We start from the raw sequence: 125876 nt of genomic DNA on the forward strand, positions 1-125876 counted from the left end.
CCAAAACATGATATTTCGAAGGTGAAATTGTGGGTGCAAAAAGCACCAAATCAGCTGAATCCTCAGCTGGAGGCTGTAATATTCTGCACATTATTATCTGAAACATACATTACATACACCATTTTTATGAAACGACCCAGCAAACCAAATCTGATAAGAGTGTCGATGAAATATGAATAATGCATCACCGGCCATCAAGCAGCAGAAGAACACTCTGTGTTATTCTCTTGAACAAAAACATTTTATTGGTTCAAGATTCAAGCTCTTTATCATCAATACAACAATATGCTGTACACAGTATACAGCGTAACAAAATGCCGTTTCACCCCAAACCCCCCATGGTGCATTTATAAGAATTAAAAAATTTATATCTCCAAGATATAAAACTAGAAACTACAAGTAAATAATAACTCACTAAATTTGGGTAAAATTAAGAGATAAAAAGGTACTGCTATTAACTATATCACAATAAACAAAGACGGAGACAATATGAAGTGGTCATTTGCAATTACATTTAAGTGAGATAACTGTGCAATAGGTATTGAATACCAGAAACTGATAATTGTATTTAAGATTAGTCTTCTCATTGGTGTTGGGACTGGATATCACAGGTTCTGCACCACCTTTAGTTTTCCCCTGCAGTTCCTCGTGAGCATAAGCAGCAGCGTCCCCGTCTGTGGCGCTGTCAGTGAAAGCTGCTGCTGTTCTCAGTTGGAGATAAGTCTCTCTGGAAAGACATTCGGGCCCTCCTCACTTTTTCACTTCCTGCATTTCCTGTAAATCAGATCATATAAGAGATTATCAGGATTCAGAGTTTCAGTGCGAATCCAGAAATAAAAGTTCTAAAGTGTGTGTGTGTGTGTGTGTGTGTGTGTGTGTGTGTGTGTGTGTGTGGGGGGGGGGGGGGGGGGGGGGGGGGGGGGTTATTAATGGACCAAAAACCCGGTCCCCACGAGTTTGAAGGCATTTTTGAGACTCAAAATGTGGTTTTAGTGTCAGGGTTACAATTAGGTTATGGTTAGGTTTAGGCTAGGCATTCATTTTTGATGGTTAGTGATAGGGTATGCGACATCTCATTATGTCAATGAGATGTCCCCACAGGGATATAAATACCCACACATTTCCTCTGCCTTCTCAGTCTCCAGGCCGTCCTGATGCAGACAGTAATGTTACGTGAGAAAAGCTGGGAGCTGATTGGCTGCTGGTGTGAGTCGGTCAGTTAGCAGGTGAAAGGTGGCTCTCTTCCTGTTTCTGCACGGTAACTATTTTCCTGGCTTTGAAACCATGGCAACAGACAGCATCCTCAAGCCTGAAGGTACGCTAAAGCAAGTGGTTTCAACCTGCAGGTGAACCTCAGGTGTGCGTAGACCATATCCTGTCACGGCGAGTGAGATGAGCCATGTGGAAAATAAAGGAGGATCCAAACGCAGGCACTTGTACAGGTGTGAGGGTGGTTTATTAAACACAAAAAGCAAATGGACAAACGGCGAACGGAGCAATGACTAAACTAAACTGGGAACAAACTAACTACAGAACACGAACCTGGACATGAATGAGAGCGGGCGGAAACAGATGACGGTTGACTGCAGGGAAACACACAGATGAAGCAGGGTGGAAACACAGACGGACCAACAACTACAAAGACAGAAGACGCGACTTAAATGCACACAGGTGGGGGACACAGCTGGGAATAATCAACAAGACGAGACAGAGGTAAAACTGAACACACTCACACGAGACGCAGACCTTCACAATAAAACAGGAACAAGAAACCATCACACAAAGACAGACTCGACACTGAGAGACAGACAGAAAATGACACATGGAACTAAACTAAACCTGCAAAAACATGACAACTCAAAATACTGGGTCAAACTGACCCAGAACCGTGACGATATCCTAAAACTTCCAAATATTACCAAACAATGAATACACCATTATATGTCGTAAAAAGCTGCCAGAGATCAGATTGTTCTGTCAGCTGATGTGAGGGGGCGTGGTTAGGGTCAGATCCGGGGGCCACAAACGTTGCAGGTGAGTTGTTTGGCGCCATTTGTTCCCTTCGATGAGACCACGAAGCCCCCCGAACACATGCAGGGTGTCCCCATGTGGCCTCACATTAGCTCCACGGAGCCAGCTGACAGCCTGTGTGCTTCACATGTTAAATACAGCAGCTTCACTGTCTGCAGTTTTGTGTGGATGGCTGACATGTACATCGCTCCTTTTATCGTGTGTAATATAACAACATCACGAAGCGCTGGTGTTTGTATCACCCGATAAAATCAGATTACTGACTGTAAATGTCACAAATGGCTCTCTGAGGTAGTAATTGTTTATGTCACTGGGCCTCAATATTCAGTAAAAGCTCCAGAATACAAATATTGGATTGAATGAAATGATGTTAAGCAGCTTAACTGGATTTTTGACCTGTAGTCCAAATACTGAGAGAGGACTGTGGTCTGAGGTCGTCTCTGTGATTCTCTGACATTTTCATCACGATTTATTGTTTTGATTTGTTACAGTATTATCTTTGTCTTCATGCCGGAGTTCACATCCATTCAGTCTTTAAGCATAATGAAGACTGGCGCTGAACATGAATATAGACAAGATGGTAGAACAGGAAGTGGATCAATACTTGTCACAGTAATGCAGTACTGGCTCTAAAGTTTACTACAAAAGAATTGTTCTGACTTTGGTTTTGTTCAGCAGTCTTGTTAGTTTATGGGGTCAGAGGGCCCGGTGGCGCCTGTGTCCGGCAGCCTCGCCTCTGTCAGTGCGCCCCAGGGCAGCTGTGGCTACAATGTAGCTTGCTATCGCCAGTGTGTGAATGTGTGTGTGAATGGGTGAATGACTGAATGTAGTGTAAAGCGCTTTGGGGTCCTATGGACTAGAAAAGCGCTATACAAATGCAGGCCATTTACATTTTGGTTGTGTTGAGCAGGGAAACCATACATGTTCATTAAAGTTAAAAAGTACTGAATGAAGCTGTAGAAGAAGAAGAGGTGAGCTCATGTACAAGAGATGAGCGTTCCCCAGAGGGTGTATGGGCTCATCTTCAACCTCGGTAATTCAGGTCAGTTTAGATTCGAGCCCCTGGTCCTCGGCACCGAAAGGATCTGGCTGAGGTGGTTCAGACCTGGGGTTCACCCGAGCTTGTATCTCTCCTCAGAAAAGCTGGAAGAGGTATCTGTACAGCTCTTCTTAAACTACTCTTCTCTGATCAGGAGGGATGGAGCTGGTGTTTTCGTTCAGAGAGTTTGGAAGGACAAAGTGGAAAGAATAAAAATACACTGACTGTCTCCTTCTCCCCGCTTCCTCCACCTCTTCTCAGGGCACACTGGGGTGATCCAAGCCAGCCTAGATCTCATCAGAGATCATACATGGAGATTCATGTACACTCATACTTGCTCACCCCTCTCACTGAGGCCACCTTTAAAGTGGAAGTCCAGGAGAACCCATCCAGACCTAATGAAATCTCCTGTAGGTCAGTCTGGGTAACTTTTGTTCAGACCATCAAAGTCTCCACTTTGCCTGGCTGTGGTTTCAGAGTTAGGGCCCGGCTATGGGCGTTCCCTTCACCCAGTCCTGGGTGGTGTTCTTGATCCTGGCTCCTCATTGTTCCCGCCATCGTGGGTCTCTTGAATCAAAACAGCACCTGGACAGGTAAACCTGTCAGCACAGCCAGGTGACGATCCATGCAGTAGCTTTAAGTAACATACATGCAGAAACATGGTTTTCATCGTAAGCATGGGCCTGCCTCGTAAATGAAAAATGCATGCGGTATGGATGTTTGATTGATTGATTGATTGAATCTTTATTTTGAACATGTTGAAAAAGTACAACAAAATAGAATTAAAAGAGACAAATGAACCAAGCAAAACAAAAGGAAAACGAGCAACCACAACTCCAAATAACGTTCATGTTCAAAAAGGAGCAGGAAGAAGCATAAGCTTATTTAATCCCACCCCTTTTCCACTATCTAGTATCAATAGACTACAAAAACACCTCCTTGCAATTACATTATATGTTATGTGTAATTTTTTTTTATATGTATACATATATGTTTCTATCTATCCATACATATGTATATACACATACGCAAATATACACATTTTCAATAACCCCATTAACACCTCAAGGATACACAACCTACAAATATACAGGGAGTGCAGAATTATTAGGCAAATGAGTATTTTGTCCACATCATCCTCTTCATGCATGTTGTCTTACTCCAAGCTGTATAGGCTCGAAAGCCTACTACCAATTAACCCTTTAAGACCTACCATAGAACCAAGTCCGCCAGAGCTTATATTATATTTTTACAGTGGGGCAAAAAAGTATTTAGTCAGCCACCGATTGTGCAAGTTCCCCCACCTAAAATGATGACAAGGGTCGGTAATTTGCACCAGAGGTACACTTCAACTGTGAGAGACAGAATGTGAAAAAAAAATCCATGAATCCACATGGTAGGATTTGTAAAGGATTTATTCGTAAATCAGGGTGGAAAATAAGTATTTGGTCAATAACAAAAATACAACTCAATACTTTGTAACATAACCTTTGTTGGCAATAACAGAGGTCAAACGTTTACTATAGGTCTTTACCAGGTTTGCACACACAGTAGCTGGTATTTTGGCCCATTCCTCCATGCAGATCTTCTCGAGAGCAGTGATGTTTTGGGGCTGTCGCCGAGCAACACGGACTTTCAACTCCCGCCACAGATTTTCTATGGGGTTGAGGTCTGGAGACTGGCTAGGCCACTCCAGGACTTTCAAATGCTTCTTACGGAGCCACTCCTTTGTTGCCCGGGCGGTGTGTTTTGGATCATTGTCATGTTGGAAGACCCAGCCTCGTTTCATCTTCAAAGTTCTCACTGATGGAAGGAGGTTTTGGCTCAAAATCTCACGATACATGGCCCCATTCATTCTGTCCTTAACACGGATCAGTCGTCCTGTCCCCTTGGCAGAAAAACAGCCCCATAGCATGATGTTTCCACCCCCATGCTTCACAGTAGGTATGGTGTTCTTGGGATGCAACTCAGTATTCTTCTTCCTCCAAACACGACGAGTTGAGTTTATACCAAAAAGTTCTACTTTGGTTTCATCTGACCACATGACATTCTCCCAATCCTCTGCTGTATCATCCATGTGCTCTCTGGCAAACTTCAGACGGGCCTGGACATGCACTGGCTTCAGCAGCGGAACACGTCTGGCACTGCGGGATTTGATTCCCTGCCGTTGTAGTGTGTTACTGATGGTGACCTTTGTTACTTTGGTCCCAGCTCTCTGCAGGTCATTCACCAGGTCCCCCCGTGTGGTTCTGGGATCTTTGCTCACCGTTCTCATGATCATTGTGACCCCACGGGATGAGATCTTGCGTGGAGCCCCAGATCGAGGGAGATTATCAGTGGTCTTGTATGTCTTCCATTTTCTGATGATTGCTCCCACAGTTGATTTTTTCACACCAAGCTGCTTGCTTATTGTAGATTCACTCTTCCCAGTCTGGTGCAGGTCTACAATACTTTTCCTGGTGTCCTTCGAAAGCTCTTTGGTCTTGGCCATGGCGGAGTTTGGAGTCTGACTGTTTGAGGCTGTGGACAGGTGTCTTTTATACAGATGATGAGTTCAAACAGGTGCCATTCATACAGGTAACGAGTGGGGGACAGAAAAGCTTCTTACAGAAGACGTTGCAGGTCTGTGAGAGCCAGAGATTTTCCTTGTTTGAGGTGACCAAATACTTATTTTCCACCCTGATTTACGAATAAATTCTTTACAAATCCTACCATGTGAATTCATGGATTTTTTTTTCACATTCTGTCTCTCACAGTTGAAGTGTACCTCTGGTGCAAATTACTGACCTCTGTCATCATTTTAAGTGGGGGAACTTGCACAATCGGTGGCTGACTAAATACTTTTTTGCCCCACTGTACATGCTGTGGAGCCATTTTTGGGAGCATTTCAAGTTGCTATACATCAATACAACCATTATAGCCCAGATTTTAATAATATGTATTCATTAAGTGCATAGTAATTACATAAATTGCAAAAAAGTGCAATAAACTACAAAAAAATTGAAAATCGTTTTTGATTTTTTAACATATATTTGTAGTTAGAGAAATTTAAGAGGCTTATCCCTCAAAACTGTAAATACAAAAAAGTTGCACAAAACAGTTTCCCACCACAGGAAATTTATTTTGAGTGTCTTCATAGTTTTACTTTTGAAATACACCAATTTTTATACACTGCAGGAAAAACGAAAATAAATATTATACTGCAAATTTGCAAAAAAGCAGCATATGCATCAAAATAAACTATTTCCAGCAGTGCAATATGAGTCCTAAGCATCCCAGAAACGACACAGAAAGTCATAAAGTCAAAGATAACTTTTAAAAAGAGCAGTATAGGCCCTGAGGCCCTGATGGCAAAAAAGACTACATTTCCGCGAAAATGACGTCACTTCCGGTTTCGGGCAGGTAATGGCGGAAATGCAAAAGTTCGCGCTGACGTCTATTCCAACGTAGGAAGTGTTATGAACAGCTGATCGGATCGGCAAAGCGTGTTTCTGGAATATTATGTTTTTGTTCCTGCAAGCGCTTTTTATGCAGTTTTTGCAAAGCTATATGTGGAAGGAAAGTGTGACCTAGGACAAGCTGATGGCATAAGTTGTAAGTACAACTCGTCCGGTTTCATATGCAAAAAAAATTTTTGCGCTAGCTTACGTGGTTGCAGTGCTACTGGGATTTAAGAATAGTTACGCAAAACAGCGTGTTCCCGCTCCGATCGGCTCTAAAGGGTTAAGCATATTAGGTGATGTGCATCTCTGTAATGAGAAGGGGTGTGGTCTAATGACATCAACATCCTATATCAGGTGTGCATAATTATTAGGCAACTTCCTTTCCTTTGGCAAAATGGGTCAAAAGAAGGACTTGACAGGCTCAGAAAAGTCAAAAATAGTGAGATATCTTGCAGAGGGATGCAGCAGTCTCAAAATTGCAAAGCTTCTGAAGCGTGATCATCCAACAATCAAGCGTTTCATTCAAAATAGTCAACGGGGTCGCAAGAAGCGTGGGGAAAAACCAAGGCGCCAAATAACTGCCCATGAACTAAGAAAAGTCAAGCGTGCAGCTGCCAAGATGCCACTTGCCACCAGTTTGGCCATATTTCAGAGCTGCAACATCACTGGAGTGCCCAAAAGCACAAGGTGTGCAATACTCAGAGACATGGCCAAGGTAAGAAAGGCTGAAAGACGACCACCACTGAACAAGACACACAAGCTGAAACGTCAAGACTGGGCCAAGAAATATCTCAAGACTGGTTATGGACTGATGAAATGAGAGTGAGTCTTGATGGGCCAGATGGATGGGCCCGTGGCTGGATTGGTAAAGGGCAGAGAGCTCCAGTCCGACTCAGACGCCAGCAAGGTGGAGGTGGAATACTGGTTTGGGCTGGTATCATCAAAGATGAGCTTGTGGGGCCTTTTCGGGTTGAGGATGGAGTCAAGCTCAACTCCCAGTCCTACTGCCAGTTTCTGGAAGACACCTTCTTCAAGCAGTGGTACAGGAAGAAGTCTGCATCCTTCAAGAAAAACATGATTTTCATGCAGGACAATGCTCCATCACACGCGTCCAAGTACTCCACAGCGTGGCTGGCAAGAAAGGGTATAAAAGAAGAAAAACTAATGACATGGCCTCCTTGTTCACCTGATCTGAACCCCATTGAGAACCTGTGGTCCATCATCAAATGTGAGATTTATAAGGAGGGAAAACAGTACACCTCTCTAAACAGTGTCTGGGAGGCTGTGGTTGCTGCTGCACGCAATGTTGATGGTGAACAGATCAAAACACTGACAGAATCCATGGATGGCAGGCTTTTGAGTGTCCTTGCAAAGAAAGGTGGCTTTATTGGTCGCTGATTTGTTTTTGTTTTGTTTTTGAATGTCAGAAATGTATATTTGTGAATGTGGAGATGTTATATTGGTTTCACTGGTAAAAATAAATAATTGAAATGGGTATATATTTGTTTTTTGTTAAGTTGCCTAATAATTGTGCACAGTAATAGTCACCTGCACACACAGATATCCCCCTAAAATAGCTAAAACTAAAAACAAACTAAAAACTACTTCCAAAAACATTCAGCTTTGATATTAACCCTTTAGAGCCAGTAGGAGCGGACACGCTCCATTTTGCGTAACTATTTTTAAATCCCGGTAGCTCTGCAACCACGTGAGCTAGCGCAATAATTTTTTTTGCATATGAAACCGGACGAGTTGTACTTACATCTTATGCCATCAGCCTGTCCTAGGTCACACTTTCCTTCCACATATAGCTTTGCAAAAACTGCATAAAAAGAGCTTGTAGCAACAAAAACATAATATTCCAGGAACACGCTTTGCCGATCCGATCAGCTGTTTGTAACACTTCCTACGTCCATCAGCGCGAACTATCGCATGACCTGCCCGAAACCGGAAGTGACGTCATTTTGCGGAAATGTAGTTTTTTTTTTACCATCGTGGCCTCATGGGCTTATACTTGTGTTTTTAAAAGTTATGTTTGATTTCATGACTTTCTGTGTCGTTTCTGGGATGCTTAAGACTCATATTGCACTGCTGGAAATATTTTATTTTGATGCGTATGCTGTTATTTTGCAAATTTGCACTATAATATATTTTTTCGTTTTTCCTGCAGTATATGAAAATTGGTGTATTTCAAAAATAAAACTATGAAGACACTCAAAATAAATTTCCTTTGGTGGGAAACTAGTTTGTGCAACTTTTTTGTATTTACAGTTTTGAGGGATAAGCCTCTTAAATTTCTCTAACTAGAAATATATGTTAAAAAAACAAAAACGATTTTCAATTTTTTGTAGTTTATTACACCTTTTTGCAATTTATGTAATTACCATGCACTTAATGCAGACATATTATTAAAATTTGGGCTGTAATGGTTGTATTGATGTATAGCAACTTTAAATGCTCCAAAAAATGGCTCCACAGCATGTAAAAATATACTATAAGCTCTGGCGGACTTGGTTCTATGGTAGGTCTTAAAGGGTTAATGAGTTTTTTGGGTTCATTGAGAACATGGTTGTTGTTCAATAATAAAATTATTCCTCAAAAATACAACTTGCCTAATAATTCTGCACTCCCTGTATATATATATATATACCCATACCAACATACCCGTGCACCCGCACACACATGAAAATATTAGACAAGAACACCCTATCAAATCTCTACCTTTTCCCTGTACTCTGTAAATACCATATCCTTAAACCGCTTTTTAAACTGCGCCATGCTTGGACATTGCTTCATATCTTTACTTAGTCTGTTCCACAGCTTCACTCCACACACAGAGATGCAAAAACTTTTTAATGTTGTACGGATACGAGGATGTTTTAAATTTAATTCCCCCCTCAAATTGTATCCCCGTTCCCTTTTAGAAAACATTTTTAGAATATTGTCAGGAAGCAGGTTATTTATTGCTTTATATATAATTTGTGCAGTGAGAAAATGAACCAGATCTGTGAATTTTAGAATTTTTGATTTTAAGAATAGTGGATTTGTATGATCTCTGTAACCAGTTTTATGGATTATCCTTATGGCCCTTTTTTGTAATATAAAGATTGATGATGGCGAACATTTTTAAGTATTGCCCCAAACCTCTGCACAGTACTGCAAATACAGTGCAGTCAGGGAACAATAGAGAATGTGGAGTGATTTGTGGTCCAGAATGTGTTTTACTTTACTCAAGATTGAGACACTTCTTGAAATTTTGTTATGTATATGATTTATATGAGTCTTATGTTCAAGTACTCTTTCAATTTCCACACCATCTAAATGAATCTGCACTTGTGCATTTCTAAGGGAATTCCCAAATAAGATCATTTTAGTGTTACTTAGATTTAGCGATAGTTTGTTCCTCCATCCATCCATCCATTCGCTTCCGCTTATCCTTTTCAGGGTCGCGGGGGGCACTGGAGCCTATCCCAGCTGTCATAGGGCGAGAGGCAGGGTACAGCCTGGACAGGTCGCCAGTCTGTCGCAGGGCCAACACACAGGGACAGACAACCATTCGCACTCACTTTCATTCGCACATTCACACCTAGTGATAATTTGGATTATCCAATTAACCTATCCCCACAAGCTGCATGTCTTTGGACGGTGGGAGGAAGCCGGAGTACCCGGAGGGAACCCACGCAAACACGGGGAGAACATGCAAACTCCACACAGAAAGACCCCGGCCTGATGTTGGAATTGAACTCAGGACCTTCTTGCTGTGCGGCAACAGTGCTAACCACCGTTTGTTCCTGTTAGTTTGTTCCTGTTTAACCATTTTTTAATTTTGCACATTTCTGAAGTAATTGTATCCAGCAGCTCCTTTAGATTCCCCCCAGAACAAAAAATATTTGTGTGATCTGCAAATAATACTAATTTTAATATATCAGATGCCTTACAAATATCACTTATATAAATAATAAATAATTTTGGACCCAGTACAGAGCCTTGTGGAACACCACAAGCAATGTCCAAGCATGATGAGGAATGGACACCCAGCTTCACAAATTGTTTCCTGTCACTTAAATAATTTTTCACCCATTGCAGTACAACCCCCCTGATCCCGTACTGTTCCAGTTTATTAATTAATATGTCATGATTGATTGTGTCGAATGCTTTCTTGAGATCCAGAAATACTCCAGCTGCATACTGTTTCTGATCTATAGCATTCGTAATCTCAATTGATTCAATTAATGCCAGAGATGTTGATCTTTTTGATCTGAATCCATATTGACTGTCAGAGAGTAATTCATATTTATCTAAGAATTTGTCTAATCGTTTATTAAACAGGTTTTCTAGGATTTTGGAGAATTGAGGTAGTAAAGAAACAGGCCTGTAATTTGTGAAGTGGCGTCTATCCCCGGTTTTATACAGCGGCACAACTTTAGCTATTTTCATTTTGTTTGGCACTTTTCCCGTCTGAAATGATAAGTTGCAAATATATGTTAGAGGTCCTACAATTCCTTCAATGACCTTCTTGACGATTTTCATGTCAATATCATTACAATCAGTAGATGTTTTATATTTACACATGTGTACAATGTCAATTATTTCTTTTTCCTCCACTGATGTGAGGAACATTGAGTTAGGGTTCCTATCAATCAGGTTTTCACTACAGTCTACTGATGGCAGTGACTCAGGAATTTGTTCTGCCAGTTTTGGTCCAATATTTACAAAATAATGATTAAAGCTGTTGACAGCAGTGTTTTCCATAATATTGCCATTGTCGATAAAGTATTGAGGATAACTTTGTTGTTCAGAATTATTTTTAATGATACCATTTAAAACATCCCATATTCCCTTCATATTATGTTTATTGTTGTTCAATATTTTACTATAATACTCCTTTCTACATATACGTATAATATTGGTCAACTTATTTATGCATTTTTTATATTTATTTTCAGCATCTTTTGTTCTTTGTTTTAGGAATTCCCTATAGAGTGTATTTTTCTTTTTACATGCATTTTGTAAACCCTTAGTGATCCATGGTCTATCTGAATATTTGTGCTTTCTGTTGTATTTTATTGTTGGACAACTCCACCCTGTTACTCCACCCTGCTGGTTATTGCACTGTTCATGGCCTCCTGCAGGCTGCTGAGTATCTCCCGCACACAGGAGCGTGCTGTTCGTCTCCCCCCACCTGCACTGGCTGAACTTTGGCTGAACTTCACTTACCCTCCACCCTCGCGACGCTCTGTCACTCAGTCTGGACTCTTCTCGAGTTTTTCGTGGCTTGGCTGTTTGTGCACATTTATGTTTTCTGGCCTCTCCACACTAGTTTCTTCTTCTCTCACATTTTTCTTTTTCTCATGTTCAAAGCTTTATGCTCAGAAAGCTTTGCATGTGCGCTCAGAAAGCTCTGTCCTAACCCAGTTTCAAGCATTTGTTTAATGATGTGTTAAAGAAACGCCGGTGATTTAAATGCCGGTTTATGGCTGTGACAGAACAGGAGCGCCAGCTGCAGATGAGCATCCTGCTGTTGCATCACACAGGAAATAAAATCACGCCGATTGCACAAACACTTGTGGGTTATATGGAAAACCAGCTTTACTGACACTGAAGCCCTAGGCAGTGATCCATGCTCGGCAACACTCAAGCAAAGCTAAATAGGACACAGGGGCCCAGGAAGGGTCACAGGCTGTGCTGCCGTTTGGAAAGTGCACGTCATGTGACACACGGCATCGCTAATATTCAGCATTTCGCGCTGTGGCACGAAAAATGTTAAAAGGGTTGACTTACTTAATCTTTTTATGCATTTATGTTCATGCTGACTAATTTTTATTATTAGAGTTATAATAGAGTTATTGCTGTTTACTGTTTTAAAAAGCATATTATTTTTATTAAGATGCCAGATTCCAGATATGTTAAAGGTTGCATGTTGGCGTCCAGTGCGCCGGCTTGTGTTTGGCTATAAACTTTAAAGTGGTTTTTGACAGAGTTTTGTTTTTATGACAGGTGCTCTGATCCTGTGAAAATGTGAGAAACTTTTGCACGGCTGTCATCGGAAGCATCACATAGAGTTGGATGTCTCGAGACCACTTTTACGTGGTTTTGGTCTTGTCTTGGTCTTGCTGTCTCGGTCTTGCTGTCTCAGATCCACGTAGTGGTCGGGAGATTTGGAGTCAACAGTATCCATGACACACAACGTAACGTCCGATAATGTGTCATGTGCAAAAGCATCAGCTCTGAGCCGTGCTTAGAGAGTGCTTAGTAGTGAATCAGAAGAGTCGACTCCCATTGAGCGAGAGCCGGCTCCTCACTTAATTTCCTTTCGCTGCTCAGCTCTCACACAGTGGCTCAGCTATGCTCCAATCCCTCCATATTGTGGCCAATAGCATGCGAGGATATAGGATAATATCATTATGTGAAAAACAGAGGGTGAGAGACGCGACAGTCAAGTGGAGCGTGCGAGTGCATCGCAAAAACACATAAATATGCCTGACACCTGTAAACGAAGCAGCATCTGGCTGCAGTTTAAAGACTTTTTTGACTCGGTCTCATCTCGACTTTGTCTTGGTCTTGTCTTGGTCTCGATACCCTCTGGTCTTGGTATTGTCTTGGTCTTGGTTTAGGCGGTCTTGACTACAAGTCTATAGCATAGAGCATATACTATAGTTCTTACGGATGTTATTAGTGACGTGAAGTGACGTCATGTACCGGCTCAGCTGGGTTCTGTGTGTGTGAGGCTTCTCTCTGAGTTCTTTAGCTTCCCCACACAGTCCAATCACATGCAGGTGAGGGTAACTGAGAGACGTAGGTGTGGAAGCACATTTGTGGAGTTGGGTGATAAGCTCAAACTCACCGAGACCTCCTGTGGTGGTAGTGAGACGACGCCTGCGCGATGTGTCGGTTATGTTAGATGACGTGATGACTCTAAAGTGCAGAGCTGTGGTGAACAAAGATCCATGTGAAAGTGTGTGTGAGGTAAATGTGCTTTGATAGACGTCACCTCGCCCAGCCACAGGCGTGCACGTCCTGCCCTCAGGCCACTGCATGTGGGCAGAGCTGTGTTAAAGTCACCCCATGACGGGAATATCCCATCGAAACAATGGCGGCGCTGTGTGAATGTAAGAGGCAGCCCATGGCTGAATGTGGAAGACTTCATGAGGTCCAGTCTGCCAGCTCTTGCTCTGCATGCAGGAATTCCTGCCAGACTCAGTCCAAACATCCACACGTCTCTCTGCATTCACTGGCTTGTTGGCTCGACTCAGGGTCGTCATTTTAAACGCTGATGTGCACTTCTGATCCTCCGTGCCGAGACTCTCATTCACGTCGCTGTGAATAAATCTCTTAGCAGCATCTTTCTGTCCACTTGTGATGTCCCTCCCACCGCTTTAGCAGCTGGCAGCAGGAACACTGGAGGCTTTCCTGGCTGGCCTGCCTCAGCGTGTTGTCAGGGCCGACTTCGATGCCTCAAAAAGAAGCCTTGCATGTCCCAGCCCTGCAGCCTGAGCTCACCTGAGCTGCTGTCATCTCATTTCCTTCTTGCTCAGCAGTCTTTTATCTTCTTCCCTGGACTCCCTGTCAGCATCTCCCACCGTCTTAGCTCTGCTTGTATTTCTACTCTCTGAGCTCCGTGTGACTGGAAGAGAGCTGACAGACTCCAGTAAACCCTCTTAGCAACCTTGCCCATTAGCTCTGTCATGCGTTCAGCTCACCTCACCTCCCCGACTGAGGCTATTATAGAACAGAGTCGGCAGCCCGTGGCGACCTGGAGACGGTTCCAAGGCGTTTTTGACTCACGGCGAATCAGTGATGATATAATAATTATTAGAGACGAGATGATAAAGTACTGAAGAGGAATGTTCTTGGTCAGTATGTTTTTGTTGTGAAGGTGACGTGTGCTCCAGTTTATGTGAGCGCATGGAAACCCGGTTCATGACAGAATAATTAAGAGCAGCTCCAGCTGAGGCTACATGGACTGAGCTGGGTTCACTCAGTCTGTGTTAACCTGTCTGAAGATGAGTTATGGATTAGCTGGACTGTACAGATGTGTATTGTGATGGATTGTGCACATTACGCATGCATTGAGCTGTTTGTTCACATGTGCAGGTGGCATGGCTGCATTCAGCACGTTAGCGATGCTGCAGAGCTAATAAAGAGCTCTGCATCTATATTTAGTACATCACGCTTCCTGAATAAATCTCAGACTCTATATGATGAATTACCTTCTCTCTGACTGAAGATAGATTAAATATGCCTTCCTTTTATATATGCTCATCTCATCCCAGTGTGCCGATATTTAGAGGTTAAGCCTAAAACCAAAGCAGGCTGTAAGTTTCTGTGTATCCAGGCTTTTCTCTTCACATGTGGATGGAATATGTAAACAACACGTCCTCCGTACTAACACTTGCATACAACCGCAGATCAGCCACAACAATAAAATCCCCTCTAACCACCAGAGCAGCTTTTATTCTCTCTACGGGGTCCCAGTAGGAGTGGCTCTGGGTTAACACTTGTCCTTTCCCCACAAACAGATCGCTGGACTCTACTGTGACAGGACTGTGAATTATTTAAAATCTCATAAAATCAGTTTTTTCTCATTCGTAATGCACAGACATTGGCTAATCATATATCACAGAGCACTTTTTAAATCTGTACTCCTCCTTGTTCCTGCAACATTCAGTATTTTGTGCAGATTAGAAGGTTTTTCAGTCACAATCACACAAACACGCTAGGATCTTTTCTGCTGCTCAGGCGCCTTTCTCACGGCTGCCGTGTCGTACAGATGGGTCACAGATTAGAGAGAACACCCTGAACCTTTAACCCCCCCCTGGAGGTCAACCTGGGGCCCTGCTTTGCTGCGAGTGGCATTTCATTGGCACGGTTTGGGCCTGCGTGTCCTCGAACGGAGAGGGTCACTGCTCTTCAGTACAGCTGTTGTTTATGCTGTAATAAATGAGCCGTCTGGGAGTCTCCCCTCCACAGAGCAGGAGGGGAAAGGTTTGGTGAATCATGTGACAGTATGATTATTAACAGAGCTCAGATCAGTCTGTATCAACTGTTTCTGGACAGAATAACTGCAGCAGATTGTTGTGGCTGTGCGTGTGGGTGCACATGATCCTGGTATAATGTAATATAAACGCTGGTGTAGGGAGATTGTGTGCAGCAGATTTACAGACGCAGTCTGGTTCTTTTGATTCCTTGTGACAGAAAAATAAGTGGTTGTGCAGACATTTTTCTGCAATGCTGTGCAACGCTTTGAGCTGTCAGCATATGGGATGTAGATTAGGTGAGGATTTTGTTCTTTCTGCTTCGTTTTTGTGCAGATATAAACGTCCACGCGGCAAAGCGCTCGTGACAGCTGCCAGCTCGGCTGAACGGGGGTAAATCTGCGGGGCGTGACCCTCCTCTGCCTCTTTCTCTGCCAGGCTGACCTTCACTGCCCCGCCCCCGTTCATCCCACCTGCAGCCTTGGGCTGCCTTCCAATACTGTTTCTGTTGAATTCTGCATGAATAGAAACGAGTTTTGCTTTGATGGATTTTTATTTTGTGAACATTTTTAACTGATGCTGCACTTCGTCGGCGATCTTGTCTTACCTGACTGAACATCCGGGTTTCCTGATACTCCAAAACACAAAGCATGTTTTCTTAAATGTGAGAAAGTCGTTTTTTTTTAAGTAAAAACGACTTTCTTCTCGATGTTGGAAAAACACAATCAGCTGACAGCGTCGCATTTTCCACTGGAGAAATGTCTTCCTCCTCTCACCCCAACCAGTCGCAGCAGATGGCCCCGCCCCTCCCTGAGCCTGGTTCTGCCAGAGATTTTCCTTCCCACTGTCGCCAAAGTGCTTGCTCATAGAGGGTCATGTGTTTGTTGGGTTCTTCTCTGTATGTATTATTGTAGGGTCTACCTTACAATATAAAGCACCTTGAGGCGACTGTCATTGTGATTTGGCGCTGTATAAATGAAACTGAATTGAATTGCACAACAGATCGGCTTTCTGAAATTTGATGCCCTGACTCCGTGGATGACCTCGAGACCTTTGCTCTGTGGTCTTCTTTTAGATTTATATCTGTGGAGACTTAAAGGCCAGCCCGAGTGGATTTGATCTCAACCACTCAGTGAGTGTCCTGGACTCTGCTCTGTTTTTTGTTCTTATCCTTGGTGCTGAAATGTAATAAATGTTACTGTGGTACCTGAGTCTCCTGAATGCTTAAATCGACAGTCGATTTCATAAAACATTGGATGTTATATGCTCAGTCTTTGACCTCCAGCTGGTCAGTCAGATGTTTAGTAATCACCTTTCCTTACAGACTCAGACTTACAGTCAGTTTGAAATCCTCTGAATTCAAACTCGTTCGACCCAAATCCAAAGCTGCACGTGCAGCGGCAAGTCGTTCATCAGCACACGGCAAATGTCAACCAAAATTGTCGCATTTGCATAATCCTGATGTGGTTTAACTCACCTATGTTAATGTAATCTGCTGAGACCAGGACTGGTGTGATAGTAATTAAAAGTTCCCTCTTTAATAATGTAAATCATCATGTTCATGTTTTAACAGTGGTCTTCTGTCTGCAGGGACTCTCAGCATTTATGGTCACATGAATGTCAGCGCTGCAGGCCAGATGCCGGCGATGGCGGAGCTCGGCGGTGAGAGGTGAGAGTTAATCAACTTTTACGGAGAATAATCACACCATGTGTGATTACACACTTCCTGACAATGGTCACGCTGATTAATACACAACACAAAATCCACCTTTTAGCTGTTAGCTCAGTCAGACTCAGTGATGAGAGCTTTGACTGTTCGTAGATGCTGACGCTGCATGGATGCATCAGAGACGTGACATGACGCTTCTTTTTTATAGTACGAATCAAAACGTTTTCTTATATGTCATCTTACTCCTATACAGGAAACTGTACAGGAGTAAGTGTGGCTCAGCAGCCTTTCAGGTTCATACAACACAGAACTAAACAGCATCATTGACAACAGATATGAAACAGCAAGAAAAGAGGGTGCAGAGGCCAGTTACAAAGTGGCTTGCAGATTTGCGTATATGCAGACGTGCAGGCAGGCTGTGTTGTGTGGATGTGTATCAGCTGAGCTGCAGTGGTGAGCTTCACTCTGAGACCTGAATGAATTCACTAATGTTCACATGAAACACTGTGAAACATAACCGACTGCCCAAACGCTTCATAATTAATCTCATTCCAACAGACGCTTCAGTCTTGTAAGTCACACTGAGTATGAAGTGCTCATGGTTTCACCCACACGCTGGTGTCCATTATGTAAAAGCAATATTCAAATGTATTTTGACAGCTCTGGTTTCCTCTTCAGGGACATCCTCATCTTCAGATATTTGGTTTAGCTGAGGAAACATCAGCTAGCCGGGGGTTCTCGCTGCTTCTGTAGTTGTCTTTGCCTCCGGCTTGTGGGTTTGATTAAAACACTGATCCTGCTGAAAGTGCTGGCTGGTCTGTTTTTGCTGTGCTGGGATGCAAAGAGATCATTTTTCTGTTCTTGGTTAACAACTTTTAGCCTGGAGGATGAGAGACGGATGAGACTTTGTTCAGAGCGTCACAGATCCACAGACACAATTCTCAAAGAAGCCAGAGACAGGGAGCGTCAGTCTGGAGCTGGAGCACAGAACCAAGTGAAAGCTGAGGTTTTTACATCTCTACATTAAATATTTCCTCTTTGCTGTGGGCGTTTCTGTGAGAAAACATTGTTGATGGTGTGATTATTCAGTGTGATCTCCACTCTGTGTGAAGCAACACTCAGCACCTCTAACTACACTAAGCTTCTGCTTCCTGCTCCATATTAGTCATAAGGTTTCTAATAATGAGGTGGGTGCATAGATGGTTATCCCACTAAGCTTATCTCACTTTATTAAACACACAAGCTCCACCCACCCCAAAGGTCAGCTGATCAGAAGAAGGTTAAAGAGACCTGCTGATCGCGTGTCGTGTTGTTTTCACGTTCAGATATTTCCTGCGTGTCAACAGTGAATCTGAAACTGAAACTACGAATGCTGAACCCAAAGAAGAACTGTGACACAAACAGCAACAGCATGAAATATAAAATGTGGATCCAACATTAACGTTTCCTTTCAGCTTCATGGAAAAAGAGAGTTCATTACTAAACCAGGCACACACAGGATTTGATTCCCTCAGGATGTTTGAGTCAGAATTAAAATGATGTATGAGAAGCAGGAGGTCGCGGTACAGTAGTTGCTCAGGCTCAGCTATGAGGTAGTACTACATGACCTAGTTGTGTGCTGTGCTGTTATGGATGGGGTCCGTGTCATGTGATGACTGCCTCCAGCAGCGTTTGGAGAGGCTCACGCTGCACTTGACATACATGAGATCATAGCGTGTGCCCGTATACATTAAATGTGGTCACACGAGTGGCACATATCAGTCAGAGGTGGTGGGCAGGTGACTTACCTTCAAATATGATGAGAGATGAAACGAGTGCACTCAGAATAAAAATGAACAGAGTACTTGTGGCTCTTTGACTTTCTGTCTCCAACTTATAGAGTGATGGGCTTAAGGTGGAATCAGGTTTGTGGTCTGATCTCCTCTCCAGCCTTGGCTTTGAGTCTTTATCCATCATCCTAGAGAGGCACGCTCAGTCGCAGATGCAGGAAACATGCGAGAAAATCTTTCTGTGCACAGTTTCCTGTTGGAGCTGCTGCTGTGGGGCAGACATCTGTCTCTGCACGGCACTCAGTTTGTGTCTCACAGTTTTTATCATACAGATGCCAAATGGGGTCCCTGTTGGAGACTGAAATTTGACTCTGAACAGCTCGGCCTCAACTTACATTAATGTGGTAATGATGTGATAATAAATACTTATTCCCCCCACTGTGTGTTGTGGGCATGTAAGACATTCATAAAACTCACCAGTCTCAGGTCGGTTATTGTTTACACCTTCTGAGTGGGAGAAAGTGTTCAGTGTACATTTGAGTGTAGTAGGAGTATAAGAAGTACTTTGGCGGTCAGACTATGATGATGAGGTCATCAGAGAGTGGAGATGGAAGTAGGAGGTGAGGACTGAAGTCCTGGAGTGTAGACGCTGTGGGTGGAGCACACATTGCTGATGTAGAGCTGGAGGATGAAGGCACTAACACCTGAAGGGTGTAGTAATAGATTACAGTAAATGATCGAGCAGGGTGCAGAGGGGAATTCCCCTCTTCCCCTTTTCCTCTTCCAGATGGGAAGAGGAAGAGGGACCAGGAATGTGAAAAACTTCATACAGATAAACATCATCATCATCATCATCCATCATCTTCCTCAGCATCAGCAGCAGCCTCACTGTTATACATCTGGTCTTATGTTATGTGCTATAACACATGTTGTGTGTTTGGAGCTTTTCAGGTGGTTTTAATTGGAGGACATGGGTTAAGACTGCAAAGCGTATGAGATGACCCAGTTTCACACATTTGTAGTGTAATAATGTTGTGTAGGTTTGTGCAGGTAGGTTTCTCGCAAAGTTATGCAAAACTGCAGAGAGCAGCGCTTTCTTCATGGTACGGTTTTAAAATTCAGAACTAGCATGCTAAAGCTAACACAACAAGCACATGAGAATCCCTCTGGACAGAGAGGAGACACAGCAGGACCGTCCTGGCTTAAAGAAGAGTGTGCGTGTGTGTAAAGGTCCAGCACACAAAAATGAGCATTCCTCACAATCACACTTCCACTGGTGACAATTTATAACACACATTCATTTAAGCTAAAAGCACTGAAGTCATATGGATGTTCAGTGATTGGTTGATTTTTGGTTAGAACAATATCTGAGTACCCTGGACAGTCACCGAGGAGGCATCCTGGTCAGATGCTGAGCAACAACGACTTTCTCCTTATGTTGAGGAGGAGCAGGTGTACTCCTCCTCCTCCTCACCCTCTCTCTGAGTGCAGACACCTTCAGAGAAATTCATTTCTGCTGCTCGTGGCCATCGGTGAGGGTGTGACTGTAGACTGAGCAGTAAATCACTAGGTCAGTTCTGTCGTTCCCACAGCGAGCTGCAGACTCGTGTTTCCCCGGGAACGGGAAGCACTTACACTCCTCTTGGCTGGTGTCCCCGCCATTTTCTGGCTTGAGTCTTGGAGATTCTCAGTCTCGTTCCCGCCACTTCACTCAAACTGCCCTTCAACACTGATAATTATTCATAAATGTTATTCATCATCTTTTTATTGCTTATGAATGTGTACTGTATGTGAGTGGTTGTTATAGTGGGGCCTTTTCACAGTGACAGCCTGAGCCGTGTGATTTGGGAACATGTTTTGTGCTGCCGGTTGTTACTGCAGAGAGTCGTGCACGCTGAGCTGAGGCTGATCATGTGACCCAGCTGTTACTGTTTGGTTTTAAACACTGACACACACAGGCAGCAGTGTGTGCGTGTGTGTAATACAGCTGTTGTAACAGCTGGATATGGACTTAGCCTCAGTGCCAGCAGCTCCACCCTCAAACTGGAGCTGCGTGTTTTTCTCCACTCGTTCATTTGTTGACTTAAATTTAAATTTACGTTCCACGTGTCAGGGCATGACACTGCGCCGGAGCTCTTTGCCGTTAGACTTTGTAAAGTAGCTCAGTGTAGGTCAGTGCTGAGCGTGCATTGATCCGAAACAATGATAATAATATTGATAATAAACTGGGTTTCAGTTTTTACACACACTAACGAAGTGTACAGAATCCGTTTTGTTCTTTATATTTCTTGCACAGTAGTCAGGTGGACAAAGGAGCTTGCAAAGAAAAACGTCTGGACTTCTTTAGGTTACTTGAAGACATTTCACCTCTCATCCGAGAAGCTTCTTCAGTTCTAAGGTCAAATGGTGGAGAGTCCCAGATATAAACCTAGTGGGAGCCACTTCACAAGCGCATGGCACAACACAGAAGAGCCACCTCCACAGGACAAGACTCAGCAGTCCATCTGCATCTTAAGGATAAAGGACACTCTTTCGAGGATGCCAATGTTCACATTTTGGACAGAGAGGACAGATGGTTTGAAAGAGGAGTGAAAGAAGCCATCTATGTCCACTGTGAGCGACCATCTTTGAACAGAGGCGGGGGTTTACGACACCAACTCTCTGCCATCTATAATCCAGTTTTGAGATCCCTTCCCAGACGCCTTAACGCTCACATCCTGGGCCATCTGATCTCAGGAATTCGCATGATAAGGTGGGGCCAGGTTTCACAATGAACTCACCCGAAACTCTGGCTGATTGGGACCCACACCCAGTTTCACACCTTGGCTCAGGCGATTAGAGGATCATAAGGGGGTCCTTTTGTCCCTCTGTGGGGGGTCACTCCCACTAGGTTTATATCTGGGACTCTCCACCATTTGACCTTAGAACTGAAGAAGCTTCTCAGGTGAGAGGTGAAACGTCTTCAAGCAACTTAAAAAAGTCCAGACGCTTTTCTTTGCAAGCTCCTTTGACTACGATGACCTGGATGACTGAGAACCTTCACAGATATAGTCAGGTGGAGTACACACGATTTTATTGTGCATGTACAATGACAATAAAGGGCAATTCAATTTTATTCTATGCTATGCTGTTCTATGTTATGCTGTGCTATAATCCATGAATGCAGACACGTCCAAGAAGGTTAAATATTTAACTTTGCTTCCGTGAAATGACATGAGGAAGCTGAAATGTGCAGATTTTCAGCTTTTGGGCTAAGCGTTGTTTCTCTCTCCTGAGTTGAAGTTAGTGAGGGTGGTCTGTGCCTGTGCAGCCACCCTGGAAAAAACAGAAATGATCCTATTGGTTGTCAAAGCTCGATTTTATTGATATTTATTGATTTATACTGAGGTGTGAGAGGCTTCAGGGAGTTCATCGAATGTCGATGCTTAGGACTGAGTTCTAGAAATGGACACCAAAGTTTCTCAGCTTCTGCTGTGGGTGCACAGTTATGCAGCTTATCTGAGGTTTATTTGTATAATTCAGTCAAGCTGTGTGCATTTCATGCTGTAAGTCACAGACGGCCGGTCTATAACTCAGACTGTGATAAGAAAAGATAAAGTGTTCATGGAGTCCACAAAGACGTGTGCAGAGCTCTCCTCAGCTTACATCCTGCAGTGCAGTCACTACTTTCAGCAGCAAGAGTCATCCCAGAGAGTCAGACTCAGAGCGCTCGGATATCAGTGAGCTTCTCTTCCCTCTCGTCGAATGAGCTACTGCCTCTTCCCGCGTCACCTCAGGTGTCCTGTGACAGATCCTGTTTTCTGCATGACTGCTTCCAACAGGAGCCTCAAGCTCTAGAAGACCCAACCCGAAGCCTCAGGTCGCCTCCTGCCGGTCCGTCCGTACAGCACATTTGTCAGCGCACTTCGCTCCTTCCTTTAGTTCAAATGTTTCAGAGGCGAAAGATAAAGAGCACAAAGTCATTGTTCTCTAAATCCCACACCGCCGTCTTCTCCTTTTCTCCTTTTCCTGTTAAGAAGATATTTTTCTAGTTGTGGGTTCCTTTAAGGACAGACGAGAGATAAATTGCAGTCAACAGTATTTATTCTTGCACACCAGGAAAAATTAAACACAAAGCCGTGCGTCCTGCCACTGCCCGGCTGGCACAACTTTAACAAACACTATCAGGGCGAGCAGACGTGCCACACTCTTCTTCTGCTACAAATTCCAGCACAGCGCTGCAGATAAAAAGCGCAGGAGAGAAATGAGCCAACACGAAACCGAGGAACTGCTCGCACTGTGCTGAGCTCCAGCCGAGCCCACGGAGTACGTTTTTATCAGGAACACCAGGAATTCTTGTCGTAGTATGAAAAGTAAAAGCTCGTGCCTGACAATGCAGGGACTTTGAGATGCAGAAAATCTCTGACAGTGTCAACAGACTGTAAACTAAAGCAGTGGCGTTAGTATTTCAGGAATAATGATCCGATCAGAGCGCTGGCAGGTCGGCACACACAATGACACACACGGCTGCTGCCGGGGATTACACAGATATAGAAAACAGTGAGAAAACCCAGATGTAAGTCCAACATTTAGCCTGAATTTTGACTCATGACATACTGCATGTTTGCCAGGCGTGCTAGCATCAGAAATCCATTCAGCATCCCTCGGCTTCTCCTCCAAGCCATCATTTTGGGGCGATCGTGGCTCAAGAGTTGGGAGTTCGCCTTGTAATCGGAAGGTTGCCGGTTCGAGCCCCAGCTTGGACAGTCTCGGTCGTTGTGTCCTTGGGCAAGACACTTCACCCGTTGCCTACTGGTGGTGGTCAGAGGGCCCGGTGGCGCCAGTGTCCGGCAGCCTCGCCTCTGTCAGTGCGCCCCAGGGTGGCTGTGGCTACAATGTAGCTTGCCATCACCAGTGTGTGAATGGGTGGATGACTGGATATGTAAAGCGCTTTGGGGTCCTTAGGGACTAGTAAGGCGCTATATAAATACAGGCCATTTACCATTTTGCCACATTGATTGTTCGCTGCCACTTTGGCAGCAGCTGACGGCACAGTCTCAGTGTATTTGACTGTTTTTCTATCCATTCGTTCAGACTACACGTGGTGGCTGTGCTGCACAGTCAGGACTTGGCAGGCGACGCACTGCACCGTCACTTTTCACAGACTAAATAATTCATTCAGCAACTGCTTATGTAATATCAATAAGAAACCCTCCATTCATTTAAAAGGCACCTGCTGATGCATAAAAGCTGAGCGCGCACACACAGCGATGCTGTCAAAATCTGCAGTGATGGGATCTGTGAAGCAGCTGAATCTCTCTTCCTTCCCACGGAGATGAGTCTGAGCCAGAGCGCTCCATCGTTCCCATCCCGTTCGTGCCCGACCAGGTGATTATCCCGTCAGGATCCTTTTTCACCATTTTTTGTTAGAGTTGTTGACCACTGATGACTCCATGTGATATACGAGGGCCTGCTGGCAGGAACTCTGAGGCCTGCAGATCTACTTTGTATTTTAGTTCTGTATTCTTCATCAAAGATGCCTCACAGTCATGAATCTTATTTTCTAACAAAAACCGAGCAGTAAATCCTCTGGGCTCAGTAAAACCTCCGCTGTACCCGACCAGCACCGAAGGTAACGAACTGCTGCTGCTGAAGCTGATCATTTTCCTATCAGCTGTTTTCTTTATGTGACCAAAGCTGATCCGTGTTTTTCTCTCATTTCTTTGTGTTTAGCTTCATACAAATCTATGTGACTGCAGTCTCTCAGCGTTGTAGCTTTCAGCAGGCAGTAATATGTATATACAGTGGGGCAAAAAAGTATTTAGTCAGCCACCGATTGTGCAAGTTCCCCCACCTAAAATGATGACAGAGGTCAGTAATTTGCACCAGAGGTACACTTCAACTGTGAGAGACAGAATGTGAAAAAAAAATCCATGAATCCACATGGTAGGATTTGTAAAGGATTTATTCGTAAATCAGGGTGGAAAATAAGTATTTGGTCAATAACAAAAATACAACTCAATACTTTGTAACATAACCTTTGTTGGCAATAACAGAGGTCAAACGTTTACTATAGGTCTTTACCAGGTTTGCACACACAGTAGCTGGTATTTTGGCCCATTCCTCCATGCAGATCTTCTCGAGAGCAGTGATGTTTTGGGGCTGTCGCCGAGCAACACGGACTTTCAACTCCCGCCACAGATTTTCTATGGGGTTGAGGTCTGGAGACTGGCTAGGCCACTCCAGGACTTTCAAATGCTTCTTACGGAGCCACTCCTTTGTTGCCCGGGCGGTGTGTTTTGGATCATTGTCATGTTGGAAGACCCAGCCTCGTTTCATCTTCAAAGTTCTCACTGATGGAAGGAGGTTTTGGCTCAAAATCTCACGATACATGGCCCCATTCATTCTGTCCTTAACACGGATCAGTCGTCCTGTCCCCTTGGCAGAAAAACAGCCCCATAGCATGATGTTTCCACCCCCATGCTTCACAGTAGGTATGGTGTTCTTGGGATGCAACTCAGTATTCTTCTTCCTCCAAACACGACGAGTTGAGTTTATACCAAAAAGTTCTACTTTGGTTTCATCTGACCACATGACATTCTCCCAATCCTCTGCTGTATCATCCATGTGCTCTCTGGCAAACTTCAGACGGGCCTGGACATGCACTGGCTTCAGCAGCGGAACACGTCTGGCACTGCGGGATTTGATTCCCTGCTGTTGTAGTGTGTTACTGATGGTGACCTTTGTTACTTTGGTCCCAGCTCTCTGCAGGTCATTCACCAGGTCCCCCCGTGTGGTTCTGGGATCTTTGCTCACCGTTCTCATGATCATTGTGACCCCACGGGATGAGCTCTTGCGTGGAGCCCCAGATCGAGGGAGATTATCAGTGGTCTTGTATGTCTTCCATTTTCTGATGATTGCTCCCACAGTTGATTTTTTCACACCAAGCTGCTTGCCTATTGTAGATTCACTCTTCCCAGTCTGGTGCAGGTCTACAATACTTTTCCTGGTGTCCTTCGAAAACTCTTTGGTCTTGGCCATGGCGGAGTTTGGAGTCTGACTGTTTGAGGCTGTGGACAGGTGTCTTTTATACAGATGATGAGTTCAAACAGGTGCCATTCATACAGGTAACGAGTGGGGGACAGAAAAGCTTCTTACAGAGGACGTTACAGGTCTGTGAGAGCCAGAGATTTTCCTTGTTTGAGGTGACCAAATACTTATTTTCCACCCTAATTTATGAATAAATTCTTTACAAATCCTACCATGTGAATTCATGGATTTTTTTTCACATTTTGTCTCTCACAGTTGAAGTGTACCTCTGGTGCAAATTACTGACCTCTGTCATCATTTTAAGTGGGGGAACTTGCACAATCGGTGGCTGACTAAATACTTTTTTGCCCCACTGTACAGTTATAACCAGAGGTTCCATCAACTCATCGTGGACCTGGGTGGGTGTTCCCAGGGTGGAGTGATGGTGCAGCACACATCTTTAATGACTTTTGTCATCAAATTGTGTTTATTTAGGATTTAATCCACACAGGGTCAAACATAGACATACACCCATACACAGCTCTGCAGTGACTTTAAGGCCTGTTAACTTCTTGATAATGAGCATGACTGAGTCCAGCTGGTAGTTTCTCTTTGAAGCTCGTTAGCCTGCTCGAGGAATCTGAGGAACTCTCAGAAGGAGAACTGCAGATTTGCACAAGTTGGGATGGAAATTGTTTCCACACAGCTGCAGATTCAAGATCAGCAGTTCAAATAAATAAGTTACTCTGATGTGCTGGAAGAGGAGCCACACTGTGACATGATGAGGTCGGTATCAGGCACAGTTTAAAGTCAGAGCTGTGAAACATGAGTGCACGCTTTCCTGCCGTCATGATTCATTTGGCTTCTTTTTTAAAAACCTGACAGGAAGCTCCTCCTTTTGCCTGATGTTGTATGTAACGCTATAACGGCCTTATTTAACAAGAATTTTACCGCCACGCTTCTCTATACGCCAGGAATCAGAGTGAGTTGGAGTAACTGAATCTAGCACAGCGCAGCGTGCAGCAACCGAGCCTGCAGTCTGTCCTGATGCACATTCAGCTAAAACCTGGTTTAGGTTTTCAGTTTGCAGCAACATCCTGTGATATGAGTAAAAAGAGAGACCTGTGATCTCCGGACAGCCCTCTCAGAAACGGGACACCTGCTCCTTCATTACATGAACAGAGTGAAACTGGAGACAGCGTCCAGAATTTATTTAAAACCACATCCTCTGTTATCACATCAGAGCGCTGATGCCATCGTTTATTCACCCGCTGGTCGGCTAATGGCGCCCTTTGGTTTGAAACATGCTGCTCGTAGCGTCTGCTATCCGTCCTCACAAACTTTATTCACACTCTTCCATACCTGCACTGCCCGTCACGCTGCATTAAAGCTGTGCACAGATCTGTGTGCTGCTCCTGTATGTTTCACACATTCATCACTGTTTCTATATGTGAATGTGTTCACACTTTACAAACACGTCGAGAAAGTACAAAGGTCTGACAGTCAGAGAAAAGTTCTTTACACTTATAAATCCAACATCACTCCTAATACTACTACTAATACTCTTCCTCCTCCTCCTCCTCATCCTACTACTACTACTATTACTGCTACTCCTAATAATACCAATCATTTAGTTTTTGTAGGAAAAGTTGAGTTTAGTTAAATCTTGATAAACACGATCTTGTCTTCCATTACAAACTGTTGACTGTGTCCCACAACTGTGAAACATCTGGATTTTTGTCTCCTGTCTGACAGATCCCCTGCTCCGTGTCCGTGTCTTACACTCTTTTATTCACATCAGCTTTGATGTTCAAGTTTTTCTCTCTTTTTAAAATATTTATTATCCGTGTGATTTCATCCCCAATGTCTCTCTGATTTGGAAAGTTAAGTTTCTTCAGTCTGAATTTCATGATAGTCTTCCAACATCGTCACTGCTCTCTGCCCTTCACCTGAACATAAACCTGTTTCCTCATTTAGAGAAATGCAGGTGTGATGGTGTGTGGACGGCAAGCACGAGCCCGCTTGTTTGCGATCAGTCATGTCCCGAATCTGATGGTGATTTTGCATAAAGTGTAAGAACATTTAGTGGACGAGACTCATTCACTTTAGATAAAAGACAAAAAAAAATGAAATGTGTGACGACTCGTACATCTGGAAAGAAGACCAGTGGCTTCCTGCTGTTACGCCTGCAGTGTTTTCATAACTGCTTCTTCTTCTCTAGTTCATTTTAAAGTTTGCCTTCAAAGCGATCGGCTCCCCTTATCTCCTCTTGTGATTGTGATTTTAGAAAGCTGATGTCAACTTGCACAGAAAACTTTATAAAGTCTGGCTTTTGTGGGATTTTGAGTGAATATGTGTGAGAGGCACACTGACGATGTGTTTCCTGACCAGAAATAAAAGATTGTCTGATTTGGTGGGTTTTTTATGATTTATTAATGTCTGAATGTGTTTTCATTCCCTCCTTCTGAAAGCTTTTTGTGCTCGGTGTGTGCCAGTTTTTCAAAGTGATGAATTTGAAAGGCAAATAACGTGTCCTGAGTGGTGGAAAGAACAGCTGTTTTGACCTCCAGTCAATTCTAATTGTTCAGCTTGATTTAATATTTGCTTAAGTGCTGCATAGTAACAAAGACAGTTGTCCTTCAGCTGCAGGACCATGTCGTCAAATCCATCTGGAGTGTCCTTTAGAGAGGACCTAAGTTCCTGTGGTGTCAAAGCAGCCATAGTTAATATTAGTTATGTGAGCGGCTCAGCGGGTGATTCCTTTCTTTGTCCTTCCTTCATTATAATATTCATCCTGTGGACATAAAGCAACAGAGGAGTCAAAAAAATATTGGGGAACTTTGACTGCTTGTGAAACAAAACATTACACATAGATTCATAAACCTGTAGATATGCACATGCAGATATAAAGGGATTACCATTAATGAAGAAATCATTCAAGCCCTACAAGGAGGTCAGACTAGAGGTAATAATCCAACATGGTGTGTGTCTGTGTAGGAAAAAGCTGCCTGCCTTCATTGTGGTTTATTAATAATCAAACACAAAGGTTGGACATGAGCACGTCAGGCTCTGATCCACCACAGCGGCACAGGTTTGCTGCTCGCTGCCGTCTCTTTGGTATTTTGGTGTCTGTCAGCTCGACGGCAGCTAAGTGGGCATGGAAGCTCGCAGAGAAGCTCCGCGATCTTGCTCCAACCAGATCGAGAAGTGGGTGAAAAGGTGGAGCTTAAAGCTGATTCAACACAGACCGTAGCATGCTTTTAAGATGACAGTATGATATTGATTTATGTAGAATCTCAAAAGGCCAAAAATTAATGCCGAGGCTGTATTTGTAGCACGAGAACTTCTCTAATAAATGCATGAATTATGTTTTTATTCTCATGAATTCTCTGATTGATACTGTAACAATACAGTAACAGTACTGCATTATCCCCTGGCTATGTGGCACTGGGTAAAACCAGTGTTTGACATGTTGAGATGTTGCAGCAGTCAAACAAAAAAAATCTGTTGAACGTTGAACTTTTTCCTTTTGCAAGATAATTTATTATTATTTAATTAGTTTAGTTCCACTCTGAGAAATGAGAGTGCTCTGAACTGAGCTGTTAAACAAAGATACTAGATAACCTGCAATACACACACACACACGGGGGGGGGGGGGGGGGGGGGGGGGAATCAGGTAACTAAGCAACAGAGAGGACACGAGCATGTCAGAACACACCAACAAAACAAAGTGCTGAACTGGTGTAAAGAAGAAAGTTGCGGTTGGTTTGAAGGGCTGCAGAAGAAAGTGTCTGTCTCCAAAAGAACGGCAGCACGGCGGTGGAGGGATGATGACCTGAGTGCACCAAGTATTCTAGAGTCAGCGTGAGGCCGTCTGTCCCACAGCTAAAGCTCGGACCAACCCGAACAAAGATCCAAGCTCAGCAGCACATCTCCACTAGAACGGCTGAAACAGGAAAGAACGGAGCTGCTGCAGTGAATAAATGGTAAATGGCCTGCATTTTGTATAGCGCTTTACTTAGTCCCTAAGGACACCAAAGCGCTTTACACTACATTCAGTCATTCACCTATTCACACACACACACATTCACACACTGGTGATGGCAAGCTACATTGTAGCCACAGCTACCCTGGGGCGAACTGACAGAGGTGAGGCTGCCGGACACTGGCGCCACCGGGCCCTCTGACCACCACCAGTAGACAACGGGTGAAGTGTCTTGCCCAGCCTCGGTCCGACCGAGACTGTCAAACCAGCAACCTTCCGATTACAAGACGAACTGCCAACTCTTGAGCCACAATCGCCCCATGTGGGGTCTAGTGGTCCAAAGTCCAGGCCTCAGCATGTGCATGAATAAATGTTGCAAAACTCAAAGAGCTGAAGCTACACTGTGAAGAGCGGACCAAAACTCCTGCACAGCGATGAGAGAGACTGATGACGTCACACAGGAACCATCACTGTGAGTTACTGCTGCTGAAGGAGGATCTCTAGCTGTTGGGTCACGGGGTGGACAGTAGTTAAAGAGCTTTGGCAGTGAGGACATTTGTGTCTCTGTCCACCTGTGCCACAAAGAATCTTTTCAAATCTATAGTCAGTCTAATGTTGGTGAATAAACCATTCGCTGTACAATCCAGCTCCGTGCAATAACAAGACAAATATTCGGCCTCAACATGAGAGCAGAGCTTCTGCCTGAGGCAGCGACGGGTAAGCGTCAGCTCCCTCGAGTCCATCAGAGGAACGAGAAGTTCATACTTTGGGGTGTTGCGTAGCAGCAGGGATGTGTGCTCTCTGTAGGAGGTGCACCAGCTTTCATTGATTACTCTGGCAAAGCTTAAGTGGTGCACGCTGCAGGTCTCTGATGATGATGATGCATCAGGTCTCCAGAACGTCTCATTTGCAGCTCTCCAAATTTCAGCTATTTCCCCAGATCAGGACTTTGGGCAACAGCATTTACTGTACAAGAACACAAGACTAGAAAAACATGTCACACATGTCTGTCAGAACCCCATGCTCACTGGAGCATCGTCCTTTCTGAGGAACAAATATTATCAGTCAGTATTTTATGACTTAAATGCTCCAAGAAATTCAGCAGACAGAGTTTAACATTTGGGGAATTCCAGCCATAATTTAAGAAAACAACAAAGAAGTGTTTCATTGCTAAAGTTTGAACTACATCACAAATGCAAAGATGATTTTGTCTTTAACCTTTGTGAGGTGACAGTTTTAGCACCATGTTGGCCGTGCATGAAACTAAATGCTTCAGTAATTATCATGTTACCAGCTCCTCATTAAAATAGCCACATGTGAATGTGCTGTAATGTGGATCACATCATTTCTTCTAAATCAGGAAAACTCACTTTTCCCACAGTGTGAACAGTAAGGAGAAAATGATCTCTACTTCCTGCAGTCACAGTCGTCTGAAGAACTCAGATACTCGATAAAGATGCTGTTCTGTGCACGAGTGAAACGGTGGAAGGAGCAGTTTCACATTAGTTTTACCCACATTTCTTTGGCATGAGGTGAAGTCTGAAGGCCTCTCTGGACTGAGCCAATGAAATGACACAGAATGATGGATTAATGTGGGCCAGTCACACTGAGGTAAGATGTGGACAGAGTCTGCAGTCTGCAGTCTGCAGCTGCCGCTCCTATCCTGCTTCTCCTCCATCACCTCTATTTGTTCAGTCTATTCTGGAGAATGTCCTGGGACTGCTGCTTTTTTTTTTTCTTTACTCTGTCTGCTTGTGCAATCAAACTCAACGTTTGATTGCACTTTTCTGGGGCCTCCGTGGTTTGTGACACTGCTCCACATTGATCGATTTCGCGACACTTTCTATTTATGTCTCCCCTTTATTAATCTTCTCAGTGACTCAGGCAGTTTCTCTGGGCTCAGTGAATACTGTCTGGGAATCCCTTTGGCATTATGTGCACTCAATATCAGAACTTAAAAAGCATCAGCAGACATTAATCCCCAGGCAGGAGACTCCTCTACAACACAAAGCAACCTCCCAAAGTCTTGCAGTAAAAATCAGCAGGAATTTGTTTCAGTAGCAGTGAATTTCATTCTGTTCTACTTTAGAGGCTTCCTCTCCGAAACTGATAGATTATAACACTGGAATCAGTCCAGCAAACACAATTTAATGCATATTTTTATGCTTCAGGTCTGTTTTCCTGTGTTAATACATATACGCATGCATAACGTTCAGAATCAGAGAGATTTTATTAAGCCCAGAGGGAAGTCAAGTAAGTTAAGTCATCGTCCTTGATGCATTTGAAAACTTTGTCAGACTGCTCATGTGGACGCTCCATGCTGACCACACTTGTAGTTTTCCTGCTGATGATGAGAGCTCCGCCTCCTTAGAACTGGAGCGTAACCAGCCACGTTGAGGTTGTTTGTTCGGATGGATGGGTGCAGAGGGGGGGGAGGTGACTCGCTGATGTGCAAAGCCATCTATGTGGATATAGTCATGTGGTGTGTTTTGTGATGTGAGCCCCCCCTCTGTGAATTATATTGTCTGAGTTGTAGGTTTGCATTCCTCACCATGAAATCGATGTTTCTGTGACTCCAGGAGTTACTTATTTGGGAGATTGTCATGTTTCTCTGTGCAGGATGCTGATTAGCTCTGAGGTATTTGCATTTTTGGATTTTACTTGGATGGATGATTGGAGTTGCAGTTCTCTGTTCAGTCCAGAACAGAAAACGTAAATTACTCTATGAATGACCTCCTTTTCAGGATGTTAATATGAATAATATGTTGAAGACGTGTGAAGCATTTTTTAGTCCATGTGTAGTTTCTTTCTAATTGCCAGATGAGACTAAATTTGAAAAAGAGAGGAGTGTTTATGATTGAGTGAAATTTCCAGCAGGCCGTCAGAGCTGCTGCTGCTGCTGCTGCTGCTGCTGCTGCTGCTGCTGCTGCTGCTGCTGCTGCGTGTCATGATTCGAAGCAAAGACGCTGTTTGATTGTTTGACTGGAACTGAAACTTTCACGTTATTTCAAGGTGTTTGTTCTGCATGCAGCCAGGTGCTATCTGATGGGTTAGCATCCACAGAGTCCATCTGAGCGTATATTGAAGCTGATTGGTCAGAGCCTAACCAGTTGAGCCTGAGGTAGAGATGGATTGATTGTGATATTTGATGGCTGAGCATATGATGTGTATGATAGGATGGGTGGTGGAAGGGTGAAAAAACCATAAAACAAGTTCAGGGAATTTAAAGTTCCATGAAGTGATGAAGGAGATTCTGTAGAAACAATAATGTGTCATCTGCATATCGACTGATCTAATATTATGTGTTTAATGTTCAAGTTAATTTGACTGCTGTTTAATTCTACTCATATTTGTCCACATCAACAAAACAAAACATAAGTTGTGGATGGTTTTCTCTCTCTCTAAGTTTCTCATCTCCCTCATATGTTGGGTTTTGAGTATGACCCACAATATTCTCAGTATTGTGCCTGAATGCAAACCATGTAACAATCAACGAGCACAACAGCTGAACATGAAACAGCTGGGAAGTCAGCTGGGAATTTTCAAGAGGTACGCTTTTACTTTATAAACTCATAAAACTGTCAAAAAATAGTAAAGGGTGGGAATATCACTACACCCATAACTGCATTGGTAATGTCAGGTACTTTCCTGGAGACAGAAACAAAGAAGCTTCCACCTTAATCTTCCGCAGTGAGTGTTTTGAACGTCTCCCCTCACATGTGCTTCAAAACAAGTAAAGACCTGAAAGTGTGTGTGTGTGTGTGTGTGTGTGTGTGTGTGTGTGTGTGTGTGTGTGTGTGTGTGTGTGTGTGTGTGTGTGCGTGCGTGTATGTGTGTGCTGCATATTAATTACAAATTTCAACCCTTCTCTGCATGTTGGAAGAGAAATTTATTTTTCATTACAAATAATAATTTTCATAAATAAGTCCTTTAAAATGACATTTTGAAGTTTTGTGTAGTTGCACAGTTGTGGATAATTGTTGTGCTTTCAGCATAAACTGACCGTGTTACATGCCCAAGCTGTGACTCCCAATTACACTTTTTATGATAAGTAAACAGTCAGTGAGAGTCAGTCAGTTAGTTGTCAGAGGTAGTAAATAACTCGGAGCGCTGCAAACGTACTGCAAACTCCTTTGCTTCAGTGCAGGGGAGCCAGAGTCATTAAACGCTAGCACAGTATTGTTTTAGTAGATCATGCAGTATCTTTTCCTGATTTTCTGTTTCACCATCATGTCGGGACACATGCTCAACATTTAAGCGACACTCGGATATGATTCCACACCTTCTGTGACTCAAAGTCTTCTGTGGGTGACTTTAATCGCCAGGCTGGTCTGTGGGCATCTCTCTGCTGGTGGACCAAACAAAATCAGGCTCATGTACACTTGGTCAAAACATGTTGCCTGGCAACCCAACCCGGTGTTTGACTGCGACTGTCGCCAGTTTGAACTTTGCCAGGAGCCTTCAGCAGATGGATGCAGTTTATTACTAAGAAAGTGTTATCATCACTCTGTCAGTATGTAAATAAGATGCTTCAAGAATTCTGCCGCACGTATCATCATGTGGCACGCTGAGTACATTATACTGAGTCTGCTGTGTGTTCCTGTTATGAGAACTTGGCTGTTGGCTGCTCACCATTAGAAGGGAATTCTTTTCAGTGTTGCATAATTTTATATTATATATTTGTGAGAACCTACACAAACCTCTGAGGCACCAAAATAAAACCTCTGGATATATATATATTTTTTTATACCAGAAGTCCTGATTTGAACCTTACCGTTACACCACGCCTCCAAGGTAAACACTTTATATGCCAGTTTCCGAGAAAGCTGGCAGGTCGGAGCAGCATGGAGAACTTCCTTTGGTTTTTTTTGTGAAAAATAAGCAGACATGAGAGCGCGAAGAACCACAGCTCCTCTGACAAGTTGGTGCTGACAACGATCACTTTCCCACTCTCCAAAAATGGAGCTCAACTCCGTTTGTTTTCTCCATCCATGCGCTCCACTATCCCACTTCAAAAAACAAGTTTTATGACTCCTAAAATGATGACAGCCCACATCTTACAGTCCACAAGGCCCTTGGTGATGTCACACCCTAAACTGAAACGGTGAACAGGGTTAACACTGAACCTGGTAAACATCAGCATGATGATGTGGGCATTATCATCGTGTACCGGTACATTACCATAAAGCCTCACTTTGTCCCAGAGTCTCCTTATGCCGTGTTTGGTGGAATAATTCATGGATTCAGTCTGTCCCACGCTCCACTGTCTGAGGAGCCATTTGTTCTCCTTTCAATCACACGGTCAGCTAAAGCTTTGAATCTAAAACTTTAGGACTTACACACTTCCTGTTCCTTCCTTCCTGGCATACCTGTCAGGGCGTCCTCACCCCTTCACCCGGTCTGTGGGCGGAGACGAGGACGTGCGATGGGTCACATGTGGTAACATCAGCTTAGACCTGGCCCCAGGTGCAACCCATTTCCAGATGGCCTGCAAGAAGAGGCCAATGAATGATTGATAATTGGGAGGAAACGGCCTACCAAACCAGCTGATGTAAAGTAGCTGAGCTCATATTTGATTGCCTGAAGCCTGTTTCCTCGCCTTTGGGATGCGTTTATGTGGGAAGCTGCCAGAATCACGCCTCGCACCTTCGGGAAATCGTTATGAGGCAATTAGCCTGAAATGACTTGCAGGGCTTTTTATTCCACATTAGCACTGACGGCTGACTGATGGCTCATGCTGCTCTGTCACTAATTTGAGTTTGAATCACACAACGTTTGAATTAGTCAGTGACTCTTATTATGGTGGGGAGCTGATGCCTTAGTTCAGGACTGTGACTCAGTCTGAAATGGTCTCTGTGTTCTTACTTATTTAAAAGTGCATTTTGTAACACGTGACCTTTGGCGACCTACATTTGGTAGGTTTATCTTACTTGCAGCTGAAAGGAGGAAGTTATTTAGAGCTCAGTCTGGTTTGTTTCACTGTGCTGCTGACAGTGAAGTAAACTCACTGAGCGGTCTTTGTGTTTCAATAAATACAAATGATAATATTAACATTTGTGCTGAATGAAAACAGAGTTTTACGGAGATGCTTTTCTGTTTTAAGACATTTTATGAAGTAAGTGCAAACCTGAAGGCACTTTTCATGTTTAAACCAAAACCATGGAGTGTCCAGAGATTTGCTCTGTGATCAGAAAGAGGTTGTCGAAGTGAGCCACTGAGGATTTATTTGAAGGTATTTTGGTTTGTTTTACAGTAGAAATGACTACGTGAATGCCTGCCTAAGGTGAAGTTTTCCACCTGTGTTAATCTTTTTCACTCTTTTTATTTTGTGGGTTCCCACAGTGACTGAGACTGGTTCACTCCCACCATCACGGCTGCCCAGGGAGAACTCCTCATAGTTAATTCATGTCGTCTGCTTGTCGTGGTCCTGGCTCTTTTAACCAGTATTTTATATTCATGGGCTTCTGTTTAAATGAATGTCTGTTTGTTTGTGGTCTCGATTTTCACCTTTGTGTATTCCCTCTGTGTTTCCTGCCATGCTTAGGTTAGTCTGCACTTCTCTGTTAATTATTGCTCCTCACTTTACCGTCTTCAGTTTTATTTCCTCGCTGTGGCGATTGTCCACACCGGTGTTAACGTGTTAGCCCAATCAGCTTTTGTATATTCAGAGCTCCAGCTCTCGCCTTGCTCTTTGTGATGTCTGTTATTATTTCCCAGCAGTTTTTATCTCCAGTGTGTCTTCTGTTTATATCTGTGGACTCTTTCTTTGCCTAAATAAAGGTTTCGGGTCCACATTCCTGCACACATGACACTGGTCTGATTACCCAATCAAACCTTCACTTTGGAGCCAGTATTGCTTAGCAAAATAAAGAGGTGTAGCCAGTGGCACCAGAGCTGCTAAACTCATCACACCCAGGAAGTTCAGGAGAAAACGGACCTCGTTACCGATGCCATTAATCTGGACTGCTGCTCGGCTGTGTCTGCATGCAGTCTGTGTTGCGCTTTCATTTATCCGGGGCCAAATTAACCCTTCCCCACCGGGGAAAGCAGAGGATTCATTGAGAAGGACTCAGTAGTGATGATGTCTTAACATAATCACACAGAGTGGGCGTCCCAGGCCTCCTGACCGTTTCTATCTCCAGGCAGATTTCACACAGACTGCGTGGACCTTTTCTATTCTGATGTTGGGTTGGTTCGTGGACTCTTATTGTCCTTCTCTGCCTCCTCCGTTGGTCACACATCATTACCTATCCCATTCAGGCAGACCGCGTCATTGCATTATGTTCAGGCAATCATCCTCCGACTTTAGACGAGCTTTATGGCTGTGAAATGTGCTCAGTTATTCTTGGCCCTTGATTATATTATTACACTGAAAATATCCTCTATTATTTCCAGCAAACTGGATTTTTCGAAGGTACTTCTAATTTATAACCCATTTATGAAACTCACATCTGTGATTTCACAAGGCTTAAGTGAAGTTTTACATCAACTATATTCAGTAATTACAAAATTTATCACATTAGTGTTGATTGATCATTCAATTAAAAACAGACCTGGACTTTTCTCTTAATTTAGCTTCTTTCTCTGCATTATTTAAAGCTTTGGCAGCTCTACCGGTCAGTGAAGCAGTAACAGATGATGAGTCATCATCATGAAAACAGGTGCATGAGGGCAAGGCACACTTCTTTTAGTTGTGTACGATGCGTCAGGACCGTCAGGTTAATATAACGGCAGTGCATGTGTTACAGCATGTCAGAGGACTGTAATCAATGATGGCAGTCAAATTATCCGACCATTGTTAAAAATTGAAATATTTGTTGTGAAAGGGCCTCTCATTCTCTGTCTGGAGCAAGCTCCTCCCACTTCAAACCAATGTTCTTCTGATTGGCTGTCCCTCATGACTTCATACAGATCCAAAGGTAGAAAAGGAGCTACTGGAGCTACTGGAGCTCAGCAGGTCATCTACTGAAGGTGGGTTGTTCCATCCCTGGCTGCTCCAGTCTGCATGCCAAAGTACCCTCGGGCAAGAAGGAACCCAGAGCTGCTCTCAGAGCATGAATGTGTAAATGAGCCATGTTGTACAAAGTGCTGTAGAAAAGTGCTCCAAACAGAGCTTCATCGTCAGAGACCAACGCATGAGTTTACAAAGTGATTGTTAGTCTGACATGTCTAATTACTGTCAAAGACATCTGAACACACTTTCTTCTGTGTATGAGTGCATTTTTCAGAGTTGCCGGTGGACAAAAGCAGCAGACGTACCTGAAACATGGGCCGCTAATCAGAGGTCTGCTGTCAGAATCACAGCAACAGGCCAAACTACTGTTACTATGGCTACAGGCAGGCTCATCTGCAGGAGGTTTGGAGGTTTTGGTTTTTCTAACAGAGAACATACCAAGTCTCCGGGTGGTCCAGCACGTACTGTAGGAGCCAATTGGCTTAAAATTGTTTCAAAGCTGGATAGTCTACGTCTGCATGGAGGCGACGGAGTCACAGCCAGACTGTGGGTTTGGACAGTCAGCAAATTTTGATCTCAGAGGCCATTTGTCTCTTTGCATGCCTAAAATTGATCAAGCTTTATTGAACCTGAGCATGAGTAACCGCCTTGAACTAAGACCAATTTCTGTGCAAGTTGTCAATCTTTCCAAACAGCTTTCATGCCTGTCCGGTTTCAGAGCATGAATTACAAAGTCAAGCATTGGTCCCCGTCCTGGTGTTTCTGCAAAGAGAGCTCCTGCCAGTCATCTGTCAGTCCAATTGCTGAACCTGACGTGAAAGCACTGATGCTGCATCGCATATGAGCCGAGGAAAATGAGCGCAGGCAGCACTGCGACGCAGTTGGCTAAAAATTTTGCTCGAAGCCTAAAAGAATGGCGTTAGTGGACGGCACGCAGCCTTGGGGAGACGTGTTCAGGATACATGATGAGACCAGTTGTTGTTGAGGAACAGTTTGGATTTCAAAGCGCCTGGAAGTTGAATTTAAAATGACCTTTCATTTGTAGCCCTACTCCCTTTTAAATGAACTGGAGGGATTTTCAGTGTAAATTCGGTCTAGCTTTAAAAACAGTGTTGAAGTGGACGACTGCCATTGTGCTGATTAAAGGTGCGCCGTTGGGAAAGATGTGAATAGATGTGTGAACACACACGAGGAGGATTTTTAAGGAAGGGTGTTTCTGCATGATCGAGACAAATAAACGTGTGTGTGTGTGTGTGTGTGTGTGTGTGTGTGTGTGTGTGTGTGTGTGTGTGTGTCTGAATGATTGCAGTGATCATGATGGTGTTTGCTTCTCTTGTGTGTTCTGCAGTTCGTCTGATTCAGGTGGTGTTTTTTTCTCCTGTGGAATCTTAAATTGTTCCTGTTTTTCGTGGTTTTTATCTGTTTTGTGAGGAAAATTTATCTCAAAGTTCTCCACTGGGTCTGATTATAAACAGTATTCAGTCAGACACCTTCAAACCTTTTCGATTTTCTGAAACTGAAATTCTGTGTAGCAAACTGTGATGACTGAAACAATGTATTTCTCTGCTCTGCAGCTCTGCAGCTGAAACACTTGACAGAGTTACTTGACATTTCCAATCACGATGTTAGCGACACTCAGAAAGCTTGGAGGAGCTTAATTTATCTGTGCAAACAATCCACTGAACTCTGTGCCGCTATCACCCATCATCACAGCCAGAAATATCCTGATGATGCATCGCTGTAAATGTCAGGTGCAGTCAGGTCGTCACCGCGCTTCTTTTATTTCAGTGCTTCAGGTTTCTGATCACAGACAATAGAAACTGATTATTATAAATATATATTAGTGCTTTCATTCTGGGCCCTGCGACAGACTGGTGTTTTTTTTTTTTTTTATTTGTAGCAGAAACACACACCAGTCTCAGCAGTTGAAATAAGTGGGCTGAAATAAATGCAAAATGAGCTTAAAATCTGATAAAACATCAACAATATGAAGGTCTCCATCCATTTGTGAGGCTCCAGCACAGAGCAACATGGATTCTCAGGAACAGCAGTGATGAAATTATGTAAATGACAAGTGTTATTGACAAACTGCGAGATGCTCATCAGTGGAACATGCTGGAGTTTCTGGCTTCTCGTTCATTAAAACAGGTGCTTTGGTCTTTACAATCCTAAACCAACCACAGATTTGTATAAGACCAAGGTTGTCCTTCTAACGTGTCTAACATTCACCCATCCATCTGTCAATACATACTTCCACCCATCTGTATATCCATCCTCTGGCCACTTACTTCACTTCTTCTCAGGGGACACTGAGGTGTTCCCAAGCCAGTACCAGTCATGTCCAAAACACCAGTATCAGCTCTGAGCTCCTTCCAAATGAGCAAAGTGCTCATCTTACATCTGCTGCTTGTATCTGTGATCTCATTCTTTATATATCTCACTTTATATTGTAAGGCAGACCCTACAATAATACATACAAGAGAAAAACTTAACAATCACATGACCCCCTATGAGCAAGCACGTTGGCGACAGCGGGAAGGAAAAACTCCCTTTAAACAGGAAGAAACCTCCAGGATGAACCAAGCTCAGGGCGGCCATATGAAGCGATGGGGTGTCATAAAACCAGAATTTTCCCTAATTAACCGGTTTGAGCCCCTCATGACTATAAAGAAAACAAAAATGTAATAAAGGAAGTTCTTTGCTGTCACACTTGACTGTCTGTCACTTACAATGTTCGTCTGTCTGCATATACGGGAATAGCCCCCAGCTGAGGCTGCCGGAGCTGTCACAAACACTTCACCGCGCTTTCAGCTCTGACAGCCGCGCTTGGAAAGCACATTGTGTTTCCTACCTTTCTGCTGCTTCTCGTCTGCACTCCTTTATGCTTTAAACGCGTTTCATTGGTGAGGTAAAGATAACAGAACTTAATTAGGCCCAAACTTCGGTCTCACAACTCAGAAACCAAAACCTGTCGTTCAGAAGTAAACCTCAGCAGCTGCAGCCACACTTAAAAGACCCATCAGAGCAAAGAAAATAATCTCGAGTCCAGCGGAGAGATCGCCGCTATCAGACCCTGACTGAGCAGCACACAGGCAGCTGTTGGTTGGAAATTGGAGGCCATCCTCGCTGTTTACACACTCTTCTTGTGTGTGTGCGTAAACTTGTGGCCACGCTTGGATGAGCAGAACAGAGAAAACGGGTTTGGATGGACAGGGTGGGGTGTGAGGCTGAAATGGCATTTGAGAGCAGACAATGGAGTCTTTTTCTCACTGTTATAATAAAATAATGTGAAACAATATGCTTTTAGAGACAGCGCTCTCAGAGGAGCATGGTATGTTTAGATGATGTTAAAGAAGAATTATTTTTAGGAGCCTGCTGTAAAGGACTAACTCCTGATTAAATTTGGGCTGAGCCGCAACTTTGCACTGTTTAACGAGAAAGCCAGAACATGGGAATATGTATGTCTGAAACCAAAATCCTGACGACTGAAAACTACAAAGATGGCAGCTTCCACATAGATGACAATGAGAGGTCAAGAACTTTATTTTAATGATAAATTTTTAATTATCAGTGAGATCATTATCCAGTGATTATTCATCAACAATTATCATTATTGCCAAAGAAGAATCGCAATGGCTAAAGCAATGATGAAGTCATCTGATAAAGTCTTCGAATCTAAGGACGTTTCTCGGCCAATAAAATAAAAAAGGCTGTAGTACAGTTTTATTTTCTCTATGCTCACCTATAGCTGTGAAAGCTGAAAAAAGAAAACCGGACAATCGATGAATCAGGGCTTCTGAAACTTAGACAGATTTTATCAGTACCATGGACGCCCGAAGGACCAACAAATCAATGGAGAGGCAAATAATGAAGATACGGCTCCCACCAGGGAGGCAAATGCCGCTTGACCGATTCTTGAGAGTATTTCCGCCGTTGTTGCCAGCGATGGTCACTACTAAGATCTCAGTCATTAAGCTCTTTAAAAACTCATTAAAAACAGTTTCTTTATTTTTAAAGGAAAGTTATTGAGTAGATTTTGGTGAACTCTGATTAAAATAAACATCTCACATCCTGACATGGAGGAAAACCTAAAAGTAATGAAAATGAATGAGCTGAAAGTCTAAATAAGTGATAATCATTTCAGGTATCTCGGTTCAGATGATCAGTGTCTATTGGTTGCACAGCCGCTAATGCACCGCGAGCATCGTCATCGTGGAAATTTGTCAAAGCCAGAGCGCCGTGTCTCTGGAGGAAGTTCAGTTTGGAGATGAAATCACTGATTCACATGTTCTCACGTCTCCCTTCTTCTTCTTCTCTGAAATTCCCCGTGGATGTGGCCAGGACTTCCTGCTCCCTCCATCTTTAATTTTCATCTCTCTGACAGAGACCTCAGAGTCCCGCTGGATGTCTCACCCAGAAATAAATTTAGCTTGTTTCCTGACACTGTGTCCTCAGATGAACATGAACTTTCTAGAGAAGCATTTAAATGATGCATCAAGCCTGGCTGCTGCACTTCAGAGACCACTGTGCACTCAGCCCCACTCAGATTCTTTGTTCATTTTATTTGTTGATAATATTTTGTAAATGCTCTCTTTAATATTGTGTAAATGTGTGGCACAGAGAACAGAAAAAAAGGTTTTGGTGTGTTTTTATGCTGTGTAGACGAGCTGCGTCACCACACCCTGTGGCATTTCTGCAGATTTGATTGCATCAGCTGCGGTCAGGTGGTGAGGAGGGGAAATGACTGCGAGCAGGTGGAACTAACAAAACAATCTCTGAACCGGTTCTGTCGGCCCACCTCAGTTGACTCGACAGATCCCGTGCACGCTGTCACGTGGCATTGCTTGACACAGTAAGAGTCGGGCAGCTTCAGCTCTGAGAGGACCTCAGTGAAGACTTCTGAGAGCTCAGTCCAGCTCTCACTAACAGTCAGCTCCATGCAGCCAATCAGTGACAGCTCATTTAGTTCAGCCACATGATATGGTATCCCCTATAGCTGTAAAAGAATTTTTTTTATACGTGTGTGTTCATATTTCAAAGGTTTGGCTCTCCAGCTGTCACTCACCAGAGTCAGACCAACTGAGAATATCAAGCTCAGAGCCAAGAATGTGCAAAAACATTATTTATGTGCATTTAGTCTTCACGAGGAGTAAGAGAAACCAGATGTTCGGTCATGGATGATGGAGGTATTTCCCCGCTCATCTGTCCCCTCTGAGCTCCTAATTGAGGCTGCTCTGTGCTGATTACCTAGCATACCCAGCATTACCCAGCTTAACTCAGGTCAAAGTTCACGTTACCTGATGTCTTTCATCCTTCAAACCCACTGCTCCACAGCTTCTCTGTTTGTCTTTCTCAGTCTCTCTTCTTCAACAGCAGAAAGCCCTTTTTGTACGTCTGCAGAATCGTTGAGGAGCAGCAGAGGAAATTCCTGCCTTTGCCGTCTGTTTTTAAGCACATTTGCTTTCAAAGGACGTCGGCTGTGTTCTTTCCAAACCCTTTACCTTATAACGTACTTGGATGAGACATTACACTCAATCTGAAGAAGTCACAGCTTAATTAAGCGCGTTTTGACGAGTGATCAGGAGCCGGGTTACTGTGTGTGATGCTGGGGTGTAGCCTTCTGTCAGGTGTGTAGTCACAGTCCCAAACAAGACACAGATGCAGGTGTCCTGATGTGTGTTTGCCTCCCAGCAGCTGGCCTTCATTCTTGCTTCTCATCCTGAAGACGTCGTCCATCCTAAAAACTGATGGACAGTGATGGCTATTTAACCCTTACTGGTGTTGTCACCTTGATGTCCCCCATCATCATGTGACCACTGAAAACACGTGTTTGTCCAAACTGTGCATTTATTAAATCAGCGAAGATGCTCAGGCGAGAACCAATGTTCCATCAGACAGAACAGAACAACCACTCCACACACTGATTGGGGTTGGGCGTTAGGGTTAAATAGGCGGGACATCAGCCTTTAGAACTGCAGAAGCCACTTGGATGAGAGCTGAAAGGGCCTGACAAACCTGAAGAAGTGCAGTTTTCTTCATGCTACCTTGACCTGGAACACTGAGAACCTACACAGACGTCCTCTTGGGTTCAGACTCAGAGACTAAACAGTATTGAGTGTGGTCCCGTGCTGACCTTGAACAAGTTCAAGACATGAACAAGACATGCTCCTATCAGCACGGTATAAATATCACAGGGTTATCACATATTTCATCCATCTGTTGGATTAGCTGCACTTCACTGTCACTTTTTAAAATAATGGCTTCAAGAGCAGGCTGTCCTCAGCTGTGTGTGTATCCCCAGGTATGGGTCAGGTGTGTGTCCTAATGTGCTAATGTGATTGCTGCACCGTCCCTTTTTTATGGAGCGAGCTCTGTGTGAGAACAGCTGTAAACCTGGTGACAGGTGGATCGTCATATGATTTACTCAAACTTTACTCCCACTTTAGAAAAAAACTATGAACAACAACAGTGTTGTGCTTGGAAATGTTGAACCTCTTAGTTTAAGTGTCAAAGCGTCAGTTCGCTGAAAGTTTGCTGTGGAAGTTTGTGTTTAAGGTTTTGACAGTGGAGTTTAAATCCTAAATAAAATCCTTTTCATCGGACGGTGTGGCCTAATTGTTCATTAAGGAGCAGACCACCAGCAGTTGTAGCGAGTGAACATGACTCTAGCTAATGATCAGTAAGTGTGTGCGCCCAGCACTGCTCTAGCTTCTGCAGCTGATCCATTAATTATAAAAGCAAAATGAGCCGAGACTCTCACCAAAGCCAATATTTGCACAGCGACTTTCGTACCTGTCGCCATGTTAGAAGCCAGGTGATACTGCCATAATGAGCGTATCAATGTCTCATTTAGGGGAAAGGTGTACGTGACAAACTTGACGTGAAGGATTATTGTGAAGCCTCTTGATTATTTCTTGGTAACGATGCTTCTGTTGAGAAGTCAGCGTTCCCGTTTGATCTGATTAGTGCACTGGCATCACGGATCAAAGAACAAGCCTCATTTGCACACTATCACTTTGCCTTTGAACCTCGGATGCTGAGAGGGAAATCATTTGGCAGACGGGGACAGGTTTCTGAATTCAGCACAGAGGCTCATGTTTGCATGTTACCAATAATGTGGACAGTACATAAAAGCCACAGATAAACATCTCTAAACGTCACTTTCTCCTGTAGAAATTTGCATTTTCTCATGTGGGGAGATGTTGCCCGCCCAGCCATGTCAGTCGCTGTCGTTCATTGTGTTTTCCCACCTCCCCGCCAGGCTGTGAGCTGTGAGAGAGACAGCAAACCTCAGAAGGATTGCTGTGATGCATTACCGATGTCAAACAAGTGTGAGTTTAAAGAGTCGCTTTCTGAGATCTCTCAAACCACAGAAGTGGCTCCAGGAGCTTCGATTCATAACTCACGCTGGCTGGACCCGAGACATTTTCTAGAGGTTATACGCGTGCGGGGGCGAAAATGCAACGCCTGCAGTTTTAGCCTGTATTATTTATCATATCATATTCCCCATGTTGGATACCGAATACGCAACATGTCAGTTCTGTATCTATGACCAAAGACGTCTCGGTTATCGCTGGAAGATGAGCTTTGTCAAACAGGCGAGTGTGTTTTTGTGTTTATGCTCCTGATGATGACAGTTTAACCTCAGTAAATGCTGTTTGTTGTGTTTTGGAGAGAAGTGATTTGTGTCCGGGTTTCTGTGGATTATACAAAGATCGTTCGCCTGCTTTGACCTTTTTGTGTCTCAGGCTCAGCACAGCTCGACCCCAGGAGGTGGAAATGGGGTCTTTCAAACAGGCTGTGTATGAAAGTTGATATAGAAAATCAGAGCACAGCTTTGAGGTGCAGCAGCGACGCTGGAGCCAGGACATGAGCACCTCTGCCATGAATAGCATGAATCCGCCAAACACTGAAAGCACTTTGATTTAGGCCCCTTTGTTACTAAAAGGGCTTTGACGCAGCGGGGGCAGACTCGGGACCTCTGAGGATCTCTAACCAGGACGTTAGCATCAGATCCCTGTGTGGTCCTGTGGGCTGCACATAGCTAGAAGGGCCTGGAGGCTTTTAGACCTTCTGTGTCGCTGTTTTTATTACTTTCAGACTGAATTCTCTGTTTTATCTCTTTCTTTGTAAAATCCCATGCGGTTGGTACACCTGTGCAGGTTTCTGATTGGTCACCTGCTGCTGCAGACTTTATTTATTTTGCTTCTGCTCGATAGGATGCACTCACACTTTGGTTTGTTGATCTTCATTCGACTATCCTGTGCTACAAAGCCAGACTAGTGTATTACTGAGCTGTGTGAGCTTTCTGCTTCTTAAAGGGTTTCTCTTTTTACCTGGCTAGATTACCATGGTAACTGGTGCTGAACTGATCACCTGGTTGGCAGCAGGTCATGTTCAGAGGTTCTGTTTAAAGCTAGCTGGAAGCACCACGTCGTCACTGATTCTTGTTTTAAGAGCGTCGAATCATCACCATGAAACATGATCACACATAGTGTCCGTGATTCGAGCAGGGGGCGCTCACAGGGACCACTTAAAGCTGAAGAAGGGTCACGTGACCTGTGAAATGCCCGTTTTACGCCTCCTCTCGACCTGCAGCAGTGTTGTGCAGATGAATGGTTTCACAGAAGACGATTGCACTGCATTGGTTTCAGTGCTTCTTTCACGCTCATTTATCAAACCCAAATGACAAAATGTCTGCTGCGAACTTTGGTGACGATTCAAACTGATCAGATAGGTACAGCATAAATGTGTCCACCTTTGTTTCTGAGTGTGCAGATGCTTCTGGCTCTCAGCTTCTGCTCCATACTGTTTTACCTGCAGGGGAGTTTGTTCCTCGCTGTGACTCCCGAGTCTCTTTTTGTTGTTGTGAAACGTATCCATGCATCCTGAAGCCTCTCCGAGTGCTTATGTAGGTGGAAGCAATCAGTGCAGCAGAGGAAGAGACCTCTGCTTTTAAATACACAGGATATCATCACTGCTGCACCTGGCTGCTTGTTCGGGTTCAGCAAGCTACCTTGGAGATGGAAATAAATCTCATTTGCATCTGAATGTTTTCAGTGACATCCTCTTAGCCAGAGACACCAAACAAGAACAGGTAAATCCATCTTTACCTGAATGGAGCTTTTACAGCTAATGACTAGCTCCAGAGGCTGAACTTAATGAGCCGACGCAAGCAGGGAGCAGGGCTGATTTCTTGTTGCTCCACCGCGTGGTGCAGGCTGATGAAAGAAAGATTGTAATATTGTCTGTAATAAATGCCACATGAGGGGTCACTCTGCAGTTTTAACTCTCTCTCACATAAAATGAGAGCTGACAGCCTCTCTGTATCCTGCCTGACGAGTTCTGACACCTTTGCAAATATCAATAAACATTACAGCAGTGTTTTCCAAGGGTAGCTACGCAGGCAGAGACCACCCTGGCTAACTTCTTTTACTGTAAGGCACCTGAAATGTGACAGAATCCTCTCAGTTCAGAATCCTAGCAGGCTTTTAGACTTAAACTGACATGGTGTTGTTTTATCTCCCTGCAGCGATAGCATGCCAAAGCGGATGGCCCTGATCTGCTTCCTGTCTCTGGTCATGCTGATGAGCATCTTTGGAAACCTGTTGGTCATGGTGGCCGTCTGCAAGGACAGACAACTCAGGTGGGAACGACCTTCTTCTTAAGGGCGCTTCTGTGTAATTGGCTGATGTGCATGAGAGTAAATCAGCAACAGTCAGAGCAGCACTTTTTTTTTCACTGCCTGTTTCTTATTTAAATATTTTTTTGATTCCTGGTAATGGTTATTGTTGGATCTTTAGCGGATTCAGTTTTTTCTTAGCTGCTTTAGATGTGAATCCCTCCCTGTGTTCCATCCTCATGTGATGAGTTTGTGTTACGTTCACGTCTGTGTTTAGTGATCTCACTTCCTTTATTTTGATAGTGTTCCTTGTGCCTTAGTTTTGCTTCCTCGTGTCATCCTGTGATTTGGTTCAGTTGTGTCTCGTTCTCCCTGCTGTCTCTTCTTCCTCCAGCTCCCCTCTGTGTGTATTAATGTTTGCTGTCACTCCTTCTCCTTCTTCAGTGTGTGATGTGTATGTGCTATTTTCTCCTTTATGGACTTTGTGTTTGCCTCCACGGTCTGTAACATCTACAGAATCATGGCAGAAACTGCTTCTTCGTGTGTGTCTGTATTTTCTAAAGTGGTTTCCACCATTGCAGCTCTGATCTTCATGAAGCAAAGGAGAAGGGTGTATGAAAAGTGAAGGAATTAGAGGCGGAGTCAGAGGGTCAGGCTGAGGATGGAGGGTCATGTGGGAGCTGCTGTCACCTCAGTGCTTCAGTCCTCCGTCTTCACCTCGCCCTTCTCTTTGTCCCTCTCTCTGTCTGACGTCTCTCATCTTTCTTTCTTTGCCCCTCTCATGACCTTTGACTCATGGGATGTAGTGTGTGTGTGTGTGTGTGTGTGTGTGTGTGTGTGTGTGTGTGTGTGTGTGTGTGTGTGTGTGTGTGTGTGTGTGGCATGTTGAAGTCAGTGAGTGACGGCATGTCTGCTGTGATGTCTTACGTTGCTGAGGTGAGAACATTTATGTCTTTGTTCTTTTGTCCACTGGGAAATGCTCAGTGGGGACGTCCCTCTGGTGAACGTGGGCGATAAAGTAAATAGGAACTCTTTGCACATCATTTACAGGAATCATGAGTATCCCAGGTAGGAACAGCTGTTAGATTACCAGTGGTGAGATCAGTCACTGTGACGGTGGTCGTGCCTGTCGGTCTGTAAAGGCTCACATACAGTTGGTGTGTGATTTGTGTGGTTTTGGGTTTATATGTGGGACAAGTGCTTATGCAAACCAAAAACTGTAAACAAAAGATGGACAGTGTCACATCTCCCATTATTTTCTGCAGCCTAACATTAATCAGTCATGTTGGCTTTTTGGAGCCAGAACTGATCATATTTGGAGGATGCTGAGCTCAGTAACATCCAGATAAAATCATTGAATCTCACTGTGCCCCAAAAAGTCTTGGACAATAATGTTAGTACAGTGACCTCACAGCAGCCATGGTATTGGTCACATGATGTTATTAAAAGTGCCTCAAAAGGCTCCAACAGCGCAAACCTGGCCCAGAGGTCCAGTTCAGGAACTCCAGCCGCCTGTGTCGCCTCCACCTGTCAATAGAATCGGGGGCTGTGTGTTTTGGCAGGTACGCGTTGGCTTCGTTTTTCAGACCTGGAGGCTGACACCTGACAGCGAGAGAAGAGAGTCACTGTGAGACAGACGAACAGTAGCTTACGTTCAAATATTTCTGTCCTGATGGGAGTTTAAAAGAGTTTAAAGTGAAAGTGAATCATACAGCAGTCATCAGATCTCAACTCAGTTAAACAATGATGAGTAGATTATTAATTAATGAATTAATTTTTATGTAGGGCTGGGCGATATGGCCTAAAATCCATATCGCGGTATAATTTGAAGCACGTGCGGTAACGATATAAATATCGCGATATATTCTTTTCTTCTGTATAACATTTTCACAAAAATCGAGAGTGTTCCTTATGTATGAATTCTGGTTGTGCTTACTGACCTCGAACAGATTTTGGCGTGCAGAAATCTGTTAAAAAATGTTTTAGTACAACTTTGGTAAGCCGCACTGCTTGATGGATTGTCAGAGCATTACGGCTGCTGTAGTGAGAAGCTTCGCGGAGTAATCTGGGTCCAAAACTCCGTCCACTTCAGGTCCCAAAGTCAAACGAACACTAAGAGTTAAAAACGGTCTAAATTCTTTCATATTTAATGAAATCATCAGCGTTGGTCCTTTACCAGGTGTAACAATTAAGTTTAACATCCATGCATCCATGAAAACAGAATTTATTAAATTTAACGGAGTTACAAGTTAACAGGAAGTTAGCTCGCTAGTTTCCACCTAAACATGACATACCATGTTCCGACTGAGAGATTTTTGTAACTAATTAAAATGTACAGCTCTGCTATCACTTCCAACATAAATGAAGACAGAAAACTAAACAGCAGTGACGTTTGCAGGGTTCCTGAAGTTGGACTACCTGGTATATAATGTTGTGCTACGTGACGTGATTGCTAGCGACGCAGCTGTGTTAGCATAACATTAGCACAGTGAAGCTGGAGGATGAACGCCAACGATTTTTCCACTCGATAAAAGTTAACGTGAGGGATTGTGGTGGTTAGGGACAAATGCAATCGCATAGCAGGATGCTATACACGGGCCAAACTTCAGTCAGGAGAACAACTGAGATTATTCATCCACAATACGAGGTTAGTTATTAATATGCTGCAACAACATGGGAATAGAGCAGCTGCGAGAGAATTCAACATTAATGAATCAATGCTACGGAAGTGGAGGAAGCGCAGTTTTTGGCTTTCCCCATATTTCAAAAGTGCTTCATCTCTTTGCTATGACTGTCGCCCGGCATAATTTGTAGATGATAATGGTTGTAGCCGCTTCAACATGCGCTATCGCGGTAGAGCGGTATAGTCAAAATCTCTATCATTGGCCAAATTTATATAGTTGCTATCGTATATCGTTTATATCACCCACCCCTATTTTTATGGTGGAAATCATTATTTTAAGGAGATGTTTTTCAGAGAATCCATGTGAATGAATAAAAAACGGTTCCAGCAGCTCATGGATGACTATCACCCGTCTGTTTGTAGTCTTGTTGTAGTCAGAGAAACTCAGATTACAGCATAATGCCCATTCCTCCTGAAGCTGCTTTTCATGTGCCTTTGTAAACGTCTTCCTCATCCCTCACTGCAGAGTCGCTCTCACTCAGTCTGGGACCAGCTTTTCCAAATTTATAATCCCAGTTACTAAATTAATGGGAACCCCCGATTCATGGTCACCTGATCCAGCCCTAACTATATGAAGGTTTGAATCTTAAAAGTAGAGATAGTGTCTGTCTCTTGAATCCAAACTGGAAGCTGCTTCCACAGAAGAGGGGCCTGAAAACTGAACCCTCTGCCTCCCATTCTACTTTTAAATACTCTAGGAACAACAAGTAAACCTGGTGCTCCTCATTAATTTGCGAGGAACAAATTAATGAGGAACACAGCCATTTGGTGATAATATAATATAAGATAACATTAGCAGCTCAATATGTCACAATCAGAATAATTTATAAATAATAAAAACTGCTGAGTAAGTCTCTGTTTCTCTCATAATCTTTCATCTGTGGTTTGAAATAACCTGAGCGCTTTATTCTCATAACCAGTAAATCATCGAGGCAGAGGTCGGGTTTTTCCACAGCAGCCAGGTCTGTGTGAGGGAGCTCAACAGCTTAGAGGCATTTTACATGTTTACCTAATGTACAGTACACACACACACACACACAGTAAACACCAGCAGAGGGTGATTCAGAGGGTGGTAAAGCACTCATCATGAAACATCACACAAACAAAATCACTGTTACCACCTTTTGTTTCTCTCTGTGTGTCATGTCGAGTGTGTGAACACACACACACGCTGCAACACAGTGTGTGTGTTTATAGACACTGAGCAGCTCTGCGAGCGCTCGCTGTTATAAACGGGTCGCAGCAGAAACTTTGCTTCCACATTTCTGATTTTGTCTTTTAACATCAAAGTTTATTTACATCATTTACAAAAGTAAGAACTAAATTCATCAAATAAAATAGTTTAAGTGAAAAAGAACATGAAAGAAAAGACCTTTCCAAACGATTCATTCATTCTTTCCATTGTTTTATTTCTGCCTTTGAGATTGTCGTTAAATTATCCCTGCACTTCATTAAAGTGCTATTTGGAGTCGTGTTTTTAGTTGTAGTCATAAAATATTTGGCTGACTTAATTGAGTTTGAAATGATTTTTTCTGATTTAAATGAATGAAATAAATAACTGTGTATCCTCCAAGGATTAATTCGGTGTAATTGCTGATTTCAGGGTTTTGTGCTGTTTTTTTTAAAAAAAAACATTAAAGTTTAAATTCCTTTATTATTATTCCAGACTGCACCTCTCAGAAATTCCTCAGAAAGGCAGTAATGAAATAAAAATCCAGTTATGGGGATTTAATTGAACTGTAGGGTTTATCATTCCCATTAAAGCTTGTCTTTGTGATTGTGTTGTTGCAGACGCCGTCGAGGCCTCCGGCTCTATTCTGCAAAACAAGATTACAAGCTTTGTGCTTTTTATCGGCATTTGTTATAAATGCAGATGGTCGTTTAGTTTACGTGGCTTCGCCATCAGGAGGTGACCCAGCCAGAAATAGTTTGACTGGACAGGACAGAAACGTGATGAATATGAGAGCATCTGAAATGATTCCTGCATGTTTGCTTCTCCTCTCTGACCTTTCTGTTTGAATCATCTTTTCTTAGATCTTACATGTTGGACGTCCTCGTCACACAGTCCCTGCTAATAAAGTTTATTTATTCAAAGGACTTTCAGCTAAACACAGTCTGTCATCCTGACTAAACACAGTGCCTCCTCCTCCACCTCAGGGCTTCTTAATGCTTCTAAACTGCTCTGAATTATAGCCAACACAGCTCCGTGTGTGCGTGTGTGTGCAGGATTTACTGCAGGCAGAGGTGTACCGGCCTGTTCCAGAGCAGTGGATGGATGGAAAGCCTTCGCGGCCTTTCCCTCGTACTGAGGTTATTTATAGACGCGGACATTGACAGCGCAGAGACGAGGCGGCTGACTGACCGACTTTTTGTCTGCAGAGCTGTTAGTGGTGGTGTTTTCTGCCTTTGAGTGAATTACTGACTGACTGCTGTGCAGCTGCCTTTTTGTCCATCAGGTTATTAGTGGCATCACAGACAAACTGTGATGCCACTAATCAATAGCTGAAATTGATTTGTTGCACACACAAGTCCAGGATTTTACAGCTGACTGAGAGTGGCAAGCTATCACCTCGTCTCAGGATTTCTTTGTTTTGTCAAACTGCAGTAAGTGTGTGTGTGTGCGTCTGTCTGTCCAAGGTGTGTGAGCAGTGAAGCACAGTTTAAAACCTGCAGAGTGAAATCCATAGAATGTACTTAAAAAGATGGAAGTAAAGCTGATTTGGGGAGGGGGGGGGGGGGGGGGGGGTGAATGCTCCATCATTTAGAATGTTAGAAATGATGAATATGATGGCCCATCGTCGGATAAAATAGATGATTTATGGCAGTTTTTTAACACCTGGATCAGTGTGATGTCATAGAGAGTGGCTATTTCTAATGAGGTCATCTCATTCATCCCACCTACAGTTGTCTTAGAGGGGGAGGAGCTAAAGCAGCATGTTTCAGACGGAGGATGAACTGGGAGGTGTGCTGTGCAGCTCCAAAGGTTCGGGCATGCTCAGCACGCGTCCGAAAATTTAACCCAGCTGTGACAAAATAAAACAGGAAGTAACAGAAGACGAGAACACCTACACGGGGCGACACTGCACACAGGAAACACAAAACACTAAATAAACCAAATCACCTGAAGCAGAAAGCTAACAGAAAGTAGACATTAACTGGACTAAAGTATAACCAAGAGACTCAAACTCCAGCAGATAATCCAAAACATAAGAGAGAATAAGTGGTTTTTGTTTGTGTGTGTGATGCTGCAGAGTGCGACATGTGTTAACATGTGCTAAAACACACAAAATCACCATCAGGTTTGTGATGGTGATAACAGATGCCGCCACATGCTCGTTACTAAATCAGGCTCATCCCACATTAGCAGACTCGTGCTGAAGCCACACCCACATTTCTCTATTTGAGGTCAGCCACTAACCAGAAGGTCAGTGGTTCGATCCTAGGCTGCTCCAGTCTGCATGCCAAATATCCTTGGGCAAGACCTCATGTTGCTCTCCGATGCATCCATCAGAGTGTGAATGTGTATGAATGGTAGACTACTTAGCACTTAGGTCAGAAAAAAGTGCTTGTGTGATTGGGTGAATGAATTAGTTGTATAAAGCGCTTTGAGTACTCAGACAGAGTAGAAAAGCGCTATATAAGAACATGTCCATTTCCCATTTCCGTACAGACCCCCATGCTTGCCCACAACCGTTAAGAAACGTGTAGGCGACACAGAATCACTCAGAGACAAGTGGTTCATCGAAAAGTGAAGGCTGTTTATGCTTTGAATGAAATGGGCTGTGTTTCTGACAACATGCGACTCATCAAATCAATAAAAATGTGAGCAAAACGTTATCAACCTCCTCTCTCTGAACTGCTGACTAGCACGAGCCCGCTGTAGCAATTGGTGAAGAAGATGAGAGTAACTGTCTGTGGTTTTTGTAAAAAGTTTGTCGTCTTTATCTTGGTGAAATTGGAGGAGTGTGACTCGTCTGTGGGATCCGTGCTGCTGGATAAAGACAGTCACTTAACACAGAAAAAAGGAACAAAGACTCAGCAGGAGCTTAGAAATCAGTGAGGATTCATCCCAAAATCTCATGTTCTTCACTCAGACATGTACGTGTGTGTGTGTGTGTGTGTGTGTGTGTGTGTGTGTGTGTGTGTGTGTGTGTGTGTGTGTGTGTTCCTTTTCAGTGTGTGTGTTTCTTACGTTTAGTAAGAAACACACACACTGAAAAGGAGCAGCTGATCGTGCACCACTGTGTGAAAAGCACACATGCAAACTCAGTCAAAGGGACGCAACAAAGGATGGGGGGGAGTAACAGGAGCAGTGTAAGAGGACAGACTCACACACGCGAACGGGAACCAACAAACCTTTAATCAGCCAAACCTGAGGCACCAAACCCATAACATGAATGTAAGGTCACAGCACAGACACAAATCCTTCTTAAAACCAAAAACAAACCATGACACACTGTCCCGCTTCTCACCTGTGAGCTATTGGCCAGTCACAGTCCTCCCTGACCTCCCCAGGACAGCATGCATGTCTGACAGGTCAAACATGCATGCTGACTCTGATCAGAGTATTCTGAGAGGGTGTGCTGCAGGAGAAGAGCTTTAGTTTTAGACATTTATTCATCTTTAAAGACCTTAGAGTTTTAAATAGCCATGCTGTGGGAGGAGCCAGATAGGTGTGGACCCTGACTACAGGGACTAGTGGTCGCTGGGTAAAATGCTGCTTCCAGCTCGGGTCTAAGGACGCAGATGGAAGCACTGTGCTCTCTAAAATACATACTTCACATTCTTAAACCTGACAGGCTCCAATGGTTATGACCTCAGTCAGAGAGTAAGTGCTCTCAGTCAGTGCGTGCAACTCTGACAACGCATGGACATCCTCCTAATGTTTGCATTTATGATGAACTAACTGATCCCGCCTCTCTTTCTTCAGGAAAATCAAGACCAACTACTTCATCGTGTCGCTGGCGTTTGCCGACTTGCTCGTGTCGGTGCTGGTGATGCCGTTCGGCGCCATTGAGCTGGTCCACCAGCACTGGATCTACGGCGAGACCTTCTGTTTGGTGAGGACTTCTCTGGACGTTCTGCTCACCACCGCATCGATACTACACCTGTGCTGCATCGCCCTGGACAGGTGAGACCGTCTGACTGTCTGTCCTCTGTGTGTGTGTGTGCGTGTCTGATCTGCTGGAATCTACCACTTAACCTGCACCACTCTCATTCTCATTGGTCGGGGTCTCTCGTGCATGTGTGCACATATACTGAATATAACGATTGGCTGCAGGCCACATCAAACCATTGGCTTTGATTGGCTGGCTCGAGGCTATCAATTCCCACACCTCTGATGGAGGGGCTCGTTTTCTGTTCTTAATTATTCGTCATCCTGCAGGAGACTGAGGTGTGTGTGTGTGTGTGTGTGTGTGTGTGTGTGTGTGTGTGCGCATGTGCGCATGTGCGAAAGAGAGAGAGGGCGTGAGAAATATTTTGACGGTTTTTCTCTGCTTTCACAGACAAAAGCAGCTCTTCTTTAATTTCAGGGTGAAGACATGTTTTAACCTTTAAGTCAAATATTCCTAGCTTGTGTTTTCTTGTCTTTTATTAAAGTTGCTTGTATCATGTTGTTTAGGATTTTGCAGACAGCTGGAGTGAACATCAGCATTTCTTCCTAACTTTTCAAACACAGTTTTAAATCCCACCAAAGTGATCCTGAGGGAACAAATTAAGCTGCACAGCCTCCTCCACCTGAAAGAGCTCTGAAAGTCAGAGTTTGTGGAATATGTATTTGGCTTCACTCGAACTTTGATCTAATCTAATGACGTTTGAAAGTAATCAGATGCTATCTGTGTACAAGTGTGAGCAGCAGCACTATTGAAATGAGTCTGTAGCAATCACAGCTAAGCAGTGAGATGTGGGTGAAAGCAGAGCTGCTGAGACAAAGCACAGTTAATCTTCACACGGACTCTGGGAAAAGATATAAAACCGGTTTCAGTGGCAAACACAGCCTAAATGTGTTTTTCAGCTCTGAAAATGCCATACATGACAAAGTTATGAGAAGGCTGGTAAAGTAACTTGAACTGCGACCCACTCCTGTGAAAATATTCACAGTATGAAGGGAACATTTTACATGTCTTCATTAGGTTATTGTACAAAGATTCAGCTGGTTGTGAGCGGGCCGAGGCTGGACTGTTTGGATTTGAATGATTTCACGTGGAGCAATCCTCATTACAAGTTGCTGTGTGGCCCTGCGGGCCGGTGCTGGATGCTGACGAGCGCTGTGCTGTGCATCATTCACTAATGATGTGTCCATAATCAGAAAACAGGCAGGACTCGGTGACCTGTCTGAGGCCTGCAGGCTGAATGCAGAATAAATGTTTAATGACTCTGACCGTTATTTATCTGTTTCACACCAGTGAGCTCCGTCTCTCACATGTGTGTGCATGTATTTTTAATGCAGAGCCACAAACAACAAAGGAGGAAATGGTTTCTTTATTAAATTATCTGGCTTCGGGAGTTTTGTATTCCTGTGTATGTACAGCTGTCTCTGCATCCTGGCACAGCTTCAATTACCAATTCATAGCAAGGCAATCGCCCCTCGTTACCCTCGAGTGCCCCGTCCCCTGTGTATGATCAAATCTACTGTGCCCTGCATTTTCCTCCCCTACCTGCTAATTAGCTGCACACACACTTCCTGCTTTTAATGTGAGTGACAAAGTGCATCAGTCTGTTCAGCTTCTCGATTATAAAGTTCCTGCTGTTCCACACGCGGCCAGCCGAGTCTGTGTTTTCCTAACAGTAGCTAGATGGTAAATGGACTGACTCTTATATAGCGCTTTTCTACTCTCCCGGAGTACTCAAAGCGCTCTATACAACATGCCTCATTCACCCAATCTCACAAGCACTTTATCTATACGTAGTGCTTTCTAAGTACATTCACACACATTCATACTCCGATGGATGCATCGGAGAGCAAGTTGGGGTTAGTATCTTGCCCAAGGATACTTGACATGCAGACTGGAGGAGCCAGGGATCGAACCACCAAGCTTCCGATCAGTAGGTGACCTGCTCTACCTCCTGAGCTACAGCCACCCCACTGAAGTGCACACGCTACAAATCGCATACGTGACACAACCGTCCACACGTGTGAAAACATACCGTCATTTTGATTAAGAGTTACAGGTAATGTGATAATTAATGAGAAAGGCTGGTGAGCTTTAATAACATGTCATTACTGTAAGAAGAGGCAGCTGCTTCAGAGCAGTTTGTAAACCGTAGAGCAATAATCACAGGTTGTCGTGTGTCTGCCTGTTGCGCTGAAAACCTGACGGATGTCACAGTGTGAAAGTGCAGCAGTTTTCTATCCGTCAGGCAGAGAGAGGCTGGAGCTCCATATGGTGCCCAGATTAAATGTTCCTCTGATACTGTGTAGGTAACATCCCACAAACAGACACATGGACAGAGGACAGCAGAAACAAATGTGAGCACTGGTTCCGTTACAACAACTGGAAAGCAGAAATTCTTCATATGCAGTTTTACTTCATATGAAGTGTTATTCTGTAAAACATGTAACGTAGCGTCTGCTAGCACACTTTAGCCCCGACAACAAACCTCTTCATGAACCGACGGGTCAGCTGTGCCCCGTTGTCTCGGAGGCACACTCCTTTCGAGGTAGAAATCAAGTGTGTCAGAAAAACATTTATCGACAATGTGAATGTGTAGAATAACCATGGCACGGAAACTGAAGTAGAAACTGTGGAGCTGAACCAGAGGGTCCTCATTTATAGTGAGCATGAATATATACACCTGATAGGGAATGTTGTAAAGTACAGCTGAGCTCATGTTGAAGCCGCGGTGGGGCACAGTCTGCAGGTTCTTATAAAAGCAGTAATCCTGTCCAGTAGGTCCAAGTTTGGGCAAAGCACGCCGATGCTCTCTGGTCTCAGGGTGCCACATGTTGTTCTGGACTCTGAGGGTTAGCCTTTTTTGGAAATGCATAAAAGTTAACCTGGAGGCTTGCTTTTGGTTTTTCAGTTGCTTTGGCTTAAGTTGCATTAATCACTGTGAACTATCCTCACTATGTGATCACCCGGCCCCCCCCCCCCGGGTGATCACATAGTGAGGATCACTCTGCCCGGGGGCACTCGGGCAGAGTTTCCTGACTAAACTTCAGTATTTGATGTTCTGGGAATGCTAATGTGAGCCAGTGTGCTGCTCTGTAGAAACAGCAGAGGTGGTTCGTTACAGGAGAAATCAGAAAATGGAAAAAGCCTGTGATCCAACAGCTTTAGGTCCTCCTTCAGCCGCAGTAACTCACAGTGATGGTTCCTGCGAGACGTCATCAGTCTCTCTTAGCACTGTGCAGGAGTTTTGGTCCGCTCCTCTTCACAGCGTAGCTTCAGGACTGGACTTCTCCTGCTGTGCTGTCATGAACTTTAACCTGCTAACTGACAGCTACAGATCTGAGGTTGTGCTCCTGGGTTTTTGTCTTTGCACTGTCTGAGGATGGGCTGAATGTGTTGCGACGTCCACGATACCTAACCTCAGCTTTTATAGACGTGTTCACTGCTGATGATCAGCTAATTTTGATTAGCAGCTGCTCCTTTCCCTCCTAATTCCCATGGCAGCGCAGCGATGGACATAGTTTTTCACAGGACTAGGGGCTCTGGTTCTGCAGGGGGGAGGGGTGCTCTGGTTCTGGCTCTGCTTTCAATAAAAGAATGCTGAACAGAAACTTGTAACCTGAATCGCTCCCACGGCTCGCTGAGATGCTGTACAGAGGCAAAAGCATGTTCCACTGTGCAGAAACCTGTGGAGCAAGTTGGATTTCACAGGAAGAACTTTGACCCGGGCTGAGCTCAGTGCTAATCGTGAGTCTAGTAGAAAGAAACCAGGCTGGGGGGGAGAGTCAGTGCTCCTGCAGCTCAAACAACCATCACATCGTGTGGGGAGAAGTGAGCTAGCAGCAGACGGAAAACCACTACAGAGAGGGAAGATCTTCTGTTGCACCTAAAAAGATGTCAGATGTCAGACCAGAGAAGTTATGAATTATAAATCTGTGATAGAAGCGTCTGCTGACTGCATGTGTGGAAGGAAGCATAAACACAGCAGGAACACAACAGAATGTCCATGAAAGAAACGCAAATGTCTCCATCTTAACGTATCATTTTTCCCCTTTGTTTTTTGCTACATTCATACGTAGAAAATATGATGAAGTGATGAAAGACAGATGAAAGATGCAGAGATGTTTTATCTTCCATCTGTGAAAAAATTACTTTTCATTTCTCCTTTCAGCTTTAAAATTATTAACATTTAATTTTTCACGTGTTTATGACACACAGACAGGCAGAGTGTATGTTTGCCTCCAGCGAATCGTTTTTATGGGGCGACTCGGCCAAACCTTCATAGAAATACACGTCTTGTTATTTTTTTCTGCTTTGCTAAAGGTATTTCATGTTCTGGGTCGCTCACTCATTATCGTTCATTTGTCCAGACATGACCGACAGCCATGTAGAAGCTGCACAAGCTTCTTGACCTCACAGATAATCAGGCTCATTGTACATAACCCCCTTTAGATTCCAGGCACACCTGTACAGGCCATCTGGACTGGCTCTCCATCTGAAGGGTCTGAATAAGCTGAGAGTTGAATCCAGCGATGAGGAGGCACGGTCAGCTCCTAGCTGTCTTCATCTGAGCGCCTGCCCTGCTTCCTCTCCTCTTAATGATGTAAGCTCTAGCCGTGATGCTGGGTTATTGCTTTAGTGGCGAGGATACAGGCCCCAAGGATCATTTTTATTGGCTGGAATGACTGTTCATTAGATGTTACAGACACAAACCGAATCCTGAACTGTTATTCACAGAATTACAAGGTTAATGTGCACAGTTCACTGTTTAAGCATTTAAACATTTAAGCATCGAGTCTGATTATAAATCGTTATATCATCACATCAGAAATCACTACTTTAACATAACAGCTATGAGCTACGAGGATGTCTCTGTGGTGGGGCGTGGTCATCCGCAATCACGCCCACCGAGTTAAGACATTCAGGGTTGTTGGGGTGTGTGGTGGCAAGGAGTATGTGCGGCCTGCAGCTGAGAGCTGTAGTCGCACTGTGTGAATAAAGTTGGCTCTCAAATCACACCTCTGGACCCGTCATCTTTGCCACAGTCTTACACTAAATGTGGAGGGAGGAAGAGAGCGTCATATCCCAGCCAGTGTATAATTAGGTCCATCCAGAGTCCTCGAGCCTTCAGGGTCATTAGTCCGCTGTGGACGAATATGCAGCAGCTGTTTGTTGAAGGCTGGTCCTCCTGGTCCTGCACACATCTCAGCCGTCCTTGATGATTTTATTCAGACTCTCTCAGAGCTCGTCCTGAGCTGGACCTCTGGACCATGTTTGTGCTGTTGGAGCCCTTCGGAATATTTTAATGACATCATGTGACCAATAACGGGGCTGCTGTGATGTCACTGTACTAACAGACCGTCCAAGAAATCTGAGCTCCGGTTTTGGGATTTTGTTTGAATAAACTGGGAGATATCCATGATTTTGCTTAGCGGTACAGTCTGTGGTTCCAGCTTCAAGCTAGTGTCTGATCACTGTATCACTCCATCCTCTCCACAAACAAGATCCTTCCAGAAAACTCCCAGTGTGGGGTAAAGCGCTAACTGACAGACGACTACACCCGTCTTTATACGCAGGAAGTTCGTACGTGGAAGTGCTTGAACTGAGACACAGCACCTGTTTCCAGAAGGCCACCAGAAAGAAAAGCACAGGTGTGGCTAATAACATGGATTACAGAGAAGCTGGAATAAAACTAGAGTTGCCCACTGTTCACTGGCTGTGGCAGTAATCCATGACAGCTTGACTGGAGTCACCCGGATCCAAGCGAAATGGAATTCAGCCATTATCCAGTCATTTATATTTGAGCTTAACTTGTCCAAACATCTTGAGTGAACGGAGACATTTGAACAGCAGCTGGATTCTTCTTCCGTCAGCCTGAAACAGGTCAGAGGTCACCATGGCTGCTGGAAGAACCAAATAAAGCTGAGATTCTGAAAACACTCAAGTTCAAACAGAAGCTGTGTGTGTGCGGGTTGGAGGGGTGCAACAAAAAGAATATTAGACATCAAGTGTTTCACCAATTTTACAAAAATATATATTTGAAGGGAGCTGGAGAAGAAAAGAAGAGAAAAGAAGAGAGCAGCTGCACAAGAAAGCTTCTTATTCATCTGCTGAGCTGAAAAGAAGTGAATGAAGACTAAAAATAGCAGAAACACCTCGAGGACGATGCTACGAGTAAAAGGCACAAAAACACTCAGAGCTGAATCAAATCATTTTAAACAACAGGATAGAGAACAGTCTCTATCATCATGAATTCTGCTTTCACAGAATCTGATCAAAGATGTCATCACATTAACACATTAAACAGATCTCAGTCTTATAATATTACTGGAAAGTTTTGCTGTCAGTGGTTTGTGAATGATCCAGTCTGAAAGCAAGTTGGTCATGTTCATGACCAATGTAAAAGTAATCTATTACACACAATTTACTTTTACTTAAAAGCAATGTAGGATAGTACTTAAGTAATCAAAGAGAAAGTAATTTCTTACATTACTTTTTATTACTCCATAAAATGACCTGATGCTACCTGATTTTCCCAATGAACTAAAAGCAAATATGAAATCATCCAAAAAGACTTCAGAGATGTCGTCATGGTGATTCTGCTGTAGAAAACCTGCACAGGTAGAAATGAGGCTGACTGCTCAGCTCTGCCTCTGTTACCTGCTGAAGTTCAGGCTCTGGCTGCTGGGCTGGGGTCTGCATACACTCGGGGTTCTTGGTTAGCTTAGCATTAGCATGCGGTCAGCACAGCTGTTTCTGTCCTGGACAAAGTTCGCACTTCACATCTCAAATTTGTCCTTAATGCTATAAAAAATTGTAACCTCAGCGCTGTCAATCGTGAGCTGAAATCAGCTGATTGCAGCAGCTGCCCACCTGACGTTCAGACACGTAACTGAAGAACCTTTGTAACGTGAGTGACAACATAATTGTAACTGTAGTGTGGTTTCTGAATTCATCACTGGAAAATGTAATGTGATTACACCCCCAGCTCTGTCAGTCACATAACTCATGAAAGTAACACAGTGTTCAGAGATCATCCAGCCCAATGACCATCAAAGCCTCAATGAGAGGCAATAAGAGCAGCTGGTCTGAGCCTGCTGTAATCATCCATGACATCCAGGACTGTTATTATATATTTATCTACATTGATTCATGTGAAATGTGTTATTCATGGAGACTCCCTGGTGAAGTCAGTCCATAGAAATCAATACTAAAGTGGATTTAAATTATTCTTGCGTTTTTAGATGATTTCATTTGTGCTGAATTTTACAGTCATTTTATTTTTGTCTGCACAGCAAAATGAGGTTTCTCAGGTTGCTGTGGGCCAAGGAGAGGAAATCTATAGCGAGGTCTTAAAGCAAAGCATCATACTTTTTTTATTGAAAACTTCATTGCTCTCAGACACGTGTATCTTCGGAGTAGCAGGAAATTGTCTTAAAGCTGTTTTCCTATTTTTACATTTCCATCCGAGAAGATACGCATGTGAAGGAACATTTGGCGGCATGCGGGTTTGCTTGTTTCCAGAAATCAGCTCTGATATTCTCAAATAAATGATGAATTAAAATGTAGAAAATAAACAGGGGGAGTGAATTGGAGGCCCGCGGTCACGACATTTAACTGCACTGTGTGTCTTTGTGCTTTTGTGCCCACTGTTGGCTCTTTGTGTGTATTTCAGCTTTCATACAATACCGGGATTGACAGTGGAGCTGGACACACCGGGGAGCTGTGTCACTCAGACCTCCACATCCACACTTAAATAATCAATCTGCAACCTTTCTCCACGACTATTTTAGGGATTCAGATAGAAAAGGCCCTATTGACCTTTTTTAATGCCACTGCACATGCAGACCACACTCTCACTCCAAATTACCGATGGCTGTGAAATGCCAGTTGCCGCAAGTAGGTAATGAGGGAGGATCACAGCAGAGGAGGCAGAAATAAAATGTCCACAGAATACAGCTGTGATACAGCAGCAGAGCAGCCTCAGTCAGACTTATGAGGACACACAAAGGTCACAGAAATACCAAGTTTGGAGTTCAGCGGACAAACCACAGTCAGGCTGGGCGCTGATTATTTCTAGAAGCTGCAATATTTGCTTTTTTATCACTTTGGAGCAATACAGCATCGACACGCAGCAGCTAAGCACAAACCTGAGCTCCAGCCAAAACTGAGTGATGGCGAAGTCTGTGACCCACACCGCACTGTGCACACCACAGAAACACTCAGTGACAGTACATGAATATTTGAAATAAAAAAGTTTATGCTGTGTGTAAACATCTGCATGTTCTTGTCTCCGTCACAGCTGGAACAAGCAGAACAAGCCTGTGTGTGTCAAAATGTGAGAGCACAAGATTGTGTCATCACACGCTGTGGAGTCAAGTAGAAGTCGTACACGTTTACTAACCTGATCAATGAAAGCTTTGATTCCACCATCATAGAGAAAAGTTTTCTGTGTGTTTGCTGCTTGAAACAAGCTTGACAAATGCTGAGGGTGAACTCAGGAGTGGAGCAGATCTAAACATTTAACACTAAACAAGTGAAAACGCATCCAGTGGGACCTCAGAGCTGGGAGCTCAGCTAGAAAGGTGCGAGGGATGGCGTGACAAAGACAAGAGGGAGACAGACACAGTAAATGTACAGCAAGGCAGGAAACAAGGCAGGAACAAACCAGGGACAACAAGACAGAGGAAGCAAAACTGAAAATAATGCACATGAGGTGAGGGACTATCAAAACAAAACAGGAAGTAACTAATATAAACACCGGGACTAAGACACATGGGCTTGGCACAGAAACAGAGGTGAACAGGCATGGAGACATGAGTGACTGGCACAGAGAGACTGACCAGGGAACAACGGGAACTCAAGGAAGAGGAGAACAAGACGTCTTGATGCATTCTCAATCATCCAGGGAAGTAAATCTCCAAAAAGTTGATTCTGTTCATCTGGACGTAGCGTTTTGTGGGAGAAACGTTTCATCACTCATCCAAGTGACTTCTTCAGTCTCAGCTGACTGCAGGTTTCCCCAATCTTATAAACAGTACATTTGCATAATGACTGAAACCAGCCCACTGAAGGAACAATGGGCTGGGAGGTCAGTTCCTTAATCTTAATTATGCAAATTCTCATGACCATTGATCAATGGTTCCATCTGCCTCCATAATGACATCTCTCACCTTCTCAACAAAATCCAGGGTGTTCTGGATGTGGTGTTCAGAGCTGCCCACCAGCGGGTTGAGGATCGAAGCCAGAAACTTGGAGATGTTATAGGTGACAGAGTTGATCATCCAGACAATTGGTCTTAAAGGTGCACCCTGTTTATGTATTTTTGGTAAACCATACGGACTTGGTGTAGATTCCCCTGGGTATAGCCTGTGGTACGAGGTCCGGTCAATAGCCTTGTCTTGTTCTAACTGCTTCAGACAGTCTATCACCCTCTTCCTGTAACCACTTACTTGGTCTTGTTTCAGGGGCTCATAAGTATTTTCGTCACTGAGTTGTGACAAAATTTTCTCATAATAGTCTTTCTGGTTTAGCAGTACTGTGCACCTACCCTTGTCTGCCGGAAGGATGATAATGTTGTTGTCATCACTAAGTGATGTGAGTGCCTTCCTCTCCTCCATGGTGATGTTGGATGCTGGGGGCTTTACATTGCTGAGACAGGCCGAAACCTTCGTCCGTAGTTGCTCTGCTTCCACTTCTGCAATATTGTTGTTACGAATTGCTGTTTCTATGGCTGCGATCAGCTCCACTAGTGGGATTTGTCTCGGTGTTATAGCAAAATTCAGCCCTTTAGCAAGGATGTTTTTCTCTGTTTGGGTGAGCTGTCTGTCAGACAAATTCTTCACCCACTTGTCCACATCCTCGGTGTCGCATCCTTGTCTCTTCTGGTCGCTGAGGACACTCTCCGTATTTTGCGGCGGTTTCTGACGTACAACAAGTAAGTCAGTGGGTTTTGGTCAGTGGTTGTTGATCAATGGTCATGAGAATTTGCATAATTAAGATTAAGGAACTGACCTCCCAGCCCATTGTTCCTCAGTGGGCTGGTTTCAGTCATTATGCAAATGTACTGTTTATAAGATTGGGGAAACCTGCAGTCAGCTGAGACTGAAGAAGTCACTTGGATGAGTGACGAAACGTGTCTCCCACAAAACGCTACGTCCAGATGAACTGAATCAACTTTTTGGAGGAGAACAAGACGACTAGACCGGGGAGAGACAAAAGGAAAAAGTAGATGAGACGGGGACACAAAGAAACATGGAAGGGAATGACAAGAGACACGAGGCTTAAACTATACACAAGCACAGGAGACAAACGACTACTAACGGACAACACGAAGTAACAAAACCTGGAATCACAAGCAGGCGATTACTAGACAACGCACAGAGAACACGGGGAAACATGATAACGAAAACAACTGAGAACAAAACCCAGATAAGAGAAACTCTAAACACTAAGAAATGATGTGAGAATCAGAATCAGAAAAGGTTTTATTGCCAAATGTTGAGCAGGTTTACAACATTAGGAAATTGCTGCGGTGATTAGTGCAAACATACTGTCATATAACGCTTAAATAGACATGAAAATAAAAATAAGAATAAGAATTAAAAGTACTAAGTAGATAGATATATACATGAGTGCAGGTGGTGATCAGTGCCAAACATGGAATGATGCAGTGAACACAGCGTAGGGTCATGTGTTAGTGGTGGGAACAGTCATACGGTTATTGTTCATGAGTCCAACAGCAGAGGGGAAGAAACTGTTCTTATGGCGAGAGGTTCTGGTGCGAATGGACCGGAGCCTCCTGCCTGAGGGGAGCAGGTCAAACAGACTGTGTCCAGGGTGAGAAGGGTCAGCTGAGATCCGAGCTGCACGCCCCAGTGTCCTGGAGGTGTACAGGTCCTGCAGAGATGGGAGTCTGCAGCCAATTACCTTCTCAGCAGAGCGCACAACATGCTGCAGTCTCTGTTTGTCCCTGATAGTGGCTCCAGCGTACCACACGGTGATGGAGGAGGTGAGGATGGACTCGATGATTGCAGTGTAGAATTGCATCATTGTCCGTGTTGGCAGGTTGAATTTCTTCAGCTGCCTCAGGAAGTACATCCTCTGCTGGGCTTTCTTAATGACGGAGGTGATGGTGGGCTCCGACTTCAGGTCCTGAGTGATGGTGGTACCCAGGAAGCGGAATGAGTCCACAGAGGTGATGAGGGTGTCAGTCAGGATGATGGGGGGAGTGGGGCTGTGTGCTTCCTGAAGTCCACAGTAATCTCCACTGTCTTCTGGGCATTCAGCACCAGGTTGTTGTGGCTGCACCAGGACACCAGACGTTCAACCTCCCTCCTGTAGGCAGACTCATCCCCGTCCGAGATGAGTCCAATAACGGTGGTGTCATCTGCAAACTTGATTAGCTTGACAGACTGGTGGGTGGAGGTGCAGCAGTTGGTGTACAGGGAGAAGAGCAGAGGAGAAAGAACACAGCCCTGAGGGGAGCCGGTGCTGATGGTCCGGGAGTCCGAGACATTCTTTCCCAGCCTCACATGCTGCTTCCTGTCCGTCAGGAAGTCAGTGATCCACCGGCAGATGGGATCAGGCACATTAATCTGGGAAAGCTTGCCTTGGAGATGGTCTGGAAGGATGGTGTTGAAGGCAGAGCTGAAGTCCACAAACAGGATCCTGGCGTAGGTTCCTGGGGAGTCCAGATGCTGCAGGATGAAGTGTAGGGCCATGTTGATGGCGTCATCTACAGACCGTTTGGCTCTGTATGCAAACTGCAGGGGGTCCAGGAGGGGAGCCGTGAGGGTCTTGAGGTAGGAGAGAACCAGGCGCTCAAATGTCAACCTGACACAGAGGGACGAGAGACCAAATACAGAAATGGGATCAGACAGGAGTACTCTCAAAAAACAGAAAAACCAGGAAATTCACACACAACAAGCTGGATGTAGCTATGTAAATACACACACACACACACACACACACACACACACACACACACACACACACACACACACACACACACACACACACACACACACACACACACAGATTAAGCACACTTTAATAATCCCTGAGGAAAGACAATAAAAACAGTAACAGGCTGAACTAATTAAATAATACTTTATATTACAAAGTTTACAAAGTATAACAAAGAGCTCTAATATATATACAAATATTTCAAATTAAATATCAAGAATATTACAGAGCTGAAATATATAAGTGTGGCAGGGCATGGTCTGTGGTGCAGCTGTGGGGGAGGCGGACACACCTGAGCAGCATCAGCAATCACACTCTGCTTAAAGCAGAATGAACTGGGTCCTGGGGGCGTCGTTGTTGTTGGTGTGTTTGGCTGGCAACTGAAAAGCTGCAGTTGCGTGTAAGTTATGACAACCGGAAATAAAAGAAAGTGTTGAAAAGTCAACGTGTGCAATATGTGGCCCTGTCTGCTACGTCTGTTACAATAAGATTGACATGTTACTTTACCCTGTAAAACTTGTGGGCATGTGCAAAAACTATTGCAGTATACTGATTGGTTAAACTGCTATTTTATCACCTGAATATCAAACACCACCTTTAACGCAACAGCTTAAATCAAGTAGAAGAACTCGTGGGAGTCTTCTGTTCTGTATTCCTCGTATTTCTGACTTCTAGTTATATTTTTGGACTTTTACAGCATTCTCTTATTTGTTGGTGGTCTGCATTTCCCTCTTCAGTTCTTATTGTTCACTTGCTGTTGCATTTCTGATAATTGAGTACGCCTCTGTCTTGTTTCCTCCCAGCTGTGGTCAATCCTCATTACTCCTCAGTGCGTGAGGGTGTCTGCTTACCCTCACTGTGTGTTTTCGGGTTCCTGTTTCTGGGTCTTCACCTTCTAACCATCCACACAAGACTGCAGACTCTGCAGCTTCAGCACAGCAAGAAGTTTTACACCTGAAACAAACATACGGCGGCTCACAGAAGCACTTTGTGTGCAGGAGGTCAGGAGGTCCATTTTGGTTGGTTGACTTTATCTGTTTCCTGTCACGGTGGAACAGGCGTGAGCTCAGTGACCAGATAAAAGTGCAGATATGGAGGCTTTGTTCCCATGAGGAACACCACATCTGTCATCAGAACTTTGATAAAAGGATTAATCAGCCTCTTTATCCTCATCCTTCTCATTTCTCTTTTCCTCTTCCTCCTTTGTTTTTATCTTTACTTCCTTTTTTAATAGCTTCCTCTCCTTCCTTTGGTTTCATGTCTCTCCCAGTCTGTTGCTTAGAGTGAGACGTGGAGCTTCCCTCAAGTGTGTGAAGAGGCAGAAGTTTGATTGAACATCACAGGGAGGAGTTTGTGTTTAATAGGGCAGGGTTAGAGTTAGGCCAGAATCATCATTATTATTGATTTTAAATAATATTTAAAGGAATACCCCACGACAGGCCCAGCCCCCTGTGTGCAGTGTTGGGTTACTGGCAGATGCAGCAGAGGATCCGGGTTTGTGCCTCTGGGAGACAAGTGGCTGAACGGTGTGAAGAAAAGGCCTCAGATGGTCGTGATGGTGTCAGCATGGCTCCTCTGGTCTTCAGCTGAGCCTTCGGGATGCAGAATGGGGCAATAAAACTGTGATCGAAGGGTGGGATCAAAGCAGAACAGATGGAGGACAAAAGCAGAAAGGCGAGACGTGAGGGCTGGATGAGAGAAGAGGTACAGAGATGATGATGATGGATGATGATGAGAGACAGGCTCAAAGAAAGACAGAGTGGAAAGAGACATTACGGGAAGGTAATGGGAACCGTTTCATTGCTGAAGTCAGTGCTAATTGGTGGCTTTTATTCGCGGTTAGCATGTTTTTGTAAATGCAGGATGGTGGAAATGTCCTCTTGTCTCGCTCTCTGAAACTGGAAAACAGAGCCAGGAGGTCGGGGGGACAGAAGCCAGTTTATTCACAGTGACTCTTTGTGTTTTTGGCTCTATTCATGGATTTGCTCATTTATTCCAGGCAACAGAAAATAAAATCAGAGATGCTCGGACTTGTCGATTCCTTTAACTTTCACCTGCTCTACCTCTGCTCTACCTATCGAACCATTTCACAGCTCGCTTCCTTTTCTTCTTCTTCTCTTTGTCAGGTTTGGGGTGAAACTGTGTGTTTGTGGCAATTTTTAATAAGTGTGTGTGAGTCGGATTCCTGTAATCATACTTACGCTCTCTCTCTGTCATCTCCCTGCAGATACTACGCTATCTGCTGCCAGCCTCTGGTCTACCGGAACAAAATGACGCCCATGCGAGTGGCTTTAATGATCGGCGGCTGCTGGGTCATTCCCACTTTCATCTCCTTCCTGCCCATCATGCAGGGCTGGAACAGTATCGGCATCGACCACCTGGTGAGTGCTGCGGGCTGGCGTCCGCGTGGGAGGGGGGATCTTTTTCACAAGTTCGTGGAAGTGAAAGCTGCCCGAGGAGACACAAAGACGAGCCAAAGATGGAAAAAAGCTGAACAAAATATGTTTAGCATAAACATTTAAAAAAATGGGATTCTGGGAAGTTTTGTTTACACGAAGAAGAAATGCTTCATGCGTCACTGTGGCAACAACAACAACAACAGCATATCAGACACAGAGACAGACAGACGAGGCTGCCGACACCACAGACACAGGGTCGAGTTGTGTTTGAGTTCAGTTTAAGATCCGCTGTGACACAAGCGCCATGCAAAGAACGGAAACAAAATGACGCGCTCACAGATTCAGTCTGGACAAACGGGTTTCACTCACTCACTCTTTGAGGCTTTCAGGAAAAAACTCGTCCCTTTAAATGTTTATTTCTTCTTGCCCTCTGAAAGTTTTCCATCTGAAAAAGAAAATTCATAAAATCACTGAGTTCCTAAACACTGAGACGAGCGCCCGGGACACTCTGGAAACACTAATTTTCCCTGGAACATCCCAGAATATTTACACGTGTGTTTCCCTCCCACCAGCCTACATATTCCTGTGTATTATACTGTGGATGATTAACATCCAGATGTAAGACAGATGAAAACAGTGTGAGCAGAGAGGTCAGTGTGGAGCTCAGCTGCCTGACGATGACCACACCTTACCTGTCTCAGGTGTAAGAACTCTCTGATCTTCTCTCCGCGTGTCGGGAATAACTGACTGAGTATTAATGAGGTCACAGCTTTGGTGTCATGTGCAGAAACGTGGGCATCTCTGACTTCAGAGGTACACCTGTGAAGCTGCAGGTGAGGCTCACTGATGTGAAGGCCACATTCAGCAGCTCGATGACCTCTGACCCCTCAGTGTATATCCATGAAGTCATTAGAATAGTTCCTGAGACCAGCATCACTGCCTTCTGATGCACATGCAGTCATTCTGACTATAAGCTGCCTTAAATATGGAGAATGCTCTGAGTTCAGGGGTAAAAAGTTAACCTTACTGCCAAACCTCTGCTTTGTAAGCATGTCAGATACAGTAGGGCAAAAAAGTATTTAGTCAGCCACCGATTGTGCAAGTTCCCCCACTTAAAATGATGACAGAGGTCAGTAATTTGCACCAGAGGTACACTTCAACTGTGAGAGACAGAATGTGAAAAAAAAATCCATGAATTCACATGGTAGGATTTGTAAAGAATTTATTCATAAATTAGGGTGGAAAATAAGTATTTGGTCACCTCAAACAAGGAAAATCTCTGGCTCTCACAGACCTGTAATGTCTTCTGTAAGAAGCTTTTCTGTCCCCCACTCGTTACCTGTATGAATGGCACCTGTTTGAACTCATCATCTGTATAAAAGACACCTGTCCACAGCCTCAAACAGTCAGACTCCAAACTCTGCCATGGCCAAGACCAAAGAGCTTTTGAAGGACACCAGGAAAAGTATTGTAGACCTGCACCAGACTGGGAAGAGTGAATCTACAATAGGCAAGCAGCTTGGTGTGAAAAAATCAACTGTGGGAGCAATCATCAGAAAATGGAAGACATACAAGACCACTGATAATCTCCCTCGATCTGGGGCTCCACGCAAGATCTCATCCCGTGGGGTCAAAATGATCATGAGAACGGTGAGCAAAGATCCCAGAACCACACGGGGGGACCTGGTGAATGACCTGCAGAGAGCTGGGACCAAAGTAACAAAGGTCACCATCAGTAACACACTACAACGGCAGGGAATCAAATCCCGCAGTGCCAGACGTGTTCCGCTGCTGAAGCCAGTGCATGTCCAGGCCCGTCTGAAGTTTGCCAGAGAGCACATGGATGATACAGCAGAGGATTGGGAGAATGTCATGTGGTCAGATGAAACCAAAGTAGAACTTTTTGGTATAAACTCAACTCGTCGTGTTTGGAGGAAGAAGAATACTGAGTTGCATCCCAAGAACACCATACCTACTGTGAAGCATGGGGGTGGAAACATCATGCTATGGGGCTGTTTTCCTGCCAAGGGGACAGGATGACTGATCCGTGTTAAGGACAGAATGAATGGGGCCATGTATCGTGAGATTTTGAGCCAAAACCTCCTTCCATCAGTGAGAACTTTGAAGATGAAACGAGGCTGGGTCTTCCAACATGACAATGATCCAAAACACACCGCCCGGGCAACAAAGGAGTGGCTCCGTAAGAAGCATTTGAAAGTCCTGGAGTGGCCTAGCCAGTCTCCAGACCTCAACCCCATAGAAAATCTGTGGTGGGAGTTGAAAGTCCGTGTTGCTCGGCGACAGCCCCAAAACATCACTGCTCTCGAGAAGATCTGCATGGAGGAATGGGCCAAAATACCAGCTACTGTGTGTGCAAACCTGGTAAAGACCTATAGTAAACGTTTGACCTCTGTTATTGCCCACAAAGGTTATGTTACAAAGTATTGAGTTGTATTTTTGTTATTGACCAAATACTTATTTTCCACCCTGATTTACGAATAAATTCTTTACAAATCCTACCATGTGGATTCATGGATTTTTTTTTCACATTCTGTCTCTCACAGTTGAAGTGTACCTCTGGTGCAAATTACTGACCTCTGTCATCATTTTAGGTGGGGGAACTTGCACAATCGGTGGCTGACTAAATACTTTTTTGCCCCACTGTATACTCTGTGTTCTCTGCTGTTTAAATGTGGAAATCTCTGCTTTAACCCATCCACCTTCCACTCGGTGAAAACAGTCCACTGAGACTGAGGTGTTTCGCTCCATATAAGCCACAGTGATCACAAGGAACAGAGACGATTTGCTCCTGCGCCCCCCTGCAGATGTGGATCGGGCTGCCCTGATGTTGGGACGAGAATGGGGCAGATAACATTCTCACTTAGCTGTGACTCAGTAAAAGTGATTCCACTCTGCCCGACACACAGCCTGAAGAGCAGCACTGGCCCACAGAGCACCTTCATCCTCTCCACCATCTCCCCCTGATCATATTTATTAGGGGTGGGTTTTAATAATCGATTCATCGATTAAAATCGATTCTGGCTTGGATAACGTGATATCGATTCATTAAAATCCTGAATCGATTTTTTTATATAAATGTATTTTGCCCAAAATTCCAGAATCTCAGGTGAAATGTCACAAAATTTTGACAACCACCAAACATTTAAAACAGTAAATGAGAGCAGGTACACGGCTTCTGCACAAAGACGTAAACACAAAGCGCGGACCGCAGATCAGAATCAGTGAGATGTCGCCTTTCTCACCTGCACGGACACAGTCGGGGCTGAAAGCCGACAGCTCGCTGATTCTGATGTTTCAGATTTAAACTTTTTAAAATTATACAAAATGCAAAACGCTTAGCCGTGTCTCTAATAAAACCTCTGTAACTTCAGAGGTAATGTTCATAAATTGATTAATGGTTTTCTTTCGTTTTTGATCTACTGCAGAATATTTTTATAAAATCCCAGGCCAGGAAAATCATCTTCATGTTTTTCTGTGTTTTATCTTCAGTAATTTGACACAAAGGCATCTGCTGTGACGCTCACACCTTTGGTAAAGTCTGGAAAGTGTCAGCTTCCTTTTTATAGATGCAACAATATGTAAATGTACTGATCTGAATTCTAATATTTCTGACTGTCTGAGGCAAGATTTCCCAGATTCAAATCGAATTGAATCGAATTGAATCAAATCGTGGATCGAATCGATTCAGGAACTTGTGAATCGGAATCGAATCAATTCTAGTAATCAGTGACGATACCCAGCCCTAATATTTACTGTCAGTCTGTATAAATCCACTGATTCAGGCGAGAGCAGGTTACTACCTCTGTGATGAGTGGATCAGTCAGTGTAAGGTGATGCAGTGTAGCCATGACGTGACCACACAGTCAGTGAGATGTGTGGGTGTGTGTGTCCCTGTCTGTGTGTGAGAGTGTGTGTGTCTGTGTGTGTGAGTGTGTGTGTGTGTGTCCATCCTGCCTTACACACTCATTTATATTCCTCCAGCTGTCTCGGTTGCTGCTCGCTGTTTTCAGAGGTGATGGGCTCTGGTGTCATAAACAGTCTGATAAATAAAGTCTTTAACAACATGAGCATTGCAGAAATCATTCTCACATGTGTGTGTGACCGAAAACAAACGCAGAGGGAAGGTTAGAGAGCGAGTGCACGAGGAGACTGTGAAAGAGAGAGCGATTGTCCCCTGCCACCTTTAACCTCGCTCACCCCGTCCATCTTCATCGAAACGCCAGCAAAACTTTCTCTGAGCTGCCTGTCAACACAAGGACCGGGGTCACACAGACACACATAAAGTCATAGACACACACACTCACACAGCAGCTCTCGTGGGGCTCATTAAGCTGCTGAGTGTTGCAAGTGATTTTGGCACAGATCACGTGGAAACGAGTGTTTTGTGCAGACCTGTCAGGCAGCTGGGGCTCGTGTCGCTGCTGTTTCTGATGTGCTGATGACTTTATGAAGACAGCTCTGTGGTTTATCCTGATCATTTCCATCAGTGAGGTTTGAGTCTTTCAGGTGTTCCCTCATTGTGTCACCTGAGCTTTTTCTGAAACACTCTGCCATACTAACATTTACTGTTATCATAATGTTCTTTTAATGTTCTGATCATTTCAGCTTTGTGTAACTTCATAAATTAGACCGACGTGTCCTCATAGGAGTTTGGAAGTTTCTTTGCATGCTTACATTAATTACATTTTAAGGACACATGCAAATAAGAATGTCCCCGGAGTTTTGCTGACTGTAAATGGAGCTGTTATAAGTGGTACAGCGAGGAGTCGTGTAGTATTTGAAGAAAGATTTGATCCATGATTAATGTCACATCATTGCACTGTGGAAGGAACTCACCTGACAGCCAATGATTAGTTTTCTATTTTTTTGCCTTCCTGAGCATCAGAACCAGAGCATAGCAAGACTCTACCAACAAAATGTAAGCAGCATATTTTATAGGAATAAATATCAGCTATACTGTGTTTCTACACTGTAAATGGACCTTTTGATCACATCATGGGTCACTGAGCAGGTTCAGTGCTTTTCCTAAAAATGCCCAAATCCCGTATCACGCCAAACAGACAAACTAGACTCTTGAAAACTAAAAGCACTAGAATAAAATAAAAATGATCAAATTAGAATGAACGACTGCAGAGAGCGCTTTGGTCCCCGTTAGTTCAGTCATTACGGGCTTTGATGGATGTGTTTCTGGAGACAGACATCCTGCACAGATTTTCCTGCCTCTGACACGTGCCCTGCATACAATCATTAAAAACGATGAATGTAGTAAAAGCTGAACTCAAATAAGAAAATTCACCCAGGAAACTGAATTTAAAACCAAAGGTCAAATGAAACTAGAAAAATTTGCATTTCCTGCGAAAATGCAGTGTGGATGCTTAAAGCTGAAGCTGTGTGCAAAAACTAGCTGAAAAAGCTGAAAAGTTGCAGAAATTGTAAAAACTTTGCAGAAGCAAAAGAACTTTGCTAAAATGGAATAACTTAGCAGAACTGCAATATCTTAGAGGAAACATAATACTTGGCAGAAATACAATAGCATAGCAGAACTTTGCAGAAATATTGTAACTTACCAGAAACATGATAACTTCTCAAAAATACAAGAACTTAGGAGAAATAGTATAAGATAACAGAAAGAATATATTTAGCCAAAAATACTTAAACATTACAGAAACACTATGATTTAGAAAAATAGTACAACAGAGCAGAAATACTGTGATTTACCAGAGACACTGTGATGAACTATGAATATTGTAATTTTAAATTAATACTATGTTTTAGCACAAATACTATAATTTGACAGAAATACTATCATTTGGCAGAAATACTATGATACAGCACAAATACTCTGATTTAGCACAAATATTATAACATAGCAGAAATACAATTATATAGCAGAAATGCTATATTTAGAAAGAAAAATATAATATAGTAGAAATAGTATGATTTAGCAGAAATACTGTATTTAGCACAAGTACCAAAAAGTAGCAGAAATACTATGATTTAGCAGAAATACTATGATTGAGCAGAAGTACTGAGATGTAGTAAAAGTACTTTGATTTAACAGAAATACAATTATGGAGGAGTAATACTTTAAAATGGGAGAAATATTGATACACACACACACACATACACAGAGCCTAAAGGGAAGAGTATTTGTGCCATGGAGTGTTAACAAGAATGTGAGGTCCATATTAGAAAAGCTGGTAAAATCATAAAAGTTTGCAGAATTGTAATAAATGATGAATATGAATTACTGGTCTGTGACAGTGTATTAATTTGTAGGGAAAAAAAATGTTGACCAAGGTGGAATCGAACCGGCGACCTTTGGTTTGCAGACCCGTGTCATTACCAACTGCGCCACTGGGAAAGAGAGCAGCCGTTTGGAAAAACAGGGTGATGAGCAGTCAGAATTAGATCGCGGTGAGAGGCGAAAAACGCAGTTTTTTGGAGTTACAAAACGTTGTGTAACTCAAACACTAGGTGGACTAGAAGCATAATCCTTGTACTGGGTGAATCAGCGGACTTTGGTGTACTTTGACTGCGATTTTCATTGCTCTATGTACATCCGTCGCTGAGATATGACGAGAGAGGAAACGGAAGACCTCAGACATGATTGGCTGGCTGGGAAGCCCTGCAGGCCCTGATATGTGATATGAGTCTGAGTCCTCACAGAGGATTGGCTGCCTGGCAGAAATATATAGAAATAGTATGATTAAGCATAAATACTACATTTAGCAGAAATAGCATGATTAAGCACAAATCCTATAAAAAGCAGAAATAGTATATTAAGCACAAATCCTATAAAAAGCAGAAATACTATATTAAGCACAAATCCTATTAAAAGCAGAAATAGTATATTAAGCACAAATCCTATAAAAAGCAGAAATACTATATTAAGCACAAATCCTATTAAAAGCAGAAATAGTATGATTTAGCACAATAGTAATAAGTTAAACAGAAAAATCGGAAAAGCAAAATGGACAGCTGAAAAAATGCTGAACATGCTGAAGGTCCCTCAAATATACTTGTTAAATGAAAAAAATCAGCAAAAAAAATATATAACAGCCACACAATCAGAAATATGTACACATAAGGAAACACACATGCACAGAGAGACACACACACAAGATCCAATTCAGTCAAGCAGTCTAAATATATTGAATTTGAAGCTTAGAATGAGGTCATCCCATTAAAAGCCTTTCTCTCTCTCTCTCTCTCTGTCACACACACACACACACACACACACACACTCACACACACACACACACACACACACACACACACACACACACACACACAGGGAGAGAGAAGTAAGTTTCTAGGTCAGCCTGGGAGCAGCTGAATTTGAATCCACCAATCAGAGAGCCTGTGCACTTTTTCCCGCCAAAACAGGTGCTTCTGTTTACACACGCAGCACAGAGAGACACAGGATTATTGCAGTCTATTTCTCATAGTGACGACTCCCCACAAACAAATGACCATAATTTCCTAACCGTAGGGGCTAGAGCGGTCATTCTTACACCGTTTTGTTCAGAAGAGATGGGGGAATCTTCAAGTGTTGACAATTTATCATTAAATAATGAATTATTAGAGATATATGACATGGATGACTTGTTGTCTTAGAAGCCACGAATTCCCCAATATGCAAATTTGAATACCTGGAGCCCACATACATGATTGGCTGGCTGGGAAGCTGTGTAGGCCCTGATTTGTGGATTTGAATTCCTCAGCCCTCAGATATGATTGGCTGGCTTAGAAGCCATGAAGGCCCCAATATGCAAATTTGAATGCCTCAGGACACATATATGATTGGCTGGGAAACCGTGCAGGCCCTGATTTGAAAATTTGAATGTCTCAGTCCTCACAGAGGATTGGCTGCCTGTGGACCTTGCAGAAATATATAGAAATAGTATGATTAAGCATAAATACTACATTTAGTAGAAATACTATGTTTTAGCACAAATCCTATAAAAAGCAGAAATACTATAATTTAGCAGAAATACTATATTAAGCACAAATCCTATAAAAAGCAGAAATACTATATTAGGCACAAATCCTATAAAAAGCAGAAATACTATATTAGGCACAAATCCTATAAAAAGCAGAAATACTATATTAGGCACAAATAGTATAAAAAGCAGAAATACTATAATTTAGCAGAAATACTATGTTAGGCACAAATCCTATAAAAAGAATAAATACTATAATTTAGCAGAAATACTGTATTTAGCACAAGTACCGAAAAGTACCAGAAATACTATGATTTAGCAGAATAGTAATAACTTACAAAATTACAAATATGGAGGCATATTGAAACAGAAATGCACAGAGGGACACACAAACACAGGCTCTAATCCAGTCAACCAGTCTAACTATATTCAATTTAAATCCTACAATGACATGCTGCCAAATAAGGGCAGGGTCCTCTCTCTCCCACTAAACACACACACACACACACACACACACACACACACACACACACACACAGAGGGAGAGAGCTGCCGAATTTAAATCCACCAATCAGAGTGGCTGTTTACGTTTTCCCGCCAAAACATGTGCATCGTTTTACACACGCAGCACAGAGAGGCACAGGATTATTGCAGCCTATTTCTCATAGTGAGGACTCCCCTCAAACAAATGACCATAATTTCCTAACCGTAGGGGCTAGAGCGGCCATTCTTACACCGTTTTGTTCAGAAGAGATGGGGGAATCTTCCAGTGTTAACAATTTATCATTAAAATGTGAATTTTTAGAGATATATGACATGGATGACTTGTTGACTTAGAAACCACGAATTCCCCAATATGCAAATTTGAATGCCTCAGGACACATATATGATTGGCTGGGAAACCGTGCAGGCCCTGATTTGAAAATTTGAATGTCTAAGTCCTCACAGAGGATTGGCTGCCTGGGGACCTGGCAGAAATATATAGAAATACTATGATTAAGCATAAATACTACATTTAGTAGAAATACTATGTTTTAGCACAAATACTATAAAAAGCAGAAATACTATAATTTAGCAGAAATACTATATTAAGCACAAATCCTATAAAAAGCAGAAATAGTATGATTAAGCATAAACACTACATTTAGTAGAAATACTATGTTTGAGCAAAAATCCTATAAAAAGCAGAAATACTATATTAGGCACAAATCCCATAAAAAGCTGAAATAGTATGATTAAGCATAAATACTACATTTAGTAGAAATACTATGTTTTAGCACAAATAGTATAAAAAGCAGAAATACTGTAATTTAGCAGAAATACTATATTAGGCACAAATCTTATAAAATAGCAGAAATAGTATGATTTAGCACAATAGTAATAAGTTAAACAGAAAAATTGGAAAAGCAAAATGGACAGCTGAAAAAATGCTGAACATGCTGAGTGTCCCTCAAATATACTTGTTAAATGAAAAAATCAGCAAAAAAATGCACAGGGAGAGAGAAGTAAGTTTCTAGGTCAGCCTGGGAGCTGCTGAATTTGAATCCACCAATCAGAGAGCCTGTGTACTTTTTCCCGCCAAAACATGTGCATCTTTTTACACACGCAGCACAGAGAGGCACAGGATTATTGCAGTCTATTTCTCATAATGACGACTCCCCTCAAACAAATGACCATAATTTCCTAACCGTAGGGGCTAGAGCGGTCATTCTTACACCGTTTTGTTCAGAAGAGATGGGGGAATCTTCAAGTGTTGACAATTTATCATTAAAATGTGAATTTTTAGAGATATATGACATGGATGACTTGTTGACTTAGAAGCCACGAATTCCCCAATATGCAAATTTGAATGGCTGAGACCACATATATGATTGGCTGGCTGGGAAGCCGTGCAGGCCCTGATTTGTGGATTTGAGTTCCTCAGCCCTCAGATATGATTGGCTGGCTTAGAAGCCATGAAGGCCCCAATATGCAAATTTGAATGCCTCAGGACACATATATGATTGGCTGGGAAACCGTGCAGGCCCTGATTTGAAAATTTGAATGTCTCAGTCATCACAGAGGATTGGCTGCCTGGGGACCTGGCAGAAATATATAGAAATAGTATGATTAAGCATAAATACTACATTTAGTAGAAATACTATGTTTTAGCACAAATCCTATAAAAAGCAGAAATACTATAATTTAGCAGAAATACTATATTAAGCACAAATCCTATAAAAAGCAGAAATACTATATTAGGCACAAATCCCATAAAAAGCAGAAATAGTATGATTAAGCATAAATACTACATTTAGTAGAAATACTATGTTTTAGCACAAATAGTATAAAAAGCAGAAACATTATAATTTAGCACAAATAGTATAAAAAGCAGAAATATTATAATTTAGCACAAATAGTATAAAAAGCAGAAATACTACATTTAGTAGAAATACTATGTTTTAGCACAAATAGTATAATAAAGCAGAAATACTATAATTTAGCAGAAATACTGTATTTACCACAAGTACCGAAAAGTACCAGAAATACTATGATTTAGCAGAATAGCAATAACTTACAAAATTACAAATATGGAGGCATATTGAAACAGAAATGCAGAGAGGGACACACAAACACAGGCTCTAATCCAGTCAATCAGTCTAACTATATTCAATTTAAATCCTACAATGACATGCTGCCAAATAAGGGTAGGGTTCTCTCTCTCCCACTAAACATACACACACACACACACACACACACACACACACACACACACACACACACACACAGACAGACACAGAGGGAGAGAGCTGCCGAATTTAAATCCACCAATCAGAGTGGCTGTTTACGTTTTCCCGCCAAAAAAGGTGCATCTTTTTACACACGCAGCACAGAGAGGCACAGGATTATTGCAGTCTATTTCTCATAGTGACGACTCCCCTCAAACAAATGACAATAATTTCCAAACCGTAGGGGCTAGAGCGGTCATTCTTACACCGTTTTGTTCAGAAGAGAAGGGGGAATCTTCCAGTGTTTACAATTTATCATTAAAATATGAATTATTAAAGATATTTGACTTGTAATGCACCATAACTGAGTAGAGCGAAGCAAAAACTGCCTTGACTTGCCCTCAAACAACGCTTTCTAACTCTAAATCTATTTGGAGTATCGATATCATTCTTTCACCGTAAGAGACAGCAGGCTTTGGTGAACAGTCATGGAAATTTTCAGGTCTCTGTGGAAATCCAAAAAAAAGTTATGACGAGAGAAAAAAGTGGTTCATTTCCAGGGTTTGAAATCTGAAGAAATCTGAGCGAAGGACAAATTTCCTACCCTCAAACAAGTCCAACTCATTTCAGAACGGTAATAGGTGAGAAAGAAATTCTTGAATTGTGAGCGTCAGGGGTGTCTGAAGATATTCGGGGACAAGCCTCATGTCTTAACTTTGCTTCGTTAAGGAGATATGACGATTCGAATATGCCTCTCATTACAGAAATCCAGCCGTGATTTTGAACAAACTCTCCATTGACTTTATATGGAGAGTTTTCCGACATTGTGTTGGTCTGAGGAGATTTGCCAAAATTCTATAAATCCCACAACAATGATAGTGACATTTTCTGAAAGCCAGCAAAAATACCTACGTTTTGATGTATAATTTGTGGAAGTTGAGTGAAAATTGAGCAAGTAGCAAGAAGTTGTTCGGACATGAAGTGAAAATTGCAAAAGCTTCAGTGTCACACTGGAAGCCAAGAGCATAGCAACCATAACAACGCATTTATTTTGTGAAAAATCACAATTTTGCAACTCAAAACTTTAAGAGGCATAAAAGTAAAACAGTAAAAGATTTGAAAAAGCTGAATCATACCTGAATAGCCCAATAATTTGTGAACATTTTAAAATTTGAATGGTTGTTCTAGGTGAAAGTATGAGGAAGTAGTTAAGTTTCAAAAACAAGCAAATTTTAGCAGAATTGCTGAAGTTTCCCATTCATTTCAATGGGACAAATTAAAGGAAAAAAGTGGAATATTTTAAAAAGTATAATAGTTAAAAATAGCAAAAGTCATAGCCGGAAAGAGCAAAAATAGCTGAATAGTTTAAAATTTGAACGGTGAAAATCGGCTGAAAATTGTGGAAGTAGTTAATTCCCCAAAAGTGTACGGAAGCAACTAGAACTAGAAAAATTTGCATTTCCTGCGAAAATGCAGTGTGGATGCTTAAAGCTGAAGCTGTATGCAAAAAGTAGCTGAAAAAGCTGAAAAGTTGCAGAAATTGTAAAAACTTTGCAGAAGCAAAAGAAGTTTGCTAAAATGGAATAACTTAGCAGAACTGCAATATCTTAGAGGAAACATAATACTTGGCAGAGATACAATAGCATAGCAGAATTTAGCAGAAATATTGTAACTTACCAGAAACATGATAACTTCTCAAAAATACAAGAATTTAGGAGAAATAGTATAAAATAACAGAAAGAATATATTTAGCCAAAAATACTTAAACATTACAGAAACACTATGATTTAGAAAATAGTACAACAGAGCAGAAATATTGTGATTTACCAGAGACACTGTGATGAACTATGAATATTGTAATTTTAAATTAAGACTGTTTTAGCACAAATATTATAATTTGGCAGAAATACTATAATTTAGCAGAAATACTATATTAAGCACAAATCCTATAAAAAGCAGAAATGGTATGATTAAGCATAAATACTACATTTAGTAGAAATACTTTGTTTTAGCACAAATCCCATAAAAAGCAGAAATACTGTACTATGATTTAGTAGAAAAACTATAATTAATCAGAAATACTAAATTTAGCAGAAATACTATATTAAGCACAAATCCTATGAAAAGCAGAAATACTATATTAAGCACAAATCCTATAAAAGCAGAAATAGTATATTAAGCACAAATCTTATAAAATAGCAGAAATAGTATGATTTAGCACAATAGTAATAAGTTAAACAGAAAAATTGGAAAAGCAAAATGGACAGCTGAAAAAATGCTGAACATGCTGAGGGTCCCTCAAATATACTTGTTAAATGAAAAAATCAGCAAAAAAATGCACAGGGAGAGAGAAGTAAGTTTCTAGGTCAGCCTGGGAGCTGCTGAATTTGAATCCACCAATCAGAGAGCCTGTGTACTTTTTCCCGCCAAAACATGTGCCTCTTTTTACACACGCAGCACAGAGAGGCACAGGATTATTGCAGCCTATTTCTCATAGTGAGGACTCCCCTCAAACAAATGACCATAATTTCCAAACCGTAGGGGCTAGAGCGGTCATTCTTACACCGTTTTGTTCAGAAGAGATGGGGGAATCTTCCAGTGTTTACAATTTATCATTAAAATATGAATTATTAAAGATATTTGACTTCTAATGCACCATAACTGAGTAGAGCGAAGCAAAAACTGCCTTGACTTGCCCTCAAACAACGCTTTGTGACTTGAAATCTATTTGGAGTATCGATATCATTCTTTCACCATAAGAGACAGCAGGCTTTGGTGAACAGTCATGGAAATTTTCAGGTCTCTGTGGAAATCCAACAAAAAGTTATGACGAGAGAAAAAAGTGGTTCATTTCCACAGTTTGAAATCTGAAGAAATCTGAGCGAAGGACGAATTTCCTACCCTCAAACAAGTCCAACTCATTTCAGAACGGTAATAGGTGAGAAAGAAATTCTTGAATTGTGAGCGTCAGGGGTGTCTGAAGATATTCGGGGACAAGCCTCATGTCTTAACTTTGCTTCGTTAAGGAGATATGACGATTCGAATATGCCTCTCATTACAGAAATCCAGCGGTGATTTTGAACAAGCTCTCCATTCACTTTATATGGAGAGTTTTCTGACATTGTGTTGGTCTGAGGAGATTTGCGAAAATTCTATAAATCCCACAACAATGATAGTGACATTTCCTGAAAGCCAGAAAAAATACCTACGTTTTGATGTATAATTTGTGGAAGTTGAGTGAAAATTGAGCAAGTAGCAAACAGTTGTTCGGACATGAAGAGAAGACTGCAAAACCTTCAGTGACACACTGGAAGCCAAGAGCATAGCAACCATAACAACGCATGTATTTTGTGAAAAATCACAATTTTGCAACTCAAAACTTTAAGAGGCATAAAAGTAAAACAGTAGAAGATTTGAAAAAGCTGAATCATACCTGAATAGCCCAATAATTTGTGAACATTTTAAAGTTTGAATGGTTGTTCTAGGTGAAAATATGAGGAAGTAGTTAAGTTTCAAAAACAAGCAAAATTTAGCAGAATTGCTGAAGTTTCCCATTCATTTCAATGGGACAAATTAAAGGAAAAAAGTGGAATATTTTAAAAAGTATAATAGTTAAAAATAGCAAAAGTCATAGCCGGAAAGAGCAAAAATAGCTGAATAGTTTAAAATTTGAACGGTGAAAATCGGCTGAAAATTGTGGAAGTAGTTTAACGGCGAAAAGTGTACGGAAGTCCTAAGAATAATAATAACTAGAAAAATTTGCATTTCCTGCGAAAATGCTGTGTGGATGCCTTAACATTGAAGATGTCGGCTGAAAAAAGCAAAAAACATTGCCCTGAGCAGGATTCGAACCTGGCCCTTCTGGTCTAAAGGCGGCAACTCACCTCACTGCACCAAACTCATTCACACAAAAAAGAGGTGGAGAGACTGACAATTCTTGTGAAATTAGCAGAAGCTGCTTAGAATTGTGCTGATAAGAGGTGAAATGGCTAAACATTTGGCAGAAAAGAGGTGAATCAGAAGAATTTCTGCTGAAAAGAGGCAAAGAAGCAAAAAGATGAGCTGAAAAGAGGTGTAGAAGCAGAAGTGCTTGCTGAAGATGGCTGTATGTGTAATGACACACTGGAGAGTGTCAAGAAAGCAGAGCGCATGCAAGCAGGGAACATGTGTAGCAACTGTCACAGGTAGGATTCGAACCTCTGCCACCGGGTCTCACGGCAGCTGCCCTAGCCTCTGAGCCAAATGAGTTCTGGTCACAAGCAAAGATATGATGAGAGGGAAAATGTGCACTGTGGGGCAGAAGCTCAAATTAGCAGAAAAGAGGTGAAGAGGAAGAACTTTGTTGTGAAATGAGGTAAAGAAACTGAAATTTGTGCTTAATACAAGTGAAAAAGCTGAACTCTGAAATCCTGCTAAAACAGCAGAAGAGGCTGATATTTTTCAGCTACTCATTGAGCCAAACTGGTTCTCACGTAACTGAACAAAAAACTCTTCTGAAAAGAGTTCAATCAGCAGAATTTTGCTGAAAATAGTTTTTTTTCTGAAAACAGCAGAAAAAACTGAAAATTTTGCTGAAAAGAGTTGAATGAGCAGAATTTCTGCTGAAAAGAGGTTTTTGCTGAAAACAGCTGAAAAGCTGGTATTTGTGCTGAAAAGTGGTGAAAAAACTGAAAATTGTGTTGAAAAGGGGTGAAAAAGCTGAAATTTGTGTTGAAAAGAGTTAACAAAGTTTAACTGTTGACTGAAAGAAATGTTGCCATAAGCGGGATTTGAACCCAGGCCTCCCAGTCTGAGAACGGACGCTTATCTCACTGAGCTAAAACACAGCTCAGTCCAGCATGCAAAATCAGTGAGGCCATTGATAATGTGTTCCATTCATTTCAATGGTCAAAAGTGATAACACACATCAGCAGAAATAGCAGAATTTTTTAAAGTTTAAACATAGTATTTCTGCTAAAACTTAGTATTTATACTAAATAATATTTTTTTCCTGCCAAATCATAGCATTTGTGCTGGAACACAGAAAATTCTGCCAAATCCTACAATTTGTGCTAAAACATTATTTATGATTTAGCAGAAACACTGGGACTCGGTAGAAATAGTATGATTTACATGAAATACTTTGACTTAGGAGAAGTACTACAATCTAGGAAAAAAGTACTATAGCATAGCAGAAATTCTATCATTGAGCAGAATTACTAGGATTTAGAAGAAATACTAAGATTTGGCACAAACACTGATGTGGCTCAAGAACCTTTATTGTGCAGTTATACTGTGATTTGGAAGAAATACTATGCTTTGGCACAAATACTATGATTTGGAAGAAATACTATGTTTTAGCACAAACACTGATGTGGCTCAAGAACCTATATTGTGCAGTTATATTGTTATTTGGAAGAAATACTATGCTTTGGCACAAATACTATGATTTGGAAGAAATACTATGTTTTAGCACAAATACTATGATTTGGCTCAAATACTATGATTTACCAGTAATACTATGTTTTGGTACAAATACTACACTTTGTCACAAATATTATAATTGAGTACAAGTACTATACGTTTACAGAAATACTATGATTTAGCAGAAATGCAATGTTTTTGCAGAAACACTGTAATTTCGCTTAAATATTATGAAATAGCAGTAATACTATGATTTGGCAGAAATACTACTTTTTAGCACAAATACTATTGTACAGAATGGTGTACGTCAGTTTAATGCTGGGTGGTGCTGCAATAGTAACTATCCTCGGTCAGAAGGAGAGGCTGACATCCAGGGATTAGATTACCACAGGTGGAGTTTATTGGCGGTCAGATGGATGGTACAGGGAGGTATGGCATACAGTAGGAGGATGTGGAGAGGTGATATGGTGTGGTTTCTATGATTAAGAAAACTGGCAACAAATTCCTCCACTACAAATCAGTCTGATACCACTTCTTACAGGGTTCACGTTTATTACTAAGGCACTACCCAAAAGGCGCCACAAGAGGGCACTCCAACACAAGAGATGACCTATTTACACTGTAAACACCCCCTACTTAGCCACTACATACTACAGTGATATTACAGTATACAAATTCACACAAATACTATGATTTGGCAGTAATACTATGACTTAGTAGTAATACTATAACATAACAGTTCAATGTTCTTGCACAAATGCCACAATATGGCAGAAATACTATGTTTTAGCACAAATACTGTGATTTGGTATAAATACTACGATTTGGCACAAATACTATATTCCGCAGATACACTATAACATAACAGATATTCTACGACTTAGTAGTAATACTATATCATAACAGAATTATTAATTGGGCACAAATACCACAATTTGGCAAAAATACTATGATTGGGTACAAATACTATGATTTGGCAATAATACTGCATTTTAACACAACTACTGAGATTTGATTGAAATACTATGATTTTGAAGAAATACTATTACTCCATACAAATACAATGCTTTGGGACAAATACTATGTTTTGGTTCCAATACTATGATGTGCAACAAATACTATGAATTGGCACAAGTACTATGATTTAGTACAAATACTATGATTTGGCAGAAATACTATGCCTTAGTAGTAATACTATAACATAAGAGATATACTATGGTTTTGCAGACATACTATGTTTTTGCACAAATACCATGATTTGGCACAAATGCTATGATTTAGCAGAAATACTATGAATGGGTACAAATACTATGATTTGGCAATAATACTCCGTTTTAACAACAACTACTGAGATTTGATTGAAATACTATGACTCCATACAAATACGATGCTTTGGCACAAATACTATGTTTTGGCAGAAATACTATGACTTAGTAGTAATACTATAACATAACAGATTTCCTAAAAAAAACTATTAAATTGCAGTAATTCTATGACTTGGCAGAGATACTACGTTTTAGCACAAATACTATAACAACGCAGAAATACTATGACTTAGTAGTAATACTATAACATAACAGTTCAATGTTCTTGCACAAATAAAACAATATGGCAGAAATACTATGTTTTAGCACAAATACTGTGATTTGGTATAAATACTATGATTTGGCACACATACTATATTCCGCAGATACCCTATAACATAACAGATATTCTACGACTTAGTAGTAATACTATAACATAACAGAATTATTAATTGGGCACAAATACCACGATTTGGCAAAAATGCCATGATTCAGCACAAATACGATGACATGGCAAAAATACTATGATTGGGTACAAATACTATGATTTGGCAATAATACTGCATTTTAACACAACTACTGAGATTTGATTGAAATACTATGATTTAGAAGAAATACTATTACTCCATACAAATACGATGCTTTGGGACAAATACTATGTTTTGGTTCCAATACTATGATGTGCAACAAATACTACGATTTGGCACAAGTACTATGCCTTAGTAGTAATACTATAACATAAGAGATATACTATGGTTTTTCAGACATACTATGTTTTTGCACAAATACCATGATTTGGCACAAATGCTATGATTTAGCAGAAATACTATGATTGGGTACAAATACTATGATTTGGCAATAATTCTGCGTTTTAACAACAACTACTGAGATTTGTTTGAAATACTATGATTTAGAAGAAATACTATGACTCCATACAAATACAATGCTTTGGAACAAATACTATGATTTGGCACAAGTACTATCATTCAGTACAAATACTATGATTGGGCAGAAGTACTATGTTTCAGTAGAAATACTATGATTTGGCAGGAATACTCTGATTTAGCAGAAATACTATGTTTTAACATAAATACTATCTTTTGGCAGAAATTCCTGCTAAAAAGGACTATTTCTGCTTTTTAGCAGAAATACTGTAATTTGGCATAAATACTATAATTTGGGATAAATACTATGATTTGGCACATATAATATATTCAGCACATATATTATAAAATAACAGAAATATTATGATTTGGCCTCAAAACCATGATTTTGCACAAATACCATGATTTTGCAAAAATACTATGATTTAGCAAAAATACTATGATTTAGCAGAAGTACTAAGATGTAGCAGAAGTACTTTGTTTTAGCAGAAATACTATGATTGAGGAGTAATACCTAAACATTGGAGAAATATTGATACACAGACACACATACACAGAGAATAAAGGGAACAGGAGCTGTTGAGAGTCTGGGCTTGGTATATGTAGGTCAGTTAAATTAGCTGCACCTGCTGTAGTCAGCCCTTACACACACAGACACAGAGAGAGGTGTGAGTTTTCTTCAGTGTATTTCTGACATTCAGGATTCCCCTCGAACAAATGGCCATAATTTCCTAACCGTAGAGGCTAGAATGGTCATTCAGACATTGTTTTGTTCAGAAGAGATGGGGGAATCTTCAGGTCTTCATAATTCAGAGATAAAATATAAATTATTAAAGATATATGACTTGTAATACACTGTAACTCAGTAGAGGCGAAGCAAAAACTGCCTTGACTTGCCCTCAAACAACGCTTTGTAACTCGAAATCTATTTGGAGTATCGATATCATTCTTTCACCATAAGAGACAGCAGGCTTTGGTGAACAGTCATGGACATTTTCAGGTCTCTGTGGAAATCCAAAAAAAAGTTATGACGAGAGAAAAAAGTGGTTCATTTCCAGGGTTTGAAATCTGAAGAAATCTGAGCGAAGGACAAATTTCCTACCCTCAAACAAGTCCAACTCATTTCAGAACGGTAATAGGTGAGAAAGAAATTCTTGAATTGTGAGCATCAGGGGTGTCTGAAGATATTCGGGGACAATCCTCATGTCTTAACTTTGCTTCGTTAAGGAGATATGACGATTCGAATATGCCTCTCATTACAGAAATCCAGCCGTGATTTTGAACAAACTCTCCATTGACTTTATATGGAGAGTTTTCCGACATTGTGTTGGTCTGAGGAGATTTGCCAAAATTCTATAAATCCCACAACAATGATAGTGACATTTTCTGAAAGCCAGCAGAAATACCTACGTTTTGATGTATAATTTGTGGAAGTTGAGTGAAAATTGAGCAAGTAGCAAGAAGTTGTTTGGATATGAAGAGAAAATTCAAACAGTTTCACTGTCCCCTCTGAGTTAATTGCATAGCAACCATAGCAACGCATGTATTTTCTGAAAAATCACAATTTTGCAACTGAAAACTCAAAGAGGGATAAGATTAAAACGGTAGAAGATCTGAAAAAGCTGAATCATACAGGAATAGCCAAATCATTTGAGAACATTTTAAAGTTTGAATGGAGTTTCTAGGTGAAAGTATGAGGCAGTAGTTAAGTTTCAAAGACAAGAAAGTTTTAGCAGAATTGTGGAAGTTTCCCATTCATTTCAATGGGACAAATTAAAGGAAAAAAGTGTAATTTTTAAAAAGTATAATAGTAATAAACACCAAAAGTCATAGCCGGCATTAGCAGAAAGAGCAGAACAGTTTAGAGTTTGAACGGTGAAAATAGCACAAAAATTGTGGAAGTAGATCCACGGCGAAAAGTGTACGGAAACACCCGGAATAATAAAGAATAAAGAGAAACAGGAACTCAATAGTGTGGATGCCCATTGAGGGCATCCACACAATAATAACTAGAAAAATTTGCATTTCCTGCGAAAATGCAGTGTGGATGCCTTAACGGCTGAAGATATCTGCTGAAAAAAGCTGAAAAAGTTGAAACAAAAAAAAAAAAAAAAAAAAGATACCCTGAGCAGGATTCGAACCTGGCCCTCCTGATCAAAGGGCAGCTATTTAGCTCACTGAGCCAAACACTTTCTCACAAAGAAAAGGTGGAGAGATTGACAATTGTGCTAGCAGAATTTGGGCAAAAAAAAAGGGGTGAAAATTCTGCTGAAAAGAGTTCCATCAGCAGAATTTCTGCTGAAAAGAGGTGAATGAGCAGAATTCTGCTGAAAAGAGTTTTTTTTCTGAAAACAGCAGAAAAAACTGAAAATTTTGCTGAAAAGAGTTGAATGAGCAGAATTCTGCTGAAAAGAGGTTTTTGCTGAAAAAGAGCTGATAAAGTTTGGATTTGTGCTGAAAAGGGGTTAAAAAAACTGAAAATTTTGCTGAAAAGGGGTGAATAAAATGAAATTTGTGTTGAAAAGAGTTTAAAAAAAGTTTAACTGTTAAGTGAAAGAAATGTTGCCATAAGCTGGATTTGAACCCAGGCCTCCCAGTCTGAGAACGGATGCTTATCTCACTGAGGTAAAGCACAGCTCAGCCCATCATGCAAAATCAGTGACCACATTGATAATGTGTTCCATTCATTTCAATGGTCAAAAGTCATAACACACATCAGCAGAAATAGCAGAATTTTTTAAAGTTTAAACATAGCATTTCTGCTAAAACTTAGTATTTATACTAAATAATATTTTTTTCCTGCCAAATCATAGCATTTGTGCTGGAACACAGAAAGTTCCACCAAATCATACAATTTGTACTAAAACATTATTTATGATTTAGCAGAAACATTGGGACTTGGTAGAAATACTATGATTTACATGAAATACTTTGACTTAGCAGAAGTACTACAATCTAGGAAAAAAGTACTAAAGCATAGCAGAAATTCTATCATTGAGCAGAATTACTAGGATTTAGAAGAAATACTAAGATTTGGCACAAACACTGATGTGGCTCAAGAACCTTTATTGTGCAGTTATACTATGATTTGGAAGAAATACTATACTTTGGCACAAATACTATGATTTGGAAGAAATACTATGTTTTAGCACAAATACTATGATTTGGCTCAAATACTATAACTATCCTCGGTCAGAAGGAGAGGCTGACATCCAGGGATTAGATTACCACAGGTGGAGTTTATTGCGGTCAGATGGATGGTACAGGGAGGTATGGCATACAGTAGGAGGATGTGGAGAGGTGATATGGTGTGGTTTCTATGATTAAGAACAGGGTATGCATTACAACATGCATACAGATTAAAGATTAAGAAAACTGGTAACAAATTCCTCCACTACAAATCAGTCTGATGCCACTTTTTACAGGGTTCCCGTTTACTAAGGCACTACCCAAAAGGCGCCACAAGAGGGCACTCCAACACAAGAGATGACCTATTTACACTGATGCACTTAGTAAACAGCCCCTACTTAGCCACTACATAATACAGTGATATTACAGTATACAAATTCACACGAATACTATGATTTGGCAGAAATACTATGACTGAGTAGTAATACTATAACATAACAGATTTCCTAAAAAAAACTATTAAATTGCAGTAATTCTATGACTTGGCAGAGATACTACGTTTTAGCACAAATACTATAACAACGCAGAAATACTATGACTTAGTAGTAATACTATAACATAACAGTTCAATGTTCTTGCACAAATACCACAATATGGCAGAAATACTATGTTTTAGCACAAATACTGTGATTTGGTATAAATACTATGATTTGGCACACATACTATATTCCGCAGATACACTATAACATAACAGATATGCTACAACTTAGTAGTAATACTATAACATAACAGAATTATTATTTGGGCACAAATACCACGATTTGGCAAAAATACTATGATTGGGTACAAATACTATGATTTGGCAATAATACTGCATTTTAACACAACTACTGAGATTTGATTGAAATACTATGATTTAGAAGAAATACTATTACTCCATACAAATACGATGCTTTGGGACAAATACTATGTTTTGGTTCCAATACTATGATGTTCAACAAATACTATGATTTGGCACAAGTACTATGATTTAGTACAAATACTATGATTTGGCAGAAATACTATGCCTTAGTAGTAATACTATGACATAAAAGATATACTATGGTTTTGCAGACATACTATGATTTTGCACAAATACCATGATTTGGCACAAATGCTATGATTTAGCAGAAATACTATGATTGGGTACAAATACTATGATTTGGCAATAATACTGCGTTTTAACAACAACTACTGAGATTTGATTGAAATACTATGATTTAGAAGAAATACTATGACTCCATACAAATACGATGCTTTGGCACAAATACTGTGATTTGGCAGAAATACTATGACTTAGTAGTAATACTATAACATAACAGATTTCCTAAAAAAAACTATGAAATTGCAGTAATTCTATGACTTGGCAGAGATACTACGTTTTAGTACAAATACTATAACAATGCAGAAATACTATGACTTAGTAGTAATACTATAACATAACAGTTCAATGTTCTTGCACAAATACCACAATATGGCAGAAATACTATGTTTTACCACAAATACTGTGATTTGGTATAAATACTGCGATTTGGCACACATACTATGATTTGGCAGAAATACTATGCCTTAGTAGTAATACTATAACATAAGAGATATACTATGGTTTTGCAGACATACTATGTTTTTGCACAAATACCATGATTTGGCACAAATGCTATGATTTAGCAGAAATACTATGATTGGGTATAAATACTATGATTGGGCAGAAGTACCATGTTTCAGTACAAATACTATGATTTGGCAGGAATACTCTGGTTTAGCAGAAATACTCTGATTTAGCAGAAGTACTATCTTTTGGTAGAAATTCCTGCTAAAAGGTACTATTTCTGCGTTTTAGCAGAAATACTGTAATTTGGCATAAATACTATAATTTGGGATAAATACTATGATTTGGCACATATAATATATTCAGCACATATATTATAAAATAACAGAAATATTATGATTTGGCCCCAAAACCATGATTTTGCACAAATACCATGATTTTGCAAAAATACTATGAATTGGCAGAAATACTATGATTTGGCAAAAGTACTTAGATGTAGTAGAAGTACTTTGCTTTAGCAGAAATACTATGATTGAGGAGTAATACCTAAACATAGGAGAAATATTGATACACAGACACACATACACAGACAGTAAAGGGAACAGGAGCTGTGGAGAGTCTGGGCTTGGTATATGTAGGTCAGTTAAATTAGCTGCACCTGCTGTAGTCAGCCCTTACACACACAGACACAGAGAGAGGTGTGAGTTTTCTTCAGTGTATTTCTGACATTCAGGATTCCCCTCGAACAAATGGCCATAATTTCCTAACTGTAGAGGCTAGAATGGTCATTCAGACATTGTTTTGTTCAGAAGAGATGGGGGAATCTTCAGGTCTTCATAATTCAGAGATAAAATATAAATTATTAAAGATATATGACTTGTAATACACTGTAACTGAGTAGAGGCGAAGCAAAAACTGCCTTGACTTGCTCTCAAACAACCTTTGGTAACTCTAAATCTATATGGAGCATCAAAATCATTCTTTCACCGTAAGAAACAGCAGGCTTTGGTGAACAGTCATGGAAATTTTCAGGGCTCTGTGGAAATCCATCAAAAAGATATGACGAGAGAAAAAAGTGGTTCATTTCCAGAGATTGAAATCTGATGAAATCTGAGCGAGGGACAAATTTCCTACCCTCAAACAAGTCCAACTCATTTCAGAACGGTAATAGGTGAGAAAGAAATTCTTGAATTGTGAGCGTCAGGAGTGTCTGAAGATATACGGGGACAAGCATCATGTCTTAACTTTGCTTCGTTAAGGAGATATGACAATTTGAAAATGCCTCTCATCAGAGAAATCCAGCGGTGATTTTGAACAAACTCTCCATTGACTTTATATGGAGAGTTTTCTGACTTTGTGTTACTCTGAGGAGATTTGCAAAGTATCTATAAGTCCCACAACAATGATAGTGACATTTTCTGAAAGCCAGCAAAAATACCTACGTCTTGATGTATAATTTGTGGGTCTTGAGTGGAAATTGAGCGAGTAGCAAGAAGTTGTTTGGACATGAAGAGAAAATTCAAACAGTTTCACTGTCCCCTCTGAGTTAATTGCATAGCAACCATAGCAACGCATGTATTTTCTGAAAAATCACAATTTTGCAACTGAAGACTTAAAGAGAGATAAGATGAAAACGGTAGAAGATCTGAAAAAGCTGAATCACACAGGAATAGCCAAATCATTTGAGAACGTTTTAAAGTTTGAATGGAGTTTCTAGGTGAAAGTATGAGGAAGTAGTTAAGTTTCAAAGACAAGAAAGTTTTAGCAGAATTGTGGAAGTTTCCCATTCATTTCAATGGGACAAATTAAAGGAAAAAAGTGTAATATTTTAAAAAGTATAATAGTAATAAACACCAAAAGTCATAGCCGGCATTAGCAGAAAGAGCAGAACAGTTTAGAGTTTGAACGGTGAAAATAGCACAAAAATTGTGGAAGTAGATCCACGGCGAAAAGTGTACGGAAACACCCGGAATAATAAAGAATAAAGAGAAACAGGAACTCAATAGTGTGGATGCCTATTAAGGCATCCACACAACTAGAAAGATTTGCATTTCCTGCGAAAATGCAGTGTGGATGCTTTAAAGCTGAAGCTGTATGCAAAAACTAGCTGAAAAAGCTGAAAAGTTGCAGAAATTGTAAAAACTTTGCAGAAGCAAAGGAACTTTGCTAAAATGGAATAACTTAGCAGAACTGCAATATCTTAGAGGAAACATAATACTTGGCAGAAATACAATAGCATAGCAGAACTTAGCAGAAATATTGTAACTTACCAGAAACATGATAACTTCTCAAAAATACAAGAATTTAGGAGAAATAGTATAAGATAACAGAAAGAATATATTTAGCCAAAAATACTTAAGCATTACAGAAACACTATGATTTAGAAAAATAGTACAACAGAGCAGAAATACTGTGATTTACCAGAGACACTGTGATGAACTATGAATATTGTAATTTTAAATCAATACTATGTTTTAGCACAAATACTATAATTTGACAGAAATACTATATTTAGCACAAATCTTATAAAATAGCAGAAATAGTATGATTTAGCACAATAGTAATAACTTAAACAGAAAAATTGGAAAAGCAAAATGGACAGCTGAAAAAATGCTGAACATGCTGAGGGTCCCTCAAATATACTTGTTAAATGAAAAAAATTGGCAAAAAAAATATAACAGCCACACAATCACAAATATGGACACATATGGAAACACACATGCACAGAGAGAGACACACACAAGATCCAATTCAGTCAACCAGTCTAAATATATTGAATTTGAATCTTACAATGAGATCATCCCATAAAAAGGCTTCCTCTCTCTCTCTCTCTCTCACACTCACACTCACACTCACACACACACACACACACACACACACACACACACACACACACACACACACAGAGAGAGAGAAGTAAGTTTCTAGCTCAGTCAAGCAGCCTTGGAGCTGCTGAATTTGAATCCACCAATCAGAGAGCCTGTGCACTTTTTCCCGCCAAAACAGGTGCACGCAGCACAGAGAGACACAGGATTTTTGCAGTCTATTTCTCATAATGACGACTCCCCTCAAACAAATGACCATAATTTCCTAACCGTAGGGGCTAGAACGGTCATTCTTACACCGTTTTGTTCAGAAGAGATGGGGGAATCTTAAAGTGTTGACAATTTATCATTAAAATATGAATTATTAAAGATAATTGACTTCTAATGCACCATAACTGAGTAGAGCAAAGCAAAAACTGCCTTGACTTGCCCTCAAACAACGCTTTCTAACTCTAAATCTATTTGGAGTATCAATATCATTCTTTCACCGTAAGAGACAGCAGGCTTTGGTGAACAATCATGGAAATTTTCAGGTCTCTGTGGAAATCCATTAAAAAGATATGACGAGAGAAAAAAGTGGTTCATTTCCAGAGTTTGAAATCTGAAGAAATCTGAGCGAAGGACGAATTTCCTACCCTCAAACAAGTCTAACTCATTTCAGAACGGTAATAGGTGAGAAAATAATTCTTGAATTGTGAGCGTCAGGAGTGTCTGAAGATATACTGGGACAAGCCTTATGTCTTAACTTTGCTTCGTTGAGGAGATATGACGATTCGAATATGCCTCTCATTACAGAAATCAAGCGGTGATTTTGAACAAGCTCTCCATTGACTTTCTATGGAGAGTTTTGCGACTTTGTGTTGGTCTGAGGAGATTTGCCAAAATTCTATAAATCCCACAACAATGATAGTGACATTTTCGGAAACCCAGCAAAAATACCTACGTTTTGATGTATAATTTGTGGAAGTTGAGTGAAGATTGAGCAAGTAGCAAGAAGTTGTTCGGACATGAAGAGAAGACTGCAAAACCTTCAGTGGCAGACTGGAAGCCAAGTGCATAGCAACCATAACAACGCATGTATTTTGTGAAAAATCACAATTTTGCAACTGAAAACTTTAAGAGGCATAAAGGTAAAACGGTAAAAGATTTGAAAAAGCTGAATCATACCTGAATAGCCCAATAATTTGAGAACATTTTAAAGTTTGAATGGTTGTTCTACGTGAAAATATGAGGAAGTAGTTAAGTTTCAGAAACAAGCAAATTTTAGCAGAATTGCAGAAGTTTCCCATTCATTTCAATGGGACAAATTAAGCTTAATATTTTAAAAAGTATAATAGTGAAAAATACCAAAAGACATAGCAGGAATTAGCAGAAATAGCAGAATATTTTAAAATTTGAACGGTGAAAATCGGCTGAAAATTGTGGAAGTAGTTAAGTGCCAAAAAGTGTACGGAAGTCCCAAGAGGAACTCAATAGTGTGGATGCTTAAAGCATCCACACAATAATAAAGAATAAAGAGAAACAGGAACTCTATAGTGTGGATGCTTAAAGCATCCACACAACTAGAAAAATTTGCATTTCCTGCGAAAATGCAGTGTGGATGCTTAAAGCTGAAGCTGTATGCAAAAAGTAGCTGAAAAAGCTGAAAAGTTGCAGAAATTGTAAAAACTTTGCAGAAGCAAAGGAACATTGCTAAAATGGAATAATTTAGCAGAACTGCTATCTTAGAGGAAACATAATACTTGGCAGAAATACAATAGCATAGCAGAACTTAGCAGAAATATTGTAACTTACCAGAAACATAACTTCTCAAAAATACAAGAATTTAGGAGAAATAGTATAAGATAACAGAAAGAATATATTTAGCCAAAAATACTTAAACATTACAGAAACACTATGATTTAGAAAAATAATACAACATAGCAGAAATACTGTGATTTACAGGAGACACTGTGATGAACTATGAATATTGTAATTTTAAATTAATACTATGTTTTAGCACAAATACTATAATTTGACAGAAATACTATCATTTGGCAGAAATACTATGTTTCAGCACAAATACTCTGGTTTAGCACAAATATTATAACATAGCAGAAATATAATTATATAGCAGAAATGCTATATTTAGAAAGAAAAATATAATATAGTAGAAATAGTATGATTTAGCAGAAATACTGTATTTAGCACAAGTACCAAAAAGTAGCAGAAATACTATGATTTAGCAGAAATACTATGATTGAGCAGAAGTACTAAGATGTAGTAAAAGTACTTTGATTTAACAGAATTACAATTATGGAGGAGTAATACTTTAAAATGGGAGAAATAGCCTAAAGGGAAGAGTATTTGTGCCATGGAGTGTTAACAAGAATGTGAGGTCCATATTAGAAAAGCTGGTAAAATCATAAAAGTTTGCAGAATTGTAATAAATGATGAATATGAATTACTGGTCTGTGACAGTGTATTAATTTGTAGTGAAAAAAACATGTTGACCAAGGTGGAATCGAACCCACGATCTTTGGCTTGCAGACCCGTGTCATTGCCAACTGCGCCACTGGGAAAGAGAGCAGCCGCTTTGAAAAACAGGCTGATGAGGAGTCAGAATTAGATCGCGGTGAGAGGCGAAAAATGCAGTTTTTTAGAGTTACAAAACGTTGTGTAATTCAAAAACTAGGTGGACTAGAAGCATAATTCTTGTACTGGGTGAATCAGCGGACTTTGGTGTACTTTGACTGCGATTTTCATTGCTCTATGTACATCCGTCGCTGAGATATGACGAGAGAGGAAACGGAAAACCTCAGATATGATTGGCTGGCTGGGAGGCCGTGCAGGCCCTGATCTGTATATTTGAATGTCTGAGTCCTCACAGAGGATTGGCTGCCTGGCAGAAATATATAGAAATAGTATGATTAAGCATAAATACTATATTAAGCACAAATCCTATAAAAAGCAGAAATACTATATTAAGCACAAATCCTATAAAAAGCAGAAATACTATATTAAGCACAAATCCTATTAAAAGCAGAAATAGTATGATTTAGCACAATAGTAATAAGTTAAACAGAAAGATCGGAAAAGCAAAATGGACAGCTGAAAAAATGCTGAACATGCTGAGGGTCCCTCAAATATACTTGTTAAATGAAAAAAATCAGCAAAAAATATATATAACAGCCACACAATCAGAAATATGTACACATAAGGAAACACACATGCACAGAGAGACACACACACAAGATCCAATTCAGTCAACCAGTCTAAATATATTGAATTTGAAGCTTAGAATGAGGTCATCCCATTGAAAGCCTTTCTCTCTCTCTCTCTCTCTCTCTGTCACACACACACACACACACACACACACACACACACACACACACACACACACACACACACACACACACACACACACACACACACACAGGGAGAGAGAAGTAAGTTTCTAGGTCAGCCTGGGAGCTGCTGAATTTGAATCCACCAATCAGAGAGCCTGTGCACTTTCCCCCGCCAAAACAGGTGCTTCTGTTTACACACGCAGCACAGAGACACATTTTTGCAGTCTATTTCTCATAGTGAGGACTCCCCTCAAACAAATGACCATAATTTCCTAACCGTAGGGGCTAGAGCGGTCATTCTTACACCGTTTTGTTCAGAGGAGATGGGGGAATCTTCAAGTGTTGACAATTTATCATTAAAATATGAATTTTCAGAGATATACGACATGGATGACTTGTTGACTTAGAAGCCACGAATTCCCCAATATGCAAATTTGAATGGCTGAGACCACATATATGATTGGCTGGCTGGGAAGCCGTGCAGGCCCTGATTTGTGGATTTGAATTCCTCAGCCCTCAGATATGATTGGCTGGCTTAGAAGCCATGAAGGCCCCAATATGCAAATTTGAATGCCTCAGGACACATATATGATTGGCTGGGAAGCCGTGCAGGCCCTGATTTGAAAATTTGAATGTCTCAGTCCTCACAGAGGATTGGCTGCCTGGGGACCTGGCAGAAATATATAGAAATACTATGATTAAGCATAAATACTACATTTAGTAGAAATACTATGTTTTAGCACAAATACTATAAAAAGCAGAAATACTATAATTTAGCAGAAATACTATATTAAGCACAAATCCTATAAAAAGCAGAAATAGTATGATTAAGCATAAACACTACATTTAGTAGAAATACTATGTTTGAGCAAAAATCCTATAAAAAGCAGAAATACTATATTAGGCACAAATCCTATAAAAAGCAGAAATAGTATGATTAAGCATAAATACTACATTTAGTAGAAATACTATGTTTTAGCACAAATAGTATAAAAAGCATAAATACTGTAATTTAGCAGAAATACTATATTAGGCACAAATTCTATGAAAAGCAGAAATAGTATGATTAAGCATAAATACTACATTTAGTAGAAATACTATGTTTTAGCACAAATCCTATAAAAAGCAGAAATACTGTACTATGATTTAGTAGAAAAACTATAAATAATCAGAAATACTATATTTGGCATAAATACTATATTTTGCACAAATCTTATAAAATAGCAGAAATAGTATGATTTAGCACAATAGTAATAAGTTAAACAGAAAAATTGGAAAAGCAAAATGGACAGCTGAAAAAATGCTGAACATGCTGAGGGTCCCTCAAATATACTTGTTAAATGAAAAAATCAGCAAAAAAATGCACAGGGAGAGAGAAGTAAGTTTCTAGGTCAGCCTGGGAGCTGCTGAATTTGAATCCACCAATCAGAGAGCCTGTGTACTTTTTCCCGCCAAAACAGGTGCATCTATTTACACACGCAGCACAGAGAGGCACAGGATTATTGCAGCCTATTTCTCATAATGACGACTCCCCTCAAACAAATGACCATAATTTCCTAACCGTAGGGGCTAGAGCGGTCATTCTTACACCGTTTTGTTCAGAAGAGATGGGGGAATCTTCCAGTGTTGACAATTTATCATTAAAATGTGAATTATTAAAGATATTTGACTTCTAATGCACCATAACTGAGTAGAGTGAAGCAAAAACTGGCTTGACTTGCCCTCAAACAACGCTTTGTAACTCGAAATCTATTTGGAGTATCGATATCATTCTTTCACCGTAAGAGACAGCAGGCTTTGGTGAACAGTCATGGAAATTTTCAGGTCTCTGTGGAAATCCAACAAAAAGTTATGACGAGAGAAAAAAGTGGTTCATTTCCAGGGTTTGAAATTTGAAGAAATCTGAGCGACGGACGAATTTCCTACCCTCAAACAAGTCCAACTCATTTCAGAACGGTAATACGTGAGAAAGAAATTCTTGAATTGTGAGCGTCACGAGTGTCTGAAGATATACCGGGACAAGCCTCATGTCTTAACTTTGCTTCGTTAAGGAGATATGACGATTCGAATATGCCTCTCATTACAGAAATGCAGCGGTGATTTTGAACAAACTCTCCATTGACTTTATATGGAGAGTTTTCCGACATTGTGTTGGTCTGAGGAGATTTGCGAAAGTTCTATGAATACCACAACAATGATAGTGACATTTTCGGAAACCCAGCAAAAATACCTATGTTTTGATGTATAATTTGTGGAAGTTGAGTGAAGATTGAGCAAGTAGCAAGAAGTTGTTCGGACATGAAGAGAAGACTGCAAAACCTTCAGTGGCAGACTGGAAGCCAAGTGCATAGCAACCATAACAACGCATGTATTTTGTGAAAAATCACAATTTTGCAACTGAAAACTTTAAGAGGCATAAAGGTAAAACGGTAAAAGATTTGAAAAAGCTGAATCATACCTGAATAGCCCAATAATTTGAGAACATTTTAAAGTTTGAATGGTTGTTCTACGTGAAAATATGAGGAAGTAGTTAAGTTTCAGAAACAAGCAAATTTTAGCAAAATTGCAGAAGTTTCCCATTCATTTCAATGGGACAAATTAAGCTTAATATTTTAAAAAGTATAATAGTGAAAAATACCAAAAGACATAGCAGGAATTAGCAGAAATAGCAGAATATTTTAAAATTTGAACGGTGAAAATCGGCTGAAAATTGTGGAAGTAGTTAAGTGCCAAAAAGTGTACGGAAGTCCCAAGAGGAACTCAATAGTGTGGATGCTTAAAGCATCCACACAATAAAGAGAAACAGGAAAACAATAGTGTGGATGCTTAAAGCATCCACACAATAATAAAGTAGAATAAAGAATAAAGAGAAACAGGAACTCAATAGTGTGGATGCTTAAAGCATCCACACAATAAGAGTAAAACTAGAGAAAAACAGATAAAGTGGAATAGCTGGTCGCATGTTACGGACGGCAAGGTCAGCTGGTCGCAGCAGCGAGCTGAGCCTGTGTGCGCACTGACTTTTCTCCCTGCTCTTTCACCAGATTAACGAGCGGCGCTTCAACAACAGCAGCAACACTACGTCCTGCGTCTTCATGGTCAACAAGCCGTACGCGCTCACCTGCTCCTTGGTGGCCTTCTACATCCCTCTGGTCCTCATGGTGCTGGCCTACCAGAGGATCTACATCACAGCCCGGGCGCACGCCCTGCAGATCAGTATGCTGCAGCGGGCCGGAGGAGCTGGTACCAGTGCCGCCGGGACTTCTGGTGGGGTTGGCGCCAGTGCACCGGATTCTGCCGACCATCAGCGCAACCACCGCATGCGAACAGAAACTAAGGCGGCAAAGACGCTGTGCATCATCATGGGCTGCTTCTGCCTGTGCTGGGCGCCGTTCTTCATTACCAATGTTGTGGACCCCTTTATAGACTACACCGTGCCCGAACAGCTGTGGGCTGCCTGCCTGTGGCTGGGCTACATCAACTCCATGCTGAACCCCATCCTCTACGCGTTCCTCAACAAGTCCTTCCGCCGTGCCTTCCTCATCATCCTGTGTTGCGGGAGGCAGAGGTACCGCAGACCGTCCATCCTCGGCTCCGGCGCTCCGTGCACGGCCACGCAGATAAACGGCTCCACGCACGTGCTCAAGTAAGTCCTGTCCCACCCAGAGACCGAAGGTGTGCAGTCATACTCAGCCCACCCATTTACAGTCATACAGCACAGTGTTTATTGGTCTGCACACAGACAAGCTTGACCTGGATGCTGTGGGTGTGGGTGCTGTTGCCCCTTTTTTCTCTAAATGTTGGGAAAACATTCAAAACTAATTGAACATTTAGGAAAACTTGCACGACATCTGGTGCACGCAGGCATTTTAAAGTTTGAATGTAGCTTGTTGGTATTAGAGCACACAGAGTTTTACAGTCACCCCAGACTTTAGTGTATTACTGCAGTATTTCTGTTTATTGGTATTTCAGTAGTAATCTTTCATCACGCCTGGGTTGAATTGAGAAAACTGTGTTTCCATGTGTGTTAGAGACGACCTTATCTCTGTAAGTACCCTCTCCTGTCCCTGCACACTCAAACGCTGCCTTGGCTTCTGACTCGTCCACCTAATTCAGTGTGTGAAGGTAGAAACGTGTTTAACAGCAATAAGGACACGTGTGTTGAATATGTTATTTTTTCAGTGTGTTTTAATAGAAGGATCTTATCTGTGCTTGGGAAAGACAAATGATGCAGTGCAGTCCTGTTTCTGCTGGAAGGGTCAAATCATCAAGCAGAGGCTGTTTATGTGACTGAAATATGAGTCATGTATGTTTAAGAAAAAGACAGGAAGTTGTTACATCTGCAACACCTTTCATCGCCGCCTATTACACAGAAACATGTAGCCATAGGTGGACATCATGTCTTCATACAGGACACAGGTTCATACAGATTCTGTCCCTCTGTTCCCTTCGTTATCCTCAGCCCAGGTGTTCTTAGCTCCTCACACTCCTTTTAATCCTGCCTACCTCCTATTTAAGGTACTGTGCAGTGGTTCAGGAGTATACAGGAGTATTTCAGGTGCTATGCAGTATTTCAGGTACTATGCAGTATTTCGGTAGTATTTCAAGAGTATTTCAGGTACTATGCAGTATTTCAGTAGTATTTCAAGAGTATTTCAGGTACTATGCAGTGTTTCAGGAGTATTTCAGGTACTATGCAGTATTTCAGGAGTATTTCAGGTGCTGTGCAGTGTTTCAGGAGTATTTCAGGTACTATGCAGTGTTTCAGGAGTATTTCAGGTACTGTGCAGTGTTTCAGGAGTATTTCAGGTACTATGCAGTATTTCAGGAGTATTTCAGGTGCTGTGCAGTGTTTCAGGAGTATTTCAGGTACTATGCAGTATTTCAGGAGTATTTCAGGTGCTGTGCAGTGTTTCAGGAGTATTTCAGGTACTGTGCAGTGTTTCAGGAGTATTTCAGGTACTGTGCAGTGTTTCAGGAGTATTTCAGGTACTATGCAGTATTTCAGGAGTATTTCAGGTGCTGTGCAGTGTTTCAGGAGTATTTCAGGTACTGTGCAGTGTTTCAGGAGTATTTTAGGTACTATGCAGTATTTCAGGAGTATTTCAGGTGCTGTGCAGTGTTTCAGGAGTATTTCAGGTGCTGTGCAGTGTTTCAGGAGTATTTCAGGAGCTGTGCAGTGTTTCAGGAGTATTTCAGGTGCTATGCAGTATTTCAGGAGTATTTCAGGTGCTGTGTAGTATTTCAGGAGTATTTCAGGTGCTGGGTAGTATTTCAGGATTATTTTAGGTACTGTGCAGTATTTCGGTAGTATTTCAGGTGCTATGCAGTAATTCTGAAGTATTTCAGGTGCTGTGCAGTATTTCAGGAGTATTTCAGGAGTATTTCAGGAGTATTTCAGGTGCTGTGTGCAGAATGTGAAGCAAACTCCTGCTCAGGCAGACGTTGAGCTCTACACGACTGTGAGCTACGTTTTTTGTGTGGTTTCAGTTTTCTCAACCGTTGCCATACCTGTTCATTCTCTGCAGGACACACACATAGATGTCAGATATTGCTGGAGCCTTCATGTTTGAGTCGCGGGGCGTTTCTGTCTTTCCTGTCAGCTCTGCTGTGTTCCTGCCGCTGTGGAATCAAACTGTTTTCATCCACAAATGTTCAAACTTAACATCAAATTAAATTTAGTCTGCAGAACTGCATGCTAAATTTAATTTTGCACTCATATTAATATTCTATACCTCCATAGCACAGTTTTCCAACAGCGCATGTTATTTGCTTTCGGGAGGAAGAATCCATGGCGTTCCATAATGAACGTCATTAGAAGTTGGATTTCCTGCGTGGTGACTTTTTAAAATATTTGTACTTATCCTGTACTAATATTTGACTGTAATACCGGTGTTATAGGCATGTTATTCACCACAAACACATAATTAAGCCTCCTGGTGTGACACTCCGTGCAGCACCACCTCTGGACTGGAGGACATTCATTAGTCAGTTAGTTTTGCGCTCCCTGGTTAATGATCAGGATCTGTGGGCTCTGTGGAGGCACAACAATGTGTGATCTAATGTACTGTATACCAGCGGTCCCCAACCTTTTTTTGTGCCACGGACCGGTTTATGCCCAACAATATTTTCACGGACCGGCCTTTAAGGTGTCGCGGATAAATACAACAAAATAAAACTAGTACCGGTACCGAAAAAAAGAAGATTTATTCATAACACACGTGAAAAGACCCAGGAAAACCGAGTTAACGATAAAAACGATAACAAAATAACGCTGAAAACCGATAAAAACCCTGAAAACCATACATTTCACACCAGAGCCTCAACTCTCGCGGCCCGGTACCAAACGACTCACGGACCGATACTGGTCCGAGGCCTGGGGGTTGGGGACCGCTGCTGTATACTATACTGTATCTGGTGCTTGTGTGACCTCTCAGATTAAAAATATCCACATTTCAGAGTTTGACAGTCACGCTCAAACACCCACAAAGAACCTAAACATACAAATGTGATTCCCAGGATACCAGCTACATCTGCACACACCTGGCAGGTGACAAATAAATGATGCATCGCTCTGTCCATCATTTCTTTTTCTTTTGGATCCCTTTGGGATCCATGATTGTCCTCCTCATGTCTCTGTGTCGTACTCTGTATGCTCCACACTGCTAAAGAACATTTTCAGCTTATTACCATCACTCTTACCAGAATTACCTGTTGTTGCTGTTCCCACAACTAATATGGCTGATAAGACATGGAGGAAACAGACGCAGCATCCATATTTAATATTTAGCATCATGTTGCAGGTAAACGATCACCTTGTCTGCGATGGTGAGACTCGAATCAGCTTCTGATTCACTGATCGCAGATAAAGCACTTTGGGTGTGAGAGATGATAATCAAGTAACTAACATCAATTTACATAATCAAAGTAGTTTAAAATAAAATCAAAATTAAATGTAAAATAATGAAAAAATTTCAAATTAAAACAGGTTTCTTGGTGCAAAGACAGAAGAGCAGGTGTGTCAGTCCTATCACCTGATCACCTCATTGAGTAATGTAATCAGATTACATTTACAGTGGTTGTCTTTGTGGGACAGTTAAACCTGCTGAGGTTTTCTATAAAAAACTGGATTCATGTGAAGCTCCTTGCAGGCAATAACACGTGTTTATCAGTGACATCGCACATCACCTCTTATTTGTGGAAATATTAATATAAATAATCATATATGTTCAGTCTGGTTTAGAAATGACATTAAAAAAATTAAGAAGTCCAGCTAAGTGAGATTAACAGATCTCAAAAAGAACCGGACAGACGTCTCCAGTAATCATTGATCCTGAGCCTGACGATGACTGGGCGGAGACTCAACCGTATCTGAAGGGCTGTGGCCCACATCATGAAACACGCCACAGCCTGTTATTCAGACAGGAAGTCAGAAGCCACCGACACTTTGTCTGTGTGTGCCTTTGCTATTCACTCTGTCACTCCTCGTTGGTTTTACTTCCTGTGTTGTTGCTTGGGATCGGATTTTTTCATGTCCTCACATGAGTCTGATTAAAGTTTAGCCTGAGTAATCTTCCTCCTGAACGTCGTGACAGTAAAGGAATATAAACGTAACCTGAGGTACCTATCCACTTCATCAGGCTTCACCACTGCATGCACGGTCAGCAAAACAACCTGCGAGCATGGGGCACAACCCCCATGTCACCTTCCTTCATTGGCTCATGAAGTCGAACAGGCCAAAGCAGTTTTCACAGCTTTGAGGCGTTTTTGTGTTTTGTACTGCGGTGCAGCATTGTGAGGTGACACCGTGCTCAGTGTTTACACAGGAAGTCATTCACTGATTAATCGTTCATGGACAAAACAGGCACGGGGGGAGAATGGAGGCAAAGAACATTTCCATTTTCTGCTCTGTTTCTTTTTCTTTCTGTCTTCAAAAATCTTTTTATGAATAAGTGGATGTTAATGTGAGCAATAAGCTTATTGCTGGTCAGAGGGTATTGTTGTTGCTGGTATTGTTGTGCCGCAACATGCAGGAAGTGAATTCATTTAAATAGTCAGAGCGAAAGTGGCTGGGAGGAACGCGGTTATTAAAATCGCATAAGGCTGTGTTAACATATCGCAGCATCAAATACAACGGAGTGGGTGTACACCTTGTTCATCATCTTCATCATACCCGCCGGGTTTATTTATGTGAAAAGCAGACTGGCGTCACTTCCACCACTGCACTGTTTCACACTTTGTGAGGTTTAAAGCAGTAATTACACCACCGTGGTTTTTATTTCCAGGTGACTTCACACTAATGAAAACACAATTATGTATATTATGTTCCAGTCCTGATGACAGATCCCCCTGAAGCCTACACTGGCTGGATTTTACAGCAGACCTTTAGCCTGACAGAGCTGGAGGAGGAATCACTGCCAAATGCCAGAGGTGTGTCAGCACGCTCTGAGATGGCTTCTTTGTCTGTAACATTACAGCGAGTGTTCTGGAGCGAGACCCACGGCGGGATTAATACGTGTCTGATTCACACAGGGCGCTGAGTCGAGCTCTCGCTGCGCTCTGACATTATCCACAGGAAGTGACGACACATTCGTCTTCAGCGACTCCTTCCATGCAGAGTCACCCGAGCCTGTGCTGTCACCAGGTCCATCTTAGTGTGTGTGTGTGTGTGTGTGTGTGCATAGGTGTCACTTCATCTAACAAATTGGCCATGTGTAGGAAGACGTCATGGAAGCTGCCTTTTGGGGAAATGATGTGTCGATAGATGCGGCGCTCGGCGCTCATTCGCTCTGATTGGAGTTCATTCCGGTTCAACTCGGCGTGCTCTCTGTACCAGAGCTATTCACAGACTGCAGGAAAGTCACGACTCAGTCAGGCAGATAATGACATGGCCCGTTACTGTCCCGTTGTTACTGTACAGTTATGAATTTGACTGAGACGGCTGATAAACGTGGAGGTGAAGGAAGCTGACGCATACGAAGAGACAAAGGAAGTTATGTGACTTCTCGCTCCTGCTACAGGAAATAAATCTAGTGGAAAAAAATCACATGTAGTGGATGAACACAAACATATTAGATTCTATAAATAAGAAGAAGAAAGTTTGGAGCTTCACGCAGGAAGATGAATGTCTCAAAGACAAGCTGGGACTTATAATTTGTTTTGATCTGACGGTAATAATTAGAACCAGCAGAGACATAACCAGGACACAAACACTGAGTCAAGCCGCTCCGTTCACACAGAGCTGCACACAGTTACAGAGGAAACCTGTCGCAGTGACAGCAGCGTGAACACAACCTGTGCTTTGGCTCCTGTTTCACACTGTCTCTTATTCTTTACTGGCCTCTTCATCAGGCTTCACTGCTGCATGCACAGTCACCAGACTGGTCCAGTTTTCACTTTGACGATAAAATAAGATGATGAATGTATGTGTTATTGTGTAGTGAAGATCAGCTGTTTGTTTGATACACACTCTGATTATGATGAAGCAGCTGAAGGAAAACATGATATACAATACTTATAGTCTATGCACACACACACACACACACACACATTAGCCTGCAGAGTGTTTGCAGGTCTCTGGGGTCATATATCTGAAAGTCGTTGGTGCTGAAAGAACAAACTGGATAAATAACTCTTCACAACGATGAAAACAGAAAAACATTGACTGTGCAGAAGGAAAAAACAGGAAGAAAATAAGTATGAGAAAATTATTTAAACAGAGAGAAACATGAAGAAGGAAGCAGGAAGAAGAACCAAACGGGAGAATGTAAGGAGTTAAAACGAGCCGGTGCGATTTAAGAGGCGAGAAAAATGAGGAAGAGGAGGTGCAGAACAAAGGCTGAGGAAGCGAGAAGAAGAAAGAAAAGAGTAAAGAACATGAGATGGAGGGTAAAAGCATCCTGAGGAAATGAAAGATGAATGGAAATATTTCAGAATTTAATATCCGAATATTTATAATTGTTTTGGATCCGTGACAGCGACCTGAAGTATATTTTACCCTGACTTAATGGAAGATCTCCATCATTAGTGACACGTTGAGTTTGAGTCACAGAGGTGGTTAAACACACAGCAGCTACAAGCAGACCAACGGCGAGGCAGGAAATCCAGATCATGGTGTAAACACGAGCCACTGCCATGAATTATGAATATAACGCCAAGTTAATACAGTTTGTGGGCTTTTTCTGAGGATGGTAACAAAATTTACCTCTGGGTTGGTGCTGTGATGGTGACCAGGGAGTCATTTTAGCTGGATGCTAACAAAGCCTGCCTCGTGGTCCACCCTCATCACAAATACGACCACCTTTGGCTCTAAAAGCTGATTTTAAGAGTTTAAACTGGTGTGTGACGTCAGCTTCATTCCTCCGTGTACAGTCTCTGGTGCTGATGAGCCTTCGGGTGGTTTTGGTTTCCAGCAGCAGATCCTAGCAGACTCTTCACACACCAAACATCACAAACTAGCCGGTGAGAGGTGGACAATAGAACAGAATAGAATAGAATAGAATAGAATAGAATAGAGTAATCCTTTAATTTTCCCACAAGGAGAAATTTGGTTGTATCAGGAGCAAAAACACACATATACAAACAGAACAGGACACAGAACAGAAACACAATTCTGACATATTTACATCATGGACAATAGTTACCAAACCAGAGTACTGTAGGTTATTAAAATTAGAGTACAGATAAGTGGCTAACCCAGGTTGTAGTGTGCAAACAGAGCAGGATACTGAAAGATGTTTAAATAGTTAAGAATATTTAGAATAATTAGAAAAGTACAGATTGTGTATTGTACCTGTGCATTAAAAAGTAGACATGTAACTTCCAATAAGTGAGTGTATATATAAACTGAGAAAAGTAATGTGCAAGTTATAACAGTAGAAGTTGTTACAGCACTGAACATCTATGTTTGTTGGGAGCAGTTTTGATTGTACAGTCTCACAGCTGCAGGGAGGAAGTACCTGCGGAAACACTCTTTCATGCATCTAGGATACAGCAGTGTGTCACTGAAGGAGCTCTGCAGTTCAGCAACATTTACATGCATGGGGTGGGAGACTCTGTCCCTCAGAGAAGTTATTCTGGCCAGAGTCCTTCTGTCTCCCACCACCTGCACTGGCTCCAGGGTGCATCCCAGAACAGAGCTGGCCTTCCTGATGAGTTTATCCAACCTCTTCCTCTCAGCTGTCGATAAACTGCTGCTCCAACATACAACACTGTAAAAAATGACGGATGACACCACAGAGTAATAGAATGTCTTAGAACCGCTCCCTGGACTCTAAAAGACCTTAGCCGCCTCAGCAGGTAGAGTCTGCTCTGACCCTTCCTGTAAAGACCATTAGTGTTGTGACTCCAGTCCTGTTTATTATTCAGGTGAACACCCAGGTGAACACTCTCAATGTCCACTCCCTGGATGTTCACCGGTGCCAGTGTGGTGGGTCTGCGTCTCCGGAAGTCCACCACCAACTCCTTGGTTTTCCCGGTGTTGATCAGCAGGTGGTTCTGCTGGCACCAGTCCACAAAGTCCAGAGTCCACAGTCTGTATTCTGAGACATCCTTACCTGTGATGAGGCCGACTATGGCAGAGGCGTCAGAGAGCTTCTGTAGGTGGCAGCGTGGGGAGTTCATGGAGAAGTCTGCAGTGTAGAGGGTGAAGAGGAACGGTGCCAGCACAGTTCCCTGTGGGGCCCCCGTACTACAGACCAGCGTATCAGAGACACAGCCCTGTGCCCTCACATACTGTGGGCGTCCTGTGAGGTAGTCCAGTATCCACTGGGACGTGTGGTGGTCCACTCCTGATAGCTCCAGCTTGTCCCTTAGAAGTCATGGCTGAGAAGATCTCCATCATACGACCATACGACTTATTGGTCCCAGGAGACCAGACATCTCTTTAATGCTTATTAAAGGATGCTTTTTAAGCCTGTATCACTCCCTCAAACGAACCTCCAAAGCTGTAGAAATGTTCCCGGTAATGACTCCAGGGCCTCGTGCTGATTAATGAATGTTGTATCTGTGTCTGAGAGAACTGTTCTGATATTCACACTTAGAGATGTTTTTTAACGTCATCTTCGGTCTTTCTCTCCACATACAGAATTCCTCTGCAGCTTTTTGTATTTCTGTAAAAACATGAGGCACTCTCCAACGACGCACAGCCGAGGGTAATCTCCCTCTGACAGACGCACAAAACACTGAAACACTGTACTTCAATTAGCAGCTAATTGTCTTTTCAGATGGAGAAAATCAGCGCATTAGCATCTCATATTGGATGGAAAAGTGGCTCATTTCAACACGGCGCCTCATCATATTAAGAGAGGGATTATTGATGTGCTTATTATGTGACTGATGCAGCTGAGCGTGTTACATTGAGACACACCACCTCAGGCTGTCTTCAGCCAAATGTGTCAAAGTTTTCTAAATGAAGACGTGATGAGCGTTATTCAGAGCAGGACGCTGTGGAAGCAGTGACAGATCTGGGAGAAGGGACAAAATCTTCCATGAAAGTTTAATTCTGACTTCATTAAAGAATTCAACGAAATGAAAGAAGGTGAAGACGCTGTACATCTTCACCTTTGGCCTCTGCTTTGTGCGTCTCGTTGCTTAGAATAAAAACTGTCGATCTGAGCACTGCTGCCAAAATGGCCATTTTCTGCCTCATTGGAACTGTTTCTATTAGATTGTGCAGGTAGAACTGTTAGGTCATAATCAGTGTTGGGTAAGTTACTTTAAATTAGTAACTTAGTTACATTACTAGTTACTTCTATCAAAAGTAACTCAGTTACTTCAAGTTACCCGTTACTTTCAAAGTAACTAGTTACTAGGGAAAGTAACTTTGGTTTTACTCTTTTCTCTTGTTAATGTGTTGCTTCCATAACTTTGTCAGTCTTCTAGCTTGCTTACTTGCCACAAGTGCACTGTGCCACCTACCAATAGAAAGGAAAAGATAATGTGCATATTTCCATGAGAGAAACCCCACGCCTGGACCGTCATTGACTGCTGCCATGATTCTAGCCTACGTCACAGCGTCATGTGCGCCTTTTACATCCAACACAAAAACTGCAGTCGTGGTGCTTTCGATTGTACTTAGAACTCGGAAATTCTGCCTTCTGAATAGGAAGATGTAGGTAACACCAGACTGCAGATGAGCTGCATACAGGGCTGGACTGGGACAGAAAATTGGCCCGGGCATTTTGACTAGAGACCGGCCCACCATTATAGGAAAAATCATAAAGCCTTTGAATGAAAATAAACACTGTTGTGACAGTGATGTACACTGTTTTGATGGTATATATGCATCAATCTATCAATCGTTGGTTGTAAGATTCAGATAATTATTTTTTAAAAGCGAGACATTTTAAATGAGAATAAGAAAGAAAAGTATTTCTTTGTGACAGTTAATGCCCTACATGCCCCCCTGGCAAAACTTTGCTAGACCCGCCCCTGCACAGTTACCAGCTGTCAGCTACCTAAAAAAGGATCCTGGTGTTATTTGTCTCTCAGAAACAGTTCATAACTTCCCTTCAACTCATTCATGTCACCTAAAAGGTAAACCTGTTTCTCCATCACCTGTTCAGCTCTGGTGATTCAGTAAGGACATCTCCTGGTTTCATCTTCATGTTTCCCTCTCACCAGATAACCAAACCATATCATGACCAGCAGCTTTTTTGCAGCTGTGGCTCCAGCAAACATCAGCTGATACTAGAAAGTAATATTAAATAAATTCTAACAACAGCTGATCAAACGTGCTGCTGTTGTTTAACGCGACATCGGCTGGTTTCCTCTTTCTGGCGCAAAGTGAGCGATAAACAAACAACAGAGAAAAGCCGATCAGCTGATCACTGATTTTCATGATTGAAGTAGAAACAGGAGAGGGAGGGTGAGAGAATGAAAGAAGAAGAGGCAGCTGTGCAGCAAAGACACAGAATAACTCCAGCTTTGTGCCTTTTTCATTGTAGCTGAATTACGGGACAAACTGTTCCTTTTCACCTCAATAAGAAACGCGTAATATTTTCTCTGAATACCAGACGGGACAGTTGGCAACTCTAATAACTTATGAACAAAATAAAGTTTAACATCGTTAACATCATAGCACCCACCCAGCTGTATAGAAACTCCGTCATGCTAGCTATCACGCAGTACGGAAAAAGTCAGAATAACGAAAATAAACTCCACCTAAACTTGGTTCATATCTGACCCAGAGAGACTGCAGGTCATAACTTCTTACCTGAAGTTCGCCTCGGGTCTCTTTTCCTTCTGCGTCCACTTTCCCTCCTCCACCTGCTGGCCTCCACCACTTGCTAATGTTACTGAATCTGTGGAAGCTCCGCGATAGCCACCACATGAAGTAACGAGTAACGAGCCTATCTAAATCCCAGTAACGACTAACGTGTTCCTGATTTTGGAATAATAACTAGTTACCGTGCTTGTTACCAAAGACCCGAGTGAGGTAGAACTGAGTGACAAAGACCTAAGTGAGTGGACTTATTCTGGGTGACTTTTACTCACAGCTACTGAATTAACAGCGCAGGCTCTGAGCCCCTTCACTGTGCCATGGTTTTCGTTCATTTGTGTCTTGCTCTGTTTTTCTACAAATATTCTTCAACTTTTCCACCTTTCCTCCATACTTCCTGTTTTGTCTCCATTTCTTTCCACCCTCTTCATATTTTCATCTCTTTCTTTTTGCCATTCTCCTGATGTTCTCCCTGTTTGCTTCTCTCCTACTGACGGCACATTTTCAGTGTGTGTCCCTGTGTTTGGTTACACAATTTACACAGACACTAACCTGAAGCAATACCACACACACTGTCCCGTGTGCGTGTGGCTAGTGTATCTTTCCATGGGCACTCCTGCAGATGATGAAAAGAGATGCAAAATTTGTATTTTTGCATTCTTGTTCCAGTTCCTATATTTGTTTCTGCATCATGTTTCACATCTACATTTTTGCTTGTCTGCGTGTGTGTGTCTGTCTGTCTGTCTGCATGTGTGTAGCTGCATATGTGTGTGTGTGTCTGGATTGCATTGTCTTGCAGATATAAACAAAATCAGAGAAAATCCAAACAGGAAGTGCCTACAAGCTCCGGGATGAATGCTGACAATGCTGTCGGCTGCATTCAGCCCCGGACTCACAGCTGCAGCTACTACTGCACTTGCTCACACTGAGGCTCCGCCTGCACATATGACAGCTTCAGTAACAACCTGTGATAGGCTAAGCTGAGAGGAGTCAGCTGAATTTAAGTCTGATCTAAAGACTCTAAGCTCAGGTAAAGGTGAATAATATAGCATGATTTCAAGCAACTGCAGGCCACTGGTCGTTGTGTCCTTGGGTCTTGGGCAAGACATTTTACCCTACCGCCTGCTGGTGTTGGCCAGAGGGGCCGATGGCGCGATATGGCAGCCTCGCTTCTGTCAGTCTGCCCCAGGGCAGCTGCGGCAACTGTTGCCTCCACCAGTGTGTGTATGTGAGAGTGAATGAATTGTAAAGTGCTTTAGGTGCCTTGAAAAGTGCTATATAAATGCAAACCAATCCATTTTTAAGCAACCGCACGTCAGTGATGTGTGATGAGCTGATGGCTTCAACTGTGGGCACTGCTTAACTATTATAAAAATTCTAATCAATGAAATGTCAGCACAAAGGCAGGACAAGGTGTACCTTGAAGGGGTGGGAGGAGCTTATAGTGGAGAGGCTAGAGGAGGAGGCCCGTATGTGTCCAGTCTCTGGACTGTTGGACTGTGTCTGTCCTTGCCGTGTACATGCCACAGCTTTAAAGCAGCATCATGTATTCAGACCCAGAAACAGCCGGACTCGTGTCCATGTCTGACACCGTTGGACAGTTTTCCGTCTCATCGTCCTGGCTGCCGTCTCTGTGGGACGTTTTTGTGGAGGCTGTTGCATCTGGATCTAAAAACCATCCCTGTTTTCCCTTCAGAGCGTTCTTCTTATCCAACTCTGGAGTGTCTCCAGTGCAGCTCCTATTTTCCAGCCACTCCATGGAATTCCCATTCAGACCACTTGCACCTGCTGACCTGGAATTTCAACCTCAGACTCCAGCTTGTGTTTCCAGCTGGTCCGAATTTTATTTCATTCATCTCTGCAGTCATGGTGGATCTCTGGCTGCGATGCTTTCAGCATCAAGCCCAGAGGAGTCCATCAGGTCATGAGCACGAGCGGCGTTAGCAGCGTGGTTTATTGCCCTCTGTAAGCCCTCTAACCTTGGTGGATTTTAACCCAAGCTGTGTGGCTACATCCAGATAAAATCCTTTCCTGATTGCCAGATCTGGCTCCTTCCCTCATCCTTCAGGTTGAAAGGTTGAAGCTGGTGTTCATTGCATATGCATCGGAGCTTACATTGGAGTGGTTTTCCAGGCAGTGATGTAAAAACAACCACAGTGCTGGAAGGATTGATGAGTGATTGATGATTAGAGACAGCACTGCAGATATTGTCAGATTTTCAGCATTTACCAAAAAGTATTTAAAAAAACATAAAATTCAGCTGATCGAGGCTGACGCTGCAGCTCCCAGAGCAGGTTATAGCCTTCGTGGAAGCACCAACACCCCTAAACCGCACTAATACACAGCTGTTCGGGCATTTACATGTCCCTCGTTTACCTGTGCCACAGGAATCACAGTGATGGATGGTGTTTATAGGAACAGCACTTCCAGTAGTCTGCAGAATCGTTCAGCCCGATGACCAGAAATCCCCCCACAGACTGCACATCTCACATCACAGCTCTTCTCTGAGGTCTCGCTGTGTGTTTTCACCACCACTTTTTTTATTGTGGACATGGTGTGTGTGTGTGTGTGTGTGTGTGTGTGTGTGTGTGTGTGTGTGTGTGTGTGTGTGTGTGTGTGTGTGTGACTGACTGACTGACTGACTGACTGACCTCACCTTTCACACTCAAAGTCATCGTGATCAAGCTGCTGTAGAAGTTGTCAGACTGCAGCTGTGCTGATGTGCTGGTATTTTATTTTCTCTGAACGCTCTGCAGAGAAAATGTAAGAATCATTGGGACCATCACACTGCACCCTCCACCACCCCAACCATCCAACACCCCCAATAAGCTAATATAAATGAGAAATACATGGGAACAAGTCAGCGGAGGCAGTGTGGTGTCTGCGTGAGCTTTGTTTATCCTTTCAGTTCTTATTTTCTGAATATGATGCACACACACACCTGTCCTGACCAATGGCTAGTCTGGGTGTAAACTAACCTTGTTTTTCCCTTTCTCTCTCCCTGCCTTTGTTTACTCCTTTCCTATTTTGTTTCCTTCCCTCTCTCCTTCCTCTGACCTGCTGTTTTTCTGCTTATATTTTCATTTTTTTTACTACATTATGAACATAAATCACATTTTTTTCTCAATTTTATACCATCCTTTCATAATTTCTTCCTTCTGTTTTTTAACTTTGTCTTTTTCTTCTTAATGTCACCCTGTTTCTACTTTCTTGCTCTTTATTCCATTTGTCATCCTTTATCTCTATATTTTCACATGATTTTTTTTCTATTTATGTTATTCCTTTTGTCATTTATTTCCTCTCCTCACCGGCTGCACCTGCCACCTCTGATATTGCTTCGTCATCCTTCCCGTGTGTTTTCCCTCTTCCTCCTCCTCTTCCTCCTCCTGTCTCTCCAGCGGCTGTTCCTCTGCCTCCAAGCTGCTGCTCTGGTTCTGCAACACCAGACCAGTGCCTGTCTAGCTGCTGTCTGTCTCAAGGCTCTATCAAGTGAGTCTGCTTTCTCGCGCACGCACGCACGCACACACACACACACACACACACACACACACACACACACACACACACACACACACACACACACACACACACACACACACGTCAACATCTGATCTGAGATCACTGAGACTCATCGATTTCCCACTGTGTCGATCACGATAAACAATGATGCTGAAACTCATGCATGAACTTTTCAAAACAGACAGAAGTTATATGTGTGATAAAGCTTTAGTCATACTTTCCTTTCATAACTCAGCATGTGTGTATTCAAATTTCTAAAAGCGTGAACATTTTTTAACATCAGGCGTGGGTGAAGGTTGAACTCTAGAGGACGGTGAGGTTAAAGCGTGACCTTTTACAGCTGCGCACCCAGAATATCAATAACAATAATCAAAGAAGGGAGAGATTTATTCACCAACGCAGACTTTTAATTTCCTATTTGATTTACTTTTTGCACTTTACGCCCTCCAACCCGCAGGGTCAGCCTGGATCTGGTATGAAAATACAACCAGCACCATCTTTAAAGGCCATCAGGTGTATTTTGAACACCACTTGGACTCAAATGGGCGTAACTGTGATGTATTTCTTAGATCTTTTACAGTTGAAAAAGTTTGAATATTTGAAAGTGTGAGTGCCAGAGACTCAGAGATGATTCACTCTGGCTCAGTCGTGGGAGCAGTCAGATTATTACAGCATTTATTATCCAGGTATTTCATTTTGAACATACATGTGTGGACTGCCGACTGCACGTGTAGATGTGTAGATCCAAAGTAACTGAGGCCCTGCTGGAATCATCCCTCTTAAAGGTCACTGTGCAGCTTTTTACTGTGTGCAGCTTCAGAGCAGTGAAATCTTTCTCTGCGTGTAGGTTTAGAAAGTCTGCAAACTAACCTGAGCAGTCGCAATATATTAGTCAGGCGTAGTTTTCCTTCATGCTTTGCTAACCTGCTCTCACAGATGATTTGACTCACAGCTGGACTCCAAACAGCTGGAATTATAATTCTAGTTATTTTGTGTAGGAAACTTAAATCACCTGCAGGCGTGTGAAAGGCTTATGTGTTTTATTGCGCACCATTTCCTCATGCAAATGTGCACACAGATATTTTATCTGAGTGAAATAAATCAGTACTGCTAAAAAATCCCAATTCACTAGCTGGGCCCACGTCCTCATTTTAGGATTGACAGCGTTTTAGCACGTAAAGGTGAATGCTTGGACATGAATTGAGCTGCGGTTTGGGGAAGGCCTCGAAGGGGACTGGCGACGGCTCCCGGGCCAGGCTGATCCCCGTGTACTAAATAGAAGTGAAGAAGTTAAAGAACTGAGAACAAGGAGGGAGGGAGAGTGGGGCACGTAAACGAGAATGAACAGTTGCAGAACTGGGGGGAACCTATATAGGTGGCAACCAGAAGGAGTGTGTTTGGAGGCGCGGTCCCGCTCCTGAAATTCAGATACATAATCTCCAATAGATTCTCATTTCTTTGTCCTAACAGTAGAAAATATTCATCACCAACAAGAAAAGTAAAGCTCAGGTAAACAGAGCTCTGCTGTGGTGCACGACTTCAGTGTACAACCGGGGGTCTGTGTTTTAGCTAAATGTTGTTGCACAAGCTGGGTCTGGAGACATCCTCATAGCTGTGTGTGTGTGTGTGTGTGTGTGTGTGTGTGTGTGTGTGTGTGTGTGTGTGTGTGTGTGTGTGTGTGTGTGTGTGTACATGCAGATGTAGGAGTGTGTTTTATCTCTGCGCCTCTTTTGGTTTATCTTCTCTTCTCGCCCCTCACTCTAACACAGCCTCAGTATTTGGATTTCTATTTTGAATGTAGCTGTGTATTCAATGCCCTTTGTTTTTTTTTTGTCCTTCCTTATCTCTGTGTGTGTGTGTGCGTGTGTGTGTGTGTGTGGCTGCTAATCTTCCCTGCCTGTTGATGTGCTCCGGGCCGATTGTCTTCGATCGGTTTGGTCTTAAAAAAGCTCCACAGCAGCGCCGCTTTTTATCTGTTAGTTAAAAATCGTCCTCTTGTTGCAGCAGACTGTTTGAAAGGCTACTCCTTCCATGAATGCCTCTGGAGATGGTTTCCCTGAAATATTTCTGAATGGCTCTTTGCCGGCTTGATCATTACTTTACCCTGTGAGAAGGATGAAGAGTGGTGATGAGTGTGAGGATAAGTGATGTGATGATAAGAATGGCAGTGAGGGGGGCTTTTCATTCCCAGCCAGCTCCGACAAAAGAGTTCTTGCTGCAGCGATAACAGTGTAATCGACTGAAGAATCGTGTGTGCGTGTGGTTCCTGTTTTAAAGCTGAGCGTCATTGGTATGAGAAGAAGAAAATTAACAAAACTCCAAATAAAATTCCCAGGCAGGCTGATATTAACAAAAACTAATAATCTAATAAACATCAATATTTAAGAACTGATATTAAGATTTTACTGACAGCCCTTGAAGGGCTCGTCTTAAGTATGAGCCCCTTGATACTCCTCATGTGTGGCTCTGCTGGCCTTTCCCACCTCCTCTTAAACCCGACTAAACCCCAGAAAACCTCCGCACAGTCACATCTCCGTCTGCACAGTTCATCTGCAGCCCATCTGAGTTTCCCAGTGAGGGAGACGGACCCTCAGACTGCAGCTCAGAGTGAAAATATTGTTCTGTTTTCACTGTGAGATAAAAGTGGTTTTAGTTTCTGGTGATAAAACTGCAGCTCTGTGATATTTAACATTTTCTGTATGCCACCAATATGTTTTTCCTTGATTCTGGTGATTTTTAACCCTCGAAAAACATATCAATGTCCAAAACATACAGGAATGGTGCATGATGAGAGTCAGAGGGGGGAGGGGCTGCAGAAACAAATTTAATGCTGAGCTCTCTTCTTTTCTAACCTTCTTTACAGATGAATAGAGGATGAAGCACAGAGGCTGTTTTAAATTGATTCGGTTTACCTCGGCTGTTGTGTTTAATGACTTTAGAGATTCACATTTACATGTTTTTATAGTATTTGGCTGTTTAGTGTCTGCTCTCATTCTCAGAAATTACAGTGGCAATTATTTAAGAGAGTCTCTGTAGCTTGTAGCAGACACTGCATACAACAGAATATAACATAGCATTAACGTGTTATGTTATATTCTCTTTTGTCTTTAATGCATGCAATAACGTGGTTGTTAATAGGGTAGGGCAATATGGCCAAAAATATTTATCACGATATATATTTGAAAATTTGCGATAACAATATAACTGACGATATAATTGACGTGAGAGAAAATACTTCATCAATGTATTTTTCACTTAAACAAGCAGCTGGGTTTTTATGAGCATTAAAGTTATATAAAAATTTAACAGTGCAGATGTAAATTCCTTGCTGAAAGTTTAACCAAAAGACATTTGCAGTGGAAATTGGCCGACATATCCTCAGCATAACCATGTATAATATCCACAAAACTTAAAAAGCGGTTATACACACACAATACAGTAATATTATGTTGAAGCACTGTATGTATCACTCCGCGAGGCGCCTGACTACGATAGCCATAATGCTCTGACAACCCATCATGTGGTGCGGCTTCGTAGCTTACCAAAGTCGTACTAAGACATTTTTTGACAGATTTTCGAGCCCTGTGTACCACATAAAATTGGTTTGAGGTCAGTAAGTACAACCGGAATTCACACATAAGATTATAAGGGGCGCTGTCGATTTTTAAGAAAATCAAAGGATTTTAAGAGTGACTTATTTTCCAAAAAATATGGTAATAACGACAGCCTGCTTGCATGCTCTACCAAAAATTGTGCTTTGGTATGTTTCTGACGGACAGTTCCACATCATTGAAGTTGCAGCATTTTTACAAACCAATTCTGGTTCATCTGTTTCATTAAACGATCCACTTTCGCCCTTCTCATTCTCCGTCGCCGCCATGCTTTTTCTGCCATGTGCGTATGAAAACAGGGGCACTGCGCATGCGCATTTTACCCATATTCTATCGCGATATTTCATTTTCTTATCATTGCTTAACATTATACCGGTATTAGGGGTGGCTGTATGCTCAGGAGGTAGAGCAGGTCACCTACTGATCGGAAGGTTGGGGGTTCGATCCCTGGCTCCTCCAGTCTGCATGTAAAGTATCCTTGGTTAAGATTCTAACCCCAAGTGAGAATGGGTGTGACTGGGTGAATGTGGCATGTTGCTTTGAGTACTCCGGGAGAGTAGAAAAGCGCTACATAAGAATCAGTCCAGTCCATATTACCGTGAACGGTATGATATGTCCCAGCCCTAGTTGTTAATACATATACGGCTGTGCACAGTCAGGATTATTCTTTCTTTACCTGTAAATCAGAATTTTGGTCTGAAACTGGTCAACTCGGGTTGGTGGCAAATGGTGGCATTTCCTGATTTCAATGTATTGCTGTTTTTAGTTTTTTCAAACCGCTCAGCCATAATAGGGTGATGAGGCATTGTCCTCAGGCATGGGCAGGCATGTAAAAACTGGTGAACGAGGTGACGTGGGAGCTTTAGACTGATACCATTGGTGTGTCATGAGGACAATGAGCAGAAGATGCAGCCAGGCTCCCTAAGACCTGCAAACAGGTGGAGCTCCTTTAAAGATGCCTGGCAGACAGAAAACTCCTCTGTTATTTTATTTTTGGTCATTCGGAGCAGAAATATCAGATTACACAGCAGATAAACCACAGGTGTCATTTTAGATGATAATTCCATGTTAATTTGGAACGAGAGTAGGAAGCTGTATGGAGAATTAGAAGAACCTTGACAAGACTGAGAGGTTTCAGACTCCTGACAGAGAGCATCTTTTTTTATTTACCCTGCACTGGCCACTTGAGTCTGTCTGCCTCTCTCTGCTGCTGCTGGCAGGATGCTCAGGTCTAATTACACCACTCCTCAACGCTTCTCACCTTCCTGGGGGCTTTCAGACTGCCAGACCTCTTAATACTGACACACACACACACACAAAACAAACTCAAATCAGGTTGTGCACTGTGTACCTAAAGAAATAGCAGTTAGTAGATGCCATTTCTCCAGCTTATACAGCCCAAAGTACTGATTGGTTCTCCTTCATGTGGATCTGTATTTGTGTACAGCAACAGTCTGATCCATTGAACTACTTCAGTTACCTGGTAGCTCACCAGTAATAGGATTTAAAATAACTTTAAATAGCTGTATACGAGTTGGTGTATGAACCTGTGTGGTGTATGGTGCTGTCTTGTTTTGTCAGTTTCTTTATTATGATTTTTTTAAACAATGTGGTATAAGTGTTTTTGAATCTGCAACTGGCAAAAGATGCATATTCTCTTTATTGCTACTTTTTAATTAATAATTTTTAATTTACTTTTTCTATTTTCTTCTCCTAAAACATGCTGACATACAGAACAATGCTCTTTGCAAACCTCTCGCTGTTGTTTTTCTTTCTGTTGTGATTTTTGTTTTCTGTCCCTTCCTGGAATGAATCCCAGGGCAAAACTAAAAACCATCAGAGTATCATCTGACCAGCACTGAATAGCCGTCACTGGGTGTTCTAAGGTGCATATGTGACATGTGAGTAAGAGACTACTGATTGCTGATGTACTTGCATCTGAACAAATGCGACTGAGAGACTTGTTGCAGACCACAGCGCCATTTTCAGAGCTATAAGAGTGAAAGTTATCATAGCTCTTTAAATGGTACTGCTGTATGCACTCAGATAAGCAGCCATCTGAAACCCAGGAACATCATCAGTGTGTCGAAGCAAGACGTCCAACCAGAAGTTCTCCAGACGCTGCAGATGAAACAACTCGGATTTCTCTCCATGTTCCAGGAGAAGGAAGTTCCTCTTACTTCGTGGCTTCCACTGTGGATTTGTGTCTACTAGTGTAGTTTTGCATGATTAAGTATTCAGAATAATGTTAGTCTGGAGCCAATCCCAGCTGTTAGGGTGACTACAGACTACACCTGGACAGGCTGGACATCTCGCACAATGCAATCCAACTAAAGTCAAACTGAAATTTCTGTAAGAAATTTATGCTAAAAGCTTCATGAACCAAATAAAAGTCTAGCTGTCTTCAGCAGTTAAGACTAGAGATGGACCGATCCGATATTACGTATCGGTATCGGTCCGATACTGACCTAAATTACTGGATCGGATATCGGAGAAAAATAAAAAATGTAATCCGATCCATTAAATATCACGAAAGCACCTCACAAAACTTGCAACGCGCCTTAACTCGCCTCAGAACGTTAGCACGTCGGAGCAGTATGCATCACGTGATAGAGCGGCTGTGGCATGCGGGACCTGTCGGTGGTCTGGATAGCATGTGGAGCTTCGCTAGCAACCCGGCATTTCATCTCCGACAAAGTTATCCCCGAGAGAAGTAAAGCAAGTGTGTAAGTCCATCTCTGAATGTTTGTAAAGCTTAAGCTTAAGCGTTAAGCTTAACAAGCGATATATGGAGCGACTGCCTCCTCTTGCTGCTAATTCAATCATGAAACTGCTTAACGATCAGCTGATCGGCTTTTCTGTCGCGAGTCCGTCTCTCTAGTTTGCTTTTGGCCCACTTTGCACCAGAAAGAGGAAACCAGTGGATAAACAACAGCAGCACGTTTAAGCTTGATAAGCTGTTGTTAGAATTTATTTAATATTACTTTCTACACCAGGATCTTTTTCTACGCAGCTGACGGCTGTAACTGTGCAGGGGCGGATCTAGCAAAGTTTAGCCAGGGGGGCCGATAGGGCATGAACAGGGAAAAGGGGCACAAAGACATACTTTTCTTTATTCTCATTTAAAATGCCTAGCTTTTAATAAATAATTATCCGAATCTTACACCCAAAGTTTTAATTTGATGTAAAAGGAATAGAAGTCCATTACTGTATATAGTAACTGTTGAGTCTACGGTAATAAATATACCCTAGTAAGCTATAGTACTTTTTCCTTTGGGAAGGTACCATCTGTGCAGTCTGCAATTTTGTTGAAGAAAGATGTTGAATCTATTTAATATTTCTTGAAAAATAATTGATTTCTGTGCATTTTTTTCACACTGCATCAAATTAAGGTTGATTACGTCGATTAAGCATCATGAGGTGGAGCGTGAGGGGTGGTTCCCTATTTTTTATTTATTTATTTTTGTTGTTGCTGGGAGTTGGAACCCTATTAGTTAGGCTGCTTAATATTTATGCTAAGTACTCTTTAAAATACCAGAATAGGGAGGATGGTGTAGGTTTAAGTTTATTAGATTGATCAGTATTGCTGAACTATGAAACATTTTTTTTTGCATACAGGTATAACAGAATAGCTTTAGTGTAGTTGTTGTTTTAAACTTGAGTATGAACTTATACAAAATTCAGCAAGATATTTAAAAAAAACAGTTTTATTGATTAAAAAACACGATATCGGATTCATATCGGTATCGGCAGATATCCAAATTTATGATATCGGTATCGGTATCGGACATAAAAAAGTGGTATCGTGCCATCTCTAGTTAAGACTACAGTGGCTTGGATAACTGAGACCACAGACAATGAAAACTGATATTGGAGCTTATTAAATGTTTCAAACCTGCACACCAGAAGTAAAAATATTAATTAAAATTATAAAATAAAGATCAGCTTCAGTACTGGTACAGGTTTCTGTAACTTATTGTCTTGGTAGAACCACCACCACAGTTGACCCCCATTAACTGGCTCTGACACTTTAAAGTCCTGACTTGATTAGTAGGCCTTAAAGCTCTGTTGCATGAAGAGGTTTGGTGCAGTTGTAGCTGACGCTCCTTCACCACCCATCCCTAACAACATCGCTGCTCTAAACCAGCTTCAGCCTGAGCTCTGGTGCTGTTATTCAGCAGCTACAGTAGAACTAGTTTCAGCAATAAGTACTTTACATGTGCACTGAGCAGCTAGCTGTTTTCAGTCGGTAACTGCAGTAAACTGGGCTGCAGGGCTTTTCTCTTCCTAATTAAATGGACTTGCTGTGTGGGCCGCTGCCTCGCTAACTTCACTTCTCTCTTCTCTGTTTGTTCCTTCTCTGTCTCTCTGTCAGCTCTGCCCAGATGAAAGATGGCAATCCCCATAAACAACATAGATACATCTGGTTCACATCTGCATACACACACAATTTAAATTCAGGATAAACAGTCCATATGTGGTTCACGTCTGCCACATGTGGCTGTCGGTTAGTGTCCATCACCTCCATCTAAACATCTGTGGTCCTGATGAAGTCTTTTTAAGTCTTGTATGTACAGTACATTTGAGGAAGGCATCTTATTGTGGCCATTCAGAAAGGCAAAAGGTATATTCACCAGTAGTTCTAAACCCAGAAGACAGGATTTCCATCAGAAATATTGTCTTCTCTGCAGTTCTATAAACTGAACTGAAGACAGCTCTTCATGTCATACAGCTTCCACCTTTTGCAGGACCAACTGTGTATAGGAAATATGGAAAATGAGTGCTGTGTGTTTACAACATTACATAAAACAAAATACAGAATTATTCCTTTAAGTAAAACTAAACAGAAAATGTTACCTACTCAGTAGCTCTGGCCCTGCGGTGCTTCTGATTCACACCTCAGATCTGAACCAACCAGGTATCAATTATCACGCATCAACCTAACCCCTAAACACTGTCATGGTCCTGGGTTGGTGACCCAGCGCTTTTAGTTTGTTATCATTTTCTAGATGATGATTGTTTAAGTTCTGTGTTATTTTCGATCTGCCTCTAAGTCTGCGTCTGTACCTGTCTGTCTATGGTGTCTCCCCATCTGTTTGTGAATCTGTCTGTTTAGTTCAATGTCTTGTCTGGTTCCATGTGTCTGAGTTTCCTGTTTTATTGTGAAGGTCCGCGTCGTATGTGAGTGTGATCAGTTTACGTTTCCCCTGTCCCGTCAGCCCAGATTCCTCCCAGCTGTGTTGCCCTCCTGTCTCTCATCCCCTGATTACTGGTGTGTGTATTTAAGCCCTGTGTGTTCTCCTGCCTGTTGCCGGTTCGTCTGTATTACTCAGTGTCAGTCTGTGTATCCACCGTGTCTTCTCCCTGCTGTTCATCGTCATCCTCCTCTGCTCGTTTTCATTCAGGTTTGTGCTCTGTAGTTTAGTTGTTTCCCAGTTTAGTTTAGTTCGAGCCCTGTTTGCTGTTTGTCCACATTCTTTTGTGTTCAATAAATCACCTTCGCTCCTCTACGACTGCCTGCGCTTGGATCCTCATTTATTCCACACGGCTCGCCTCGGCAGCCATGACAAACACAAGCCAATCAGAGGCTCTGTAGGACAGGCCTTAAATTTGTCGAATTCACATAGAGTCTTTAAAGTAAAAGCTACCTCGAGCGTGACACATTGATACATGCCAAATTTTACTGTCTTGTTCTAAGACCTTGGTGACCTCATAGCTGATTACATCAAT

At 42.0% G+C, this 125876-nt stretch overlaps 1 protein-coding gene across 1 annotated transcript; it reads left to right on the forward strand.

The window, feature by feature from the left end:
* Positions 1-47409: 47409 nt before the first annotated feature.
* htr4 (5-hydroxytryptamine receptor 4) lies at positions 47410-102445 on the forward strand. The gene is made up of 4 exons (XM_085418227.1): positions 47410-47519; positions 55109-55309; positions 69487-69640; positions 101840-102445. The coding sequence occupies exons 1-4, from the start codon at positions 47413-47415 to the stop codon at positions 102443-102445; spliced, it is 1068 nt and encodes a 355-aa protein (XP_085274353.1). The 5' UTR covers positions 47410-47412.
* Positions 102446-125876: the final 23431 nt, after the last annotated feature.

This window comes from Rhamphochromis longiceps, linkage group LG2, assembly GCF_057381845.1.
Source record: "Rhamphochromis longiceps isolate RC_006_pf linkage group LG2, R_longiceps_female_GT1.1, whole genome shotgun sequence".
In the NCBI taxonomy this organism is placed as follows: domain Eukaryota; kingdom Metazoa; phylum Chordata; class Actinopteri; order Cichliformes; family Cichlidae; genus Rhamphochromis; species Rhamphochromis longiceps.

Excerpts from the sequence above, each read along its gene's own strand:
- htr4 (XM_085418227.1), top strand. The coding sequence starts at position 47,413 with ATGCCAAAGCGGATGGCCCTGATCTGCTTCCTGTCTCTGGTCATGCTG. Across the intron at positions 47,520-55,108 it reads TGCAAGGACAGACAACTCAG|GAAAATCAAGACCAACTACT; the intron begins GTGGGAACGACC and ends CTCTTTCTTCAG. Across the intron at positions 69,641-101,839 it reads GTATCGGCATCGACCACCTG|ATTAACGAGCGGCGCTTCAA; the intron begins GTGAGTGCTGCG and ends CTCTTTCACCAG.